Source organism: Buteo buteo, chromosome 12, assembly GCF_964188355.1.
Source record: "Buteo buteo chromosome 12, bButBut1.hap1.1, whole genome shotgun sequence".
Lineage (NCBI taxonomy): Eukaryota > Metazoa > Chordata > Aves > Accipitriformes > Accipitridae > Buteo > Buteo buteo.
The window spans coordinates 34,744,813-34,858,786 of NC_134182.1; the positions used below are offsets into that span (position 1 = coordinate 34,744,813).

Here is a 113,974-nt window from a genome sequence, read left to right on the forward strand (position 1 = left end):
AAAACGGGGAGAGAGGCAGACGCGGGACTCGTGGCGGCCAGCCCTGGGAGCTTCTGTGGCCCTGGGAGTCTCTTCCATCACCCGCCAGTCCCGGTGGGAGCGGGAGAGCCCACAGGAGGAGCGATCCGATCCTCGGAGAGCGCAGGGGAGGGAGGAGGCTGCAGCCACCAGCCAGCCCTGCGAGCCGGGACCGCTCCTCACGTCAGGGGGTTCCGCTCAGCGCGGCCACAGACACTTCGCCGCCGGTCGGCCCGGGGCGGCGGGAGAGGCGGCGGGCCGCGGCCCAGAGCGGTACCCGCCGCTCCCGCCGCCCGGCCGCCCCTCAGGCAGCCGCTGAGGAGAACCGCGGCGGGGAGGGGTGGGCGGGGCCGGGCCGGGCCGGTGCGCGCCCTGCCGCCGGCGGGGGGCGCGCAGCTCCCCCCCGCCCCGGCCCGTGAGGGAGGAGGCGGCGGCCCGGCGTGCTGCAACCATGGCGACGCCGGTAGTCCCGCCCCGCCCCGCCCCGCCCCCCCGCGGGGCCGAGCGGCGCGGGATTGGTCGGGGGGCGGGCGTTCGCCCTCTGCCCCCTGACCCTGCGCGGCGGCGGCGGCGGCGGCGGCGGCAGGAGCGGAGGCGGCGGCGGCTGCTGCTGGCCGTTTCGTGGTGGCCTGGCGGCGGCGCGGGAGGGAGAGAGGGAGGATGCGGCGCAGGTCTCGGCTGCTGCTCTGCTTCGCCTTCCTCTGGGTGCTGGGCATCGCCTACTACATGTACTCGGGCGGTAGCGCCGCGCTGGCCGGCGCCGGCGGTGGCGGCGGCGGCGGCGGGAGGAAGGTGAGAGCCCAGCCCGGAGCCCGCCGCGGGGCGGGAGGCGGGAGGGAGAAGGTGCGCCCGTTCCGCGTCCCGGCTCGGCTCGGGCCGGGCTGGGGGCGGCGCTGCCCGGTCCTCAGGGCTGGGGTGTGGTGGGGGTGAATCTCCTCAGCCCCGCGGGGCGGGAAGGCGATCGCTTTCGGGCGGGGTGGAACTCCCCCCCGGGCGTTCCCCCCCCCTCGTCCGTCCGTCCTTCCTCCCGCCCTCCCTTCCCCAGCCCGTTTCCCGGAGGCAGACGGCTTCTTTGTGGACTTCAGACCGGTTTTTAGCCTCGTCACGTCGCTCCCTATCCAACTGCGGCCGGCCACGTCCCGGGCCGGGGGAAGTTGGTGTGGGAGGGGAGAGCGGGGCGGGGGGGGAGCCCGCCCGGGCTCCGCTCCCCTCCCGGCAGATAACGTCTGCCCCTTCCTTCCTTCCCCCGCCGGCACCGGAGCCGTTCGGGCTCGCCTTGCCACCCAGAGAACCAGCGCCAGGAGCCGAGCCGCAAATGCCTTTCCCCCCCTTCTCTGTTCCCTCTTGGATGCGCAGCGATTTCTTTTTTCTCCTTAGCGCTACGCCTGAAATACACTGGGTTTCTCTTCTGATCGCTTTTGCGATATTTCAGGAAATAGCTGGATTTGTCACCGCTCGTGTCTGTGGTGGGGAAGGTCCGTCTCTTCCTTTTTTTTTTCAGCGGCTCCGTCGCTAATGTTCAAGAAGTTGTCTGTTGACAGTAGAGAAGTGATTTTTCATTATTCTGTCCGTCAGCTTATGAAGTAAATTTTTCGATGTGTTGTAGCAATTCCTCGGTCAGGAAAATAACTGGAAGTTAAGTACGTCAGAGTTCACATTTGTGTCAAGCAAAACAGGCTTTTGTGGCACGATGTGGGAAGTGGCAACTTTATCCACTAACTCTGTTTAGAAAAATTAATTATGAGTAAGTGCCTTTTGGGGCGGGGGGGGGGCTGGCTTTTTTCCCCCAAAGAATAGCAAAGCCAAGAGCTTTTAGAAACTGTTGTTTAAGCCTTATGCTTTGGAATAGGAAAGGTGAAAAAGCACCTCATAATTGCATCGTTTTTCAAAACAACCCAAACAAACCCAGAAACGGGAAGATGGCAAGTGAGCGAAGCACACCGCAGTGTAGTAGTGTTATTTGATAATAAATGGCAGTCTCCTGTTAAATGAAAAGTAGTGTTTCTTAAGTCTAGCAGTGTATAAGAAGAGGAATCTTTTTACGTTGCTTTGATGCAGTTTGGTTCATCAATGCATGTATTCCTGGTAAAAATCTGCTGATGACTGATTCCCGTGGCAGGTCGTGGAAGCAAATACTTCCACGATTACTTACATGAGCAAGGGTCTAGAGAATGAGTTGCTGCTCATTGATAGTTGGCTCTCTGTTCTGATTTGTCCTGTTTTATTTTCTCCCTGTAGCTTAGGAATGTGTTCAACAGCAACTTTTGGTGTAATATATTAAAGTAAGTGTGAAGTGCGTATTGCTAAATACAAGCTCTTGGTCCTTCAAAGTAGATACAGTAGCAGAAATAGATCAAGCATGTGATAAAAAGTAAGGCAGTAGCCTAAAGCCATTCTTGAAGAACCACTAGAGTGTATTTAGAAAGTAAAAGCAATCTTACGCTGCTGCTGATGTATAATGGGATAAAGAAAAGCTATCAAGGCAGATATATCTGCAGATAGGGAAATATATTTTTAACGCTTATGGTGTGTTTCATCTGGAGTTTCCAGACAGATCTGCAACTCTGTTCAATTCATTTTTACTGCTGGGGAAACTGCAGTGTAGGGATAGTGATTTGCCCAAGGTCACCTAGAAGACTAGGTGAGAATAAAATAGAAAAGAAACCAGTTTTTCTGAGTACGAGTCTGGTACTTAATCTACTAGAACCTGCTGCTGTTTATTATTGATATTGGTAGGAGTTTTTATTATGGCTTTAAAAGATCTATGATCCTGATACTTGCTTCGGTAGTGTTATTTGTTATCATTCTGCACAAAATTTAGTAAACCTTACTGGTCTGGATAATTGGGAGAGTTCAGTAAAGATAATTTAAAGAAAATGAGACATTTCATAGGCCTGCGCTGAAGCTCAGGGCTAGTTTTAAAAATGTGAAAGTTTAAAAAGTAGGGCCATGATAAGGAAGAAAGTAGGTACTGTGACCACAAGAAACAAGTGGGGAAATTAACAATTATGTGTGGATTGGTGATTTAGGATTCTATTTTCTGTCAGTGAAGCGTAAAATTTAATCCTAGGCCTCGGCGTAGGTTAGCAAATGTAAGTAGAGGAAGATGTGTGTAATGTAATAGCTTTTGAATCTCAATAAAAGGCTTATTAACTTGGTGTCAGGCCCTGATATAAAGCAAAAACACAAACTGTCTTAAACTTATGAACAGAAACCCTGCTGTAGTAAATTTCTTGGTGTATGACTTCATGTACTCCTTATTACTTGCCCACTATTTCAATATAATGGAAACAGAGTTGCATACAGAAGAACATCACTTTTAATAAATTGAAGTCTCTGCCGTGTTCAGTCTATAAAATTACAAAAGCCGGGAGGGGATAGTTCTTCATTTGTGTGAGTAATTTGCATGTTAATTACAGATCTGGTTATACAAACAGAATGGTTTTTTTCCAGAAGGATGATTTTTTTTTTCCATACACAGACCTAGTGTGTTATCCAGACATACTGGACTTGTTTGGTACAGCAGCCAGTCTCGTGATGTGATGAACACCACTGATTCCCTCTCTCTTCAGTAGTTGAAGGTGTTTGCCCTTTGCCAGGATTGCACTGGAGTAAGAGAAAAGAGTGATTTCTGTCTTTTTTTTTTTTTTGCTTTTCTTATTAGAGTAGTGTCAGCGTTAATGTGAGTGTCTACTTATTTTGCTTCTCTGTTTACAACCTTTCTAATGAGATCTATGAAGCTATTTGGATGTTGCAGTGTGTGGTACAGCCTTGCCTAAGTTTTTGGCCCCTGGCAACAGTGGTAGAATCCACAGCCCTCTGTGCAGTGCTCTGGCCTGGTAGGAGCTGAGCAGGCACAAAAGGGTCTAAGGCACACAAAGTAGTAGCTGTCTCCTGGGTAAATCTGCAAATGATAATAACAAAAAAAAAAGTGCAATGCTTCTCATTCTGGACCTAGGCATAAAAACTGTAGCAGAAAGAACTGACATCTTCCATGTCTGGAATTTAGGGTGTGACAACATTTTTCTTTTTTTTTTTTTTTTTTTTTTTTTTTTGTTGGAAAGAAGAAAAGGGTAGAGTCAAAGTCTTTCATTCAAAATGTGTGAGGTGGTTTTTTTTGTTTTTTTTCTTTTCTTCTCCCCTTCAGTGAATCTCCAATTAAAATGACTATAAGCATGAGAGATCCATGGGTTCAGTTCACTTCTTTTCCAGCCAGATCACTGGGTTGGAGATTGGAAAGAGTGAGTCTGATTCACTTGTTTAAAGGCTAGAGAAACCGTTCCCAAAACAGAGGCTGTGACACAGAAGAAAGCAAGTTGCAAGCCCAACAGTTGTGAGATGCAGAAAAATGTGGGCTACTTCTGTGTTCACTTAATGTGTTTTATATTAAAAAGCCTTTGGAGTGGAGACTGGAACTTCCCTTCTTCTTGTGGATGAATTTCCTAACTTGTAGCAAAAGCGATTCATGCTGTGTGTCTCAGACTTGCACAAAATGGAGCAGCTTCTGCAAGATACTTAGAAAGCTACTCATACCCTCCTAAGCCAAAGTCATCCTGATGAAGTGATCCCCTCCTAAGACTGGTGTGAATTTGAATCTGTGTATTTGTCACACAGGTTTTGAGTTCTTTAAGCACTAAGCTCTTGCACAATAGAGTGGCTGGATTGAAAAAAAAAACCAAAAAATATCAGCCAAAAATCCCAGCTGTTTTCTAAACAACTTACTCTTCTAGGCATTAAGACAGTAGCCCCGTGTAATTGAGCCCTTCAGGCAGGACAGAGGAATGTCTGCATCTTGTTGAAAGCACCAAATGCTTCACTGCTGCCAAGAGTGAAATCCTCCTGAAGGAGACCTATAGGCAGAAAGGGAATTTACTGTTGAAAGCTAAGGCATCAAGAGTCGCCTGCTAGGTTAAGCTGCCGCTGAGCCAAGGTTTGGAGCCTTCTGGATTTAGGTGCTGGAGTGCTGACAAGCTTTTGCTTTTGTTGCCATGTAAAGAATGTCAGTTGTTTTTAAGTTGGACCTCTGTCCCCTCCCACCCTGTCTTTGCTATCTAGAGGAGGAGGCTAAAAGCAGTCTTTCAGTAATGACCGACGGATAACTTTTGCTAGTGCTTCTTAGAATTAGAATCATCTTTCTTTTTCATCAACTTCCCCGCAAAAAAACCCCAAACTAAAACCCACCCCCCCCCCCCCCAAACCCAACCAAAAAAAACCCAACAAAACCAAACCCCCAAACCACCTTGAACTAGAAGCTTGTTACTCTCTTGGCTCACCAGATTTACTGGGTGTGATGGAAGGAATTGGAGAAACCTAATTTGCGGTTAGTTGAGCCACAAGGAGGCAGGCTTCTCCTGTAGAATGGGTTATTACCCTGTACATTGTGCTTGTTTTCCTTTCCGTGTTCTGGTTTGGTTGGTTGGTTTGTTTGTTTTACTTTGGAGCAGTCTTTTGATAGGTGGCTGTACCATGGAGCTAGCTGAGATGAAATAAATCCAAAGGTAAAAAGTGATGCTTTGCCTTGAGTACGTGACTGATTAAAAGTTACTCAATCGCTTTGGGGAAAGCAGGGGAAAAAGAAGCAAGCTCTGTCAGTTCTTGTTCTACAAGGATAAAACTTTAGAATTACTCCTTTCAGCATACGCAAAGGTTTCTTTTCCTCTTTCTTTTCTCCTTTTTTGGAAACCCTGAACTATTTCAGTTACTGTTAAATGAGGCTCTTACTGCCATTGCACATAATGACGTACATAGGAGAGCAAGAGTGCTACATATACTACATATTTAGTGCACCTAAGTTTCTTTTTGAAGGTTTAAGTAGGAGGAAAAAGGAAATGTGTTTTAACTTTAGGTGCATTAACCTGTTTTTGTCAGAGAATGAAACTGTGGAGTGTAACTTCTTTTTACTGTTTCTCTCAAGGTGCATGAAGGCAGTAGAGCTTCTTTTTGGAAGGGGGTTAAAAATAACCTCTCCAGTTTTCTTGCCTTCTTTCATCAGAGGAAGGCATTGCCTGTTTTAATTGCTAAATGCTAAGTTTAGTTTGCCGTATCATTTTTAAATGTAAATTCAGTCCCTTATATGATGTGACATTGGATGTGATTTTTTGATATCTTGATGTTTAGACAAGTGAAGATATCAAAGGTTAAAAAAGTCTAATTGTCATGTGTCATTTCTGTGGCATTCACTTCCTGGAAGGTGCAAGGAGATAGAAAAAGACATTCCTCTGTGTAACAGGTAACAGTTTCTGCTAATAGATGTCTGCCTTCTATACAATACTATAATAAATGGGAAAGAAATTAAATGCCCAGGCACTTCAATAATAAAGCTGTCCTTCTCTCACTAGAATGTAAAAATGAGTCTCTGAAGTTTGTCATACATGCATGTTTTCTTAATCTAACCTATTTCACTTGACAAAATGACTGTGTTGGCAATTCAGTCACTTGTTTTTGTGGATTACTTCATAAAATTTAAGTTTCAGTGTGATGCAAAGGCAGTCAAATGCAAATTTTGTGCAGTCCGTTTAGGTCTGTGCTTGTATTGGGCTCTTCCCTTTTTCTCCCCTGCTATTTGAAATGCTTCCACAGTTTTTTTTTCCTGTTGATATGGAGGGGCAGTGAGAAATTAATCCTTAGCTAGAAGACTCTTGCGTTGTCCCCTGCAACCCACCAGATTAGAAACTGATGACTCTGGCGTAGGTACAGATGCTATTGCTCTTGGATTACTGATAGCTATTTTGTTTCATAAATGGAGAAGTAAGAGCAGGGCTGTAGTAATGGCAGAAGGGGTTGGGGAAACAAGAATGAATTCTTCAGTAGTGTCATACGAAACAGGGTAGTTAACCAGCTTTTCCCCTAGCTTTTCCCTTTCTTGTGGGTATTGTAGTAGTTTGCTGTGCTTCTCTGTTATTCCATTGCTGCTGTGGTTTGCTGCTTACTGTGATCTCTGCGTACAAAGTTTGTAAGTTGTAGTGATGTCCTTTGACAGATGTAGTTTAAAAATTAATTAGTGCGCTAATGAAATGTGCCATGTACCTTACCTGTTCTGTCTTGTTGGTCTTGTGTTTTGAGGTGTATTGCAAATAAATGCCAGTCATTCTTTCCATGTGTTCTAGATCCTTCCAAAATACAACATGAAAAGTGATATGATGGCTCTTTTCTTCTAATTTAGAAAAGGCACAATATTACTTCATATGATGTAAAAGAATATTAAAGATCCATCTCAGGAGTGATTACCGAAATGAAATTGTCATCACTTGGTCTTTAGACCAACCTGGAAAACCAAAATATAAACTGTTTAAACATATGTTAGAGAACGTCAATCTCAGTCTTCAAAATTACATGGTAATTCCACATTTTTTCCTTAGAAATGCTGATTATTTTTTCCTCCTTTGTCTTGTCTGTTCTTTTGGTCCTTTTTGGTTTACAATGTTATGTGGTAACCAAGTGCTTGTGTATAACTGATACTGTTTTGTTAAGATGATGGTAGGTCAGATGAGAGATGTGGTATTGTCTGCTAGAAAGCTGCTCACAATGATATTCTATGACATAACAGAAGAGAGACTTCTATATTGGTACTGGGTGTCACAAGAGAGTAACCCTTGTTGCATGCCTAGAAACTGTTTAAAAATACTAATTCCAGCAGACAGCCTAGAAAATGTTTTGATTGGCTTTCTGGTAACTACATATAAATAAGTTAATATACAGTACTTTTGGTTAAGTTAAATCTGTCTGAAGAGAAAACATTAGGATACAGTTGATCCTGTGAAACTTGGGTGATGAGTGTAAGCTGCTCAAGTGAAGTCAATGCAAAAGATAAATTTGTATTTTTGTTTAAATCGATTTTGTCCACTTAAATCTTTTCTTAAATAACCTGCTCTTGACAGTAGTTTAGCTATAGCAGTACAAATCAATGTATAACCAGGTGTCACACAGGCATTTTTTCAACTCCCTGGCCATTGATAATGTGTTACTAAATGTGATTTTTTTTATTAGGACTTAATGGAGAAGCTGCGTATTGCTAATATGTTGGCAATGCCATGTGTTGGCAATACATTTGAATTCTAATAATGAATCTGCAGGAAGCAGCGAGACATTTACATTTTTGTAATGTAATATGGGGCTGAATGTCATTGCCCGAATATATCGGGATAGTGTGGAAATGGAGTATCAGCGTGGGCATTACAGAAGGGAACTCTAAGCAGGTTGTTTTATTGCCATCGTGTAATGCAAAGTGGTGGTATCTTAAGCTATATAAATTTTAAAACCTGGGTGCATTCTTTCATGCTATTTGTTTTGAAATTAGTAGGTGCTCATCTTCTTTTCTGCTTTTTCCTTTCATGTAAGCTTTCAAAGGAATAAGGGATGGATTGAGGAGGGAAGATTGAAAAAAAAAAGTTAAATGTTCATATCAAAATGTTTGTTTTATGTGTTTGAGAATTTAAAGGCATAGTATAAGATATAACACTAGAAACTGAACTGTTTCATGTTCTCTCTGGGTGTGTAACGTTCTTCCATAGAAAGCTTCATATGGTAGAGCTCTCCCGCTAAGTGGAAGTGAAGCTATTTAAATGTGTGGTGGTTTGTTTGGTCTCCCCACCCCCCCCCCCCCAATATTTGGAGAATGAATTATTTTATGAAACCTGTATGTTACTGATGCATACTGAGGACATGCTTACCTGTCATTGTCTAAGTGTTCATTTGCCAAGTAATCTTACCGTGAATGAAGCGGTCCTGGACTATTTATTGTGTCCTGTGGTAGTTGTTAATGATCAAGAAAGTAGAAAGAATCAGCATCTGTTTTCTTTCTATAAACTGTGACTGGTAACATCCCCTGTTGGAATATAGTGTATTTCAAACTTCCATTGTGGCTTTAAGGTAGGCCTTTTTTTTCTTTTTTTTTTTTCCTTGGTGTGCATCAACTGGCATGTTGAAGTTTTGGTTTTTTTCTTCTAAGAAAACAAAGGAACTTGTTCATATGATAGCCTTCCAATGTAGCCTGTGCAAATTACTATCAACACTTTTTTTTTCCCCCAGTTGCCTTCTTATCTGTCTAAACTGTTTATTTTCTCCACTATCCCTTTTTTATACACTAGTTTTGTTAATTGCCCAGGGTACTTTATTGTCATTTAAACAAGTTAAAATATGCTAATTCAAATAGCTCCACCACCTGATAGAGCACATCTGTGTAAAGGGACTATCCAGGCAGATGTTAGTTTTGAGCTCTGCTTATGAAATTCAAATGGGAAGGAATGAGATAGTAAAAGAACAGAAAGTCTGAATTTTAGAGCATTCCATATATCCCCCAAAACTGCTATGTAGTGCACATCAAAGGCAATAATTTGGATTTGTCGTCTTTATAACTATGGTCTCTTATGGAAAAAAAGAGCCTATTGAAAAGGTTGCAGGTTCAGTTGTTAAACAACTTTTCTGAAGTTGTAATATTGTCATAAAACCTAGGTGCTTTTTTAAGGAAAGCAAAGAATAACTAGAGATTCTGCCAAGTTCAGGCATTAGCAAAGTGCAACAGGCTGTCCGTACTGAGTAACAGATCTGCTTGAAACAAAAAGACTTTAGCCAAGGAAACATTATACTAAGAATTGGCACTGATCTAATGCTATTGTGCACAAATTCTCAAAGAGCTATGACTTGATGAGGAGAAAATGTTTTCTCCTTGTATGAAGTTCCAAATGTTTAGCCACCCTGGAAGTAATCAGCACAGCTGAAATTAGTTTCAGTTACTAAAATAAATTTGCTCTAGCTGGCCTGTTGGTTTAAGGATGGTCAATAAATATATGAGTGTATATATGGATATATGTTTTAGCAAGATGAAATGTTTAAGATTTTTAGACAGCTTGGCTTTTCTTTTTCTTGCTTCTCTTAAATGAAGTGGCAAAGTCTGTTCACTCAAGTATGCCTAGGTTCTCTTAAGACCTTGGTAAGGAAATGGAAAAATTCCTTCTCATTAATTACTTCATGTGGTAGCAAACTGCTACCGACTAATGGTGGGCCAGCCTATATACTTGCAGGTCGTTGTTCAACCCCTGGGAAATGTCCCTATCACAAAACCACTACTGTGGTAGGCAGACCTACCAAAAATGTGGGGGCGATTGAATTACAGTATATATCTGCTGGAGTGTTTTGCAAAATTAGGTTTGCATATGTTGTCCAGACAGTGTAATAAGTTCTCATTATGGGTGGTGCCATGTCTTTTGCTACCATGGAATGTAGCAGTCCTCCTGGTTACCACAGCAGACCATCTATCAACAGCAACCTTACTCATTTTCTCCTGCGTTACCTATTTGGAGCAAATAGAGGGTGTTCTTTAGTCCTCTGACTTGTGCTCTTGTCACAACACAATGTGTTGCTTTGCCAACAGCCACTGACATGAAGATGTGCTATGTGATTTAGCCTCAATGAATGGTGAACCGACTGTTCTAATATGTGGTATAGTTATTGCCCATATGCACTATGTTAGTGAATACTTTTAAAAGTTTTAATTAAGGAAATGTTCCTTTTTGTTCCACTGACACAACATCTAGCTCTTTTGGCATTCTCTGGAGATGCTGATGGTGAACAGTAATCATAGCAAGTGCAGTAAGGTCCCCGTGAGAGAGCTGCAGCTTGTCTCTGTTACTTGGTGCACTTTTAAGAACCATTCTTAATACATCTTAAACTGGTAGATGTCTATCAAAGACAATACCCCCACTCCAGCAGATTCTTGGTGGGAAGTTTGAACTGAGTGGGTGATTGTGATACCTCAGTGGTAGTGTCAACAAGAGTTGGAAATACGTTGGGACAAAACTTATACTGATCAGAGGAGAAAAAATTTTTGAAGGACTTGCAGTGACTGTCACATTTGCGAGCAACTTGGTAAGCATGCAGAACGTCTCGTTAAGGTGCAATTGTTCAGTTATTCCCAATACATTCTGAAGATTCTCTAGCAAAAAATAAGCAAGAGATTGATCTTGATGTTCACTTTAGCCTAGACCTAAAGTACCTGGCTTTATACACAGCAAAAGCTATTTGCTTAAAAATCCATTTCAGTTACCTACTGAGATAACTAATGCAGATCATAGTGGTGTTCTAGGAAAAATACTTCTTGTATCCTGGGAACAATAGCTAGAATATCAAGATGATACAATCAGTTTGCAATCATTTAATATTCTCTCTCATGTGTGCTTGCAATCCCAAGAGCCAGAAACTTAGGCAAACCTGGTTTTATACACATGCACAGTCTTGGAGTGTGACTTTTAAAATATATATATATTTAATTTGTCATTATTATTCCTTAATGATTGCAAATGTTTCAAATTTGGCCATGATTGTGTCTTTATTTAGTGATATGCCAAAGTAGTTGTGTGGGTGTTTTGTTTTTGTTTTGTTTTGTGGTTTTTTTTAAGCATGTATAAAATATTTTTGACAACTTCAAGTAGTACATTTGCTAAGTTGTCTGTGTGTAAGTAATCCTTTTCTTGATTAACTTGGCTGTTGTAAACACTGTCTGACAGTATGGGAAAGTCTGGTGAAAAGATAGCACCACTTGTTCAGGACACTTCTGACTGATGTTTGCATGACAGCACTGTCTAGAGTCCTGGTTCTATTGTGCAAAAGATTGGATGGCCTTAATAGGTTATTTCTACACCATGAACTTAGAAAAGGCCTTCTTCCTAGTAGTATTTAGATATCTGTGTGTGAATGTTAGCTGTGGTCTTACAGTAGAAATTCTCATGTGGTCACCTCTTGGTGTGGCCTTTCACTCAAAACCAAACCTTTTTGTCTATGCATATGTTGACAAGCTATACTAGATAATTGGCTTTTATGGATTAAAAGGCAGTAATTGAATGGACTTTAAGAAATTATAGTGTCCCAAGTTATACATCATGTGGAAAAGATAGCTCAAGCTTTTCAGTCTTCAGCATTGAAGTGTGCTGGGACCTCATGCTGCTAAGCTTGCTAGAATGTAGGTCTGGATCTGGTACGGTAGTCAAGCTGTGCAGTGAACCACATCTAGCGTCTAATCTTAGTGTGGTTGATGTTGACCATTTCTGAAACCTCCAGTTCATGCATCTTCAGTTTTATTTAGAATTGTGATATTCTAATTTTATTTCCAAGAGCAGCAACAGCTCAGATGCAGGCAACAGTTTGGAAACATCATGGCATTTGTTCAGATTAACTGTGATTGTGGCTGTCATCTCACAATGTCGTTATCCCAGTTACTGAGAAAAGTTTCCAGTGACAGATCTGGATAAGTACACAAGAAAATTGATGTAAAAACTCTTTCTTCTACTCACTGAATGTTATGTATCATGTAATGATTGCTTTTTTTAAAAAAAAAAATTAAAGAAATGTCCTTGGGGTTCCAAAAGGTGTATTTAAAAAAAAAAAAAAAGGCAGTTTGGGGATGTTGGTTGATGAGCCTTGCGGTATAGGAGTACTTTGGATGTTACTTCCTTTGAATACTTTACAATGCCTGAATTGATTGCTTTTCAATTGTAAACTGCTCTGAAGATGGATATTTTTTTTTTAAGAGAACTGCTGTGTGAGTGATTTGGTGAAGTCTTGTGAAGACTTCTAAAACTATGTTAAGAAACGTTGGCTTTAGTGCACCCAGTTTGTGACAAAAGCCAGTTCATAATGATGAATAAGCAAGGTGTTGGATGTTAGTGGGTGTATATACTTGATAGTCTTCCAAGATGTTATCTTTTTTTTTTCAAGAGGCGTGACTAGTAGAACTTAAGGAGAAACCCTGTACTTAAGATGGCAATTTTTATTAAAATAATCCATAGAAGCTCTGAAATTATGGCAGTTCTTCAAGACTCTAAGCACTTGTTTATGTACGCAAAACAGCTAATAAGTGTCTGCATTTGCTTCGATTATTAAGACTTTTCTGTTTGAGTGTTATATACCATCTCATTTTGAGTTTATCCCTAATTCCCCTTAGCTATGTGACTGTCACTTTCCTCTTGTACTGTCAGAATACTTGTCAGAACATTACGGCACATGGTGGATTTTTTTAAAACACAATTTCTTAGGTAAGGCAGGTTTTTAGGTAAAGATTCTATTCTATAATACAAGTGAGGATAGATGTTTAAACTGGTTTTGGCAAAGTGTGTATATGACTTATGGTTTTGTTTTTTGTGTTTTTTTTTAAAACTAAAGAGAGTGGCCTTTTTGTAGATACTGATACTTTGCTGCTGTTTCTCACAGAATATTTGAACAAGTCTGACTTTCTTCTTTTTGCCTAGAAGTGTGAACTTCGCAGTGACGCAGCTTGCTATCTGCAGTTTCAAGTGAGTTGAAGGCATTTGTCTGCTTTCGTCTTCTGTAGGTTAAAGTAATGTGCTCCTTTTCCTGGAGGGAGGTGATAGAGAGGCAGCATTAAATGATCAGTCCAGAAAATGTACTTTCACATAAGCATCTTATCAGAATAATTAAAAAGACTTTTTTTTCTAGCTTTTTGTGATCAGCTAGTGCTTGCGGATATCAGTTTTCTAGCTCTGAATTTGTTTAGCTGGCTCTTTTGTCAGCTGAAAGAAGAAGAGTCTCCAGTGGGAGAGTTTTTTTGGAAGTATGTCAGTATAACTGTTCTTCTGGCAACTGCGCGATGTTTTCATTTAGACTGTTCTCATGCTCTTACTGGCAGTAGGCTGTAGCAGCTGGGATGCCAGCATGTTTGCTTTCTCGAGTCATGGTTTAGTCTTCTTTTTCAGGCTTATCAGTTTAAGACAATAATTTTGTAGTATTTTTTTTTTTCCTCTGTTTGAATAGTCTTTTGCAAATAGTGAAGAAAATGGCAGATAGGAAGTGCTAGCACTGGCTTCTCTTCTGGTTTTGGAAGTTATAGTGGTTATTGCATGCCTGAATGCTATTTTTTGCCCACAATTCAATGATCAAGCAGTTGATTCTCTTCTTCCCTCTCTTTCTGAATTCTGAATTTTGCCAGGAAAACAAAGCTTTTCCCAGCTCTGCCAGTTAACGGGAGTGCTTGCCAGTTAATGCAATGATGTTAGCATGGATAGAACTACTGTTCAGATGGGAATTGTCCCAATAGTACTGTTTGAATAGGTGCATAACATGGTATGGGCTGTATTTTCACTGTTCCTTTGAGTGCTAGCATGCTGAAGTATGTGGTCTTAATTTGTCCATGCTAACTTTAAGATTAATCCCCAAAATACTTTAGCCAAGAGTATTCTTGTTTGCTGTTGAAGAAAATTGTAGTTACTGGCTCGTGTCCAGTAAAAATGCAGATGCCTTTTAGCTTTTTATAGTGGGATTAATTAGTCCCTACCATGATATTGGTAATCACAGTTTTTTATGTTTACTTATCCTAGTATAATCTATCTCACATGTAGCACCTTGTAGTTTTTCAACTCTTAACTTGATTCTGCCTGTTTTTTCTGGAAGCGCAGTTCTAGCTCTTATGCCCATTCCCGTAATAGAGGTGACTGGTAACATACGCTGTCCTGTTACTCCTTCGAGGATTGAAGATGTACAGCAGAAGCTGTATTAGTTCTATTTGCCCAGTTTCTGTGCTGTGCTCTTGGGTGTGTATTTGAATCTCTAGTGGCTGTACTCTGTATATCTTAGTTGAAAAACAGTACCGTGTAAATAAATTGCATGTACTCTTTTCCCTGCAAGTACAAAAAGCTACTGATATTGACATGACAGTATTCCTGACATGGAATAAAGAATGTATGGTGAATACTTCTTGGGAAATCTGCTATCTAACCAGGAGCTTACAAAGAGGAAGTTAGATGGTCATTTGATTATTTTCCATTAAGTAGAACTTTTATGATCCTAGATTTAAGCATTAACTAATTGCATACTGGTAGAATACAAAAAAAAGAGCTCAATGTTTCTGTTTCGGTAAGTAAATTAAACTAGGAACTGGCTGCTTGTGTTTCTGATGCCCAAAACCAGTGTTTCCATGGAGGAAGAAGGGCTGCAAGTATCTAATAATTTTAATAGTATTTGGCACACACCAACACACATTTTACTTGTGTTCTGCAACAGAAAAGGGAAGGGTAATGATATAGGCTGCTACTTTGTTTTAAAAGGCATAGTATGTGTTGTACATAATTTTCATCAGTTACCAACAAAGCATCCTGTGTAAGAAAAGGAAAAAACGGGGTGAAGATAAGCTGTAGGTCAAAAAGCAAAGAAAGGTATGCTAAAGAAGTGTAGCCTTTTACTTCCCTTTTCTCTATCTCAGAAAATCATCACAAGCCCTAAGACACCAAATGTGTTTTTTACTAATCTTACCGTTAGTATAAAATGCTGCCTGTATTACCTGGTCTCTGCATGAAAGTCAAATTCAGTTGAATTGAAGGAAATCTGGGGAGAATACCATCCTGCAGATGGTTTTTTGGTTGATTTTCATTTTTACTAATGGCAACAATGTATAATTTTAGTTATCCTGTTAAATTCACTTAGCTTTGAGGTTTACAAAACAATAAATAGTCTCTGTGCTGAGAATAACAATGCAGTTTTAGATTGAGCTGTTCAGTATACCCGTTTTTACCAAGTTTACTTGTAGACAAAAACAATTCTTTCCCATTAAGAGCAAATGTGAGTGGAAAGCTGTTCTCTTCATGTTTATGTTTTGTTCTTTGGGCTGTTGTATCCTTCTATTTGACCGTTCAGTTGCTTCTTCACAACTCGACTGATTTATTTCTTTTTCAGTCATGTTTGGATTTTAGTGATGATAACTGGGTTTTTTTGTAGACTGTCAGCTGCCTTCAGATTTGCATTAGCAGGGAAGGAGGCTTCTAGAAACGGAAACCACATCCCTCGTGATACTACAGTGGCTTTTTTGGCAACTATAAAGTATGGTGTATATAGAGAGAAATTAAATGTGTGGTATAGGGGTGTACAAAACTAAGGAAAAAGATACGACACAGTCATGGTGCTTCATCCTAGGATGCCAGGTGACTTGGATCGTACCCACTTTTGGTGGGTACATTTTGAAAAAACTTTCAGGTCACAATAATCTATAAAAATCCGAGTTTTGTGTAGCCACAAACCATGCTTCAAAAATTGCTGGAAAGAATCAGCTGGGTGGGAGAATCCGCAAGCGAAGTTACAGCTCGAACTGTGGCAAGACTAAGGTATTGAAAATCTCCTAAGAGAAGGGTCAATTTACTCTGTAACCATCACTGTGACTCCAACCATTGCAATACTAGGTTTAGGTTATCTTTAAAGCTAGAAGACCTGTCTGAAAGCTAAAATGAAGCTGCTTTTTTTCCATTGATGGCTGTTTGGGAATTCACAGTAACTTCTGGCAGGTAGTGAATTGGGCTCTGGCGAGCATGGGATGCCCGTGGCTCCCACTGTGTTCAGTGCCTCTCCGCAGCACAAAACAGTTGGTGTTGAACTTGTTTTTCAGTCTTCCTTTCTCCTTGGGCCATCGCTTCTACTAGTAAGTGGCACTGGCACTAGAAATGTCAATGCCTATCTTAATGTTGCACAACTTCAGCTTATTTCAAAATTGATCGGAAGGTGTTTTGAGATGAGAGCTGCAATTATGAAAGGGAGGTGAAATTGCCAAGTTAATTTTTTCCTGTGGTTGGGTATCTACAAATTTTAACGTGTTTGCTATTTTACTATGTGGTTTTCAAACTCTACTTCAGTGGTAGGCTTGGGCTGTTCATTGAGAGAAGCTGTGTATTTCACAACAACATTCATTTGCCAAGGCTCTGTTTTGCAGCTGCCGCCTTAGAGATGTACTAATTCTGAATGTGCTGCATGTTCAGCATCCCTCTTTGTCCACCTTTGTTACTTAAAACAAAACCTGTCTTGTCATGTTGCTGTAAAAGAAATTGGAATGGAGATTTCTCCTACTGCAACAAGAACTAACAAGCACCATTTTTGCAAAATATTTTTACCATTTGACGTAAGCATGCTGTTTTACTTTATAAACTGTCTGCATTGAGTGCAAGTGGAAAGTATTATGTCTTATAAATAAAAGCTAATTTAATCTGCTTGTGATATTTTTGCCATTGTACTGTTTATAATCTTTAAGACTTTTGAAATATGTTGGAGCTTGTTTCTTTTTGAGATGGTAAAATGTGTCTGATTCCATCTTTCACATCACCATTTACTCTCTGCTACAGTTTGAAGCAACAGGGGTGTTGGAGCCTTCAGCCTTCTACATAAGGCTGCAGACCAACACTTATTTTCTACATCTTGTGTTACTAGACAGTTGCAGTTGAACATCTTTGCCAAACCAGAGAAATGTTAACCTGAAATGTCACAGAGATAAGGACATTGTAATAATTTCCTCTATAAAGGACTGATGAAGTAGAGTAAAATCCATGTGGACAGGTCACTTGTACTTTATTTTTGTCTATAGGGGGAAATGCACTGTTCCTGAACTATCTCATGGCATGATACTATGACCATATGGTCATGATTAATGCGTAAGTATACTTAATTAAAAAATTGACAGTCCTTCCTTTTTCCCCTCTTGCTCTCCTCATTGTGTAGTGTTAACTAATAGGAATGAAAACTTAATACACACAATTATTTTCCTCTTTGAGAGTTAGAAGTGATACAAGAGAGTTACAAGAAAGTGATAACCTTTGGGAGACCAAGTAGCTCCTGGTAGTGCTTGAAGAAGCATGCTGTTCTTCGTAACAAAGTCTTCTGCAGAGCCTGAACAACATCTTCCACATACAGTTGTCATGATAAAAAAAAAATCTTGGTGTGTAGCCAATGCTTGAAATTCAAGTAAGGTTTAGTAGGCTTTCTTTGAATCATTATACAGAAGTAGTACAGAGGCTACCAAACTTACAAGTTAAAATTAATGCTCATTTTCAAGATGATACTGAAAAAAATCGGTTCCATGTCCAGAAGGTTAGCTCATTGCTCTACCAAGGAGCATAGTCAGCTTTGCCCCAGGAAGGGAGCTTTGATTTAGTTTATAGAGACCACTGAGTGGGTTCTCCTTCTGTGCTGACTGGCTTGCTTTGCAGCTGGTAACTCTGTGCTGTCCCTCTGCTTTTTCTCTGTTTTCTCCCTTCCAGCTGATACTTGACTGCTGCAGATACGTAGCCATGTAGTTTCTGTCCTCACAAATAGTTTTTTCTGTGTATCTTCCTACAAGTTATGCTATTTTATTGTTCCAGGTTTTAAAGAATTTGGCCGCTGGTAGGATTATACTGGGTTATCTGTCTTACAGTAGTGCTTTTTCTGATGCAAGGCATGCATGTAGACACTGACTTTAAAATAGAGTTCTTGTCTGTTGAGGTTTTTTGGCCACCAGTGCAGACCAGTACCCTTTGGGGAGGAAATTATGTAAAACATTGTCATTAAAACAAGAATAATTTTTTTCCCCTCTTGCTTAGAGAATCCTCAAATTAGTGTGAAAGGAGGAAGTTCAGATACAAAGAAGAATAACATGGTTATTTTCCTGCTGGAGGGAAAGTGTGACACAATGCTGTGCTGGTGGTAACCAGAGCCCAAGGAATACAATGGTCTTGGGGAAAAAAAACAGTTCTTCAGGGTGAGATTGTGTGTGTTGGGTGGTGGGTGGGTGGGTGGATGACAAAGCTTCAGTTTACTACGTCAGGCAATTTGATGTTTCAAACTGAACTTAGGTATAAATTTATATCAAAGATTTTGAATGAAGGTTAAAGATGGCTTCACAAGGACATTTTGAAAAACAGTTTCTGCCAGAGCTGAATTTGTTGTCATTGTGGGCTTTCTTTTTCCAAAGAAATCTGCTCTAGTAGCAGTCTTGGAGCCTGTGTTTGTGTGGCATGGCATGTCTCCAAAGGCTTAGGAATTTGTTTTTGAAGAGTGGTGATGTAGCTATTTCTTTATTCTAGTTGCATACAAAATCAACAATCTTTGTTCTGCTCATTCTAATATATTCATTCCATAAAATAGATATACCCTCAGTATTTTTCCTTGAAGTTTCCCTCGCCTTTGTGACATTTTCAGTTCCTTGACTTGAAGAACTGGTGTTCAAACCCAGGAGTTTGTATTTACTGAGAGGGATATAAAACTTAACATTTCTGCTTTTCATGTCTGAGATTTGTCCATAGCAGATACTGATGACAAGAGTACAGTATGTGAACTGCAGAGAAATATGCTCTGTTGGTGCAGATTATCAACATAGACATATGGGTAGAAGTCACCACAATGCAGAAACCCCATCAAATTTAGCCTCTGACGCTGAAGCTGTATGTCAACAGCTAGGTTCAGAAGCCGAAACATTACTTGATTATTATAAGTAGTTGAGAGTGGCTTCTGGATTTTAAAATCTTATTTTAACATCTTTGACTGTAAGCTATACCTTTGTTGTACTTCTGTTCAGTGAAGCCAGTATAAGCATTTGTCTGATGTAAGAAAAAAGCAATCTGTTCAGTGGCTTTTTTTAATCTTTTTTTTTTTTAACAGCAGCAGACAGGAATTCATGCCTACCATTGCTCCCTCTGTCCATGTGACTGCTCTTTAGGGCTTTTGTCAATCTGGTGTGGCTTTCCAGCGGAAAGGTCAAATTTTTCAAGCAGTCTTTCTTTTCCATTGCCATAATAGTAGTATTGCCATACTTTTGAGTAGCTTATTTTCTGATCAGAAAGCAAGTCTTAGCATGGGCACTTATCTGTTAAATGGGTGAATAAGTGGTCTCAATTTGTGCAGAAAGCAAATAAACGGACATGATTATTTTGTTAAGAGCCAGATTTTAAATGTGCCTAATTCACTGTAATTACTGATTGACTAGTTCAGTAATTGGCCACTTCTGCAGAAGGTGCATCTGGTAGCCTCAGACCACTGGTGGAATGGCCCTGTCTTGAAGTTTTGGGAAATGGGGCACTAGTTGTCAAGCTGCCACAGACTCCAAAGGCAATCATTATGGAAAAAATGTTCCTAAAACCAAAGCTTTCTAATTCTGCACAAACTTTCATCAAAGTTTTTTCATAAAAGGAAGAAAAGCAGGTTTTCCTTGCCCTATTTCAGAATTTAATTTCTCAGGAAGTGCATGTACTGAGGGGAGTGGAATTCTTACATTGAACACAGTATTGGTGCTCCTGCATTTAATAAACTAATGTTTTTGATGGCTCTAACTGTTGTTATGTTTTTGAAGAATGTGCTTGGAAGAGCTGATTAATTGTTCACAACTGTTATGAGACTGAGAGTTTTCACTGTATTTAAATTCCTCTTTACTCAATATTGCCCTTCAAGGGGGTAAGAACAGCTGTTTGTCGGTACAGGCTATGTCTGAATGAAGTTTTTCTTTTGAGTGCCCGTGTCCAGCCCCCAGTATTGTTGTTCCCCCACAACTCTTTCCTCTCTTATTTGAGCTAGATTGAATTGATTTCTTTTTAACACATGTTTATCTATAAATCTTTGTGGCTTTTCCTGTGCAGGAGGGAGAGCATAAGGAAAAGAAAGAGTCTGAAGAAGGGCATTACTGAATTCAAAGGGAAGTCTGGTGTTGGACTCAGATAATTTTCCCAGTGTGTCCCACAGCTCAGACAACTGTCCATGACAGAGTATGTTTTTACAAGCAGCTATGAAGTTTTCTTCTTTGGGGGGTGGAAGAGGCTGCATGGTTGCAGATATTCTTATTACTACAATAGTAGTATTATTTTTTTAAACCTAAGTAGTGAATTTCAAAATTCAGGGGCTGAATCTGTCAACTAATAATGAAGGTATTTCAGTACCTCTAAAATTACAATGACTTTCCTCCTGGGCAATCTAGATTTCCATTTCCTCCCTGCTTTGGGGGCATGCAGCGTGATCAGTAGGATCTTGTACCTCATGTTTTAGTCTGTCCGGTTAGACTCCAAAGAGCAAGCCTATGAACAACTTCACAAACCCTGTGATTTTGTATTATGTTGGAAGCTCTTTTGCTTTGAATCTAAAAAGGCAAGGAGTGAAGAAGAAAGCCTCACAGCCAGGCATACAAATACCCTTTCTTCTTTGGTTTTGCTGTATTGTGCGGTAATAAGCATAGCCTATAAAAAGCATTCTGTTATTTTCTTAGATCCTACTTCCTGTGAAGATCCTTATTCTAGTAATGTGACAATTTTCCATTCTCGTATCTATACTGGGGTACGGATAGACTGTGAACTCCCCCTTCCTCATAGCTGCAAATGTCCTAGTGAGTTCCATTGAGAAAGGCTGTGCTAGATGGAAATAAGTCAAAATAATTGCTATTGCTTGCAAGTTTGGCTGTGCTGTCGGTGAGATTTTATTGTCAAAAGGACTGTGGGGTGAATCCATGACTACAATAGAGTGCAAGGCCACAGAACTGCTGCAGCAGACATAGCTAGCACCTTGGAAACAAAACAGCGTGTCTATATTGCAATGGAGATTAGACCTGTGCTTCCTGCTTATGAATGACTGAATACTGTCAGCCCTGGCTCTCTGAGGTGAGTGGGATATGTTTTGCTGCTTTCCACCACATTAGGGTGGCTTAAAATATGGGTTTTGGCATGTGGCTTACACTGTCGGGAAGATTTCACTCTCTAGTCCATGATAAAAGACTGCATTTGCATGAGAGTATTGTAGAAAAAAATACTTAGCAGCACAGGTTAGAAAGGACATTCTGGAAGCAACAGGGATGTTTGAGGGCTATTCATTTTCAAGTCAAGCAAATGAATATAGATCTTCATTCAGCTATGCTCAGTGTGGTGGGTTAACCTTGGCTGGCTATGAGGTGCATACCAAGCTGCTCTATCATCCCCCCTCCTTGACAGGACAGGGGGAGAAAATACAATTAAAAGCTTGTGGCTTGAGATAAGGACAGGGAGATCACTCAACAATTACTGTCATTGGCAAAACAGAGTCGACTTAAGGTAATTAATTTATTGCCAGTTAATAACAGAGTAGGATAGTGAGAAATTAGAACAAAAACTAAACCCACTTTCTCCCACCCCTCTTTTCTTCTCAGGCTCAACTTCACTCCTGACTTTTCCACCTCCTCCCTTCCTTTTATCGTATAAGAGTACTGTAAAACTCAGTTGTTTTTTAATTTTCTGCTTGTCCAACTCTTAAGTGAGTAGAAACTCAGGACATAGCTTAAAAATGTGGAAAGGTAGTAAGGCAAGAGAGTAGTCAACAATTCTGGTGCACAGTTCATATGCCCATTTACAGTGTAGTAAAATGTGTAAGCTTGTCTTGAACATGGAAACTATGGCTGGGCATAAGGGGCTTCTGTATCTTTAATAGCATGACCACGGATCTCTGACAACTTTGTGCATTTTTATTGCAGATGGTATAGGCACATGTGTTTAAAAGATGTAGATTGCTGAATGAAACAGCAGTGGTACTCGGAGCAGTAAGTGTGTGCGTGGAAAATCCAAACATATATGTTCACTCTTATGTTTTGAGGAAATAAAAGTGCACAGGATAGCACCATTAATATAAAATCGTTACACTAGTGTGGCTAGAGGTCCAGTAAGCATGTGTGTGAGGCCTGTCATGTAATAACTGGGCTGTTAGACAACTGCAAGAGAATGTGGTAAGCGGCCATGTCTCTACCTTGCCATGCTGTTACATTTTGGTTGCTTTACAGCATGTGTCACTAACATTTAAGTGGTTTTCTAAGAGTTTTGAACCAGTGCCCTTTTATTTTTGTCTATAAATTCTGGTAAGGCAACGCATCGTATGGAAGCAAAGCAATAGTGATGAGGAACCAATTTTCTGTTTACCTTGTGACTATCAGTCTGAATAAAAGCTCAGGTGTGAGCTGACTGCTCTAGGCTCTTACAGGAACCCTCTTTTAATCAGCTTATTAACATTAATAGGTTTATGTGATCTCAATTACTGTGTATCAATACTTACTTACCAAGAACAGATAATTTAGTGGGCAGTACTACTGGGCTAGTAAAAGGCTTTGCCAGACCCAGCTGTTCTGCAACCCATACAGCAAAGAGAGAAGAAAGCAGAGTTGGGGAAGGGAGCAGGAAAGAAGCTCAAAAAACCCAATTAGGGTTGAAGAAGGGCAGAAGAAAATATGAAAGGACATATACCAAAGGGTTATTGTCAACACAGCACAGTAGGAATAGTTGCTCTGCTTTAGGAGAAAATAGTTGGCAGAGCGTAGGGAGCGGGCACTGTAGAGCTGAAGGAGCAGATGGGTCTTGGCGAAAAGAGGGTAGATCATAGAATGAATTTAACATGTTACTTTTGATCTTGTGCCTTTAAAGTGGCAGTGGGTAGACCAAACACCTGTTCTTTATCTTTTTAGGTAATGTAAATAAGCCTAAATATTAATTCACTTCTAAAACTTCACCTCAGCTTACTTTGAAAATTTTTGCTGATGTATTTGCTCTGTACACAGATGGGGTATTTTGAGGAAAACCTAATTTTTTGGGAAAACACCCTCCCAACCCTGACAACCCACTATAATATAGGACAAGGTTAGGAGTTAGTTAACTTAAGAACCAATTAACTAATTTTGGTATTGGTATGTATGTAGTACTAATATAAGAAGAGAGGCTGTTTTCTATGTTACATTTTAGTTCTAGGATTTCATATCCACTTTGCATTTCTTGTGTCACAGAAGTTTGCGTTAGTTGTCAGCCCTTGGAGTGCACTGTGCTTGTGTAGAGATCAAACTGTTGGAGGATCTTGCATCTTTGTTAAAAGTAAGGAACTACAAGTAGAATCCTGGCTTGTGCCTTAATAAATGCTGCAAAACTCGAGATACAAACACAGTGCAAACTTGCACCAAGGAGTACCCCTTTGGCATGCTAAATCACTATCGTGGATGCAGCTGGTGTGAGCCACATCTATTACTTCACTGTTAATGTTTTCAACCAGCTGTAATCTGCTTACTGAATGCTTAATTTATAGAATCATAGAATTGTTTAGGTTGGAAAAGACCTTTAAGATCAAGTCCAACTGTAAACCTAACACTGCCAAGTCCAGCACTAAACCATGTCCCCAGGCATCACATCTACACATCTTTTAAATACCTCCAGGGATGGTGACTCAACCTCTTCCCTGGGCAGCCTGTTCCAGTGCTTGACAACCCTTTCGGTGAAGAAATTTTTCCTAATATCTAATCTAAACCTCCCCTGGCACAACTTGAGGCCATTTCCTCTTGTCCTATCGCTTGTTACTTTGGTAGTTGGTGCCCTAACAGTGTTGCCGGTTAGGCTTAGTAGTTGCTTCTGTGCTATGACAATATAGGCATTCCAGTCCAGTGCTTAATATTGACCATGCTGGAAATCTGTCTGCATTTATTATGTCATTGTATCTCCCGAAATCATGTTACTTGGTATTGTCTTAGAAAGGAAACTGCATGACATAAATTTATTCAAGTCCCAGGAAATGTGTTTTATTTGGTTCCTGACCAGGATTAAAGGGCATAGCTGAGAATGTGAGTCCGATCTGAACTCATGTATGTTCAGTAACTCTAAACTGCTCTGTTTGTTGAAAATAAAAATGCTTCTGGGGTTAAATCAGAAAGAAATTAAAACACAAACTCAGTGACTAACAAATTCCCTGAATGGAAGTCTTGCATGTTGTCTGTGGTGGTTTTTCTGCATGTGTATATTTTTTCATCAGCCATCAGGGTATACATGAATATAAGCCTTAAAAATTTACAGGAAGAAACAAGTACTGCCTATTTTATATGATGTTTGTTTGCATCTTCAGAAACTCCTAGTGCTAAATTGTTGTGCTAATTTCTATGAAATTAGAACTCTGAGATTTCTATAAGGTACTGCTAGTATTAAGCTGCACAACTTGAAGTTGCAATTTTTCTAATCATTCTTGATTACATCTTCATTTCTTCATGTCAGGGGTAATTAAATGTTGACTAATTATAGTGCTTTAGATTTTTGCTGACAAAAACCTGCTTTAGAAAGTGCAAATTCCTGTTCTAGTTATAGTTGTCTTCCAGCCTATACTTTAACACAAAAATATCATTTGGAGACTGTCTAAGCAAAAATGAAGTCAATCTGAATCACAGTGTAATTGGCTGCCCTGAACTACAGTAAGCTGTAGAATTAGCTGCCTTGAAATGGTGGTACTTCTTGGGCACATCTTTCTGTACAGTGGTTTTTTTTACACCTACCAGTCACTTCAGTTCTTTTGCTGAAGTCCAGGATAGCAAAGGGTGAGGCCAGTGCAAGTGGCTTTTAATTTCTATCAGTGGGATCTAGAGCATAGTCTTAGTAGAGAATTGGGTGGATATGTAAGGGTGTTTCCTTCCAGAAGTTCAACAATGTTATTCTCTCTGCCATCCCAAAATACTGGGCAAACCTTTCCTACTTCTCCTAACACCACTCTTGAAATTCTAGATACACTTTTTTTTTCCTGCTACAGGTCAGTATTTTCTGCAGGGTACTAACTGAATTCAAGGGATGGAAACTTCAGTTAGGTTTCACAAAGCAGCATACAAATTTGTGCTGCACAAAGCTGGAATGTGGAGCAGCCATAAATGAGATACCTAGTTGTGAGTTAGCAAGGTAATGTTGCACTTAGTTGTGGAAAGCAGCTACCTACAGAAGCTGCAGGAAAGTGCTTAGTGTTTGAAGACATCTTTCAGAAATCCAAAAGAGGATGAAGTTATGGTCAGCATTTTAGAGCATAAGACTTGCTTTTATGTTTGCCAGCTGGCATAACTAACTTGTGTACCTGAAGTGAGTCTCTAGAGTAGAGGATAAAAGTCGATACCACTTTTGTCAATACACTTCTATGATGTTCTGTTTGTTAACTTGGCACACATTTTCAAGAATTAAGATATAAACTGCTTAAGATGCACCTTTAGTTCTCCTAAACTAAAAGAAGGTTTTATGGAAATTCAATCATCAGTATCTTAGGCACAATATAGTGAGTTACCATACTAGAATGTCTTTTTTTTTTTTTTCCCAAAGAACTACAAACTCAATATCCCATAGTATTTCTGTAACAATTTGCAAAAAAGTATCACATATAGTCTTACAGATTTAAAACGCTTCTTCACTTACTGTGAATATATAGGGTTATAATTTTAGATAAGGCAAAATATTCTTGGCGCTTCTTGCAATAATACTTCTTTAGTTGACTCAGAAAATAGAGAGATTGCAGTGATTTCATGGCAGAGTGACCACAGAAAAATTATTCTTAGTACTGAAGCAGATCTTGGTTTTGGCTTTTTTTGTTGTTTTGCTATAAGGCACACTCACAAGCAATTGTGAAAATAAAACTTTACTTATCTAGCCCGCCTGATGTGTTAGAGGAGTATTGATTGTTCTTGAAATTGATTTAGAGATGCAGCTTGCTGCATGCCTCCGTGATGACTATATAAAATCTGTGGGTCTGTTCTAAACTTTTTTTTTGGGGGTGTGTGTCTGTGTGTGTGTTAGTGTTTGTATTAGAAATAGCCTCCTGACTGTGCCATTGGCATTGCTGTGTGAGTTGCCCAAGAAAAGGGCAGTGCTAGCATGCCCTCTGAAGCTTTGCTACAACCCCCCACCCTCCCCACCTTGTGAGTGGAAACTTTCAAAGCAACTTTTAATGGCACTGTATTAGACATAGAAAACATCTTGCTGCGAGTACGAATGCTTCCATATTCCTTAATGGCTTGCTTGTAAAATCATATCAAAACCATTTCCTTTGTCTAATGTTGTACTAAGCAGATTGGTTTTGCATGAGAAGTTGTATCTTGCTTCTGCAGGTTCAGAACTGCACTTCTTTGTCTTCAGCTAACAAACACTAGAGCCAGTCATGCACATATCTGCCACTTTCTCAAAGTGGTTTTGACAATTAAAATTTGATTTCTGTCGCTGAAGTCAAATCCTGTGTTTTCCTCTCAGCCCTAATCTCCCTTGAGTGATGAGCTTTGAAAACTTGACCTCGGTTAAAACAAGAGTTAGGGCCGGATAGTCTGGGTGGAAATGCAGCCGAGTCTTTTTGGTTGGTCTTGGTTGGGACCTCTGAACTCGGTGATTTTTTTTTGTAACTGGAAGGTTACAGTTAGCGCAGCATACTGCAATTTGTCTTTTCGTTAATATTCTGACCACTTGTATTCTACTTTCTTGTTTTCCATGGTATCTTAACTCTTCTCCTTAGTCAGTTCATCCCTTCCTCTCAGTCCTTTTACTGCGGGGAAGAAGCGTGGTAGATGCATATAGTCAGCTCTTCCCTTGATTGACAGGTTATATTGTTGCTTAGCACATTGGCTATAAAAGCATCTGTGTTCAATCAGTTTCCTGATACTGCACCCACCAACTCCAATGAATCCTTCACAGACCTTAATGTTTCTGAAGACACTGTTACTAATCAGAGTACTAAATGAAGGTTTAGTAGTTCTGATCCTGTGCTGTTATTCTGGGAAGAAAAGAGTTTTACTGTCACCTGCTGCCTGGGGGGGTTCTGGAGGGCTGCTCGGACACCCCATTTTCCCTAGGCTTTGGTAGTAGGAATAGCATCCATCTGAGCTGCTACTCCATCTGAACACTGGAAGTGAGTGTTTTCTTCAAGGGTACTGGAAAAAGGTCTCTAGTCTAAAACTCTGTAGTTGGTTTTTACAACTGTTGCAGCTATAGCTAGTGGCCAGCTTTCTGTTTCCAGTTTCCCAGATGACTAATAACATCTTTTAGATAAATTCATATTTCTCTAGTGGTTTGGGAAAGTTTTGAGCAAGAATATTGGGATTTGAACAGGGTTGCCTCACTGTAAATTTGCTTTCTCTCAATTCCTGGAAGGTTATCTTTAGGAGACGACAAATCCAATGTCTGACTGTCATAAAGGAAGTTGAGAGATGCCCTGAGACTCTTCGCCTTCATTTGAGGTGATACTTCTCTTCCTAGTGGTCTGCTGCTATTTTAAAAAGAAGTTTAGAGGAATTATTGTATGATCTAGACAGTAGCCCTAGCTGAAAATGACTCTGACATAGAGATGTGCTTACCTGTTTAAATGCTTGTTGCTAAAGGCTTGTTCTGTACCTTCTAAATTTCTTTGAAGAATAAGGCCTGTAGGAAAGAAATTTCTAGAGTTATTTGAAGTTTTTTGATAATAATAGGAAGAGGAAAATGGTCAACGGTGCAAATTTTAATATGAAAATCAGCATAAATTTAAATATCTTTCTTTATGTGTGATTCTTGCTTTGGCCAAAATTCAGTTATTTACATCATCTTTTGTCTGTCCTTCTTAATTTGTCTGAGTACTTGAAAACTGCCACAGAAATGGTATACCTGCTGAAGATTATTAAACATCAAAATGCAAACACCCATAATGCTTAATATTCCTTGTGTTGGTTTCTTCTGTTGTTACTCTTTCATACTTTATTTCCCACAAATTATATGCAAGTCTTACTGATCACAACTTTGTATGAATATACTTGGTTTTGAACTAACGTGGATGCCACTTCCATGATGCTCTAAAGAAGTTATGTTTTTTAAGGCTGTCAGCTGCAAAATGATGTTTTTGAAAGCAAATTTAGGCAAGCTGAATAATGAAAGATGTGAATTGTAACAATTGTCAGATTGTTGGGCTGGAAAGAAACTTTCACAAATTAAATGTGTGAGAAACATGAGCATGTTCCTACTGTGTCTGTGTAAATAGTGTTCCAGGCTGAGCAGACCCTTTATTTAACACAAAGCTTGACAGTTCAGATTATCAGATCATTAGGAGAAAAGATGCACAGTCTATCAGTTCAGTGAGGGGAGCAATGACTTCTTCCTTTACAGTTCAGTGAAGAAAAATGTTTTCTGCTCCTTAATGTGAAGGTGCACTATTTTTAAGAGTTTTGTTCTTTACTTCACCTATGCCTACTACTAAGGTGTGGCAGTTGGTAGTCTATGTCCTTTGACAAATCTGAGACCACCAGAAGTTGATGTTTTACCCTTTGTTCTCTCATTTTAAAAACTTAAGGAAAATTTTAGGGCAGAGAGCCATTTTGCAAACAAACCTTTTCTGGGGTCAACTTTTAAGATGTTCTATGGCGCAAGAATTCACTTAGAAAAACTATGGTATCTCACTTCTTGCTGTTCTTTTATTGAAAGTTGTTGGGAACAGTGTTAAGGATATCTTTGAAGTTTATTTCTTTTTGAAGCTGTGAAATCTGCAGTGGTTTGGATTCCTGGTTATGAAAACAGTTGTTCAGAGCATGGCTGATAAATTAAGACAAAGCTTCCTTCCTCAGCTTAAACAGGAAGAGTGTGGTTACTTTTGAAGACTCAGGGGGGCTAGGTTAGCTGGTATAAAATGTCTCTCTGGGAATTGTAGTTAGCTTCTTGCGAAGATGTTTCATGAAATGCATGCAGAGAAGGAAATACCCTTTCACTTGCAACTTACTTCACTTGTGCCTGCAGGAGAAAAGAAGTTGTATCTCAGGAGTTTACTTTTGATCTGTACTGAAACCTATGGCAAGGATTGCAATATTCCAGTGGGTCTCAACAGCTCCTTTGTAGAAGCCTGATAATTACTCATTTAAGGTATTTTGTACCTTTGTAGGTGCTGGATGCTTTAAACATCTTGCTGGAGTTAAAAACAGTTTATGAAACTGCTGTTCAGCATTTCTGGACTGGAAATTTGTGTCTAACTTTTATATGCATGCTTATGAATCTCCATGGTTAATTTGCAAAGTATTTATACCGAGACCATGTCTTCTAAGGATCCATGGTATTGTCTGTTTTTCCTCATAGTCACGATGATTTTGAATTACTCTGGAGGCACCACAGAGAGATCAGGCTTTCCTCAAAGCAAGTCTGCAGAACTGGAAGTTATTAGAAGCGTCATAGTACTAATCCTCAATATTGCTTCAGCAATTAGGTGGATCTTAAGTGCTCAAAATCCCTTTACCAATTAATGATGACAGACTTCTAACAACATGCATCTCTGCAAGGAGTTTTATGCAAAGGACTACTTTTACATGATAAATTACTTCTAATCTTTTTGCAAAGTAGGGTTTGGTATGCCTCTTATATAAAAGGTTTATCTTAAACTTATACCAAATAGGCCTAATATATGGGGTACTTGATATATTTTTTTTTTCTTCCTCTCACTATCAAGTTTGAGTATCTTATCTTTTTATGGCATTGATGAAGATCATTTGCTTGATATTTTTGTGTGTGTATGTTTGTGTAACTACATACCAGAGTTGCTTTGCTTTCTTTACCCTCCCCCAAATTATTCTCAGTATTAGCTCACGGTTTTAAAGTAGAATAATTGTTATAGCTCTGCCTTTGCTTCCACCTTCATGAATGACTTCTCTTTATCAAGAGCCCAGCAAATCCCTAAAGCTTTATTCCTTGGGCTTTTTTATTAAATTTCATCTAACTTGATATGTGTGTTGTATGATACAGTAAGCCAAATAGTTAATCTTTTCAAGCTTCAGACTTCTTACTGAATCTCAGTCAAAACAAGTTTGATTAGGACTCTCTTTTGTACAGATAAACTTTTGCTGTGGAGGGAAGGAAGGTAGGGCTTTAGGGAGGACTGCTTGTTTAAGATGAGAAGGAGCTGTCTTAATTGACTTCTGGTTAACTTTTTTGTCTCCACCTGTGTAATGTTGAAGTGGTTCTTAACTGACTCTTTAATTTTGTCGTTTTCTTATCTGGGGACCTGCCTGCTATCTTGCCTGTTATCCAAGTTCTTCCTTTCAAGGAAAAGTATTGCATATATATTTGTAACATAGCGCTCTGTCTTTTAATGCTACAGCATTTCTTGTAATCGAGATAGCTGAATATGATGCTAACCCGTCCCGCCTCCCCAAATCGTTAATTATTGAAGGGAACTAATAGTCACATGAAACAGTGACTTTTGTCTTCTAGAAGTGCTGTACAGCTATTAAAGTAGTGAATGAAGTACTGTAATGCAAGGTTTATTTTTGTAGTACCTTTCTCTAAATTTGCAGAAACTTAATTCTGCAGAGTTTTAGTCTTTCGATGAAGTATTTGACAAGGTTGGCTTCAGAAATGTAATCCTTAGAGTAACTGGTAATTTCCTTTTGAACTAATTAGTATCCCATTGTTTGGCTTTTAGCACTTGCTAAGTGATATCAAATTAAATTGCACATGTCTGTTTGTTTCCAAAATAATAATTTTGGATGTTTGACAAATGGGCTTGCCTTTATCACATACTCATTCTAGGATAGTTTCCCTATTAAAAATGAGAATAAGGCTGCCTGTGAATGTAACTAGAAAACTACCAAAGTAGCTTCGTATTTAAGTATTCAATAGAGCTTAGGGCCCAATTATGTCCTTAGATGTCACTTAGACTCTACAGCATTACAAGTTAAGAAAAATCCAGTATTTAATCTTTTGACGGGACACTTCACTGCTTATTGGAGGTAAAACCACAGCCCTGTGCGAGAATGCACACTGTACGGTGCAAGATGGTTCACAAAACCGGCTGTTAGTCTGTCTTCTGCTTTTTATGCTAGTTAGGTATTTTTAACTTCTGTATGTCAACAGGTGAGTCTGTAGGCCATGCAATGTAAGCCATCATTAGGGAAGTGAAGGGTTGCCTGTTTTTGCGGCATGTTTATTCAGTTGCATTGATTGCAACTAAGGAGTATATTTTCTAAAAAATCATTTTCCTATGATTCTATAATTTATTGCTGATGGGGCGGATGATGTGATCAGAGATCAGGTTGAAGTTCTATTATTCATGAATAGCCTCGCAAGAGGGGGGCTAGATGCACAGCAAACGTAAGTGGACAGGCGTGTCCAGGCACTTCCGTGTTGAAACAGTTAAATGTCATCAAAACTGCACATAATTGATTTGAGCATGCCAAGTGTAGCAGTGGAGCAAAAGCTGACGCTCCTCCTGCCTGCAATAAACTAGTGGTAGAAAATATGGCTGGAGAAGAGCACAGTCCACAGTGCTTGTTGCATTTAAAGATATTTTTAAGGAATAATTGGTTATCAGCTGTTCTCTCCCATAGGCTTGTAGGAGGCCACAGAGTAATGGCTTTCTGGCAGAGCGGGCGGCCGAGCTGGCAGCTCTGAGCAGGCGCGTGTTGCCAACTCCTGCATGGTGCAGGGGATGGCGCGGGGCCAAGCGGCGAGCTGTGAACTCTGGGGATAGTTCTTCTGCGGGTCGTTGTGGAGGCACTGAAGTGAATTCTGCCCAAAACGCGGCCTTTTGAATTAAGAGGAAAACTACCGTTTATTCAGGCTCTTGTTTGTGCTGGCAGATTGGGCTAACAATTTAATTCAGCTCTTGCTCTTCAGTTAATGCCTAGGAAAGATATGAATCATGTTGCAGTACGTGGCTGTCATGCCTTCATTCTGGAGTCTTAAAATTCTCTTGCAAAAAATTAATGACAGGAGTATCTGTTCCTCTTTGTAAAAAAAAAAAAAAAATCAGGGAAAACTCTAAATGTAATATTAAAGTGTGTGTGTAGAGACTTCAATGTTGAGAACATTTTAGAAACAAATGCTTAAATCCTTGATGCAGTGCTGAGAAAGTGAATGGGCTAGAACGTATTAACTGCACAGAAAAGCTAGCTGTTGCCGTACATTTGACAATTCTGTAATATTCTGTTAGCTTTATCTTTTAGATAGTTGGAGTAATGTCTACCATATGCATTTCTCCAAGGGTTTAAAACAAAAGTTGAAAATCCTTTTCTTCACAGTCACCTTCTTAAGACGAAAAGGAATGTTACTAAGTAATATTTTTATGTAGTAAATTAGACAACTCTGACAGATTTGCTGTTGTGGGTTCATCTGGGATAGAGTTCATTTTCACAAGAAGCTGGGAAGGGACCCAGCCAGGACAGCTGACCCAAACTAGCCAAGGGGATATTCCATACCATGGGACATCATGCTCAGTATATAACCTGGGAGAGCAGGTGGTGAGCAATTGAATTGTGCATCACTTGCTGTTTCTTTTCTTCTATTAGCATTATTACTACTTCTCTCTATGTGTTGTCCTCTTAAACTGTCCTTATCTCAACCCATGGGTTTTTACCTTTTTCTTCTGATTGTCCTCCCCATCCCACCGGGGTGGGGAGGAGCGAGCGAGCGGCTGCATGGCGCTTAGTTGCCGGCTAGGCCTAAACCACGACGTTTGCTGAGTTATTCTTCAGTCATCCGTAAAGCAGAATTGTCTTAGCAAGCAATGCCTTAATTGGTAGACTAAGAAGTATATCTAGTGTACTTCTAATAAATCTTAATTTAAACAGAGTATTATTCAGAATGGGAATGTTGTCAACCCATAGATAAGCATTCATACAGAAACTTAAGGGTTAGCACATTTCTTGTACTTTCCCTATCTTATTTTGATAAAGCACTTTTTCTTCTTGTTTACATCTATATAAATCTTATCAGTAGTAATTTCATTAAAAATTGTTTAAAAGATGAAGATTTGTTTGGATGTGAGTCATCAGAAGACTAATACAAGAACTTGGTGATATCATGAGTCGGAGTAAGAGGAAGCCAAACTTGGTTTTCTTGTGCTGCAATGAAACTTGGCAGCCTGAGGATTCTAGACTTTTCATTTCTTTATTAATACATTTCTCCTGATGGATGACATGTGGTATGTTTTTCTAGGATAAGAGAAGTATTGACTGCCAGAACAGCTATTTCATTTTCTGTTCTTTCCCTTGTAACTCTTTTTCCTGTGAAAGGAATATGTTTCCGTACAGTTTGCTGGTTGTGCAACAAAAAATCTGTTCATCTAATAATTTTTTTGTTGGCCAGGGACTTTTTATGCATCTGCTGTGGTATTTGGCTTTATCAAAGTACTATGAGGGACCAATGGAAAAGGAGAAGTACTTTTTTTTGTCATATTAGTCAGTGTTGCTGCGTAAGGTGCTGTAGAACAATTAAGAATGATTTCTCATAGCCTGTGTTAGCTTCTGGAAAGGTAGGCTTCTGAGATGGAACCTGTTTTTACTTTTAAGCAGAAATCTTATGATGGAAATCTAGTTTATTTCCAACAGATTCTTGTTTTGTTACAAAAGTTCACTACTTACTGCTCTTCCAAGGATGAAAGACCTGTTTGAAACTTTGCCTGTAAGCAGGAGGTACCTGGAAAATGAATAGGACAAATGGCATATTGCAAAGTTTTGTACCTTTTATAAGTGTTAAATATATACTGTGGTTTGGTTTTGCCCACCCCTTCAGTTTCCATTGTTCTTGTGTGCATGAAAGCTTTTTTTTTTTTTTTTAATTAAATTCAGGGCAATTTTTGTGTAGAGCATAACATTCTGTTGAGAAAATACATCTTTTCTTTGGGGTGAGTAGGGGTAACTAAAATGCAAGTGAATTTACTGCCAGAAGATTGAATTTACTTATGTACTTTTCAAAATGTCTTGCACATCCATTTTCTGGGTCAGCCTAATAGATGAGATTTATTAGTTGTTCCACTGGCTGGAGAGAAAGAGAGCAAAACTTCACAGGGCACAAACACGACCAGATTCTCCTTTTTATGATTCAAGCCTGCTCCCTTGGCTGGACCGTGTCCTCCCGATACATTATCCATACATGCTATGACATTTTTGCTGTGGTGTGCATTCGGGTGTGCTAGCTCTGCCGTATGAAGAGGACTGGTGTAATTGGTCTAGCAGAACAGACTCTTGCTGAGTGCTTGGGTTCATGTGTCAGTACTTGCACGTTCTTGAGCTTCAGAACTTTTACCTGGGTCCTAGCTGACATAGCTGTGCAGCTTGGACTCCGAAATGTAATGTAATCGTCTCCTGGAGATGCCTGAGCCCACCATTAGTGGAAAATGAAAGTGAAAGCTGAAAAGTGCTGCTCTGTTGGCACTCAGTAAGAGATTAATAGATAACTAGGTGCAAGGCATGAGAAACTGCTTGAAAGTATTCTCTGTCTGGCAAAGCAGAGCCCTGCTGAAGAGCTCCTGGACAGACACGCTCTTCTGTGCCTGCCAGCTCTGCTCCTTTGCCTTTAGCTCATGTATGTCCTTAGTTCTTGCTAGTTGAGTTGATCGCTATTTGAACGGGGCAGTCTTTTGGTGGTATTGTGTGTTTGACAAAACCATGTTTGCTTTTCTACATATGCAGAGTTAGATACCTGAAACTCATCAGAAATAAGCTTTAAGGGTTTTTTTGAACTGGATTTCAGCTGTAACTAAATATATTGCCAATGTGCATGTGTAACACATCCTTCTCTGTGTTGAACAAATGTAGAAGGCGGGTTAAGAATGCAAACTGCAGAAAGTCTGGTGCAAGAGCAGGGAAAACTGATTTTAATCTAGTCCTTCACTGAAAGCCAGACATGTCCAGTTTATCAATAGTGTGGAGGAGGAAGGTGTGATATTGTTCCTCCAGCAGCTCTCTCATTTGAGTTCCCTGACACTTGGTATATTTCCTCTTTCCTACACTGTATTTTTTCACCCTAGCTACATAAATTCATGCTTTTAGTGTTTGACTGGCAAAAAAGACATTATTTTCTTCAAAAGGTTACGAGATTTCAGTATGGTTTCTAGAAAGTTCAGAGCCCTGCAGCTTGTACTGATCTTCTCCAAGAAAATTGATCGTCATCAAGGATGCAGTTCCCCTTTTAAGGGTATGAATATGTGAGAACTCAAAGTTAGGTAAAAATAACCAGTATTTTATTTCATCTCCAAAGGAATGATTTCATTAAAAGAACAAATATTTACTTTCTGTCATCTGGAATATGTATTATTCATACTGTTATATAGTTTGTAGATATTCATGATTAAGATTCATTTTGGACTTCAGAGCAGGTTTGTTTTTTCTTGATCCTGCTGGTGCAGAGCTCTAGGTTTCCTTTCATTTTGGAGAGTCATTCCTTATGATCTCTGCTGCCTTCCAAGAGTTTATGGTAGAAATAAGCCCAAGATGCTTTTCTTTTCCATAATTAAACCTGAGTATGCAGCTTGCTTTTTTTTTTGTCCTTAGATGTGTGTGTTTGGGTTTTATGAGTAAACAGTATATTACATTCTCCTCCCCCCGCCCCCCCCCCGAGGGTTCCAGACGAGCCCCTTTCTTCTGAAAAATCTCTTTACTTTGCTTCTGTCAGTTCTGCAGGTTCTGCATTTTTCCTCAAATTCCTTTATCTCTGCTCTCACTACAGTTTCCTGGAATTTAACCTGGACAGATCGAAGTAGGTACAAAGGACTAACCTGGTTAAAAAGTGAGAAGCATTATATTTTGTTCAGAAGAGAGCCCTCTTGACATCACATCTGAGGGCTGATAGGTTATGTTCTCCAGATCACCTTTTGCATTGATCCCCCTGCCCCATATGCTCACCCTCCTTGATATGGTCAAGATCTTCAATACAAAGTGGCTGTTTTCAGTGGTGGTGGTGGTAGGTGTTCCCCAAAATTATCCCTGAGAATTGCCATCAGGTATGTAAACTGTTTGAGAGGTACTGTGTATTTTTCTTTGGGGAGGAGGGCAAGGAAGAATAAGCATACAAAAGAAAAACTATTATGGGGGCAGTCTCTCTCTTTTATTTTAAATCACTCCATATAGAAAAGTACATTAAAAAAAAATAAAATCAAACCACCTTTTTAAATCCAGAAACCTAGCAGAGTGCAAGATAGTAGTAAAAATCCATTACCATGTAGAAAACTGGGCTAAGAAATCTACATTAAACAGGAGTGGAAAAATGTACTGCTTCAACTTGAAAGTGTTTAATGTGAGAAGATACAGACATAGGTTCATCTCTGTGTAAAGGGACACTAAGAAATACAAGGTGCTGCTTGCTATTTACAAGGCTTAAAGTGTGGTTGCCAGCAAACTATTTCCGAATACTAAATTGACTAGACAAGTCTTGAATAATTGTCATAAGACTTTGTATCCTCGGCTTAAAAAAAGCTACTTTGCTTTTTACTTGCAGTGGCGTCAAGGGTATTTCATTATTCCATAAATACAATTTTACCATTAATTAAAACACTTCTGAAAAACAGTGCAAAAGGATATTTGAAAATCTAAAAATTGAATTGCCTTGTTTCTCTTCAGTGATTTTAGCAGCTGTGGTTTGTAGTCAGTGGAATAAACTGATGCTTAAGACAGAATCAATACCTGCTATTAAAGTGAAGCGTAAACTGCAATGTACGAGTTTCTGTGTAAGTTTATCTTTGCCTCAAGTACTTTGATTTCATAAATGCAAGATCTTCCTATGTCCAAAACTAATCAATAAACCTGTCTGTGTGCACTGCTTCGGGCTTACTGTAACCAAGCAATGAACCAAGATTATTCTCAAAGTTATTTGTAGTCATATGTTTAATAAGACATTCTTATTGTATCTGAAAAGCATTTAAACTAATAGCCTGATTAAAACCCAATTTACTTATAAAGGTGTTCCTTAACATAACACCTATTGCTCCCATTGTAGGTTGTGAATTTTAACAAATACTCAGCCTTTTATTGGTTTTCACCTGCTTAAATAGGATTTTAAAATTCTAAGTTCCCACTTATGTATGAAAATTTACCTTTCTCATATCTAGCATTGGCCAGTTGTTGTTTTCAGTAACTCCAGCCAAAAGAAGAGAGTCCCTTTGGTAGCAATAAAAGCAGCTGATAGAGGAATAAATCCAATAATAATCTTGTGCAACATGTATTCCAAACCAACTTATTATATTATTGTGCTTATGAAGGGAAAGTCTTGCCCAATTGTATTTCTCTCTGTATAAGAAAGTTTAGAGACTACCTTTATATAATCTCAGCATTATTTCTAAATATGTGCCATTGCAAAAATGGTTAGCATTGGGTATGGAGCCGACAATGGTTTTTTTAGTGTTTTGTCTTAAGTGCTGATTGTAGAGGAGTCAAAGCATAAGAAACTGTAAAAACAGTGGTTGCTGGATGTGTGTCTTTGAAGGAGTAGGAGAAAATATGTAAACAGTGTTTAGCTGTGTTTTAGAACCAAGTATGGCCATCCCAAATCGTAATACATAGGCTTTTCAGGTGCAGCTAATGCTGACAGTAAGCAACTCTTTTTTATAATGCCAGCAGTCAAAAATGTTTGGAGAAAGGGAAATACAGGATCAGAACAGGTTTTGATGTTAGGTTGAGGAAGTAGAGCTGGCAGTTTACAAAAGTGATGTGAGAAACCAGTGCTATAACTTGTTCCTGTTTGCGTTGCAGCTTGATTCAGTGGCACCTGATCAGCTGCAGCATCAAAGAATTCAACTCCGGTTTTAAGGACTGATTCATCCTCTTAGAGGAAAGAAGTGTGAGTGCATGAGTTAAAAGGATAAAGGTGGCAAAGGTTGGTGTCACCAAGCAATATTGCTTGGGGCTGGCAAAAAGTAGCAGATGCTGGGCTTTTGGAAAGTAGCCTTCAGTAGTTCAGTAGCTAGAGTAGTTAACATGCGTCTCCCCCTCCTTTGCCCTTTTTACATTATTTGTGAATGTTGCTTTTAGTGCTCGTGTAAATTTAGGGGGTTTTATCTTTCAGAATTTCCTTTAGCACTTCATTTTTTCAACTTTAATCTCGACATGTGAATAATATCCATCAACAGAACAGCACGCACTTTAAGAGCAGGTGACCTAATCTATGCCTCTGTCTTTATCTGTGTTTTCCTGCAAGTGCAAAATAAATGAGTTTTCAAGTGGTCTATGTTTTTAATAATAAACCTTTTAAAGTTGCTGTTATCTGAAACCTGTATCCAGTAGTGAGAATTAAATGTCAAAGAAATACTTGCTTTGAATTGTTGCTTGGTGGTTCTGAAGTTTTCCTTCATTTTCTCTAGGAGTTTTTTTGCATTTGTATGTGTCAGTATTTTTTTTTTATTTTTTTTTTAGCCTTCCTCCTGCCCCAGAAAACTCTTGATGGACTATCCTGTTTCTTTCCTTCCTTATTCTTCTCCCTTCTCTGACTTTTGAATATGTTGTTCAATTCAAAATAAACTTCAATATTTCATCTTTGTCAAGTTCTTTGAAACTAGATGATGTAGTAGATAAGGATGGATCAGATTATGACATCCCTGAAGGAACAGCTATATTGTGAAATTGAAATATTTGTAACTCCTTGTGGGCTGAGACTACAAAGCCTAATTTCTTATGGCCTTAGCTTATAAATGCTGCTGCTTGCATAGTTCTGTTACCTATTCTAGTCTTAATGAAGTCTTAAAAATGATGCTAAAGCTGCATTTAGGCTGCAATTCAACTATTAGTCTGACTATGCGAGTCAGAATTTAAGGAATTTGTCAGATCATATTTACTCATTAGTCTAGAAATAGCCTTTGAATTATTAGTCTGTGTAAGCGAGAAGTACGGCTATGAAAAGTACCACCTCTCTGAAGCTCAGTTTCACTTGTATGCTGTGGCTCAATATTTTCGTGCTTTTTTCCAAAATACAAACAAAACGGGGTAAGAAATCAGAGCAATTTGTGTTGTTGTTTTTTTTTTTTTTTTTTAAATCTGATGGCTTTAACTTTTGGATAGCATGACTGATCTAAAAATTGAAGCCAGTCGGCTATACCTGGTTTATTTATCCACACTATTCAAAACAAGTCATTAGGAAGATAAGACAGTATCTGAGAACTTCTGACTTGTGTAGTTTGAATCCCTCCAAGTTTGACGAACAACTTGTTTCTTAATCTCTCCTATAAATCTTTTAGGTGAAACAAACTGTTCTAGGAGTTAAGAAATATCCAGAAAAGTTGTTTTGGTTTGGGAGTGGGGTTTTTTTGTTTTACCTTAGAGGGTCTGACTTTCAGGCTTGAGATACTGGATGTCTACAGCTATAACCTCTTGCTCTCAGAAATATTATCGTTCAGCCTTGAAGTGGAAGGACTGACTGATGAAACTTGACACTTCCAATACCTCATTGTGATGAGGAATTACGGATGAATTGAAAGAACAGCAATGAAGGAAGTAGTTTACAAAGCCAATGATGCAGCTGTCTTGATATCTACATGTAGTATCTCATGTTGCTACTTGTTCCCTGTTGTCTGAACTGTTGGGGCTGGACAGCTGGTTTATGTGTTTGTAAAGGAGGAGCCTGCTTAGTGCTATGTAAAATGAGATTCTGTATAAAAGAGAGACTAAACAGTGTCTACAATCAGTAAAATTGGAAAATACAGCCATAGCAATCTGATTGCACAGTCCAGTGTTGAAGATTTTTTTGTGTGTGTCATGAGATCTCTGATAAATTTAGTCAACACAGTGGCACTTCATAATGGAGTGTGAGACTGATTTAAAGATAGCAATCACCTTTTTAGCCAGAAAGAAGGTTGCTATCCTGTAGAGATGATGTTCTAGTTGGATAACAGTTGGAAAAGAGTAGATGAGTCAGATTTCAGGTGTGAAGTGGTGCTACTGCTGTGCAAAACTGAGGACCACATCTGCAGTGTATGCAAGAGCATAATAAAACCCATGGTTTTCAGACTGATGCAGGGAAAGAAAATGTTGCTGTCTCAAATCATATTTTTTTTTCCTGAGTATTTTGTAGACTAGCCAATACTAAAATAATCCTCACTCCTTTCCTACCACATCAGCTATTTCATTCTGTCAGTTCTGCTACTGTTTTGACTGGTACAGAAAATGAAATGAAAAATAATGAGAAATAAGAAGTAATATCCTAATAACGAAATGTAAGCTCTTTATGGTCATGAGTTGTGCTTTTTTTTTTAAATGATTTGTAGTGTTAGATACTTACTGTATTACCTGACTATATCTTGCTTGATTGACCACCAATGCATGAATGAGTTAGTATGTTCACATAGAGTAATTAAAATATTCTCAGCAGTGCAGTGATCTTTCTCAATATGAAGCCTGCTGGTCAGTATATGCATCAAACTGATAAACATATTCTTTCTGGAGCTAATTTGTGATTTGGAGCTGCCTTCCATTGTATAGACATGCATGTCTTTCCTGAGTATCATGTAGTCCTTACTCTCTCATCCTTAAGGACTTTTCTAATCCACGTGACAATGTATTTTTCAGGAAGTTGAACACACCTTTTTATCCTACCAGCTAAATTTGAGAGTGCTGCAGTGGCTTGTGTTCAAGACAGTTGATATTACTACTTTTTTTTCCTTAGCTTTTGTGAAATCTTGTTGCTTCTCCTTAGTTTTTTTTCCTTCTTTGGAATAATGTATCTCTTAATTTTGTTATTTGCTGTTGTGCTGTGATCAGGATTTCAACTCATTTCTCACTTGCTGGAGAGCAATTAATTTTTATTTTTTTTCTGTCTTCTAGTAGTAGCTCAGAATACTTATTAGGATTTGTTGTGCTTTTGAAAGTGCACTTGGTCTCCCACCCTGTGCCTGCCCCCGCTTTTCTACCACAAAGTAAGTCTGCGATTTGAGTTCACTTCTGGCTGCTCACGTGAAAGGGTACTTCCGTCTTTGTGTATGCATGTGTATATATATTTTTGTGTGTGCATATATATGTATATATGCATGCATGCACATGAATTTAAGGAGTCTTTCTCCTCAAATCCTTTCCTTATTTTCTCACTTACTTTGGGATGACTTCTGACTTAAATGTCAGTAAATAGGCATATCTAGTGAGAGGAGGCAGAGAGCTCACTGTTGAAAATAGTGGGGTGGTATTGCGGAAACAGTAGATGATAGGAGCGACGTTTTGCTATTATCTTTTATATACCATTCATGACTTCCAAAACAGGCAATGGCTTTTACCTCCATCTTTTGGCATTTTCCAACGTTAAGGCTAACATTCCATTTCCAAGTTGGTAGTAAAAAACCTTGTTTGAGCTAATGAATTCTAGCAAACCGTAGCTCATAAAATCCTGCAGAAGGGTTTAAATTTTGACTTTGAGAAGTTTCTAATAGCTTATGAGTTAGGCAGCCTTAAAGCAAAATCTGAGGTGGAGTCGTCTTTCCTGTTGGAGCCTTTTGAGTTGTTAAATTCCAAGACTTTTCCTTACTAGTAGGGTTGAGAGCCGCACAAAAGCTTTCTGCATTGCACCTGGTTTAGCCTTCATGCTTGGATCAGCCTTTAGTTCTGGCTTTCCCCCTCTTGGGTCAGCTTCTGTGATAAGGGCTCTTTGTGGAGGTTGTGCGAGATCTCTGCGAAGGGTGCACAGTTGGTGACCTCTCCTCTGAGGGATTGCAGATGAATAGACCATAACTTGAGCAGACTTTAGCCCCCATCCTCTTCTTGCTAGGCCTTAACATCCAGGAGGAGGTTTCCCACCTCTTTTTAGAATAAGTTTAACTCCAGTGTGCCTGTATAGTGTGAAATCACTTTCCAACTTGCTGCTTGCAAGTATGCAGAATTCCTGGGATGCTTCAGTAAATTGCCCAGTCCTTTCTAAACCTCTTCCTTGTAGTCCTGAAAAACTTGTTTTGCTGTGAACAGATTTGTGTATTGTTAGCTTTGTCTCACAACTGAAGTTATGTTTTCCCAGGTCTCATATCTGATAGGCAGGAGAAATCTTGAGGATTTTGCACACAGGGCTTAAACCGTATCTCAAGGGCCTCATTCATATACTTGGTATAAAATTCAGCTGCATAAACCTGCTGCTCCCCTCTGCACCTCACTATCTGCCTTTGCTCAGGACTGAATAAACAGGATCCCAACTTAAAGGAACGTACTTTCTCAGAAAGTACAAACTAATGAGGAGCAGTTTGGAGGAAAAGCAGCACTGTGTGCTAGGGGCAGAATGTATAGCAGCAAGGCAAAATGCCTGATTTCCTGCCTTGAAGCTGTGGGTCTGTGCGTGGTCAAAATTTTACTAATAGAGTGCTCTGACATTGGTTTCCTGTAATAGGTTCGGTTTGGGTGTTAACCTTAGTAGACAAAAAAAGCAAGCTTTTTTTTTTCCAGTTGGTGCCTTATTGCAGAATGGTGTCTTTCAAAGGTATAATGTTGTATAGTTTTGTTCCATGTTGAGCAGAGATAAAAAGATCTGCGTTACCTACTTCAGGTACAAATCTTAGTACTAAAATTTGGCAGAAAAAAATCGAAGGAAGAATAGATGTCCCTTATCTCTGTAGAGATTAGTATTTTTTCCTCCTGATGTAAGGGTCTGCCTTTCACACTTCTTGTCTGGTTTGTGATAGGCCTTGGTTTCATTATGGGATTGAGCTTTGATTTAGTAGTCCAGAGTGTTTCAGATGAATGATGTTGTCTAGGTCTGGCAAAACTGAAATATGTTATTGGCAATTATCTGTGTGAATTTCCTACTGTGGAGCCCTTAATGTTTGATATCTACTAATGCATTCATGTACTGTCAGAATTTTTGGACTGTACTAAAACTTTACACTTGCTGTGGACAATACTTTTTCATTTTGATTTTTTAAAAATAATCTGCAGTTAAACACTGATGCTAGATAATGATACTACGTGTACTGTGTCATGTGCCCAGAACTGCAGAGACTTGTCCATAAATCGTAATGTTGGGATAGAAAGGAAAATATGCAGAGAGTTATTGAAGGCAGAAGTCATCTGTCAAATGCAAGCTTGTCATAAGGTTATTTAATTAGAGGAGTTACTAAGTAATTTTTCAGACTTCTGGGACTTACTCCCATCTGTTTGTGTTCAAAGATGTCCTCCTTGAAAGAGGCAGAAGGAAATAGTTCCCTTGTTTTTCAGTGGCTCAGTTTCTGAATCTGAAGATTAACCTTTTCCCTTCTTTAAAAAGGTTAAGATTTTAAGTTAATCTCCTTTTTTGTTTTCCTATTGTTTTCTTAGAGTTCAAAACAATGCTTTTGCATGCTACAGAAAAGATCCAAGACACAGCAACTTTAATTCCCTTGTCTCAGCCTATCTTCAATTTCCTTATATGCCTGCGATAACCTTCTGTTAGGGCTGAGAAAATGTGGTATACTTTTGTGTGCTTCATTGCATCATGACCTTGCAGATCTGATCCAGCAAAATACTCAACCTCTTAACTGCATCTTGTTTTCCTTTTTTCTTTTTCCTCATTCAAGATAGCTCTCCTGGATCCTGTTTCTATGGTGTTTTGTTATAATAGTCACCTTGTTCCCTTTACTAACAAACTGTGGATGCGACTGCCACAGCAGTTTTGCCTTTACAGATACTTGCATTTCTGATAAATGTATATCCTTTTGATCCCAGTTACATTTGCAGGTTTCAATATTTATACAACAAAATTAAGCTGAAAAGGGTTTAGTTCTAATTGCTTTCCCTTTCTGCTCTCTGTGCTTCAAGATGTGTGTAAAGGCATGGGAGGGGATTTTTTTTTTCTTCCATTCTTCCCTTCTGCCCCAGCTGGTTCTTGTACTGCAGCTGAGGGATTGCCTACTGCTTCCTTCAGAAGTATATAGATGGAGAATTGGAAATACCTGGGTTATTGGAATACTTCAGTATACTTAAGTTATTGGATGCATACATTTTAAGTTGAGTTCTGCTTACTTATTCAATCCCTTGCTTTTCTTTCATTATTTAACTCCAGTTTCCTGGACTTCTAGAAGATAAGATACTTTCTCATGAGTGTAAATATTAAAACAAAGCACCACCCCCTTTGCTTTCTGTGCCCCCCCTGCTCCCCCCACTTCCCCCCGTGGAAAAGCTTTTTTTTTTTCTTTTTCTTTAGAGAGTCAGTCTTAAAGCTAAGAGTGAGCAGTGATGAGTTGAATTCAAAGAGGATTAGGGACAGGACTTTGAAATGCAGGCTAATTCATCAGACACTTCTGATATTGTAGAATTAACAAGAGATGGCATTAAATCATGCCTGAGCATTTGTTGGAGTAATTGCCTTCTTTCAAGCAGAAAAATATGTAGTGGTTTTGACTGATGGGTGGTTTAATGTTGTAACTAAACTTGTAATCCTTTACTTGTAATGAGAACACCCCTTTCAGTGCTTTTTTCCCTGCTACCCTGGCTGCTGCTTCCCTTGCATCAAATACCTCTGATAATTTAGTGGTTTAAAAAAAGCCCAACTAGTGAAATACATCCATACCACCACCACCACCCCAGCTCACTGTCAAGTCAGCCGAATGAATCGGATCACCAGATCTGCCACACCAGTGTCTAGAAGGGGAGAAGTGGGGACAGTCCAGCAGCTCAGGATGGAGATGTGAAGTGTCAACAGCCTTTTTCAGCAGCAGCTGGTCTTTAAAGCAGCTGACTTGTCAGGGTAAGCAGCACCAGCTACATTCTGCTTTGCAAAGCATTGCAGCAGTTTAAGATTATATTGTCTTTCTGGTTTCTTACTCTTCCTGCACTAGTTGTTCCATGGGATCTTTCATCTGCTGTAAGTAAAATCAACTGGGATTGTTAAACAGGGGTTTAGTCTAATCTTGTTAATTTTGTGAATGACTAATGTGCCCGCTATATCTCTTGGATCTGAATTGGAGTCTGTGTACTTGCATTAAGCTACTTGAATGTTCAGATTTCACATCTTGGAAAGTGCTCAAGCGAGAAAATGAATACGCTCGGTAATTCTCAAACAGGAGCTATGGACTTTGAAAGAAGCACAGTGGGCAGATACTGTTTGTGCATCAAGCCATGCCCTACTTTTTTGGGACCTGTCACCACTTTCTACCTTATCCCATTCCAGAAACTGATCAATTAAAACAATCTAACAAAAACATTTAACATGTTCTTTGCAAACCTTATAAAGTCAGGGAAAAGCAGTAGGTATGAGATAGGCGTGCTAAAATTAATGCTGCTGCCTGAGTATGTACCTCAAAACACTTTTTAACCCATGAGACATGATGACAAAATGCTCCCTGGAGGTGGGCATACCAATAAGATGCTTTTAACATGTTGCAGATGGTAAAGTTTTATGACATCTTCCTGACTCTTCTTTTTTTTGCTGTTGTTTTCCTAGCATATGTATAACAGATCAGATCACTCAGCTTCTTTTGATGATGATTTATGATTAATTTATTCTTGGATTTTTTCCCAATCTAGCACAACTAAGAGCAACATAAACACCATTGCTGCCGAGTGTGCACTTACTGTGTAAATTGTGGAACTAGTGTCTGCACTGACAATAATTTGAGAATAGAAGGCTGTTCTAAACATTATTTTAAAAAAACCCATGAATTAACTATTGAAAGAAATGTTTTTGTCTCCATCAATCTTTCCTTTTGGGAACTAAAATTGAGTGATAATAGACTTAGATGTTATCTTGAATTTAAATAATCATTTTGTGATGTTTTATTTCCATAGTCTGTGGCAGGTAGTGCAGATGAGTTAGATTTTTTTTTTTTTTGAGACATGAGAAACTTAACAGGAAATACTGGATACTGCTTCTGACTCCCTGCTGCCATCATCCTTAAGAGTTTATTCTTTGCTTTCAAAGTTACTGGTGCACTTGAGAGTATACCCTTCCATCAGTCCCCGTACCCTTAAAAGTTTTTCCTCCTCTTTTTTTTTCCCCCTCCCTCCTGCCATCCACCCTTATACATTTACACAGCTTCATGAATCATGAGGATTGAATAGTCAGAAAAAAGCCAGCAAAGCCTTTTAATGGCTCCTCTGCAGTATTTCTGTTGCATTCGTGTTCTTGTGTATGAGACTTTCCCCTCGCTTCTGCTGTTTCTGTGGAGAGGTGACAGTCTCTCCCGCGAGTCAGAGCAAGATTCTGTTTTGCTTTCTGGTCCTTGGGCACTTCACAGCAAGTGCCGGTCCTGCTTCTGTCTGTGGTAGCCTCTGCGGAGATTTTTGCTTGGTTGGTAGGGCTTCTTTAGGCATGGTAGACTTGGGTTAGTGGGTGTTGTTAGAAGTAGCTGCTGGCAAGAAGATGCGTTCTTATCCACCCAGGCTTTAGCTGAGCAGGTGTGTGTTATTGCACCGTCTTGACTGTCCTCTCAGTCTGATGGCCACTTTGACTCCAACAGCTTTTTCTCACTGTATGGCTGAAGAAAATGAAGGGTGTGTTGCAGTTTTTTGGGTTTGTGGGTTTTGCGGTTTTTTTGGTTTGTTTCCTCTTTCTGGTGGTATACTATCTTGCCAATTTTGTAAGGCAAATAAAGTTTAGTTTTCTGCTTTCTTGGTAGGTGATAAGGTTGACCACTTAGTTTAGACACTTATTACTGGAGTGGATGAAGTCTCTAGGCAAAAGGGATCATGGTTAATTAGAGGTCACCTGGAGCTGGATGCCTGAATGCTCATGGAGCTGTAAGAGTGTTGTGGGGTTTTTTTATACCTTTAGGATCACATTGTATGATGTCAGATGCTTACGGAAGAATTTGTAGTTTCTTGTAAAATACTGAAATACAGTCTAAAACTGCATAGCATTTGTGGGCTAATCAATTAACCCAGTGTATATTAAAGCAGTGTGGGGATTTGGAGGATAAGTCATGCTGTTACTTTTAAGTTATCTTCAAATTTTAATTAGGTCCCCAAAACATACTGAATTGCAAATCTTTGTATTTAACAGTTTACCTGTGCTTTAAAAGCTTACTGCCTGAATAGCTCTGCCTGCCTTACCTGAGGGTTTCTGTTGCTTGTTGGCTTTTGTCAATTCAATAAGTTTATTGTGCCCAGAATTCTTAAATGAAGTGGAACCAGAACTTGCAGTTGATCCCATTTGCTGTACAAATAAGTCTTCTGCTGCAAAGCTAGATCAGACCTTCCTCAGAGAATATGTATACATGTATATCAGAAACTTCGGATAAAGCATTATTTTTGTCTAATCCATTCTGGGTTTATAAAATGTCAGGTTTTATAGTTGTTTTGGTACCTCAAATAGTGCCTGTAAACTCTAAAATATGTACTTTGCCCTAAGTAAATGTAGAATTTACAGAGAAGGTAGGGCACTAAGGCATTTAATTTTGTTTGGAGACTACAGCTTATAGTAATTGGCATTTTCAAAATGTTTTGAGTGTATTCACTGAGAGTATATCTAAACATATTGCCTATATATGGAGCCATCTAAGTATAATCTTCATACTTTTTCTCCCTTTTTTGAGAATTTTAAATTGCCTTCTTGTATGCATGAGGAGTGTGTGCATGTGTTTGTTCCTCCCTCACTGGAATCTTCTATTTTTGCTTTGAATATTCAAACATATGAAAGGAATGTACCTTTGGCAGCAATTCACTTAAACTAAGTAAAGGAATAAGAATGAAAATTCAATCATCTTTGCTGTAATAATTTCAGACATTATGTCTAACAGTGGTAATCAAATATCACAAAGTATTTGTATATATGTTCACTGTTTTTTCTGTTCATTTCTGCTTCGCTTCTTGGTGTACTTGGAAATGCCTGTTTTACTAATGCCAAGCAAGTTGGCCATCTAAAGAAGTCAGCATTTGTTTATGGGAGATTTCCTGCTCGTGTTGCCTCTAAGAAGCAGTGTTCTAGGCATTTCAGAGCACGCTTTATCTCAGTTTCGTACAAAACATTTTTGCTGACAAGGGAAGACATGGGTGCCCCGTAATTTTAATTACATTAAATTGCTAGAGTGCTTGCCTGGCACGTAGAAAGCTGGATTCATTTACTACAGCAAGAGAGACTTGGAGTCGTGTTTCTGAAGACCTCTTGGAGGGCAGCAAGCAAGCGTTGGGTCAGAAAGCAAGCCAACTTGCTGGACTCTGTCCTCTGCTGAAGGTTTTCCTGGGTTAGGAGGAGCTGGCACTTCAGAGCCTGCTTAGCTATTCCATAAGCATCTAATGTGATGTCTAATTAAAAAATTGTAAACGGAATTGGGGGGGGGGCGGGGGGGAGAGAAGCGGATATTAAGTGCCAGCAGTAGCAAAGAGAATTGGGCTTTGGCTGCATCTGTGGCTTAGGCAGCTGTCGGACTCTGCTCAGCTTTCAGTCCTTTTCTTAGCTAACTAAGCTCTGTAAGGAGCCTTCATGCTTGGTTTAGGGATCTGAATTGTAGCAGGCATTAAACTGTTGCAATGCCAAGTGCTGCTCTACATAACATCAAAGTGCTTCTGTGTATCTGGCCCCAAGTACATGATCAGAACAGAAGTATATGAAGTGCTGAGAGGAGTGTCGTCTGCAGTGAGAGCACCCCTTCCAAAATCATCTGGTGATTTGACTGATGTGTACTGCATGATGCAGTGAAGCCTTGTATTAGGCCAGCTGGATCAAATGATGCTCTTTGAAGATGCTGCCAGTATGCAGTTTCCCCTTAGAAAATCATCAGTGAAGAAAATCTGTCTGCAGTTGGCCCTTGGCCAACACCTTAAAAGCAAGTACCAAAAGAGATATTAAGCCTTAGCATGCATTTTGTCCCACAAAGCCATGTTTCTCAATTATTCTATCTGAGTGTATGCTACGAAGACAAGTAAAACTTTGCTTTGTTCTGTGTAATTCCCCGCTTTGTATTCTGCATGAGCTTCTTTGAAAAGTAGTCTTGGAACATGGTGATGAGCAAAGCAGTTGGTTTGACCGTGTCTAGGCTAGCTGGATGGTTTAGCGCTTGGATAGCTCTGTGCGTTAGCCTGCGAGATGTTTTCATCTGTCTTGCTGCCATTTCCATGGAATAGACAGTGAAGAGCTGTCCACGTAGCATGTGGTGCATCATAGCTCCCAGCCATCTCCTTTGCCCGAATGTTGCATGTTGTTCAGCATCTGGGTTGCCTGAGAGAGGAATGGCTTGTTTTGGAGGCACATTCAGCTCCCATTTAAGATGTTTTCAACCACAAAAGCTTTGCTGAAGTCTGTGTTGAGTTGCCACTTGTAAGGCGTGTAGTATCTTAATATATTTGGTGATGTTACATGTTGGTAAGTTGTTCTCTTGTTGATAGGAAGCCAGTGCAGGATAGAAATCTCTGCTATAATGAGATCTAATACATAGCAGCTAAATGTCAAATCCGTGATGCTTGAAACTTTAATTAAAAGAAAAAAAAAGAGTATTGAAGACAGAAATAGGAAAAACAGTAGTGGTTTAAAGTGGTTTGGTGTTTTTTTATAGGATCAATACCTAGGGACTTGGATCAGTTTAATATCTTTTTTTTTTTTTTTTTTTTGTGCCAAGTGAAATAACAATTGACAAAACGCTAATTGCTTTGCCGTGCTTCTAAGGAATATAGTATTCAATGCAAACAAATATACCAAAACCAGAATGGTAAGTGGTCTGGAAGTTCTAAGTAATGGTAATGAAATTATCCACTAATGTACATCTGTATATAATTACAGCTTTCTAAACTCAAATGGCACTAGTCTTAAATTTCTTGTTGAATATGATTGTGTCTTGTTGTAGATGTGTAGAAATGCTGTAAAAATGTGTTTGACTCTTGCTTTGCATTTGTACTACCTCATCCTCCCTTTCCCTGCACCAGTCAGAGCAGCTGCAAATGTGTCACTAATCATTTCAAGAAACAATTTTTTCGAGTCTAGCTCTTGAAACTGGAGTTTCATATTGCATCTTTGTCATGTCTCAAATTTAATCTATAGGGTAGTCTTAATGGAGTGGGTGATTTGAGAAGGGAAAAAGGGGTAATTGCAAGGTTTGTAAACTGATGTAGGCTTTCTGAGGCACAGAAGGTTTACAGTATCCTGAAAGAAAAAGTTGCTGCACTTCAGTGACTAATCAGCATAAAAAACCCTCCAAAACCAAACCCCTAAGCCCCCCCAACTGAATAAATTTAACCATAATGAATTGTGGTTATGGTTTGCAAGGAATGTTTTAACAAGTTGGCAAGTAAATGTACATCACCTAACTTCTGAGCTTTTGGAGTAGCAAAGGTATTTAGAGAATTGGATTTAAAAATTACAGTTAATTCAGGTTTATTTGGTACACCTAATATATTACTACAATACTGTTGTAAGATTTCCCACTGAATGGTGTCAAAAGGTTGCAATTTTCTTTATTCTCATGTCATCTGGTACTGAATCAGGAATTAATGGGAAGCAGTGATATGATGTGTAAAATTAATGTATGCCAAATCCCTGCAACACGTGCATTATAGCTGGCGTGTACTTATTTTGATGTTGCTATATGTGTCCTGGCCTGAGAAAACAACTGCATGAACAATGACCCCAAATGCATTCCTCTAGTGGCATTCCATGTGCATCTAATGTTTGGTTAGTGTCTCTGCTAGTCGGGCAGCTACCTTTTTAATTTTTTTTAGTAAGCTCAAAATACTTGTCTGGGTGTATTTACAGCATTTACATATTTAGGTTGTAGCCTGATATTTTCAGCTTTTTTAGTATGTCAGGAAAATAGTATTTTAAAGTATTAAGTACTAATAGTATTAATATATAGAAAGAGGCATTAGCCTTTTCTTTTTAATTTTATTCATTCAATCTCCCTCTTGTGCTCTCATGATTAAAGAGCTGTGCCTCCTCTTAAACGGTTTCAGTTGCTTTCAATCTTGCCTTAAGCTTAGCTTTTTGTATGAATGACTTTTGTCAGTGCAAGCATTATCTTCTACCAAGAAGATTACTCATCAAATGCAAGCAGCCTTTTAAGATCACATTAGAAGTTGGTATTTTCTTTCACTCCAAGCAAGCTGAAAAAGCAACTCTTGTCCTGTGATGATGACAACATAGGGATGTCATTTTGGCCGTACGGTTCATTTGTGTATTGCACCAAATTAACATGCTGAAGCAATTTACAGTCAGAGATGTAAAGAAACTGGTTGTATTTATGTCTGTGGTTTTAACATCTGCTTTCTTCTCCTTTTGTGCACTCGAGTTCTCTCTAAAGGATATAACATGTTGTTTGCCCCTGAAAGGCATGGGGTTCCCGTGTGTACTTTTCCAAATGCTTCATTGGGTGAAAGTTGGTGCTTACAACAGAACATCAGTTTTAGCAGAGTAGTCTTTTTTAAAAATAATTAAAATAGACTTCTTTTGGAGAAGAAAAATACCACAAAGCCCTAATCTAGGGCACAAAGGTTTGAGGTTAATATCCCATACTCTCCCATCAGTATATTGTTTTATGAGGAGTCTTAGGAGGCAAGTTGAACATCCAGCAATCTGCAGTGGGAACTTTCATCCTGGCAGCTTGGCTTACCCTAGAATGTCTGAAGGCTGTACCCAAGCAGTTTCTTAGAAGCCTCAAATTTATAAGCATTCAAAATGGCATTTAGCTATAAGATCTCTGAATCTAACTTTGCCTTTGGTAGTTTATGTTTATTAAAAAAACCCAAAACACAACAACATCAAAGTCCAAAGTGAAAGAACTTGATAAATAATTATGCTTAATGGCACAAGGTCCTCAGCTAGAACGTTTAATGGGAAGGCAGATTTTTTCCCCTAAAGACTTAGAGACTTAAACTCAATAGTTTTTGTTTAATTACAGGAGACAGCCTTCCAAAATTTTTTGATTGCTTAATAGATGTGTCGCATTTATTTTTCAACTTAGGTAGGTATTTATTTTTTTTTTTAGACTTGTTACAGCAATTTTGTATAGTGAAGAGCTTTGTGGAATTTTGCAAAACTTGACATTCTTATTCAGAAGATTTTTATTCCAGCTACAGTTGATACTTGCACTTATTGTTTCCTTAGTATCGCTATCTATAAAATGCTGCACAAAGCCAAATAACTACTGAAATACAACTTTCTAGAACCATAGAAATCTTCTGTTTCAGTGTGCTGGTGGGACTCAGTGCACAGGGGCAGACAGTTTTCCTCACCAGCAGGAGCTATGATCATGTTCTTGAAATGCGTTGTGTGTTTTGGGGAGTGTTTGGGGGGGGTTGTTTTTTTTGTTGTTGTTGTCTTAAATGTTTCTTTAAGCAAAGCTCTTGACCTCCACGAGCCCCAGTGGCCCAAAGCATGTACCAACATGGTGAAATGTAGTTTAAGAACTTGGACAAATTCCTTCTCTCTGGTATCCTCAATGCATGATGCTATGAAAAATATGCATTTATAGCATTTCATGTTTAACTGATGTAGTGTTTAGATAGCTGGGTTTTTTTTTCTAAAAATGATTAACAAAAAAGCATCAGTATTCAGTTTTGCATTTCAGTATTTTAGAAATTGGATGCCTTCTTTCAACTTATTTCCAAATATTAGTGCCTACTTAATGTAGACACTTAAGCTGAATTTACATTGGAAAATTCAGACGTGCTTGGGGACATGCTGAAATGATATAATTTGTGGTTGAAGTGTTCCCCAACATAATTTTGGCCCATTTCAACTGCTTACTATTCTACCCAAAGAATTCCCAGACGTGGCTAAGGAGCTGGGATGGCAGAGACAGTTTACAGTATGCGATTTGTACACCATCACCCTGTTCTGGAGACTCTGACAGGTTCCTAGAAGAGATACGAACTGTTCTGGACTGCTTGAGTGCAGTGCCTAGTAAAGATTTAGGTGCACTTATTGATTAGTATAGGCATAGTATTATATCTTCTTATATGGTGTAGTAAAGGTGTTGTCTTTAGCAGGGTTGTGCAAATAAAACCGGTATTGTAACTGGGACTTCTTCAGTGCAGATGTAGAAAAGGAAACAGAATTTCCTTTGGCAGGCGTGCAAGAACAACAGAAGCTGATGGCACTTAAATCAGTTGGCTAAGCGTAGTGTGCAAATCGGCATACAGTTACTAATTATCTTTAAAAAAAAAAAAAAAGTTACCCTCTTTTCTGCTTCTTCCAAATGCATAATGGGATCATTCCAGCTTGACATCTTACATTTTTGTGGTAATGAGCATACAAGAGTGTGTGTGTGTGTGTGTGGGTTCTGTTGAAAGGAAAATGAGATTTATAGATTCAGAATAAACGTTGGAAATTGGAGGAGGGGGGAGATGAAAATTTTCTGTCCCCTCTCTGCATGGGTATTATCAATATTACTGGAATCACAAATCCAGCAGAGTTGCCTGTGAAGCCCAGAAGAAGCTCAATTGAAATGAACACATGAAAATAGCAACTTGAAGATATTTTGGAAGTTTTTTCCAATAGTAAGGCTGCCACTCTGGATATAACTGCTAGATAACCTGACTTCTCTTTTTCAGATAACTTTCCTATTTGGGCTGTTCCTTGCTAGAGTAGGGCTTTCTTCAGGTTTTGTTTAATCTTTTTGCCTGCATTGCTCATTTGAGTATTACCAATTTTAAAATAAATAAATAAACAAATAAATAACTTAGTAAAATTATTCCATCTTTCCTAATACATTTCCTTCTTAAACATTTCTTTTTTTTCCAAATAAGAATCACTGCATAAATTAAATGCAAAAGCTGTCTTAAATTTTTGTTCTGTTTTTTTTTATGTTTTTCAAGTAATAGAGGAAATAATCATCCTTTCTCTTAAAATCCAAAGTTAGCTCTCTTGGACCACTTCATGAGTTTAAAATACACAAAACTTAGTTATTGCTGTTTGCTTTGAAAACAAAATAAAATCAATTAAGGAGACTATTTTAAAGATTATGTACTTTTTTCAGGAGGACCCAAATGATATCAACCCCAAAAGGAAAGACGTGCGTGGCAATGATGGGGAGGACAAAGCACAAAGTGTGGAGACGCTACCTCCAGGTATTGCAGTAACATTTGTTATGAAAGATCCATAGCCATAAAACATTTATCCTTGGAAGCTGTAAAACACAGCAGTTGTTCTGATTCTAATCATTCTTTGTAGTTCGGAAGTGCTAGGATTATGTTAGCAATATGTACTTCTCTATTCTTAAAGCTTCAGCTTTCTTAAATCTTACCTGCTTCACTGCTCCTTTGGGTTTAAAGCCATACAGAATGTCACTCTTTGCTAGTATGTTTGTATTGTCCTGCAATAGCTTTGAGCTGCCGTAAAAGCCTCTCGTATAAAAGTAGTCTGTTTCTCTCAATGGATAATGCTGGCAGGCAACAGGCAAGTTGCCTTGGGACTGTGCTTCCAACTAAAGATTCAGCCAAGGTTCATACTTTTTTAGTTTTGTCTAGCTTTTGATGGGGCAGTTTTTCCTGAGTATGCTGATGGTGTACCTTTATTTTTTTCATACTCGCTCAGTATTCGTCACATGCTGGCAAATAACAGAGCAACGTGATTTTTGTTTTATTTGAGTGAAATGCTCTTATGCCTTGAGGATGAGCTAGGAAAATTAAGTGTTAAGGAATCTTCATTTCATGTGACTGCTTCCATAAACTTCTTTTGCTGCTTAACTGTTTCACGTCGGTGAGATTTGATATGTAGCTAGAATTATTGTACTAAGAAATACAGAGATAGTAAAATGGATTTGAATATTTTACACTGTATTGAAAAATTTTACTGTACAAGGAGGACAACTTCTGATCAGATAGCTTCACAACACGTTTTACTCTTCTATTAATCTGAATGTTTGGCTTACGAATTTGGCGTAGCCAAACATTTGAAATACTATGAGGTCTTGAAGAAAGAACTAACCAAGGTAAACTTTCCTTTAAGCAGCTGGAAGCTTCCATCCCCAATAACGTGTGAGTTATGATTTTTGTTTAACAGTCTTAGACTCCTGGTACAGTATAAGCTGTTTGACATTCATGGCTTTTTTCCTGTAGCCTTTGGCCTACCTTGTCTTAGCAGCTTTCTGGAGAGGAGAAACAAGACTCTGGCTATGTATGTATGCTTTTTTGGCAAAACCTTTACTTTGTGTGTGAATTGGGAAATAAATCCTAAAAAGTTGAAGAGCCTGGCTTATTTAACTTGGTTTCTGGCAGATCTTTTCAAGTGTTTTTTTTCCTCTTAATAGAACTCTCTGCAAATATTGTTACTGGAATTATAGGTCAGCCAATTTTGCACCTTCCAGCTACTATTCTTATTTCCCCTTTTGAATGTTTATGTATTCTGGGCCAAACCCTGTACATGTCCTCTAAGACCTTCCTTTCCCAGTGGTCCTAAGTAACCATTTGAGTATTAAAAGAAGTGGGAAGTGTCACGGGTTGAAAGGGAGAGATATCAGAAGCTGGAGGGGTTGAAGCTAGAAGTAAAATCAAGTGTAAAGTAGAGCAGGTCAGGCTTTTTTCATTTCATCTGTTGATTAGTAATCTCTTATGGCTTGACTTAACAGGCAGGAGAATCGTTACTGCAGTAGTACAAGAGTCTCGAATCAAACATCAAAGGCTACACAGAATTATGCACTCTTAAATCATTATTTTGATTATCTTCAATTCATGTAGGCAAACTTTTGAATCCTTATGGCAATGAAGCTTGGAATTCATATTTCTGCAGGTTCTTTGCACTGTTTTAATGCAAAGTGATTGAATTCTAGGAGGGATTTGGTTCAAAACTTTCTTGCTTTTCTACTGAGGCTAGGAGACCTGTAGTTTAGGTTTCAGCATTATGTAGCATAGTATCTTTCAGAACTTCTTGGAATTATGGAATTGTTTATTATCTTTATCTTTAAAATGGCTCTATATAAAGATTAAACTGTTGGGTTTTTTACCTTCTGTACATCAGAGTGTATCTCTCTATCCTTTGTCATTTGACTTTTTTATATGCTGCAAAAGTCTGTTTCTTGTTTTGTGAAAATAGTGATGTTAGCTTTTGTAGTTGGGAAGACTGACCCTGAACTGTCTGCATGGATGACTAAAGCAAAACTGTGTAACTGGTTCGCTGTAATGACAGGAGTTTCAGCAGTTACTCAAACAGCTCTTTTTGGTAGTTAATGAAGATCTGGAATCTCTTAATGCCTGTAAGTCAAAATAATCATATTTATATCAAGTATCCTACTGGTTTTAAGCTGTATTGAGTCGGTAAGAGGGAGTGCAAGCTATTTAGTAGATTTTGTGTCCATCTATTCCTACTCTTTGTTGCCTGCCACTTGGTTGTGTGCAGATTTATCTGCTGTGCTTTCTTTCCTTTTCTATCTCACTTTGAGCTGCTCTTACTGTTATCTGACTTTTCCCTAATAGATCTGATTCATATTGCGCATGGTTGACAGGGCCTTCTGCTGCAGTCAGAGCCAGGCTTTGCCTCCTTCCTGGCTCTTGATGCCAAATTCACTTGTTCTTATATTCTGTGGGCTGTCACTGCTTTTCAGTAAATTTAGCTCTATGAAGTGATTTCCTTTCTTCTCAAATTTACTTTGTGCTTTCTGGACTAGTGTTGCATTTGCTGGTTTTAAAGTCTTGGAAAATGGCAAATGATACATTTTAAATAATTTATATCAAGCTCTACTTGGGTGGAAACTGGAATGGAATAAAATGTACCAAACTAGCACTATTTTTTAAAATACAGCTACTTATTACAGGGCAAAAAAAAAAAAGAAAACGTGCTTCCTATTTAAAATCAACTGGCTTGTTATCAAAAATAATAGCAGTGAATTGCACTATTTTTGTTGATTGCCTTCTCAAAACTTCAGAGTTGGGAAATACCTGGGACAAAAAGAAACAGCTTCATTGGACAAGAGAAAATGGCTTCAAGTTGCACTAGGGGAGGTTTAGATTGGATATTAGGAGAAATTTCTTTACTAAAAGGGTTGTCACACATTGGGACAGGCTGCCCAGGGAAGTGGTGGTGTTGCCATCCCTGGAGGTGTTCAAAAAGCGTGTAGACAAGGCACTTCAGGACATGGTTTAGTGGGCATGGTTGATGGTTGGACTCGATGATCTTAAAGGTCTCTTCCAACCTAAATGATTCTATGATTTCACCTTGTTATTTCTACTCAGCTTCTCAGGCTCAGAACAGTCTGTAAAATAAGCAGATCTTGTCAAAACTAAGTTTAGCACTGCAGCATACCCTGGTTCCAGGTTCTTAGCTGGTTCAGTGATATTTTTTTTTGGGGGGGGGGGGGGATGTGTCTATTTGGTAGCAAACTCTGCAGTTCATTTACTGTAGAGTTTAAAAGGTTAATTTATTGCCATGTGAGATCTCAGTACAGGCAAACTCACATTTTCTTGAATTTGAAGTTACAAACTTGCTTAATTTAAGTTTGAAATAATGTAGCTGTGTTTTCTGATACTCATTCCACCTGGCAAAGTCATTGAAACTCAGGAAACTACAGAGCCAGCTAAGTCCCCAGAAGAAATTAACTCAAACATGCTCCTATTTGTGTACCCGAGGGAAGCATACAGCAGAAACAGTACCTATTATTGGAAAAGGTTTGTTAAATCACTTCTAACTTCAAAATTTAGTTAATAAATTGTCAGAAAGGCAAGCCTTTCAGCAAAAGGAAGGCTGCACAGTATACTTAGCTTTGGATCAGCCTTTCATTTTCCAGCAGTTAACTTGAGCCGTTTGCACTCGTAACCATGTGGGCAGCCCACATTGCATGTTGTAAGTTCATGAAGAACACAACCTGTTTTAAGAAGAATGCTTGCGACTGCATCACCCTCATCACTGATGTGATGCCCTCATGACCTCCTGTGTTTTAGCTACTCTTTCTGCTGGATGGAAGGCAACTGGAGGAGTGGATGGGGGTGGCAGTCCTGAAGCAGGCATAGCATTAAAATCCACTGGAAGTTGGAGTGTTTGAAAGTTGGAAGTCCTATATAAGTGCATTTTAAGTGTAGATTAGATTTTGTAAAATGCACCAAAATCTTTATTTTTAGACCAGAAAAGCAGTGACATGACATGTTCTGTATTTCAGAAAATATTCAACGTATGTTCCAGATTGAAGCTATATTATAAATTAGAAGCAAGGGTGATAATGTAGTTTAGTTACCAAGGAGGCTGCAAAAGCTTTGGGAAATGCTAAAGTAGAGAGTTATATGGGGAGATGATCTTGAGATCTCTGTTTCTTCTTCCAGTTTCCTGAATCAAGCCATTCTTGCATTTTGTATAGCTTTGTTGCAAGTCAGGTTTGGTGTCATTTTTGTAAATAACTCTGTATTGGGTTATTTGCAGTTTGGTAGCTGGCTGAGGTGTAAACTTGTTTTCAAAGAAAGTTCCTGGAAATATTTTGAAGAATGAACTTGAAAGGCTAAGGAAAACTCTTGGCAGTTTGTGGGCTACCAACAGCAGCTGGAAAATTTCCTTTTTAGAGTTCTTTCAGTAATTGGAATTTGAAAATCTGTATTTCTCTCTCCAGTTATTTTCCTATAGTTTCCCTCTGGGCTGCTTCACCAAGTGTCTATTAAATGTTGTGCAATTTGTTTTTGTTTAACTCTCTAGTTCTGGCTTCTGTGTCTGTGTGCATGTTTTAACTTCTTTAGGATGGTAATTTAGATGTAAAGATAGTTGCTCAGTATTAACTGGCTAGCTTTTAAACCAGTAATCCAGAAGTACAGACGCTTTTCTCTTACTCTGTGACTTTACTTGGATGTTGGGAGTTTCTTAAAAACAAACCAACCAACCCAAAACTACCTCCCCCCAACCTAGATACTTTTGTCTTACAACCTCCACTACCGTCTGATAACCAAATTGCACTTTGGGTCCAAGTTGCTTTTGTAGATGAGCTCCTCGGATGATCCTGAGATTATAGAGAATTTTTAATAAAGTTGGTGGTATTTGTCTGGTTAAACAACAGACAATTATTTTGTTTAATGATGGAAAGTGTTCTTTCAATATCAGAATCTTCTAGCAGGAGTTAACGCACCATAGGTGGGGCATGGCTTATGGATAAGAAAGCTGTAAATGAGCCCTACGTAGCTTCCATGCTGTGCAAACCTTGAAACATCTGAGCAACCTCTGACTCTCATCAATAGCTGTTAGAGTAGTATTCCCTCTATGCATATCGGCTTAGTTTAGGATATGCCTGAGCTATATTATTTGTCTAAAAGTTGAACTTCAATGGAGTGACATCTCTGCAGCCTGCTGCTTACTGACCTTAATTGAAAGCGCCTCAAAAACTTTGTATGTTAATGATGAAAACAATGAATATTAGCTCCTCTAATCTGTAATAAATAGTGACCCCAAAAGACAGTTTTTGCTTTGCAGGAGATTCTCATACACATCCATGTTAAAACAAGAATGTTTGTATTGCACTAGAACTTGAGCTCTGATTTTTGAGTTCAAGGAGGTATAAATTTGCTGTAGGTAACACAGGTTTGACTGTCAATAGGCCAAAAAGTAAACATTCAACCAGAGGTAAGAATTGATAGTTGTAAGACATTTGGTAAATATCATACTGTTGTTTTACACCTGAAGATGGAGAAAGTCCTGAAATTTTGTTCCTGGTGGCTGGATGCCAGTCTAACTTTCCATGTTAGTGCCACAACCACTCACATAATAACGCAGTCCTTGTTAAAGAGGAGTTAATCAGTTCTGATTGTAAAGGGGGTTGCCATTAGGTTGTATTGGAGAGCGATCAAGTGCTCTGCCTGTGTGAAATACTGGGTTTTGAGAATAATGTTGTCTTGTACTTCTAAAAGGCTTGTTCCTCAAATGGTTTGATTATAACTGACTGTGCTTTTATTTATGCAAAGAGGCAGTAAATTAAATTATAATGTCTTTGAAGTCTGGACTGGATCTTAAACAATAAATGTTTCTTGGATAACTTTATAGCCAGATCATCTGTCATATTAACGCCTGTCGATATGTGGAGGTTTTTTTTTAAAATGGAGGTTGTGGTAGTTGAGGTTTAAAAAAAAAACCAACAAACAAAATGGGCAAGATGAAGCATGGTCTGTTGATTATTTGTATAAACTGAGATCTGTAAAATTGTTCAATTTCATGTTAATTTGCAGGATGTTCTAGAGGAATTTAATAGGGAAAAGTGGCTGTTGATGTTACACTTAACAATACTGCTGCAGTTTGATTACTTTGTTGCAAAATTAAAAACCAGGCTATTTCATCAGTGGTGTTTGGATTGCTGAGTGCTATTCTTTAAATTACGAAGATTAAATTGGATATTTTCCTGTTTTTGTATTGTAGGAAAAGTTCGGTGGCAAGACTTTGATCAAGATGCTTATGTTGGTGCTACCATGGTGCGATCTGGTCAGGATCCATATGCCCGCAATAAGTTCAATCAGGTAGAAAGTGACAAACTGCGAATGGACCGAAGTATTCCCGACACTAGGCATGATCAGTAAGTGCTAAACTGAGCCATGTTTGACTTGGATTAACCCTTTTGTATTTATGGCTTTTGAGCAGCAGGTGTTTTTTCTAAAGCAGGAGCTCTCCAGCTTTTGAAGTGACAGGAACAGTAAACTGCAGTGCAATCCTCGAACAGTGGGTTAAAGAACAATGAATCTTATTCAAGTTTTTCTGTTTCCATGGCTTCCATCAGTGTGTATTCTGTATCCAAACTGGTGCTGCATTTCAGTCTCTTTTTGTTCCTGTTTATCTGATGGCTTTTCTTGGTTCCTACATTTGTAAGTCTCTTTCACTGTGAGGATGATCAAACAGTGGAGCAGGTTGCCCAGAGAGAGTGTGAAGTCCCCAGCCTTAGGGATATTCAAAGCCCGATGCACAGCCTGCTGTGGCCGACCCTGCTTTGAGCAGGGAGTTTGGACTAAAAGATTCCAGATGCCCCTTCTGATCTCAGTTGCTTTGTGATTCTGTTCTAAGTAGGTGATGATTGTCAACTCCAGACCTAAAGGAATCCATTTATGCACACCCCAGTGAACATAGGACAGAATTACACTTCAAATGCTTAAAAATTTTTTGCTATGTCAGGCTGCTTGTGCAATTTCAGGAAATAGTACAATTCATAGTAAAGAAAAATACTATGTTCTTGTGGGTAGAGAAATCTTCAACTTAAAAAGGGTTTGAGTGACTTGCACTAATCTTGTTTAAGCAGAATTGATTAATATTAAAACAACAGTTGTTCATTAGGACTTCCATAACTTAAAAATAACAGAAGCAGGTTGAACTTGGTTTTAAAAACTAGGCAAGCATAGGCTCAAAGCATAAATTTAGCCAACTGTGTATAGTTAATTTGCCTAACTAATTCTGCAGTTAGGGTGAATGTACATTCACAGCTTTGTAGGTAGAAGAAGCTGGAGGAGGCACCAGAGGGAGAGGGATAAGGAAGGTGCCTGGTTTTCCTCCATAAAGCTCTTTAATCAGGAATGGCATAGCGAAGGAGATTTGTATAAAAACTCAGACACTTACTGTGTCATTTTTAAATCCCTTCTATAATAACACGAGTTTAGGTTCCTTTAAGGAGATGATTTGTAGATAAAGCTAGTCGTGTAGAATGTGCCATTAATTGACTGGAAAAGTAGGAAGAATCTGATGTTTCACTTGTTGCCATGAAAGCAGTGAAAAGCACGATGCCCCTGGTATACTGAGGAGTTTAAAATTACTTTTGAGTTTTCTTCATCACATCACTTTTTTTTCACAAGAAATGCATTTTAACTTTTTAGATCAGTTATTCTTTTCCCACAAGAGCAAAGCTCAGCCACCAACTTCTAGAAGCTTCTATGATTCATATATGCAGAATTTGGAATTTTTCTAGATACTTAATAATCTCTCAGGTGGGTCTAACAGACGAATGCTCTACTTTGGAAAGAACTTAAATAAGAGAGATGACAGGAGACAAATTATATTACAGTGACTATGTTTTAACTGTCAGTGTTGTGATTATATGCTGACCTGCCTGTGTATTTTCAATAAATGGAGCTGGAAAAAGAACCCTGCAATGAGGAGAGAGAGAGATATGTTTCTAGGGAAAGGCTGTATCTCTGCTGTGATTATTACTTAGACTTTGCTGTGGAGCAGATTTAAGTGCCCATCAGTCTGTAAATGGTCATCTTTTTGCAGAAAATAAACCAACCAACCAAAAAACCCCAAACCAAACTGAAGCAATCATTCCTGCAAATTGTCCATGATGCTTTCCCTGCCATGTTGCAATTAATTTTCCTTCCATTTTGACAAGGACATTCACTGCAGAAGCTGAAAAAGTTGCATGAAATATTTGTTTGGGTACTGTCCAAGGGAAAGAGCAATAGCAATAGCCATAGGATGAAGCATATGTTACAGATCTGAGCACATGACACTTGGAAGCATATTATTTTCCATAAAATTGGAGGCAACTGTATTAAGATTAAGATCTCTTATAGAGCTGCTACAATCTTTTTCTTTAAGAAAAGAAACCTGGATGAGGAAATACTTGTTTCTGCTTAAGCAACTTTTTATTAATTGTATTGATATGTCTAAGAGGCTGTTTGACTTTAAAATAACTACATAATAGTACTATTTAATTGCTGAAATTGTATAGGCTGTTTAGAAGCAGTTTACAGGATTCTACACTAGATATGTAAATGTGTGTATAATCATGCATATCTTTTTTTTTATACTACATTGTTTAGTCTTTTCTGCACTGGACAAACTTTTACTAGCAATGGGTTAAGACCAAAGTTTACTACTTGCTTTTTGTGAAAGCTGCCAGCAGTGCTTGAGAACACTTTGGTTTGCCTGTTTAAGCTGCTGCTTGCCTTTATTTTAAGCAAAAAGGAGAAGTGAGAAACAGGCAGATACAACATAAAGGAAGCAGAGAGAGAGGAGGTCTGAGCAGGAATGCAGATTCTCACTCCAGCTGATGCTCACAACTGCCACTTCCAACAGCTCTGAGAAACCTCTGGGTTTCCTTCTGTTGCAGTCTGTTTATGACGTGTAACTGAGAGCTATCCTTGTCACGGTAGATTTTGGAGATCCAGAAACTGAGTCTCACAGTTGTAATAGGAAACTTCCAGTTCTGTCCTCCTGTCAGTGTAAAATAGCGTCTGAAGTGGGAGGAAGGGTGAACTACCCCATGGTTTTTTGTGGACCAGTGTCCGCCACGCTTACTTTGGACCAGTGGTTTCTGATCGTGTCTCTTAACTGATGTGTTGGCATAATTCTTGAGAATTACCGGTAAGTACTTTAGCTGGACTAAACCGTGTTTTCTTCTTCATTTGGCAACAATTAGAAGCTTCTGACCTCACACTCAAGTTTTATTCTTAGGCAGAGAAGAAACAAACTTTCTTGTCTCCTTGGTACCCAGACATCTGTTGAGGTGAATGTTCTTGCACTGGTTAAAGTGGATATTTCTGTCAAAAAAATGGTTTCAACAAACCATAGAGGCTTCTGAAAATTTGTTAATGATATGAACTAGTCCAGTGACTCAAATTTCTGGGGGAAAGAATGTACTTCTCATGTTTTAACTGATTTTAATGACCTACGCTAAGCATTGATGGTCTAGATTGAAGTTTTCAGTTCAAGTTCTATTTTATCCAAATGTATTTTGTCATTCTGCACGTAAAATTAAATTCTGTAACTTGAGGAAAGAAAGTCTAATCTCTGTGCCAAAAATGATGACGTTGTTTCTTTGGTTTGAGTTTCAAGTATGGCACTATTGACACAGAAGAATAAGAGGAGGACTGCTACTGAGTCAGTTAAAGCAGGGGTTTTTGGAGAGCTGAGAGCAGAAATACTCAGTGAAACACTCCTCCAGTTTTATTTGGAAATCTAAAAATCTTAATTTCTCCTTCAGAAATATGCAGTAGTGCTCTTGAGTTTTCTTAAAATTGAGAGGCTTCATTGCCTTGAGTAATTCTACCCTAAGAAGTGCTCTGGCTCAAGTGCTCTCTTCTGCAAGAAGATCAGTATAAGATTAATGTGACTTTTAAAATTATTCTAATGCAGGTGCTTCATGTGATAACTGCCTGCACAGTAGACTTGTCCTCTGTGGGCAATTTGAAATTTAGCACAAAAAAAAAGTATCTTTTTTGGCACCATAGGCTTTGGTGTATTATAGCTGGATGTCTTACACTTATCTAAATGAATTGCCAGAAGCTCACAATTAGAGAAGGTCTTAATTCTTCACTTTCTAGGAATGCATACATGTTTGATTTATTGGTTCAACGCTGGGCACTAGTGACGAAGCCATCTTGTACGCCCACCGTTTGAGAAACAAGGCAATCGTAGGGTTGGCATGGGCTTTGTTTTTCTTCAGAGCGAGTGAGTTCACCATGGCACAATAATGTTTTGTTTCATGGCAGGCACTAATATATGTGATGTTATGGGTGTGCTGTATCGAAAACGCTGCAGGTCTGTGGGGTTTTTTGGGGTGGGCAAGGGCAAGAAACCCGTTGCTGCTCATGCTCTGATTCCGGGAAGTTGAAGGTTGCATGGTTTATGATGCGTGTTGCAGATGTTTAATCAGGTGTGGAGAGGCCTTTTATATAGGCAAGAGGCCTAGCTTTAGAAGTTCAGGTAGCAATGTAACTTACCTCTCTTCCCTTAAAAGCTAGTTTGATTAATACTGCACAGAGTACAGAATTATTTGCTGAATTGCTACAGGTGGATGCTAGCCAGGTTTATTCCATCTCAAGACAACTAGGCCTGTTAAAACTCTACCCCTAATATTAAATAAAGAATATGTGAAGAAATACATCACTGGTGTACGTTACTGCATGAATGGCGATGCGTATCGTGACCTGTCAGACTGTAATGCTTTCAGCATAAACTCATTATACAGCATTTTCTAGTACTGTTAGCTTCTAATACAATGAGAGTAGTGTCTTTTTTTAGCTTTATTGTCAGAGGATTTAAACAGCTTAACTTTATGTAGTCCTGCAGGAAGTATTTGGGGATTTGCTTCTTTTTGCTTATTATATTAATTTCAGGCTATTAGAGGTGATGAAAAATGAGTTGACATAGGTGGAATATTTCATTATTTTTATGGTTTGGAAGGATGTGGTTCTGTGTTTAGTTGGCTCAACATTGTCACAGCTAGCTTTGTTTTTCAAATTCTGAATGTTGCAATCCTCACAACTTCTCATTAGAATAGAAAACTGTTTTTATCTATGAGCAAGACCAGGATGCTACAGGAGCTTTAAAAACTAAAGGGAGAAGTGGACACATGCCATTCTAAAAAAGAGACATATGGTAGCCTGTGAACCTGTGTATTTCATTGAAAATATGCTTATTTGCTTAATTTATTGAATGCTTTTAATGTAAAATAAGTGCTCTGGTTTCATACTCAATTGCATGGAAGGTATATATGACACACTGTAATGATGGTAGTCCTGTGACTTTTCTGAACCTGCCTATATCTGACACTGACCGTTCGTAGTCTGTTTTGTACCAAGACAACTACCAAAAGTGGCAGAAGAGGAGTTGGTTATAATCACACATGCAAAAAGATATTGCATTCTTCCTAGGTAGGTGTAGTGTGTACCCGAGTTTAATAGATAACTGCTTCATGATGAAGGCTGTTTGCTAAGCCTGGGATGTAAATATTATGTTTAAATAATGGTATTTTGTCTTCCAGGTGTCAACGGAAACAATGGCGGATAGATTTGCCAGCCACTAGTGTGGTGATCACCTTTCATAATGAGGCAAGATCTGCTTTGCTTCGAACTGTTGTCAGGTATACCTAAGAGAGACCTTGATTCCACTCCACCCCCCCAAAGGCCATTCATTTGTGTCAGATAATGGCTTATGATAAGGAAGGGAAGTAACAATCCATTATGCTTTTCTAACCATTTGCAGAGGGAAAGCTGGGCCTTAATTTCATTGATGCCTCCAGTTCTTAATGTTCTGAAACAACAGCATTAAACAAACAAAATCGCTCCCCTTAACTACAAATGTGTGAAAGTGTGGCACCGATTACTAGAAGATGTTTGGAGGTTGGCTGTATAACTAGTTTCAAGAAAAACTCAGGGCAGATGGATTCCCAGGGGGTAGTTGACCTAAAGCTATCTGCAAGACTTCCATGTTGCAAGTTGTCTGTTCTACTCATTTCTTAGAGACTGGAATTTCAGGGAGAATGATTCTCTGTGTGCCTCTCTTCACAAATGCTTTCTGTAAGAATAAGCCAATAGCTGTTGGCTAGGTTCTACTGTGGCTTAACAAAGTAACTGCTTTTATGACATTATTATGGAACATTAAGACTGCTTAGTATGAATACTTTTCTTTTTTTGGTCTGTTTCAGTGTCCTTAAAAAAAGCCCATCACATCTCATTAAGGAAATCATACTTGTGGATGACTACAGTAATGATTGTAAGTACTTTTACAGGGTCTTAACTTTATTTTGTTTATTCTGGTAAGACTTTCTGTAGATGCTGGTAGGTGACTCAGTTAAGAATAGGTCACATGAGTAGGAGTTTGCAGAGGCTGATCCAAACCCAGTTCTTAATTCTTTTATATCTGTCACTGTGGAAATGTGAGGAGTTCTGACAAATATTTCAGGTATATCTTATTACTTCTTGCTAGCTGAAGGAGCAGAGTGTATAACTGAAAACAGCCTTTACATAGTATGTCATCTGATGTAAAAATAAAATCCATGGTGCTTGCACCAAATATTTTTTGTAGCACTGCTTTAAATGAATGCAGGTCTCCATCAGTCTCTTGGGAAAATTCTTACTAAATCTAAAATAAGTCAAGGTTTTTAAGTACTAGGGTATCACAATACAAACTTGAACAATTGAAATGGACCTCTGAGTAACATTTCTTAAAGGAAGTTAATGTCTACGTTTCCATTGTTAGTTTATAGTTAGTTTAGGATAGGTTTAAGCCTTAATGTTGGTTAAAAAGTGAACTTTCTTATCTGCAAAGAAAACAGTTTATTTCATCCTAGAAAAGGTGGGGTTTTTTCTTAGTAATGTAGAAACTATCTAAAGTAGGCAGAGAATATAATGAAATAAAAATATTTCAAAAGTGTAAAATTAAATTATCTTTAAATAACATAATGAGTATAGTAATTTCTTTGCCTGGTAGCTTTTCTTTATTTCTGTTGAGACAAGTAGGTAATTTTTTTTTAAGCATATGTCTTATATTTAACTGTTTATGACCATAAACATTTTTGACTACAAAGCTTTTGTATTTCTTTGAAGACAGCCTCTCTTACGGTGTACAGTGTTGGATATCAAACTGGTTCTCATCACTTTCATCACTTGATTACTTGAATTTTTTTATTTTTTTTTTTAAAAGCTGAGGATGGTGCTCTCTTGGGAAAAATTGAAAAAGTGCGAGTTCTTCGAAACGATCGCCGAGAAGGTAGGCTTAATCTGGGGGAAGGAAGATACAAATTCCACTGTGCTGCCTTATCTGTTAATCTTCACCAAGTCTTTTAAAGAAACATTCTGCTATACACTCCATATTGGAGGGGGGATTTTCACTTTATAAATCAACTTACTAGCGGAAGGAATAGAAACAAATGCATTTGTGCAAGTAAAACCAGTAATTCTGATTAATTCCATGTTGTTGTGTGTGCACTGTTGGCCCGCTGTTGGCTTTCACCAACTTGAGAAATTGCCTTTTACCCTCAACCTCTCCTTTCTCTTACTGTACTGAATCCTCAGTTGAGCTGCTCCCATTGTATGTAAGGTCTCACTGTAAATTGTATGAATGTTTGAAACGATCCAGCTTAAAAAGAGCTTTTTTTTTTCTTTTTTTTTTTTCCCCTTTCTTTTCTGGTTCCCTTACTAGAGTAAGGATCCAGTTGATGTACAGCCTGGCAAACAAAATGTTTGGCAGACTTGGGAGGGTTTGAGCAGCCAGGAGGTCTGGGACCACGTATGCCGGTTTTGCTGAAGCCAGTGGGCCATGTAACAAACTTTGTCTTAACATTTTTGTTTTCCTCTTTGTTGCTTTGTGACTTCGGTCTCGTATCACTGAGCCCTTCAGTCAGCAGCTTCCTTGCTATGGAGCTTAAAGCATTAGATAGAGGCAACTGTTATTCTACAGCTGTTTGAAATAATAACTGACAGTTTATTGTTGAAATAGCTGACTGAGCAGATATGTGCTTGTTTATTTTTGTAGGGTCTGCATCTTCTAGGCTGCCAGGCTGCCCTGGGGAGCAGCTAGAATCATTAGACTGTCAGAAAATGGAAATGACATGCACAAAACCTGTGTTGTTGTGCCATAATTAATTATTGCGAACTGATGGGCTCTTAGTGTTTGTAAATATTTTGTTTGGGATATTCTTGTGAACAAAGGCTTATTAGGAAAGCAGACCTTCTATGACTTGCCATGGTTGCAGGGTTCTGAGTAAGTTTATCATTCCTCTGATCAGTACAGCACTTAGATGGAGATAATCGTAATAGCAAAATGGAATGAAGTAAAAGTTTTTTGGTTTTTATTTTTTAGTAATTATATTAACTTTGTACTGCATACACAGATAAACTGAATTTTCATTCATACTTAAAAATATGCATCAGTAGATCTGAAAATGATATTCAATTTGACAAATCTTTTGTAATGTCAAAAAAGAACAACTATTTGCAAATTGAAGGCACAATTGCCTTACTTGGTATTTTTGTGAGATTAGGATTAAATTATTACCTGTGGGATCTACCGTACTGTTTATGAAGTTTTGCCTAGACGTGTGTATGTGCAACCAGGTGATAATTTTTTAAATTAAAATATTTTAAGATTTCATTTGATTGCTGGCTTGTTATGCTTGACTTTGATGCTCACTTTGCTTTTCATTTTAAAGTGTAGACTGATATTGATGTCTCAGACACGTACAAATTAAAATTTAAGAGAATCAGTAAAATCAGCCAGTGTGTAAGATGCTATAAGTAACATGTTAGTATCAACAACAGAGGAAGGCAGTGTGGTTTAAAATAGAAATTAAAATAAAGGCATAGTGTCTGTGGAGGGGATAACATTGACTGCCTTGCTTTCAGAAATATGTGATAGTAGCTTTTGGTCTCATCTGTAAGACCAGAGTTTGTTATGGGAACAGATGTATTTTGGAGGGCATGGTAGTCTGTGAATAAATGTGAGGGGAACCTTCTCAACTCTCTGTAAGGTTGAGCATGATTGTAGAAGACTCAGTGGCCCAAGTGGTCACCTCAGATGTGGGGCAAAAAAAATGCATATTAGAAACACTGTTGTGTGTTTTCTATGGCAGTAGAGCAAGACAGTAGGTTCTATAAGAATGTAAGTTAGAAATAATAAGCTCTGGAAAGGAGGAATTGCAGAAGTAAAACAAACATAGCTAGAGTGCTTGAGGAATGGTTTGATATGGAAAAACTGAACAGAACAGGTTCAAAGGTTGAAATTAGGCAGCATAAAAAAAATGAGGTATAGTTAGCTGCCAATGTGCAACAGATAAGGTGTAGAAAGTACTGTCAGAGAGCATCAGCACAGTGTATATCTAGAACAGTGATGCACTCACATTTGTGCTAAGAGATGGTACAAGGGTCTTGATGAGGCTGTTTATTGCTGAATGTTGGACAGACCAACAAGCTTTGCCTCTTAAGCATCTTGTATTCTGTTTGGCAGTTATATTTTGCAGGTTTATTTTGTAAAGGGAATGGAAAGAAATGGGGTTGACTGTTTTACAAAGTTTCAGTTAGGGGAAAATAAAACCCCAAAACCAAAACAGACTTGGTGTGAAACAATGTAGAAAGAAAAAGGAAAAAAAAAGTACTTGGCTTTGGTCTTGAGTGACAATGAAATCAATTAATTTTGAATAGCGATAGAGAAAAATAGGGAGGAAATTTGCAAAGGACTGAGGAAGCTTGCTGTTTTCTGTAGTGGAGTAAATGGTGGGATTTTCTAGGGTATGTGTGTAAATATAGCAAGGGACTTTAAGGAATGGTGAGGTCATCCAATGAACAAATATTAAAAGTGAATTAAGGAAGGAAAGGAACAGGGTAAATCAGTGAGGGGATCTGTATAACTGAGGTGTAGAGAAGAGAAGAACCTCTTGTCTTTACCAGAATTTTCTTCCTAAAGAAATCTTTTCAAGATAAGATTTTCAAAAAAACACTAAAACCAACCAACAAAACCAAACCAAAAAAACCCCTGCTAAACTACAAACCAAGAGAGTTGCAAGAAACACAGAGGAAATAGTTGAAAGGGGTGGGGGGAAGGCTCTCAGGCATGAATTGATGAAGCATGGTTATTTCTGGAAGAAGTTGACAGAAGAATGGACAGACTGTGGTGAGAACTAAGATGGGGGGGCAGCAAAAAGGTGAGGGAGATAAGTTAATGATGGTGCTTTCCTCAGTTCTATCGTAGAGCTGTAGGAAAGGTGTTTGTTTTCAGGACCGATCTTGAGTAACGTTTGTCAGTATAATTACCTTTTACTGTAATGCAGACCCAGCTGTAGTTGTGTATCACTTTTTTTTTTTTAAAAGGTACTCTAATTCTTCTACCTAAATCAGATTGAAACTTGTAGACGAGGGTGCAGTATGTTGGAAGCTTGCAGGCTGTTTGGTATGAAGTCATTTCGCTAAATTTTTAACTAGTATCTCATTTTGATAATGGAACTTGTGTGTTTGTCCTGTCTGAGTTAGAGTAATTTAATTAATGACTAACTTGGAATGGAATAGTTTCTCACTACTGTTGATTGATTGTTTTCCTCAGTAAGTACTTAAAACTTTCTATCTTTACTTCTCAGGCTTGATGCGCTCCCGTGTCAGAGGGGCAGATGCAGCACAAGCAAAAGTGCTGACCTTCCTGGATAGTCACTGTGAATGCAATGAACACTGGCTGGAACCGCTTTTGGAAAGAGTAGCTGAGGTTAGTAAAGAGTTCTTCTAAAGTAATTTCCTGAAGAAGTAGCTTTTAAATTTTAAAGCCATCTGGTTTATACTACATTAATTTTATGCATTTTTCTAAGGAATCTTTTTCTCTGAAGTGAGATGATGGAGATGATCAGAGTGTTCTGTGATTAAAACCCACTTTTTGTTCATTTAATCTGTGAACACAGGAACATAAAATGTGAATATTTATTATTATCTTTACAAGCAATTTAAATATATGCTTCTTTGGTTCTTTAGGGATCTCCTCAGTAAGTGTTGAAAATCTTTAGAGCAAAGTATAGTTCTCCTCAACCAATATCTTCTCAATGTAATTCAGTTTACCTGAGTATTTATGCCTCATTAAGATTCAGTGTGATAATAGGAGAGAGGTTGAGCTGTGAAACCAAAATTGTCATGGAAATTAGCAGGGACTGTGGGCTTTCAGCTTCTATGAAAATGATGCTTAGTCAGTGTCCCGGAAAAGCAATTGAGAGGATTGGAAGTACGCTGTTTTCTCCAGGGCTTGGTTATACTTGTTAACTTGCTCTGGAGGAACTCAGTTGAAGTGGAAAGTGAATCAAGCGTGATCCCAAAAACCACTGGGGAACACTCGAGACTACAGGGTTTTTCTTATTTCTTAATTGCATTCCCTTTCTGGTCAACTCCCCTTCCTGGAAAGGCTTTCTTTCAAAATGCTCCTGGTCAAAATGGTTTTGCTAAGCTACCCCCTCTTGTTAAGGCCCAGTTCTTTGCTTATCCTCCCTACAGTTCCCTTTGCACTTCCCCCCAAAGTGTGGGGGGGGAGAAAGTAAAACCCGTATACTCAATATGCCACTGGAGAAGCTATCAACTGATGACTGATTTTCCTTATTCTGTTTGGTTCTGTGATGGTTTACTGTCTATTCCAGAAATACTGTAAGTGGCCTAAGACATATCAGCAGTTAAAATCCTATTTTGGAGTAGAAATAACTTTAATCAGCTCAAACCTGGAAACTATTAAAGTACCTAGAGCCTACGAAGCCCTTGAGCATGAGAAACATAGCACTTTCTTCTATTTTTGTGCCTGTGTAAAGTGTTGTAGCCTCAGAAGGGTCGGGACAATTTCTCTATAATTATTAACTAGGAAAATAAACTTGAAGGCATTACGTGTATCTCAGAAGGAAGTGGAGAATGTTTGCAGCTAAAACACTAACGGATTCTAGGATGTGGAATCTGTTTTCAAGCCTTTTTGTGTAAATGGTTTGAAGCATCTACCTGTTTGAGAAATCAGAAGAGAAATGGTAGTTTTGGTCAACAAACCTCTGCTTTTTAGTAAGACAGCTATTTTGCCATTTACCCTTTTTCTTGTCTATGACATTTTTCAGGGCGTGCTCATTTAGCTTTCTGAAACTGATACGGGTTGTGAAAGTGTGTTACCTTTGCATCGTAACAGAATGTAAAATCTCTTATTAAATAGCTGACAATTTTGTGGAGATCCAGCATTACATGTGGTATACTTGGTGGGAGAAACTGGTGCATATTTTGCTTTGTGCAGCAGCTACTTTTTAGCAGCACAGGAATTATTAGATCCTTCAAAACTTGCTCCTCACAATTGTCACCACGGTACACACTAATCATATGTACAAAACTTGAATAGTTTTCAGTTGTATGAATACGTTTTTTCATTCTTAAAAGCTTGATGTGCTGTTAAATAAATAATTGATGTGGAATTCTAGTTTACTTTCATCTGGGAAGACTCCCAACCAAAGGTGTGAGGTTTGATAAAGTAGCTTCTAAGCTTTCTGCTTGTTCAAATACTTAAGGCATGGATAGTGTTTACCTATAGTATATGATAGTTCTTTGTTATTTTAAATAGATTGATTTTACTCACAGTGCAGATAGTATGCTAATTGGCAGCATTTTCTTGATAGTCTCAGTGACAAGAAGCTGAATAGATGTGAACTCATATCTGCTCTGGCCTCAAAGGTAACTTTTTCAGGTCAGGGGTACTATGCATTAATACAGTATTTTCTGATGCACTGCTGCATCTGTTCTGTATGTGGTGGAAAGTGTGGTTTTTTTCTTTTTTTCCTTTTGTTCCAGAATTGCCCACTTGGGATTTAATTCTGTTGGAGTTTTAGTTGTGTATGTTACAAAATAAAAATATATAGCTTCCAAGAAACAGTCTGAATTGAATCAGTTCTACAATACTCTTATCTGATGTGCTGTAACCACTTTAGAAAGCTACATCTTTGACATCTTGCTTGTGTTAGGAGTACCTGAGGCATCAAGCTCTCCTCTTCAGTTGAAGGATAATCCATCCCATGGTTTTCTTCTCAGAGATGATTTCCTGGTTAGAGTATCTTTGTGTCTTGACCAGGCTTGCTTAGCATTCCTAGAGGGGTCTGGCACTGCTAGGGATCTTTCTTCAGCAATTTGAGCAAAGGCTTAAAGCAGAAGCAACATACATAAAAGGTGAATATTTTAGAGTGCAGAATGTGTACAGATACCTGTGTAACCTGGAGCTGGTATATCTTCTCCCTCTTTACTCCCTCCTGGAGAATGGCTTTCTGCCTGATTCCCTAAGGCTACCTTTTATGTCGTCCTCTAGATTTTTTTGTGTGCTTGTTAGTTAGGGGAGATCAAACAAGGAGCCAGTTTAACCCTTTAATTCCCCCCAAATGTCAACATAGTAATAAGTGTACACAACCTTATAAACATTGGTAACTACTAGCTATTGAATGAATATTTGTCTCCTTGGCTTTTTCCATTTCCAATTTCTAATCACTTTGATGTTCTATTTTTACAATATGTCAGTTACATGAGAAAAATAAAAATTGAAAGATTCTGGTGCAGGACTGAACTAATCTGTTTTCATAGCATAGCCATAAAGCCTGTCACTTTTAGGAAGGTATTTTTAAACAAAGACTATCTTAAAAGGAAGAAAGAGCTAAGATTAAGAAATGAGATGTGGATTCCTTTTTCATATCTGTCTCAGATTTTGTGACCCTGAATGAGTCAACTTTTAACTGGTACAATGCTGAAAAGAAAATATTTATATTTTCTCTTAAGAGTGTTGTGAAGCTTAATCTTTGAAGTGTCTTGAGATTTTTAGAGAGGGGGGAAGCAATGTATGCAGAACCTTGAGGAAAATTTCTGATGGTTTATGAGAATAATATATAATAGTCTAACTCTCTAGAGCATACATAACCTCCTTATGAAATACTAAAATGAAGTAGTCTGCTACAAGCTTCCAGGCACTAGAGATTGCAGTATTCACAGGTTATTTCTTTCCATTACCCTCACCAAGAAACACATGGTTTTCCAGCTGTGTGTTCCATTATAAGTTATGGTGTCAACCCTTCAGAATGAAACAGAAGATTACAGAAAGACTTCCTTTTTGCGTGTGTTTTTTTGTTTCGAAAATGCACATTGGATTTCTACTTTAATCACACTATGGATAAATAAGTATCTTGCTTTAGGACAATTTAAAGGGGGCAGCTGCTGTGTAGTATTTTAAGTGGATGAACTCTGTGTACTTTGGAGACCCACAAGCTCTTTCTTTGTAGCAATCTCTGTATTGACAACTTCATAGTGCCCTGCAAAGCATCACCTTAAGAATGTGCAAGTCTTTTGTCTGCTTTGCTGCTGAGCAAATCTATGATTTCAAATCATGGAAGGAACAGCATGTTTCCAAGCCAACGAAGTGGGGGTTGTACATTGAACTGAATGTTCACAACCTGGGTATTTGTCTGTTGGAGATAAAAACTGTAAATTGTTTAAATAATACATTAGGTGTAGCAAGTGGTGTTAGTGTGGTGTCACACTGATACTGATAGAACTAATCAGACCAGCAGTAAAAGCCTGAGGAAATCCCAAATGCATAGAGACAGCGTGCTACCTGCTTACTCAGCACGGTGGAGATGGGTTTGAAGCCTAACTGAAGCTCTACCTAATGTGATACTTGACAGCTTGGGAAATTTTTACCACCAGGTTCAACTGTGCCAAGTAGAACCTTTTGAGAAAATGCAGATTTTTGTCAGAAAAGATTTTTAGAGATGGGCATAGATGTATAAGCTGTCTTAGCTTCAGCTAAGGAAAGAAGGAGAAAGAAAGGAAGGGTGGTTCCATTTTTGTTTCGTGTATTTCATGGGTGTATTGTGAATAGCCGGCAGGCTGGATATCTTCTATCTCATCAGTCTTTAAATAAAGGAGTTTTCTAATTCTATCACTGTAGAATGCCTAAAATAAGGTCATGGGTACACCTGAAATGCCTTAGCAGTATAGGAGGGCACACAAACACAGTTAGAGTTTCACAGTTAAGGTGCAGTAAATCATTATTGCTTCCCAAGTACAACACAGTTAGCAAAACTGTATGCTTGCCATTATAAACAGGGACTTGGGGCTACAGCTAACAGAAACAGAAGCTAAAGATGTGATCGATGGGGAAGTAGGACAGGTTGGTCTTTTTTGTCTGTGTTTCTAGCTTGCTTTAGACCAAGCTAATTGATACTCAGTAGCAGAGCTGATTAGATGTTATATTACATCTCTCATAAAAGCAGATATTTGGCCAGGGTGGTATAGCCACAGTGATACTTAAAAGGAGTGTAGAAATCAATAATGAGTCTTCAGCTTTTAGCTTAGTCTTCAGCCTGAATTCTCTTGGGTTCACTTGGATTCTCCTTTTGGCTGATACAGAAGTTAGTGACCTGTTGCTCACTCAGGCAGAATGACCTAGTAAATGCCAACAGTATAATTAGGGCTTATTAAAATCAGCACAGATTGAATAGTTAAGATCCAATAAATGAAAATGGGTGTTTAGTGTCCTTATTGGACCAAGCAAAGCATTTGACTGAAAGAGTTGTTTTTAAGTCTCTTGTTAGGAGCTCAAGCTATTCTCATACTAGTTTGGTTCCAATCTGTTCTGTACAATACTGATTAGCAAGGGGGATGCATTGCTGAAACACTGTCTAGAATATATGTGTTGTTGTTTGAAGACATACTTATGAAATAAATTCTTAAAATGGAGATGTTTAGATTGGTATGGTTTTTTAACCATGAGAACTGTTTCTCTGTTAACAGTTGCCAAATGTTTGTTCAAAACATTTGTTTATATTCACAGATTTGGTGATACACTGTTCTGAAGTTATCTGTGCTCTCTGAATGATGTTAAATTGTGGACCTCAAACTTTTATTTTGAACTCGAGCAAAATGTTCCATCAAACTACCATAGAAGTTATGCTTCAGTCTGTAAATGTAATTTTTTTCCCTCCCAATAACTCATGGAGAGAAATTGGCTTAACTATGATATTGCATTTCTAATATTAGATGAGCCTTTTTTTAAAGTACTGATGTCTTGTGATCCTACTGGATGATGCACGTGGAGTTGTTGGAAAGATTTTTGTTTTTCTTAAACTGTTTTGACAAAAATATCAGCTGAGGTAATTAACAATGCTCAGAGTACTATATGAGACCTTGGTTGGACAGAGGAATGTGGTATCTGTACCACTGGAATCTTGGCTGCTGGAGATTAATAGCATTCATTAGTTTGAGGTGGTTTTAGGTTCTCTTTCCTGTCTAAGTATCTGATATTGAAGTGTGATTCTGCTGGTGTGAAATGGGTTAGCATTAACCTAAGACTTTTCTGATTGCAGAAAGGCCTAAGTGTTCCTTAAAGGTTGAAATAATAAGACCGTAATACACTGCGTGGCTAGAGATTTGCTGTGGAAAATATGAATTGCCTGGATGCTTCTTTTCTTGGAGCTGGTTTTAAAAGTAAGAATGGAAGCGCTGTTTGCTCGACTGCCTTTAGAACTACAAGTTTGCTGCCTTCTTCAAGAGCAAGTCAGAAGAGGGGGATTACTTGAATATAAGTAGCCTAGAATAGAAAGAGGATTCCCAGCTATATTGTGTGGTTTCTGCTTTCTGAAGCGGTGCTGAGCAATGCTATTCACAGCACTGGCTATTCAGAGCTGTAAGTTGAAGTAGGGGGAGAGCTGGGGGAGACGTGCTAATGAAATCCTGCTGAACTGTTCAACATCTCATCCTGCCTGAATCTTTATATATTGATTTCATTATTTCAATATTACTTTCTAATATTTATTTTAGGACAAGACCAGAGTTGTGTCTCCTATTATTGATGTAATTAATATGGACAACTTCCAGTACGTGGGGGCGTCAGCTGATTTAAAAGGCGGTATGTACCTGTACTGGAATACAGATTTTAAAAAAAAAAAAAAAAAGGGCATCAAGAATCAAAGCTCATAATCACTGCAGTTGTGGAATGAGCAATTAACATACTGTTCTTCCCTTTCATATATCTAGTTTTAAGTTCTGTAGGTTACTTGTTTCTAGGCTTGGATTTTAATTGGCCTTATTGTCCTCTACTTTAAAACAGTTGATCTTTATTATACTAATACTTATAAGTTTATGCTGCCTTTTACCAATGTGCAAGACTCGCTCCAATGTAGGATTGTGTAAATATGTCGGAAGCAGCTTATGGCCAGAGCTTATGATTCTCTTTTTAGATAAGACAGGCTTTAATTGCTCACTAGCTTAGAAGCCCATCAGCAATGCAGTGCCTATGAGTTTTTTCCAAGATGCTGATTTGCTTTAAAACTTAAACTCTTCTGAGTAAGCAGAAAGCTTTGGAATGTGTTTAAAAAATAAATGTTTTTGTTAGCCATGATCTGTAATTGTGAAGAGAGTAACATGTGACCGTGAAAATTTGTAGCATTTATACCTTTACTGTTACAAAATTCCCTGTTAAGTTTAGAAGTACTACAGTTTCACTATGTCTAGCTAGTGTAAACTGTTGACAGCAAATAGTAAAAAGACTTGTGAAGCACTCGATAAAAATGAATACAATAAAAAAATCCTCCCCTTTCCTTTTCCAAAGAGGGGGAGGGCAACCACACACTAAAATCTGTACTCATTACAATTTTTTAAAATTTTTTTTACTCCTAGCAAGAATCTAGACTTTTAAAATAGCTGTTCTCTGCACCCCCTCTTTTTTTTTTTTTTTTTTTTAATAATTATTCCCACAACCCTGGAAACTGAACTGTCTGCATAAAGATATAAGATGAGCCACTGTATAGAAATTACGTAGTGCTGTTCCAACAGTGTTTCAGCTTTTTCTAAATGGACTTTCTTGAGTGAGGAAGGAAAAAAAATTTCAAGCCTGATCTCTCAGTTACTAGTCTCCAACCGGCCACCAAGTGTTGTTCCAGTAAACTAAAATAAAAGCAATATTTGCATAATGTTGCATATGCTTCAAGTTCGTCAGTGATCTGGAGGCGAGAGGTTCTGTATCCTTTTAATTAACGTTTTGAAATAACACCTACAGTGCATATATTCACAGTATGCTAATGTATAGTTCTGTGCTATTATCTGTGTGCCAGCTTTATTAAAACCTTAAGGCTTTTACCCAATCTATTCATTATACCTCGAGTATGGAAATCTCTATACCATTATGTGGGTTTTATTGTTGTCTGCAGTAGGAGGAGGAATTCTTTCATTGAAATCTTTGATTGGTTCCTGCGGGGTTCATGCTCTTTAATTCTTCCCAAGTGAAGTGGGAGAAGATTGAGAGATCATTTCACTTGTTACTGCTTTTCATGCTTCATCTTTGGAACTACGTTTCTCTATTTTTTTCTTTTCTTTTTCTTTTTTTGTGTGCTCATTTTCTCCCCTCGTACACAATAGAAATAGATAGGTTTTTTTTTTTTTTAAGTGCATGGAGCCTCTGTATTTCTGGGCTGAGGAGTGAGAAGCTGTCTTTTTTTAATGTTAACAATAGAAATTTTGCACATACCAGTGTTTAAAGCTATTTGGGGGTCTGTTGAAACATGAATAATATATTTCTTTTCAGTTCCCAGAGGACAGATTACCATGTTAGAGGCACTACAACATTTGGCATCACGGGGACACATTCACTGGGGCCAAGTCTAAACATGGAAACCAAACTATGCTTTCAACCTTAGACACAGTATCTGTGTGGCTGAAGCATGGAGACTTGAGACAGCTGGGACAGCATTTGTGCCTGGTCTGTATTGAAAGGACTTAATCACCCAAGACAAGCAACCTAGTAAATGCTACAAACTTTTTAAAGCAGACAGGGCTGAAACAATTCCCAAGTCTGGCCAATACTAAATCCATGCACTTCATGTTACAAATTTTTTTTTGAGGGAGGGATTTGCGAAAGTGTTTATACTGCCCTGAGAAACACTTTAATTACTGGAATAAACTGTAGTTAACAGAGATCTAATAATTTAAAGTATGCCTATGATGCAGTTTACACTGGATAGAATTTCATGTTGGATATGCACTTGTGTTTAAAAATACTTCCTTTACAGAGTTACTGATATTATCTCATTGAGTGCAGATTTTTCCCAGAGTCAGTGAAAATGGAGATGGAAACGCAGTTTTTATGGGTAGACTATTTGTGCACTTGTTCGGAGTTTGTAAGAGTGCTGTGTTCCAAAAGAGACCCCTTGTGTTCACTGGAGTATATGTAACTCTATCTCTACTGCTTCTGCCGGAGAACAGTAGGTTTTTTCAAAGTTCTCCCAGATGCAAGTAATTTTGCTGGGTACGTATGATAAAGTACGACTTTTTAACTGCACGGAAATATTGGAGCTCATTTTACTTTTCACGCTGGAGGCTTTGCAGTACTATCGATTGTAGCCATTTTACTGTTTTGCTACTTGGAGTTTTAGAGTAGTTAGATGGTCTTTCATTTTTACAGTGCAACACTTCATGAAGTACTCAAACATGGAGAGAAAGAGTTGGCATGCATGCTGTAAAGACTGTTCAGGATAATTTCTGTAGTGTGTGTGTCAAATATCTTGTGAGTTAAAATGAAAACTGTTTAGTTTTCAACTCTGCATCAGTCATTACTATGCATGTTTACAGATGCAGACAGACAGTTTGTAGGACTGTAATTGTTGTCTGTTTACTTTAGCTTTTTCCCCACAAAGTAATTGCTTTATCTTTATGCTGGAGAAAGAAAACTGCTGACATCTGTGCACCAGAAATCTGGAAATCATTCCTTACATGACCTCATAGGATGTAAATGTGTTTGGCAGCAGGCAGTCTGCTAGATTTGCTAGGTGTACTGGGAGAGGGCTATGGACCTTGTGTAGTTCTTTAATAGATGTTCATGCTTATGGGCATAACCCAGCTCGAAAACTAGTATGAAAGTGTTTCCTATAGGGAGTTTGTCTTGTACCAGCTGTGTATTGTTGCCTAAAGGAGGTAATTCAAATGGTTGTCAGGTAGAAAGCTGCTGTAGGTCACCTATTGGGCTTGTCTATTCCAGTGATCTTTACGGGCTTCTGTGCTTAACTCAGGAAAGGACCAGACCGGCTGTTGCTGTGTGTACACACCTATATGTACATATATAAGGGAAGTAAGATTTTGGTGCTCTAGCACTTGCCTCGGGTTTAAAAAATGATGGGCTTGGAAGCATGCAGTGGGAAAGCAGGAAGTTAAAGGAATGTTAGTAAGATAAGAGGGAGCTCCATAACCTGGTGTGACCTTCATGATGGAGAGCTCCTGCTGATAGAGGGGTACCAAGAGTACTGCGTAAAGCCTGTGTAAACATAAATATGTGATCATTTGTTAAGAGTTGAAATGCAATTGTGCAGTAATGACTGTTAGGAGCATTTGTAATGGCTGGAAGATCTTCATATGATGTTCTACTCAATGTAAAGATATGAGATGTTAGATTCATATATAAGGCTTTTGCTTTGCCACTTGTTGACTGGGTTTCTTAGTTTGCATAATAGATGGCAACAAGAGGAATGGAAGTTACTTAATATTTGAGATTCCTGTTTTATTGCCCTGTCAACTTCTTTACCTTTCATCTGGACTTGTTTGTTTTCTACCCAGAAGTTTGTCCAAGTTTAAATTTTTAATTTAAATTACAGTTCCCAGTGTTTTCAGTCAACATTATGTTACTACAAGTTGAATGATGACCGCAGTCTTTTTAACATCCTACTCTAATATTTTCTTCTTGAAGGCTTTGATTGGAACCTGGTGTTCAAGTGGGATTACATGACACCAGAGCAAAGAAGAGCACGGCAAGGAAATCCCGTTGCTCCCATAAAGTATGTCTGTACCACCACTTCTCCCTCTAATAGATTGCAGTTTGCAACTAAACAAAGTTAGAAATCATCTTCTCTGAGTCTGGAAGGGGATCTTTACTATAGCTTTCATTAATAATGAAATTTCATTCATATTTATGTAGCATTATGAGACTCATAAATAAATTGTATTTTAAAAAAATACTTTAAAGCACACTAGTAGATTATTTACCCTTAACAAAAAGTAGATGTCACTTTGTTTAAAGCTGGTATGTTTTGAGGGCTAAAAATACAGCATCAGTTTTAATGTTTTATTGCTGGCACAAATTGCCACCCTTTACATCAGGAACTTGTAAGCCAAATGGAGATCTGGAAACTGCCTCAGAAGGTGATCAGGGTACTATATATGCCATAGAAATGTGTGCAGACAACATTTGAATTGATATATGCAAAATTAGTTGCATTCGAAAGCATTGCAGATTTTTTTCAAGGGGGTATTAACCTTGAGATGCAAATAATGGTTGCCTCCGAGTTCATGGTTCTGTAAGTATTTAATTTAATTTTTCTTGTCTGTTTAGGACACCCATGATAGCTGGTGGGTTATTTGTGATGGACAAATCCTATTTTGAAGAACTAGGGAAGTATGACATGATGATGGATGTTTGGGGTGGAGAAAACTTAGGTATGTATATTATCTGTCTTCAGATCAGTCTTGAAAGAAAGCATGTTTTACCATTGCCTGTACTGTTGCAGAGTCATGGTCTTCCGGATTTTGTGCAGAGGGTTAAAACCAGAGTTAAAACTTCACATGTGTTACTGGTGAAATCCAAAAGGTTTATTTCAATGAAACAATTAAAACAAGGTAGGAATTATATGCTAAATAGGAGAGCATAAAAGTGTTTGTTCATTAAGCAGGGAATTTTTTTTCTAACGGAAGTTGGCTGATAAAAAAATTACAGGATGTAGATAGGCAATTACTTTCAAAAATGCTATCTTGTTTGAAAGTCACATCCTCATCCAAAGTTATTGATTAAAATACAATAATGTTTAAATACTGGCAATTTAAGGCATGTTTTAAGATGTTGCTGAAATTTAATCGTGAAAAGTAGAACACAGGAGTTCAGGAGTTTAATGTTCTTACATACACCTTAAGAAATCAGTTAAAAAGTAGCTGACTACAGAATAATCTGTTTCTTAACTTTAATAATACTATACTGCCTGACATCTAAACTTAGTGAGTTTTTTAATTTGATACCCCTACTTTAGCCCTGTGAGGTAATTATGCTTGAGAAAGCATTTTTGCTGTAAGTCCTTATTTTCAGATATTTAAGTGAGTGGGATTTATGGAGGAGGGAGGAGGAGCTGAGAGAACTTGAGCTTTAGCCATTTCTTCTTTGACCTGGCCATTAAATCTGGTGTTATTAGGGGGGTTTTGGCTCTTTGCGTTACAGTATTGTACAAAGTTTTTTCTGCAGTTGAGACCTGTATATTTGTATTAAAAACAAAAACAAAAAATATTTGGGAGGAGCAGAACTCTACAACTTCTCAAAACTTCCAGTTTGTCATTAATTTAGTGTTTTGGGGTAGAGATGCATCTCAGACATTTTAAGTAGTGTGGTTTAGGACCAGTTCTAAGGATAGAAACTTCTCTACTGCATGTGCTAGCTGCAGAATCCTAAAATACCTTGAACTTGTGAAAACCCATGAGTATTTTGAGTTACTGAAATATGCATATGCATTGAGCATATGCTTGGCCTTCAAGGAAATGTCTGCTGTATACAGCCCACTAAGTATGGAGACATGGTAACCAAATGTTTAACACTCCTGTAAGGAACTAAAAGGTTGGAAGAGGCATCCTTACAGTCCAGTCTCTGATTTTCCTATGCAACACTCAAAGAAACCTCTTACATATTTTGAACAATTACTTTCTGTGTTTCTGTGTTCTCATTATTTTGGCTGTATATTGCTAAATTGTATTAATATGAAAATAACAATTTTTCGTTTTTTTAAATGTCTTGGAAAGTCATTGGATAAACTTACTACAACAGTACTCATGTTCACTCTAAAAACCTCTTTTGCCACTAGAGTGCTTAAATATTTGATCAGCTGCAAGCATGTACTTGAGCGACCAAGTTTTTTCTGAATATTTAGCAGCTATCTTTATGCTTTGATAACTGAGGCCTTGATAGCAGGAAAGGGCACAAGTAACAGCTCCTCACTCAAGGTGAGAAGACTGCATGCAAAAAGCTGTTTATGTTGCTCTTGCTCCACTCTGTTCTCTTTCCTCCATGGGAAGGAGGAGATGGAGACTTTGGGGTGCCTTTTCTCGGCTCCCTGAGAAGGCAAGATCAGTCAGTCCAGCAGACAGCTAATAATTTGTTCATAGTTGCCAGACTAACTGAAGATGAGTAAAAATCACATGGCGTATGATTTAATTTGCAATAAATGACACATTCACCAGATACTGGAAATCTGTGACATGCAGTTTAAAATTCAACATGCACATTCATCAGGCCTCTTTACTCTCAAGTATATCTCTGGATCAGCAGCTTGACGTTACATACAAATACCTACCTACTAGACTTGCAAAATAATTCTATATGTTATATTTATGCTTTATAAAACTTCGCATTTTTCCTTCAAGCATGTGCCGAGCAGCTGTTATGAGATTTAGTTTACATGTTAGTATAGTCTCAACTTTAGAAATTTCAAGATGGACCTCTGGTATTTTGTTTAAATTAGCCAAGGGACAGCTCTTCCCATGAAGATACTGTGCATTTTCAGCTTGTTGCTAAATATGACTGATAACACATGCTCACTGTACAAAACATGGATCAAGGTTTGTTCAGTCTGGTCTTAAATTTGTAAATTCTAATTCTCAGAATCTTTACAATGCTTTTTGATAAGCATAGGAGGATTGGAGTACACTGGAGACTGGATGAACCATTAGAAGGTTTGGGTCTAATTTGAAAACCTAGGCTTTTCTTAATAATTTTGCTAAAATCAGGGAGCAAGTAAGACATTCCCCATCTTCAGTAATGATGACACACTACAATGAAAGGGCAAATCTGTTAGAGAGGTGTAACATAATTGGATGCAACTGAAGAACGTTTGACATGCTGTTTATGCCTTTTAAATGAAGAACTGTGTCGACTGAAATTGTTACAATAGTAGTATTTCTTCTCCCACTGTGAGTATGGCAAAAAAGATGTCTTAAGGGAGTTTGTGGGGTTTTTTTAAGTTTTAGTTGCTGTACATTCCTTTTTCTTTAAAAATCCACACAGGCTTTAGAAGCCATGTTGGTGCAAATAAGAATTAGTTTGCTTCTCCTTACTTACTAGTCCTTTGCTGTCTTTCCTATAGAGTTATTTTTCATCATTTTCACTTTTTTTTAGATTCTTCAGAATCTAAGGTGCTAGAAAGTATACATGTAGGTTTACATTTCTGGGAATTTATGGAAGGAGAATTAATCAAATTAATGTGCACATTAGAAGAATCTATGAATAATGAAAAAAGTTGACACAAGATATTTCTAAATTACTTCTAAAACAAAAATACTTTTTCAATGCCTAAATACATTCAACAGATGACAGTGACTTTCTGGATTAAACCTTCAGATGAATCATTTAAAAAAAAAAAAAAAAAGAGCTTTAGGCATACTGCACTGACCTTTTATTTTTAACCAGAATCTCACTTTACTGCATTTCAGAAGTGTGTATTTTCTAATACTTAAATAAGTCTAATACTAGATTTTGAGCATTTAGTCTGCACCTGTCTAATGCAAAAGCCTGTATCTTTGATCGGATCTCCCTGCCTTCTTTCACTAGGCTGTCCTCACTGACTGTAGCATGCCCTCATGTTGGGCAAATAACTGTATGAACTTTCTAGCAAAACTCCATAATTAATGCTTCAAAGTGGTACAAGAAAACTATTACTCCTCTGCTTTCACAATTTGAGCAGTATGGGAGCAAATTTGAACTAGATATGGGAAAGCCTGCTGTCTTCCATCTATGTGTAATTTATTCTGGTAGAAGCAGAGTTGCTTTTGTTGCTAACTTGTTTAATAGAAGCAGTGACCAGTTATTTATTGTGATTCTCATTTTTTTTTTCATTCTAAGCTCAAAATAAGAGGTGTAAGACTGAAGTTAGTGCTGTGAAAAATGTACGAAGAGAATGTCACATTAAGTTGCTTTAAAAATTACTTTTGCCTATTGTCCCATGTTAATTCAACGGGAAAATCGAGACTGAGTTAATGGCAAAGACAATATCGTCATTAATATTTTTGAGGATGATCTGTCCATAGATCAGACTATGTTGACTGTCTAGGGTTCATGAATATGCCTAATTGGTCCCAATGCAACAGAATTTATCACTGAAGTAAAACAAATAGGAAATTATCCTTGTAAAAGCAAAGACTGTTTGGAAGAAGGGCAGTTAACCTGCACTGTCAACATTTGAAATCACAGCACATCTTTTTTTTCTTTTTTTTTTTTTTTTTTTTTCCTCTGGACAGACTGTCATGATGACATGCTCTCTAACCTTTGAGGTGGTTGGTTGGTTTTTTGGTTTGGTTTTTTTTTTTTCCAAATTTAATTTTTGAAGTAATGTTATTTTTATGACTTATTTTGTGTATGTGGGAGGAAGGCTTCTGGGGGAAGGAATGGCACTTAGTTTAAGTAATAAAAGGTAGACACTGACTTTAAATTAGAGATTATTATTATTTTTAATCTGTGTAAAGATACTGAATGATTATGAAGAGGCTTGGAACTAAGGGTAGCGCTCAGTAACTGGTAGCAGCTGCTGAACTGAAGGGGGAATCATCAAAATTGAAACAGTGCTACTGAAAGCACCCTTTTTACTGTGCTAATTTGGAATGAATGAGGAAAAGTTCCATGTCATCATTAGGTGACTTCTGCTGTCAAAGGTCTAAGCTGAGAAAATGTATAAATATTTCTAGACCTTCTTGTCCTCACCAGCTGGGTCAGCTCACTAGATTGGTTTATAAGTGTACTGTCCATAACCTTCAGTTTACTGAAGTTGCATCTTTTATTCAGTCTGTCTTCAAATCAGGATTGACTTGATATAACTCCTTCCACGACCAGTGTTTGGGAGTGTTTGGTTATCTGCTGTAATAAATCAGCAGCTCGAATCTACTGACTGTTTTATCATGCCTTGATTTTGTTCACTGTGTTATTCCATCTTTAGCTGAAAAATTTTATTATAAGCTAGTGATGTTAAGTGTATCTACTGTTGCTTACCCTTTAGATGAAACACAGTAATAGTATATATAGACCTTACTTACTCTGGCAAATTGCAGAGTGGTTTATGAATTTGGGGAATGCTGGTAACCCCAAATAAGAGAAGACATAGAGTTTTGCTTCCAAGTTAATATGATTATTTTTCCTGAGCTTGGAGAATATTAGTAAATGCTCAGATATGCTTTTGCTTATCCTAGAATTTCTCAGAAAACTATCTTATTGATCTTCTCAGCAATAATCAGTAAAAGCCTTCTCTGTAAATAGTACACTATAAAATTACAGTATTTTGTGATGGTGGTCTTTCATTCACGTTTTTATTTCAGAGATCTCATTCAGAGTTTGGCAATGTGGTGGCAGCCTAGAAATCATCCCTTGCAGCAGAGTGGGTCATGTATTCCGCAAACAGCATCCTTACACGTTTCCCGGTGGGAGTGGTACCGTGTTTGCAAGGTAACTGTTAAGTCATGTCTTCAGCTAAATAGCAATATTTTGGATTTCTTCAGATGATCAGCAGGTGGCAGTAATTTCATTTTAAGGTTCTTTTCTTTAGAAATATTTGCAATATTATCTAGCATGGAAAAATATTAATTAGAAGGAAATTAATGACTGAGGCAACTACACAGATTGAGAGAAGAACCTGAGAGTTGAAAAAGGGAAACTTCTAGCAGATGCAGTCTGAGAATCTGGAAAAGAAGGAAATGCTTAGCTTGGCATTCTATCAATTTTGAGAACTTTATTTGGTTTTAAAGAAGGCTTTATTTTCAGAACTGTCTCATAAATCTTCATTTCATAGAAACAGTTTCATCATTCTCTAAGAGCGAGAATACACTAAGATATGAATATGCTTTGCTTGCTTTTTCTTAATACATGATCGGTATGTGATATGCAAATAGTTATGTAGACTGATTCTGGCATTTGTGCCAGTCTGCTGGCAACTTCATTCTATATCACATTTGCCTTTCCTGTGCTATGTTTAAAAATGCTTTTTTTTCTATAAACCGAAGAAACTGCAATATTAAGGGCTTAGATTAATATGCCTGTTAATTTTGCTGTTGATACAATGTACAGCAGTAGCTGAAATACTGAGCTGTTTCCTCAGTTTCTCCTCTACAGAATGAGAACAGTAATTCTGATGCATGTTCATAGTGTTTTTTAAGTAATATGGATGAAGGTATTGCAGGAGTGTATGGTGGATGTTTTGACCAAGGCTCTGTCAGTTGTAGCTGAAGAATCACTAGGTTTTGATTTAGAGAATTGGATTTGATGCTCAGGGGGCTGAAGAAGTACAGATCTTGGCTAAGGTTCTGTGGGTTAAGAGCTGCAAATAAAATTGTTTATTTATCTTTGAAAGGATATGGAGCCCAAACTCTGTTTAACATGAAGCAACACAGAAAACGCAGATGTATCTAAATTCATAAGAATGTTCTAAGCTGCCAATATACTTGGATTTGTGTTTCACCGTAGATTGAGGAACCTCCTTAGGGTATAATTCTTTTCTTCCATGCTGGTATGCCACCAAGATGACTCTAATGAATGTAATAGTCTGCTAAAATGAAGTCACTGTCCCTTTTCTTCCAGTAGTTACAGTAAGGATTTTTCTGGTCCACTATACTTTGAGATCTGTATTTTATGCTACAGTGGAAAATGAATAATAGTCCTTAAGGGAAAACAAAAGCTAGCAATGAAATATCCTTTCTTAATAAATCACATCTCTATTCCAGTATTTATAGTGTCATCAGGAAAGTAGGAAGATCTACCAATTAAACTGTATGTAGGCTTAGGATGCAACTGTTTTAGTTTCATGGTAGATTTTAAAATGACAATGTCATAATAAAGAGCATAGTTAATAAAAATAAATAAATATATACATTGTGTGGTTTTCCCACTCCTTTGCAGCTTTTCTTTCTTTGGGCTGTTGCCAAGATGCTGCTTTTCTTGTGATTTAAATACGTACTTAAATATAGTTCAACTGCAAAGTAGGAAAAAGGTGTGGCTGTATGCATGCAAGCGTACAGCAGACATCGGAAATGCATCATATTAGCAGGGGTTGCGTTCGTACTGCGATTAAAGCTTTTGGATTTTGTGGTGAAGTCAAATCATCATTGTCATCTGGTCACTCAAATGTCCTGACAATTACTATGACAGGTTTTTTTAAAGCCACATTGTGTTTTCCAGTCATTTGTGTTCAAAATGACTTTGAAAAGAGATCCCACATGTACTTGAATAGTGAGGGCAGCTGAAGCCTGCAAACTAGTGTCTTGAGTACTTACATCCCTTTCCAGATCTACCTTTCGCTGCAAGTGGTTTATTACCTGTGTCCTTAGCTGTCCAGCTGTCTCAAATTCTGAAATGCCATTAAAATTCTTTGTTTCATTGGAATCATTTTTTAATTGACCTAGAAAAGTTGCATATCACTTAAAAGCAGGGTTGACAAGTTGCTGTATATTTGAACGTTTCCTCCTCAGTCAGCTTTCTTGGGTATCAAACCAATATAACATAAAGCCTTAAGATCAGTTTTAGCAATGAGAGAATGAGAAACCTAAGGTAACAGGATACCCTTGTAATACAGGTATTATCAGATATGTATAGGACATTAGTGCCAAGAAACTTGGTGCGTGGAATTGGTGCTGGTCTCGCAGTCGGGACTTGTTAGCTTATGCCATTATCTGTCCCTTGACTGTATGCAATTTGTTCGGGAGTGCTCTGGGTAGGCATCCTATTTTTAGCTGACTAGTCAGTATGCACTGCCTTTTGGCAGCCAAAACAAATCGGGGGATTCTGGAGGAGAGGCTGGGAGTCCTGTTTCATGAGAGGCGAGACCACATCCTGGCTGTGTGGTGTGGGCAGATACAGCTTGTGTCTGGCAGGATTTCTTAGACTACTGTGCACTGCCTTAATACACTGCTTCAGACGAGCTAATAAACCTTGCAGACCCCAGTCTGCTCCATGCAAAGCTCCCTCTGATTGCTCGGTGCTAGGTTTCATTAACTATGGCTCAGCACAAAGCAACCGAGTGCACCCTACACCATATTCCTCAGTACCCTGCCTTCTTTGGGGTCTGTGTTAGTTTAGGCAGTTCTCAGCATCTACACGGTTTTCATATTTGTGTCGCACTAAGCCTGAACTGTTCATCCCCAAGTACGGGGAAGTGTGATGCAGGCACGTGTTCTGGCCTTGAAAGTGTCTTTGGAGTCGTTAAACCCTGGCAAACCAAATAGTTCTTCTCCCACCACCAAAATCTGTTTGGCCTGTGGGCAGGCAAAGCTGATTGCTGAGCAAGCAACAGGGGCAGGTGCTGAGTGACTGGCTGACACACAGGCCTGAGTGGCTGCAAGGGAGGAGAAACTGAAACAGCTCTTTAATTTGTATTGAATGGGATTTTGCTTACAAAAAATCTGAAAAGAATCTTTGCAAGGAAAAATCAGTCCTCAAACAAAAAAAATAATTGAGGTCTGTCTTGTGACTTTTTTTTTCTTCTCTGTGTCCTTCCTTCTCAGTGACCTGCAAGAACAGCTTGCTTTATCCTGACTATTTTTTGTCTTTTGAATTGGAAAATCATATTAAAGAAGTTATTGGCTGACTAAGTTTACTCAAGTTGCTTTAGATGAACTTACTGCCAAATGTAAAATAAGCTTCAGAGCATGGCAGTTGCGAGTGAAATAAGGCTTAATTTTCTAAGCATAAAATCATGAACAATAGAAGTAAATGATTTTTACATGGAAGCCAGGGGACAGAAAAAGGCATTACCATCTTGCAGTCCAAAAGGAGATTTAAAGACACCAGTTACATAAATACAGGAATTTTTAGTAAGAGATGTGTTTGATTAGAAGTAAAGAATTTGGGTTAGTGTTTTTCACATTTATTGCAATAGTTAATCTCTCTTGAATTTTAAAGCATTAAAAATATTTTCTAATTACTGGATCTCCTCTGTTACCTCAGCTACAACAGACTTGCTTGGTTCATAGCCTTAAATGTCATGGAAGCTTATGTGTTTTTGGAACTTTGAGTGCTCTGCTGGTAGAAATAGATGAAGACTGAAAATGTCTTGCCTATGTTATCATATCTGTTTTCAGAAAGGTAAAAGACATTATTAAATATTGGCAATTGTTGAGATTTTTATGTTTCCAAATAGCTTGCTTACCCAGGTGAACACTCACTGAATTTGGCTTCTGTCAAGCTACTCTTATACAAAGCAAAAAAATCAAAAGCAAACAACAACCTAACAACTTCCATGAAGTTTGCAGAAAGAACTCCAACATGTGTATTAAATTCTGGATGAAAACCTGAAGCAGTGATGAGTGTGGAAAAGACATAAATTTCATTCTAAATGCATTGATTTCAGTTACGTTACTCTCTAATGGTTTTCTATTACTTGGGTCTTTAACACAGAATCTTCTGCCTGGCTTGGAGGCAGCTGACTGTGTAGTACTAAAAAGGATTAAAATCAACCCAAGGATAAATGACCTGGTTTAATTGCAGCTAGAGAAAATATAACCTATGTGTTTCATATGATTGTCCCTAGAAATACACGCAGGGCAGCAGAAGTCTGGATGGACGAGTATAAAAATTTCTATTACGCAGCAGTGCCTTCAGCCAGGAATGTACCTTATGGCAAGTAAGTCACAAGTGCTTTTTTGCCCTATTCATTTATTGTTCATGAGACAGCACCTTCTGAGGTAAAAGCAGTGCTAGCTCTCATGTGTTATCTCTTTATGATGGAGTTCTACAGTTCTACTGTTCTTGAGTTTTCTGTGTATTCCTTAACGTATATGAAGACAGCAGCCTGACTTTAAAAACTGTTCCTTTTTCCCCCCCTCTAGTATTCAGAGCCGAATGGAACTCAGAAAGAGACTTAGCTGCAAACCCTTCAAGTGGTATCTTGAAAATGTTTATCCTGAGTTACGGTGAGTTTTGGCTGAATCAGAGATAGTATAGAGGTCTCTTCCCCATGCCCCCCCTCCCCAGAAATCATCAGTTTCTCTTTCTCTTTCCTTGGATGTAAAGGATGTGTTTTAATTTTTGTGAAAGCAATGCCTAGTGAGGGCTTATTTGCTTTTTAAATTAGTTCTATTCCTGAAGAGCCATTTTTCCCTGCTAAGCTGCTTTTTCTACTTACCACAACTACAGCTACAGCTGTGGATATTTTAGAGAACAGTGTCCAGAGGACTCAACTTACCTGAGCCTGAAGCTAGTCTCCTACACAAGCTGTTTGCTCGGAAGTACGCTGTTCTGCATCCTGTTATCATCCCTTTAAAGCTTTTGCCTTCGCCTAAGCACGTGCCTAGTCGAGTGAGGAGACTATCTCAGTACAGTACAAGGAATGGGAGTCGGCAGACAAGAGGGCCCTTTATGTTTGGCAGGCAAGGGTAGATGCCTAAGACTCTAAGAAGCTGAGTCTTCTGCTCATTCTGTCTTTTGTTCTCTGTCACTGCATTATCACTAACTTTTGGGGGAGGGGATGAGAAGAGGGAAATGAGGGGTAACCTTGCTAACAGCTTCTGTAACATGAAGGCATCCTAAAAAATCCTTGAAAAGAAACACTTTTTGAAAGGATAAAAAGGTTTTTGTTCAATAACCTGTTAATAAGTATGTCTGTCAAATCTGAGTCTATAAACTAGTTTGTCTGCTGTCAACCTAATATTGGTAGTATAACGGTAAGATACTGTGTGGCTTATAGGAATACTTGGGTTTTTTTCCTGGGGGCACTTCATGTCAGTAGAGTCAGGTAACTACTAGTGGCATACAGGCTTGGAATGCAAAAGCACCAGCCATTACAGCCCTAGTGAAACATGTGCAGAACCACATGTGCTAAAGAGTCTCATAAACCAGGATGACGCTGAGGAAGTAAGTTACTCTGTATTTTCTCGTGTAAGTGCCAGAGGATATTTATTTTTGTTTAATTTGTCAGAAGAAAAACCATCATGCAAGCTCTCCTGGAAAATGTGCTACCATAAGCTTTACTTAAGTGTAATGTCATCTTGCTCTGTGTTGTCTCTCGTGCTCATTCTGCTGAGTTGAATTATTATACTCATATTACAGTCTGAAGTTTTAAAAGGAGCTAATGTCCCCTTACTTTACTGTTTGACATGAACTCATGGACTCTACCCCACAGCTGTACTTTGGTGAATGGGTTTGCGTGGGTATTTCCCTACTGTAGGAGCGCAGTTTATGTGCAACCGTTAGAAAATGGGTATCAGCAAAACATTGATTTTTTTTTTAAAACTTTTTTTTTTTTAAATTCCTAACCCCTTTTCTAACACTTCAGTAAAAACAGTCTGGGAAAAATGTAGAATGTCATATTTCTGCCACAAGCTGGCTTGGCTGAAAAAACAAGAGGGCTTGATGACCTGAACTGATAGCATTAAGCTTGAGTGATCTTAAATGATGATGTTAAGTCATCTTTAATTTGCTTTTTGTGCTGAGTTTGTATGTTCATTCTCATTCTCCAGTACAAGTCTTTTTGTATTCTGTCCTAAGCTTGCAAGTTTACTCATGTTTGATCAGTTCATGATCAGATAATTGCCTTCCCCCCTCAGAAAATGATTGAGATTTCCCGCTAGGAGTCATCACTCATCTTTAACCTGTCATCTTAAAAATACTCTGAGTAAAGACAAGAAGTTAAAAAAAAAATAAAAAATTAAAAAAAATTAAAGAAACTGAATTAAGCAGCTATTTCTGGTTTTATTTTAGGGTACCTGATCATCAAGATATAGCTTTTGGGGCTTTGCAGCAGGGTACCAATTGCCTTGACACTTTGGGCCATTTTGCAGATGGTGTTGTTGGAGTTTATGAATGTCATAATGCCGGGGGAAACCAGGTCTGTATGCCATTAATTTTTTTTCCACAGTATGTGATCTTTAAAAAAAAGAAAAGAAAAAAAAAGAGAGAAAGGAAAAAAGTGAAAATTTTTAACTCAAGCAGGTAGTGTGTACTGGTGATAGGAAGGTGAATCCAAATCAGCAGATCAGTTGTTATAACAAATTGGCTAAATAAGTTCTCTCTCAAATATAATTTGCATTTTCAGGATTAGAATCTGAGCCCAAAGATTCATTCAGTGTGCATCAAATTATCCCCTTCCTTTGTCTCTATTAATACTTGCTTTTACACTGGAGGCCAATAACTTCCTTCCCAGGGGTTTTATACTTGTATAGAAAGCTTTTTTCAATGAATTGGTGTGTTTCATTTTTTAGGGGGGATTTTTACTTGACAAAAGATTTGGATTGTATTAAGCATAAGGCCTACTAAGGTCAGCAAAACAGAAGAATACTTTACTGTGATGCCCTATTAGTCATTTCCAATTCGTGCTAGCGGGGTATAAAAAAAACTGTCTTAAATCTGCATTTGGCTTTTCTAGAAAACAGAGGTGCCTAAATGTCATATCCTGTTCACTCACAGTAAAGGGAGTGTTTCAACAAATCCTTTTAATCCTACTCTTAAAATAATTGCAAATGTATCAAATCTGTAAATGAGCGCATTAATTATTTCACAGAATCTATTTATGCAGTTGTGACTTAGTTGTCGTTCACAAAATATACACATACGTGCGCACTGTTTTGTGTGCTGCTTCATCACTAAATTCTTTTCAGAATCAGCCTGACTAGAAATCCAATGTAAGATTAATACTTCAAGTACATCTGTTAAAATAGAAGGCTGACCAATTGCAAATCTACTGTTGAATGAGTATCAGAATTTTGCTCACTCTGATTTAAATTAGAAGGGGAAAACCCTAAAATCAGACAAAGCCTAAGATAGAAGTTATTTCCTGGAAGATGTATCATGTTGATTTGAATGCATTGCCATCATACATCTGAGATATGCCTCTTTTCCCTATCATTAAAGAGAATGTATCTGGGGAGGCTTTTCCTATTACCTTTATGAAAGTACACTCATCTTTTCAGAACACCACAGTGTTTTTTAGGAGGAAGGGTGGATGTGTCAGAATTGCCTTGGTGCAGAAATATTGGCAGTTTCTGGTCATGTTGTGTATTCTCTATAGATAAACGAAATTATCTTCTTCTTTTAAACTCCCTTCCCCTGAATCTGACCCTCTTTTCTGTGTAGCTGCTTCTGTGAAGCTGGCCTTGACAAACTGATCCCTGTGAGAGGACATTCAGACAGATTAAGAGGCAGAACAGGTCAAAACCAGGTTTTATGTCCAAGCAGAATTCGTATTGGACTGGAGGGAACGAACAGCATGGGAGAAGAGGGATAGGGAATAAGCCAGCCTTTAGATCTGTACTATGTTTTTTGCACCTATTCTTATCAAGAGGGTTTGCGGGGGGTTGGGATTAAGACTACTCAGATACTGTAGGCTGTGGAGACCTTCTCCTATAATTTGAAGAGTGTACTCTGGCTTGTGTACAACAGAAAATGCAAAATTTAGGTCAAAATGGGATTTCTGCATGCCTCTGCCCCCTGCCCAGGTTGGTAGAATTCAGTGATTCAAAAAGTGCATGGGTACCTCTAAAGGGCTGAAGAAATTGTGGTGTATTTGACAATTGGGTACAAATATGTAGGGTTAGATTAAGGAGCTAAAGGTAAAACAAAATGCATCTAGGTGCAAGGGGAAGTTTTCAGGTTAGTGGTGTTCTACTAACTTTATATTTGATTTGACACAGGTTTTTTCAGATGTCCTGATTTTCAAATTGTTACATAGAGCTATCCGATTTCCAGGCTGTGCCCTGAGCACATACACTGCTTGCAATTTTTCTTCTCTTCTGGTGTAGCGGAACTTACTTAATCTTATCTCCATTATAGCTAGTCATAGTTCCTGATCACTGGAGGAAAGTAGCTATACGCTGTTTCGTACCATGAAGGGCCATCACGTAGATGTCTCCAGCAGCAGAGCTTGGAGCTTTTGTGAAGCAGTACCTTTGGCTTTTAAATGTATTAATTTCTTGCAGGATTTCTGTTGTGTCTGGGGCTCTTACAGGCTTTTGATGGAAGGGTGAAGATGCATAAAGCAGTATTTTCAAGGCTTTAACTTTCTCTGACTGCAGGGTCCTCAAACACAAGTTTTACCACTTCCCTGGTAGTATTTTCAGCTGTCACTATTCAGTATAAATCTTACAAGGGAGCCATCTCTTTCAGGGGCATTTGTGATTCCTGGTAAGCTCTGAAAATAACTTGCTTAATTCGTTAAGTTGCTAAAAGTGGCTATTAATGATTCTTGTTGACAACTTATGAACTGGACAGAACTGAGAGGCAAGTAATTTTGCTGTCATCTGAGATTAACTTTTTAAGAGTGAAAGGAAAAGTGATCACCTTAAGGGTTTGGGATGCAAATAAAGGGATACACAGTTTTCCTGTCTTTGCTTTGTTTTGCATAGTTGTCATTATTCTAGTACTTGCATAATATGGTACCCATCTAATGGCTCGCTACCTGTAGGATGGTGATTACTTGTAATCACGTGGGTTAGAAGTTCAGATTGTTTCCTGAGCATCTGTTCTCAAAAGAATTTAATCATTGTTAAATCTGCTGAGTTTAAAAGTGATTATGCAAGCCAAAAATTCAGTTATGGTATCAGAAAATAAGTAAAAAAAAAAAAAAAAGGGGGAGGGGTGGGATTAGTCATTTAATTTCTTTCTGAAACACTGATTGCTTGCAAAATAACAGGCTTGGCCCTGTATATTTAGGGGTTTGTATTATACAGCTCTGAATCCTCTTTAGTTGCTGGAGAAAAGCTAATCGTGCCATTTTAAGTAGCGACAAGCATGATTTGGATAATTAGCGTGGCTTTAGTCAATAGATCAGCTTCTTTCCTCAAAGGGTAATTAAACAAATGGAGACCAAACTCTGGGGAGAAAGGCGTGGAGAGAGTCTGAACATCAGCGCAAGATCAGACCCTGTGTAGAAGGATGCTGAGATCAAACAAGCTGGCTGACAGTATATACAGAGCAGCTTTTCTTTGCTCTCTATTTAAGAGTTGCATCTTTAAATACATTTAAAGGAAATTCTGTTGTACATCTGCCTTGGATAGGAAGTAACGTTTTCCCTCTACCCCTGAGTTTGGCCCTCTTGTGTATTGCTTTCTGGTTGTCTCTATCATATTAAGAACTACTGTTTCCTCACTGTGGTACATACGCTTTGTTTAGCGTGTGAGTAGGGTGGCCAGTGACGTTGCAGACCAAGCTTTTAGGGTTTATATATATATCATTATACATATATTTTACATTTATAAATATCTCCTACAAAGAAGATATGGGGGAGTGTAGTACACACACATACAGAGAGAGAGAGAGGGGTAGATAAAAATATAGCTGGACAAATATTTGGACAAATACTTGGAACCTGAGCAGCTGTGTGACTGCCTGCTGTACTGGTGTGAAGCCAGCAGAGGGAGCAAAGAGACAGCCCAGCCCTGAGCTGACCTGGGGATACTGAAGCAATTGGAATTACTGTATTTGAAAAGGACCTTTTTTCCTCTCCTGCTCTGTGGGAAGCAATGAACTGTTCTAATGTGCATATATAGCTGTTTACAGGATTTGAACCTGTACTATACATGCAGAGATAGCATGTGCTCATTGTGCATATGTTAATATATACAATTTTGTACACTTTTTTTTCCTTCCTTTAGGAATGGGCCTTAACAAAGGACAAGTCGGTGAAACATATGGATTTGTGCCTTACTGTTGTGGACAGAGCACCTGGTTCACTAATAAAACTTCAGGGCTGTAGGGAAAATGACAGCAGACAGGTTAGTATGTCGTGAATGCTTTCTGCAAACAGTGGGGAAAACAAGGGTTGTGAAAGAGAATGCAAGAACATGCACTGGTAATCATATCTTCTATCCATTCTACTCTTCACTCTGTCTTGCTGTTGTGTGTGTGTAAAGTTAGGATGCATGACATCTGGGAAGAGCAGCAGGAATAAGCTTGTGTACCTGAGCTTTTCTTTTCATAGGCCAGTGACAATCTTTTATGAACATCTAGAGGTTTTATCCCAATGGTGGCCTTATGTAAAGGTTTAACCCAGCAGCGTTGATGTGTAACAGTCTTCAACTGCAACGTCTGTTTTCTGAAATAGAATATGTATCCCACAACATATTTTTGAAAGGTCTTGTGCAGTGAAGTTTGAAGATTATGTAGTCTGTGTCTCAGAAGAGCGTGGTTTGGCTTTCCTTTCTTCTTTTCAGCTGTGACCTGTTTATGACAGCACTAGACTCCTTCAATTCATTTTTATTAATGCAGCTTTGTAACTTCATCTATTTCCCACGTCTGAGGAAAATCACATTTGCAGAGTCATACCATCTTTTTGATCTTCAATTCTTTCTGCGAAGTCATCGGTTCTGATTGTCTGCTAGCTTTCTTCCTTCTGTATCTCAATTTTTGCAGACAGATAACTGAAATGCTCTTCCTTGATGAAGGAAGAATATTTTTGCCACTTTTCAGAAAAGAAAACTAAGGAAGCAAGATTTTCTTGATAAGGTTTAAAGGCACAATATGTTAAAAATACAACAGAAAAACTTTTTTTTTTTAACATCCTGTATCTGGGTTTTACTCTATCCTTTGCATCACCTTGGGCAAAGAGCTTCTAACAGCACAGATTGACTGGTTGTCTTCTGTACAATTGAAAAGTGTCTGACAGATTTGTGGATTTCTCTAAAGTTGTCTTTACTGATTGTGCTTCTTCTCTATGTTCAGAATTGTAGTGTTATGTGGATGGGTTTTGTGATTTTTTTTTTTTTTTTTTAATGTTTTTTCTTCAGACTGAAAGCTTCTTACAGGTAACATGGTGTGACAGTGTATTTGAGAAGGGCTGAAGTAGAGGAAAATGATCTGGTGTGTTCTGTATCTATTGCAGTGTGTTAGCTGAATGAATTGTTGTTTTGGCAAGGCTTGCCATAACTTATATACTCTTATTCAAGGATCATCTAAACTGCATACTCTTACTGCAGTTTTCACAGCTTTCCCAAACACAAGCCAGGGAAGCTTATGAAGACTTCAAAGGACAGGATGTAGAACTTATCCTTTTCCTGCTTTTCCAGCTCAATAACTGTATTTTCTCTTTCAGAAATGGGAACAAATTGAAAGCAATTCTAAACTGAGGCACGTTGGCAGCAACCTCTGTCTAGACAGCCGAAATGCCAAAAATGGTGGTCTCACCGTTGAGATCTGCAGTCCTTCTTTGTCACAACAGTGGAAATTCACACTTAACCTGCAGCAGTAGAAGGACTTACAAGCAAAATGTTGGTTTGATTCATAGACGTTGGGCAAAGTTTTGATTGAATTACTGATGTATTTCTTAAAACTTTCCACGGAACTTATATACCTCAGTATTCCACCTTTATCTGAAAGTAGGAGAGTGCTGAAGCAGACACCAGGGATCCAGGGGACTTGGAGCACTGCAAAGATGTCACTGAACATGACTGCAGCACGATTCCTTCTTGGTGCGAAGACTTCAATGGTTCCTTTCTGTCTTCAGTTACGTACTTGCACAGCAGATAATTAACTCTAGGAACAACTGATGTATGATAAAAAAAGGATCTGAAGAAACACCTGTGGGGGAACAGGGTGTGGGAGGGAGGGTGGGAAAAATTACTAGGAGAAGGTAATTTGAAAACTCCATTTGCATAGAAATCATGGTTTGTCGTTTCCAGAAACAGAAGTGTCATTTTGAAGGTTTTTTTCTCCTGTGTGTACTTGGTAATTTGAATATGAACTTTTCTATGATGGACTCTAAATATAAATATATAAAAGTATATATATTGTCCGCTCCCAATGATTTATATCAGTTTTCATCATCCTATAATTATCAACAAAGTGATTGACATATGTATAACGAGAAATCGGATTGGAACGCTAGGAGAGTGAAACTTTATGAAGGTGCGGATTTTGTGCTGCTGAGTATGATGTCCGTGCTAACACTGGATGCTTTTGCTTTGCAAACTGGATCTACTTCTTAACACTTCACCCTCACTGGAGATCATGAAACTCAGGAGGAGAAAGAAAATAGCAGAATAAGCCAATGCATCTGCACAGATGATTGCTTGGATTGTTTATTCCAACTTGGAAATTCATTACATGTGCTCTGGATAACGTTAAACTTGTACTTGATATTTGTGTTGATAATTTCTGTAGTACTTTGTCTTTAAAATACTTCTTCCTTTGTTACAAAATTATATAAACAGTGCAGATCTTTCATGCAGCCATGTGGGTTCAGCAGAGTTTTATTCTGGGCCCTAATGAGAAAAATTTCTTTGTCTCAAACTCCCCTTTTGAGTTGTAGAAATAAGATAGAATAGTAACGTCACTGTCAACAGCACAAGATCTGAATTTTAATTTGCAAGGATGAGCAGCTATGTAATATCTCTGAATTGCACTTGCTTAATTTATAGACCTACTACTGGGGAATTTTTTTCCATTTTGTTTTTTTAAATGGAGCTTTTGAATGGATTCAGGCTTGGCTCTGGGAATCAGCCTGGATACCAGCAGATCCTATGTGTTTTTAACCATAGAACCCGTGCATTTTGCAGCTTCAGTCCAGCTGATGTCATTTTTATATTAAAATATTACTGTCAAAGTTAACCCCAACTTTGACCTGTCCTTTCTTATGTTTGCATAGACTATATACTTTTTTTATTAAAAGCAAATGCTTCAATGAGCTTTTAAAATGAAAAGGAAAGGTAAATAAGTACTAATAAGCGAGACAGCATTGACAAAAATTAGTGCAGACATTCAGTGCCAGGAAGTGGTTTTAGTAAGATGATGGATCTCGGAAAAATGTAAGGGTTGATCCTAAGGAGATGAAAAACATCTGGTGTACTGTAATATGCTGGTACAGTTCCCTTCTTTCTTTGTTCCTGGAAGTAAAGTGGTTCCCGATTTTTCAGTTTCCTCTGGCTGCATCTATACATTAGGTGCAGAGGTGGTATTCTTCTGGGCAAAATGGCTTTAACTGTGCCAGTCAGTGTGCCCATAAAATACCTTGTGTCTGAAGTTAGGACTTGCAAGTACCTGCATACCTTTTGGATGGGGGCATGAAATCCCGTTTCTCCCATCCATCATCTGACTTCTTTTCTGAATAATTAATTTCCCACCTCCCCCCCTTCTTCACAATCCACTTTCTCCAAAACTTGCCTGTTTTAGAGGCCATACAGTGGATAAACTCTTTTTCAGCTTTTAGTCTCTCCCTATGTGTAGCCTTTTAACCTAGCTGAGAACTTGAAGAACGTGATTCATAAACATAGCAGTAGCTTTCTTCATATTCTGGAAAAATAAATGCTGAAATATGGGCTCAGCAGCAAGTCAGGTTTTTTGAGGTTTTGAAAAACAGAATTTAAAAGTAAAAAAACCCAATGACTGAGCTTCTACCATGGAGGTATTTCCATTTGCAACTTTGATCATAGTAAGGGTAGTACTAACTGAAATCAGCAGTTGCAACTCTGAATATTGACCTGCTGCTTATCTCTGAATCAGAATTGCTAGTAAAAAAAAAAATAAAAAAATTCATATTCCACCTCTTAAGTCTTTAATGTCAACTGCTATCATAGAAAGTAGGAATATTGTCAGTAATTCCCCATGGATGCTGTGCATAGGGGTTTTAATCTAGGAGATGTATGTCTCCCTTCTTTGGGAGAACAAAGTGGTATCCTTTTGTTATGTTTACATGACAGCGTGCCAAAGTTACTTACTGTGATTTTAGGGGTTTTTAATGTTGATGAAATTTGCCCATTGAAAGATTAATCAAGAGCCCTTGAAGCAAATTGTGATGGAGTCTCCTGAGAACTTTTCTTACCATCTTCAGAGCAAGAATGGTGATATTGTTTGTTTTGCAGATTTTCAAAACATAGTTTGGAAACTGTTTTTTCAGTTGGTTTGAAAAGTCTGCTGTACAGAGCTTGTACTTTGTTCATTTTATAGATGGAAACCATCCTTGAAAAATTGTTTAACTTAAATAAAGAAGAATGCTTTATAGATAAATGCGTGGTGGTTAATATAACTGAGTAAAACCAAGAAGTCTGCCTGGAGCTTGTAGACTGAAGTAGTTTTCAAATGCTGCAGTTCACTTGGCTGTTTCATAAAGTTCCTCTTCTAAAAGTGTGTATATGTGGGTGTATATCTGCATTCATAAAAAGAGAATTTGTTTGTATTTAAATTAATATAACTTCGAGGAAATTGTCATATTTTAGAAGCTGCTTTACATCGAGGAGTGAGTTAACGCTGACTGTAGTCACCTGAAAATCCGCTGTTAAGGCACTCCCCCCTCCTGCCCTGTTAGGTCTAATCTTCTCAAGACGTCCACTGTCCCTCTCTTTGCTGCCCAAAACCACTATGCCAGGCAGGACAGGGCCTCCTGCAGCCGCCAGGATGATTGCAGCAGCAGCAGCAGCTCTGGTAGCTGACTGGGGTGCCTGCCCTCATCTGCTCGCATTGTCTTTCTGCTCTCTGTAATTCAGATGTCTGGGGTGCACTTGCAGCTAGATCTTAAATACACCATATTTAAAAAAAAAAAAAAAAAAAGACTTTTTATTTTAAAGAAAGGTATTTTTGAGGGCAAATACTTCACAGGTCTAGTTTAGAAAGTTTGCAAATGAGCTTGCACTGGCAGAGTTGGGAAAGGACCAAATCCTCCACGATAGGTGACGGAGAGCTGTGCAAGGGTGAGATTCTGCTGCTGCTGTAAGAGTAAGTGGGGCTGCAGCTGGGGCACGGTGCTCCGTGATGGCATCGCCTTGGTGGAGGTGGGCTGTGAGCCAACGGGTAGGGGGTGGTATGATGCTCTCCGGGAGGGTAAATGGGAAGCAGGAGAATGAATGAAGTAAAACAAACAAACAAAAAATTAAAAAAAAAAAAAAAAAAAAAATCTCATCTGTGATGTTTTGTCCAGCTTCCAAGATGCCTCAAGTCAGTTCTTGGGACACATCCTTCTTTTCCACCCTGTGGCATACAGGACTAGGATCCTTGCTCCTGGTCTAAAAAACATAGCTTTACAGTTAGCCCCCAGGACATGATCAGCTAGCATAACCTGCAGAAGCATTTACAGGAAAGATATAAACACTTCTACTCTTTTAGTTGTACTGACAGGAAGATTTTTACCTATCAGGCTGTAGGAAAGGAGAGCTCTTGGGCGCAAACTTACTCTCCCTGTGTGCCAGAAGTCAGTGACTAGTTGTCACCTTTCAAAAGTCTAAATTAAATCAAGCAAATAGATCTTTAATACTTACGTTTGGCAAAAATAAGAAGGCCCTGTCAATCTGCAGTAAACAAAAGAAAACAACCTTGTATTTGCAGATTCTGGGAACTCAAATGAGGATTCTCCATCTTAAATGCCCTTTGACACCTGTGAACTGACAGGTAATACTAAAAGATGATTACAACAGGCTTCTGGCAGTAAAAGCTTTTAATCTAATCCAGTGTTAAATGTAGAAATCTGTCTCTCACATTTCTGCCTAGAGTCTTACACATTTTCTGTGCGTATGGTTCTCAGATTTCTAAGTATCAGGACTAAATGAACCTTCCAGCAAATTTTGCATTACTTCTGACCAGAAGTCCATTGTTTCCTTTGCCTTATACTCAAGCATATATATGAAAACAGTTTCCTATTCAGTGTAATTCATTTTCTGGAATTTCAGGTCATGCTTTTTGGCCAGTTCCTATGCATGGGTTTACTCTGCTTGCGGGTCACTGTGCATAAAACCAGATATGTTTATACCCTTTTATAAGGGAATGTTGGACCTTTCCTCATTGTGGATTAACAAAAGTATATTTTAAATCCTGAATTTTCAAGAAGATGTCTGTGTGCGTTTGGAAAGGAAGCTGAATATTGGGAGAGATTAAAAGGCTGTAACCTGCTTGAGGTAAGGTCTGTTGTCTTGCTTAAAGTGGGTCCTATAGAGCATTGTCCAGTTCCTCTCTGGGGTGTTACTGCCATAACCTTAGTTATTTTAAAATGTTATATTTTTGTATACAAATGCCAACATCTATTTTGGCTTACGTAGATGTATATTAAATGTAGATACTCTATAAAATTTATGCAGTCCTGAGTTGCATGCGTGCATCACCTGTGTCCTCATTCAGCCTGAAATACAATGAATAATTTCATAGCAATAACTTGTTACAGAACACTCTAGCAAGAGGCTTGTTCCTGTACAGAATGATTTCAAATGAATAGAAACCACTGAAAAAAATAGTCTGGGATAATAAGCCATGATTACAGAATGAGCACAAATGTCAGGGTTGCATCTTTTGTTAGACTGCACATTTTATTTACAGATTAACTTCCAGTAGCTATTTTAAGATCTGCTAGTAATCAAGCTTAAAAATTGGGAATAAAGTCAGTCCACAGATGTTCTCTCTGTACAGCCCTCCAAGAGGCTGTCTGAATGGGTGCAAAATACCCTTTTGATTTGATTTCTTGCAGCACAGCAGCGTGTTGTTGCTCTGTATGCAGGAAGAGGGACCTGTTGGACTTCAAGTCCCTATTTCTACCCAGCAGATGTTTTTAATCCAAGGATTTGGGGGAGGGGGTTGTTTTTTGGTTTTTGTGTTTTTTTTAATTTTAATTAAAAAGGTTCTGGAAGTAGCAAATAGCTATGTTATCTGCCATATCTGTATGTATTAAACCTCAGCTTTGGTAATCTGGGCATTATGGTAAAAAGGGGGTTAGAAAATGACCACCGAGAGTCTGTTCTCTGGTTGCGTGGTGAGCACCACTTCTGCAGAACGCTTTTCTCTTAACTTTTGTGCTACCCTTCTTCCTGTCCAGCAAGTTGTTTCTGAAGTGGACGCGAGGGGGATTCCTACGTGGCAGCTCCATCCTCAGCTGAGCCAGCCTGTTTGTGCTGCTGAGGGGGAGAGGGACGCTGATCCTGCCTCTGCTCCCTTGCGCTAGCCTTGGTGCCCTTCCACGAGACAATTAAGTGAATAAAACAGCAGGACAAGATTAACTTTATTTCTTTTCTCTCTATCTTGGAGAGTTGAGTTGGCCTTTTGAAGGGTCTAGAGAGCTGGAGTTGGCACAAAGTGGCAGGGTTTCATAACCAGAAGCAGGCAAGTGAGGAAGATGTTGAATTTTCCCCTTCCCCAGCACCAGTAAAACATAAAAGCAGCTTGTCTGTCCCGTGGAGCAGTGGGACCTGGCATCTGCTCAAGGCATTGCTCCTCCCTGCTCTTCACGGTGAGACTTTGGATAGTTTTGTCACTGTCTTATGCCGATCTGTGAACCAGCAGCAGCTAAAAGGAGCATTAGGAATGCCTTGCGGCGAGCCAGCGTGCGGTGTAAGGGAGGTTGGCAAAAAAACCCAACCCCATGGAAAGAGTGTTGTTACTTTCAGTAGGTGAAAGCCATTCGAGCTTGGCTTAATTAGACTGTAAAATCAAACCTCTTGTTTTCATGAGAGCGCCTGAGCTGAGGGATGTTCTATTTTGCTTTCCAGCTGAGATGCCTTTAATAATAATTATTATTATTACTTATACCAAAACAGCCTTATTGCTGATATCTGAGTCTTAAGCCAGCAGTTCATGTAGTGGCAAGAGAGGAGGAAGAGGGAGCGAGAGAGAGAAAAACTTTTTTAAGTTGCATCAAGGTGTTGGTTTCAACACCAAGCTAATATTTGATAGGGACTTTCCTACTTGGAAACTTTGGTTTAGATGATCTTGAGAGAGAAAATGCTCCATCTTGCGCACAGTTTGTGTTTTGTGCGGCATGGTGCAAACCATACTGGTGTTAGGCTCTCTGCCAGCTGGTTTCAGAGTTGTATGAAGGCGTTGCTTTTACTTTTCCTGTTGTACAAGTTATTTGAGAGAGGGTGGCATCTTTAGGTCACTGGTGAGGGTCAGGGCTTCTGTCACAGGAGCTACAAAAGATGACACACTGGTATCCTGATGTCTAGGTAGAAAAGATGAAAAAAAAAAAGTGAAGCAGACATAGTTTAGTGGGCATGGTGGTGTTGGGTTGGCGGTTGGACTCTGTGATCTTAAAGGTCTTTTCCAACCTAAACGATTCTGCGATTCTATGGAAGAGAAAGAGGTGCAAAGTGAGAGGGTGTGGAGAAGCAGCTTCAGAGCTGCAGCTTAGAATGTATTTCAATGTTAGTATATTCATAGTTTAAGGTAAAATGAGATCTAGGTGTCCTGTGTCTACAGCTTAAGCTGTGACATCTTTGACAGTGATATCTGTGCCAAGTCCTCAGCTTCTGTTTGGATGCAACCTCTGACAAGAGCATTCAATTCAGATGTAAAGGACTTGGATGCAATTTCCAAAAGTGTTTAGGACAGTCAGTTTTTAAAAATAAAATTTAGGCAGTTAAACATCTTGGAAAATCGATGAATTTGAGAATTAGGAAATCTTATTCTTCAGCTGATCTAATTCTCTTCTTGTCAGCTGTTCTAAGTTTGTTTTAATGAGTAATTGGTTCCAGGCTGAATGTCTAGCTTCAACTCCCAGCCATTTTGTCTGCTAGTTAAGTTTCATTCCCCAAAATATTCTTTGTATCAGAGCTTCTGGAGTCTGATTCTGTCATCCCTTAACTTTTCCCCTTACAGACAGAACCTCTCAAACTAGCCGAGAAGCAGGTTTTTCAGACCACCCGTTGCTACAGCTGTCCCCTGAGCTGTCCTCAGTGCAGATGGAGGGATGGTGAGGAATGAAGGTCGTCTTCTTGACACCAGTAAAACTCCTCTTGACTCCAGTAAAAATAGGATGAGGCTTTTATGGCTGTTACTGGTGTAAGATTCCCACTGATCCTTACCACTCATGTTGTACTTTGGGCTTTGTAATACAAGCCAGCCAGGTTTTAGACGGTGCTCTGAGAGGCTCTGAGTCAATGCTCCTGAGGGGGGGTCCATCTTCCTTGGCTTCCAGCAAATCCAGCATAGCAAGGTAAATCAGTGTTGGACCTGTAGGTGATAAGACGGGGGTTTTGGAAGGGGTTTTTTGGGGATGAAAACAATTAACAAAACACTGCTAGATGTCCACGAGCAGTGTTTGCAGGCTGCTGATTCGAACCGATACTCTTGAGGGTCTGTCAGTTTGCTCAGGTAACATCCCCAAAATTGGTTGTCTGCCTGGGATCTCTGACCTGTTGTGGTTCCCATTTTTCGGAACAGGATTATGTGCTGGAATAGATCAAAGTATTCACCCAGCGTGCTGGTAAATCTTATGGGACGTGAGGAAAATGGAATAAGCGAGGCAGACATAGCTCAACTACAAGCGGAGTGGCACAGAGCAGATGCCATGGCTGACTTTTTTTCCCTTTTAATTTGAAGCCCTTTTTCAGCAAGGAGCAGGAATTGTCTTGCTCCATCTGATTTGAGCTGAAAAGGCATGGTGACTGTACAAGAAGAGGTTAAATGGTGAACAGTAAGGAGAATACGGAGTTAACTCTTGGTTGTTCTTTACAAACAGTGAATGAGAAGGCAAAAAAAGGGTGTTTTCAGGTACCAAGTTTAAGACAAAAGTACTTCACACTGTTGAAAATTACTCCATGGATGTGAAAGCCCTTTCAGTGAAAAAAAGGGCTGTAAAACATGCAAACATCTCAAACATGCACCAGGAAGTCTCTAGGTCAGAGACTGATGGGAGCTTGAAGGGCGGGTGGGGGAAATATTACTTGGTGTTAATCTCATTCCGTTGATCTTTCCTTAGGCCTTTGGCTACTGGGTTATCTCGTCCTTTGGTCCGTCTTGGCTAACAGTTTCCAGCTGAAGTGCCCTGGGTAGCTCATACCTGAGGCTGGACAAGCAGGGGATGCAGAGAGCATCTTGGAGAACAGCAGGCTCGGTAAGCAACGGTGCATCACCAGGAACGTGCGAGGCAGAGGTGCCGACTGAGTGCACCCCAAAGCGATTACCAAGCAGCTGATATTTCATGTGCCAGGTGGAGATTCCCATCTCCAGCTCTCAAATTTTCAAATTACAAAAGCTTTGAATTACTTTTCTTTGCTACAGCTTACTTACAAAGTGGTCTCCTTAACCTCTTGCATAAAACGTGAGAAGGTTTTTGGTTGATTTTGATATTACAATGGCAAATGGCTGCAGAAAGTATTTAAATTTCAGACTTTCACCTCGAAAGATGAAACATGAAAAAATGAGCCTAGAAAAGATCAGGAAATTAATTTTGTATTTTATTGTGAATAGCAGAAGTCTAGTGCCTTCAGGGATCAAATTCCACATGCCATTTGAAGACTTTCCTTCCTATCCAAAACTGCTACAGGTATAAACCCATAAGAATCAGCATTCTCGACAGCCTCTTAGGTAGAAGATGGCATCTTTGACATTCTGGGGTCTCTTCATTGCACAGTCCCTATGGACAGTCTTTGAGAGCTTCTGAAGAAAACAAGTTTTTATAGACTTCTGAAAACATGCCATGGGATTTTCCATTAGCCTGGATGCAAAGATCTTTGTGCTGCATTTGAATTTAGACCTTTATTAACAGTGCTTGGAGAAAGGCTTGTATGAGCTTCTGAATATCCTCACCAGGTGCAAAGGGGGTCCTGGTTCACCATTGCTAGAGAAATGATGACGAAAAGGGGAAATGGCTTTTGGAATCTGGGAACTCCTGCACAATAGTGGGGCAGGTTCCCACCAATCCCATGTTTGTTGGTGCCAGTACTGTACTTCTGTGATCCATTTCATATGGATGAAAACAAGTGCTGGCAACAAAGCTGAAGACATGCAAGGTGCATTAAGTGACTTTCTAGAAAGATTAAAAAAAAAAAAAAAGCATTCACTTTAACATTGAGAAGAAAAGGAATATCTTATTTAGACCTGGCCAAATAAAAGGTCATTTCATGGGGAACACAAAGGGTAAGCCCAAATCTGTGTGAGTGGAACGTGACCTCTTAGCCTGCTCGCTCTGTTCTGGCTTTGCCTGAATATTTGCATCGGAGGTGGCGTTCACGTTGGTGTCGCTCCCTGCATCTACAAAGACTGGAGCGAGAGTAGCCACAAATGTGTGTTAAGCATGTTGTTGAGCTGGGGTTGTGATGCGTGAAGGGCTCTGTTAGCGAGCTGATGCTTTCTGTTTTGTCAGGGGCTGCCTTTCAGGGCAGGGGAGGTTACCACACGCCGCTCGCAGGAAAAATTTGGAGGGACTGTACGTACAAAAGAGGCTGAGTGTAAGCTATTCGCAGAGCTTGTCTGTCTGCTTCTCTGTACAGTACGGTTATTTCTGTGTTCACCTATACCTACCAGCCCACTATTTTTATTTTTTTTTTTATCTGTGGGAAGTGGCCTTCCCTTTCCCAGCGGAGGAGCTCCTGCTTCCCGGCTTCCCTCGCAGGGAGGGCTCGAGCTGTGCGTCCTGCCGGCAGCTCCGTTTTCTTGGCCTGGCTGCCCTGGAGCACAAGTTTCCTTCGGAAAGCCAGAGATGGCAGCAAGACAAGTTTCCTGCTGGTTCCCTTGTTCCAGTTTCCTCCTTTTGGCAGAAGAGAATTTGATTATTTTTTTTTTCTCGCTATTATCATGGGCTGCGAAGAACAGCTCTTAAATTAGCCCTGAGGAGGTGGAAAGGTAGAGAAAGCTCCCTGTGGGGAGTTTGGTCTGATGCATGCAATAAGCACAAGCTCCACCTGATCCGACTGATGAACCCTGTCATAGGCACAGCCCTCTCCTTAGTTTGTTTTTGTTGTTTTAATTAACTTTTGGCAGCCACGCTGAACACAATTCCTGTGTCTTTTTCCAACCGCTGCTGCAAAGTTCCAGCAAAGCTCTTTGGCCGTAGCTCAAGCCGGGAGGCTCGGGTCCATCCAGGGAGCATGTGTGAAATTCAAGGCCTGAGTGAAGGTGCCAAAGGTCCAAAAACGTCCCTGCAGCATCGATGGACAAAGCAGAATTCTGGTCACCTGCCCAGAGAGCTGCGTGCTCTCCGCCGAGTGCCTCCATCACACAGCCCTGAGGTGCCGACAGGAGGGAAGGGCAACTTTTGAACCAGATTGTAAATCCCCTGGACTCTGAATAAGATGTTATGCTTTCTTTTCAATGAGGGAAGATGACTCTGCAACCACCCGTTTTTAAGTAAATCTTAATTTTTAATTCTTAAAATTAATTCTTAAAAATATATTTTTTAAGAAGATAGAGCTGCTCATGCATTCCCAGCTGCTTCAGCCTTTGTGTAGGGTCCCGAAGAACAGTAGCAACAGCAAATCTCATCCACTGCTGATTTTCATTAACCACATGAGAAACTAGGTTAAGCTACCTCAGGCAATAAAATCCTGTAGGCTACTGCGAGGCTGTCACTGCTAGAGAGGCTCTTTCAGCTGTGAACGGGCACTGCCGTCTCACAACAATGAACCTAACCGGGTTATAAATAACTCCTCATTGTTAGAAAAGAAACAGCGGAGAAAAAGAATTTCTTTTTCTGTTCTAGTTTTCTCCCTTTTGGGTAGCATCGAAGAGATTTGGGTATTTGGAGAGCTGGTCAGGACCAGCAGCAGTAAAACTGAGGAGGCAACGGGTAGGGCGAGCACAAGGAGAAGAGGAGGGAGCTGGTCTGGTGTATCGGGGCGTTAAACCCGAGGCACAGGCACGAGGTTGGGTTCCCACCTACGAGGCTGCAGGATGAAATTTCCAGCACTGCTGAGATTTGGGCTACAGCAGGGAAGATCCCTTGCAGCCCAGTTTTGTTGGGTGCCTGGTCATCATCCCTGCAGGTCGCTCTGCTGGGAAGTAACCGGAGAAACGTTCATCCCGGTGCCTCGCAAGCTGGTCGCGATACGTGGTTTGCAGCTCGTCTGCTGAACCACCCTGCCTCTGCAGATGTTTCCATTGACATTTGGTGGTGATGGTGTTGGACAAATCACAAGAAACAGATCATTCATGGTGGCCTCTGGGAACAAAAGTTCAGGAATCTCTCTTGTTTATTGCGTGCGCCATAGAAAGCTGTTGCTGGCACCCACTGAGTCCACTCGAGTGTCCGCACTTGGTGCGTGCGTACTTGCCCTAGGCCTGGGTGAAGGTGGGTATATTTTATGCAATGTAAAAGCAGCTTCTAAAATCACTGCAGTGCACAATGCCTTGACATTGGCCGCTGCCACGCCAGGTAAGAGAGCGCTGCTGAATATGGATGATTTATTTAAACTATCTGTTTATTGCATTGGCCAAGACCCCTGTAAGGAATACAGATGTTTAGCAGCAGCTGGTCTGAGTCCTACTGAAGTCCCTCACAGATACCTCAGAGCTTCTCTAGTCCAGGGTCACAGGTACCAAGCTCCTGGCTGCAGTAACAAATTCTCTTCATTAAAAGTGCTATTATCTCTCTTATTAAACCTGACTTGCAGTATTTAATAGCACCCACTGATTGCTCAGTCTGGCTGCAGACTGTGGGTCATCCTCCGTGTTCGGTTTAGTAAGTACTTGACATTACCTGGTGTCTGAAAAGTAACTGTGGAACTCTGCAATGGCACTTTTGAAATTGCTTTTCTGAACAGAGCAGTGCTCTACCTGCTCTATGTTAATCATGGGACAGGAACAAAAAAAGGTGATTATTTGAAGACAAAAATGTTATGCTAAGCTAGTTGTTGGGATGCCTCTCTTCCACCCAATCTCAGAAGCAGCTCTGTACCAGGTGGTAGTGGGTTGCTGGGCACAGTAATGGAGAGGACTGAAAAACCATGAATCAGACAGACGACAAGAAGAGGAGCAGCAGGCACAAACCGGAGGAAAGCTCACAGGTACAGAATTACATCTTTCTTTACAAGTGTTGGATGGGGACTTTCTTCTGGGGCTTTTTCAGTCCAAATGTTCAAGAGATACATATGTACATTAATTCATGTATATGTCACTATCTCCAACAGTTTCAGTGTTAAAAGACTTTGCGATACAGATAGACTAGTAGGCAATGAACTTTTCCAGTTCCTGAGAGTGATTTGCAATTTATTCTGGCGTGCCTGGCTGCAGATGCTAATCTTATTCACACCAAGTTAAAGAAATGTCTCTCCCCTTTCCCCCTTTCTTTCACAACTTTCCATTTTTGTAGATTATTATTTGGCATCATTGTACCTGGCTGCCTGACAAGATTCTCTTTTTTTTTTTGTTTTTGTGTGTGTGTCCAGAAGAGATAGAAGTGGTTTGCTTTGCTGTCTCCCCAAAGGGTACGAGACAATGCCGCGGTTTTAAACCCTGCCTTGTTGTTCTTGGGGACCCTGAATCTGGCAGAAGTAATATCTAACCTTTCTTTTAAGGTCAAGACCCAGCCCCAAGGCATGGAAGTATGAAAAGGAGTGTATTTTGGCTTGTCGCACCTTGGTGTGTTCACGTTGCTGTTGGTACCAGCCGCCTCCGGGTCGGGGCGAGGGCTGCGGTGCGGTAGGTGAGTCTGTCTGCTCCGGGGAGGTTATTCCCATCCATGTTTGTGGATGGCGAACTCCCCATGAGCCTGAGAAGGTGCTTTGCTGCTGCTCTTGCTTCTTGGATGAATAAGAATTTCAGGTTCCCAAGCAAAGCCTGTAACAGAAAACAAATTCTGCAGGGAAAGGCAGAACAAAGGCTGGTAAAATATCTGAATCCTGTGTCGGTATCTCTGGCGATGTCAGTGCAGGCATCCTGGGGAATCCCGTCCAAGCCCAGTGGGGACAGTAGAAGAGGGAGAGAGGTCTCTGGCTCCTCAGTTCTCATCACCTTTTTTCTTCAACTCTTATTCGCAAAGACAAAACTGTGGCTGGCTGTGCATCTGACCTGTGCTGTAATCTAAGGAAACTGGAGCGCAGAGACAGTGTCTGAAGAGAGCTGAGATGGCTTTGCTTTGCAGGGGTCTGATGAGATGCTATTCATTACCATGTGTAAAGTGCTTTTTCAAGTCTCCATGAAGGTGCCTTAGGAGTGCCTGTGCTTTGACTTAGTGACGGCTGGGGGTATCCTTCTCTGCAGCATCTGTGACTTGGCACTTTTTCTCTCTGCTCCTCTCTGGGGACGGAGGGGCAAGTGGAACAGGATGTTAGAAAACACTGCAAAATGGAACACTAAGTTTGGCTTAATTAAGGAAGACTATGTTGTTGGAATTATTAATTGCAAATTCTCTTGAGGCTAATTTCACGGGAGATTGAGTTACTGCAGGCCCTGGCCTGATCTGAACGGATGGCATTGTTTTAAATGGCAGCGTTGAGGTTACGCACGTGCGTGTGTGTGACTCTCAGTGTTAATCAGATCTAGGATTTCATCATTTCATAAATTCAATTCCTTGTTTTATTCAATTAGCGCGTTAAAGATGATTCGCACCGCTTCTCACAACTCTGATCACGTAGCCTTATTACACCCAGCATTAGGTCTGGTCACGGCACATCCAGGGACCAGGTCGCAAAGCGATGTGCTGCTGGGGCTGGTGCTCCAACCACGACGGGAACTCGGAGAAATTCTCATTTGGTTTTATGACACAGCTGAACATCTCGACTGGTGGGTGGCTGGTCTCACTGCAGGGGCTTGTAATCATCTCCTTAGGTCCCTCCTGTCGCTGCGTGCAGCTCAGGGAGCCCTGACACCAGCCAGGCTGTGTTTGTGCCAGTCCGTCACCCCGATGATGCACCCACACATTTCCAGCCTCAGGCACTCGTTTGGGACGAGCCAGCCTCGGCTGTGTGCTGCAGGCAAACACTGTGGTTTGATCGCTTCTTGACCTTGGATGTGATGTCTCGGAGTAGAAACCTGTGGGCTCCTCCCCAGCTACTCAGTGGTGACTGTTGTGGTGCAAAAAATACAAGGCAAAGGAGAAAAGGAACCCGTTTCTTGGAGGAGCCGATTGTGTGAAGGGTCCAGACTGTCCTTCAGACCAGCACATTAAGGGTTGTTGTCCTGGTTTTGGTTGCGATAGAGTTAATTTTCTTCCTAGTAGCTGGTATAGTGTTATGTTTTGGATTTAGCATGAGAAGAATGTTGGTAACACACTGATGTTTTCAGTTGTTGCTAAGTAGCATTTAGACTAAGTCAAGGATTTTTCAGCTTCTCATGCCCAGCCAGCAAGAAGGCTGGAGGGGCACAAAGAGTTGGGAGGGCACACAGCTAGGACAGCTGACCCCAACTGGCCAAAGGGGTATTCCATACCATGGGATGTCATGTCCAGCATATAAACTAGGGGGGTTGGCTAGGGGGGGTGGATCGCTGCTTGGGAACTAAATGGGCATCGGTCGGTGGGTGGTGAGCAATTGCATTGTGCATCACTTGTTTTGTATATTCCAATCCTTTTATTATTATTATTGTAATTTTATTATCATCTTTATTATTTTCTTCCTTTCTGTCCTATTAAACTGTTCTTATCTCAACCCACAAGTTTCCCACCCTCTCCCTGATTCTCTTCCCCATCCCATGGCGTGGGGGAGAAGTGAGTGAGTGGCTGCAAGGTGCTTAGTTGCCCGCTGGGGTTAAACCAGGACAGTTGTCAATTTAGCTACCTACATGTTGAAAAGATTTCTGAGATCTTGGCTGTGTTGAACGTGCCAGAACTTCCTGCCCTCCCCTTTTTTGATACTAGCTGAGCAACTTAAGATAAATAGTCACGTCCTAGAGACTGGGTCCATGGAAATATTAAATAGGTCAAGGGACTCGCTGCTGGCTGCTTTTCTTCCTGTTTTATTTTCCCTGAAAATCTGGATTTTTCTCTGGACAACTTAGATGTAAACTAAATTTCTTCCTGTGGAAAACACAAGTTAATATGAAGAAACACCCTGGGCAAATTAGACTGAGATCGCACAGCAAGAGGTCAGTGTTGAGCCACACCAACACATACCTGGAGGATGCTCCGCAGCCTGGTCCCCGGCGGACGGCTCTGCGGCCACAGGGCCATGAGG

General features: G+C 39.0%; 1 protein-coding gene across 2 annotated transcripts; it reads left to right on the forward strand.

The window, feature by feature from the left end:
- The first annotated feature begins 592 nt into the window (after positions 1-592).
- GALNT2 (polypeptide N-acetylgalactosaminyltransferase 2) lies at positions 593-98,764 on the forward strand. Of its 2 annotated transcripts, none has more exons than XM_075043307.1 (16): positions 593-810; positions 54,067-54,157; positions 60,402-60,555; positions 65,728-65,826; positions 66,391-66,458; positions 67,389-67,454; positions 70,813-70,934; positions 77,024-77,111; positions 80,937-81,024; positions 81,579-81,682; positions 86,582-86,708; positions 90,781-90,873; positions 91,079-91,162; positions 92,949-93,075; positions 96,836-96,955; positions 98,272-98,764. In XM_075043307.1, exons 1-16 carry the CDS (start codon positions 679-681, stop codon positions 98,425-98,427), a joined length of 1,719 nt encoding a protein of 572 aa, XP_074899408.1. In that variant the 5' UTR covers positions 593-678; the 3' UTR covers positions 98,428-98,764. The 2 variants fall into 2 exon arrangements, with proteins under 2 accessions (XP_074899408.1, XP_074899409.1); XM_075043308.1 differs by having other exon boundaries at positions 54,070-54,157.
- The last annotated feature ends 15,210 nt before the right edge of the window (positions 98,765-113,974 follow it).

What these genes read in the sequence shown, in the direction of transcription:
- GALNT2 (XM_075043307.1), top strand. Translation starts at nt 679, where the DNA reads ATGCGGCGCAGGTCTCGGCTGCTGCTCTGCTTCGCCTTCCTCTGGGTG. An exon ending in TTTTGGAAAGAGTAGCTGAG is followed by an intron (nt 70,935 to 77,023) that starts GTTAGTAAAGAG and finishes TATTTATTTTAG; the next exon opens with GACAAGACCAGAGTTGTGTC. An exon ending in GTCAGCTGATTTAAAAGGCG is followed by an intron (nt 77,112 to 80,936) that starts GTATGTACCTGT and finishes TTCTTCTTGAAG; the next exon opens with GCTTTGATTGGAACCTGGTG.